This window comes from Plectropomus leopardus, chromosome 24 (genome assembly GCF_008729295.1).
Source record: "Plectropomus leopardus isolate mb chromosome 24, YSFRI_Pleo_2.0, whole genome shotgun sequence".
Lineage (NCBI taxonomy): Eukaryota > Metazoa > Chordata > Actinopteri > Perciformes > Serranidae > Plectropomus > Plectropomus leopardus.
This window is the reverse complement of record NC_056486.1, coordinates 1,563,291-1,707,469: the sequence shown is the minus strand read 5'-3', so window position 1 is coordinate 1,707,469 and position 144,179 is coordinate 1,563,291. Positions and strand designations below refer to the sequence as shown.

Here is a 144,179-nt window from a genome sequence, read left to right as displayed (position 1 = left end):
GCCTAAATACTTCAACAGCATTATCAAATTCTTAAAATTCAGTTATGGATTTTAGCCTTGGTGTGCCACTCTCAGATTTTCAGTGGCCCAATCTGGCTGAAATCTTCCATGCTGTAATATTACACTTGAGCCCAGTTGGCATGTCCACACACTTTTGGCCATATCGTGTATCATACTCCAACACTAGAAGTTTCAGAAAACTAAACTGCCCGTCTCCGTCAATAAAGGGAAAATAAATCAGAAACTCATGAGACATCACCTCCACTTTAAAATCCCAGGGAAAAACAAAACATCACATTTTGGCCGGCAGCTGTGAGTTGGGATTTGTCCAACCGGAAAAGACGCCCAACAACCATGTAAACCTTCAGTCACACTGCAAACCTGACAGCAATAAAAATAGTTGTTTTTTTTTCTGTTGTGAGCCAGCGCTCTGCGCTTTGGTTTGAGAGCAAACACGTGCACACAAAAAAAAGAAAAGAAAAGTAACTCATGCTCTTTTTGGTCCCATGTCCACCTGCAGCTCACAGCGGTGACTTCATGGATTACCTCAGCATGAGAGCATGTTCACCAGGGACGTGGCCTACATGCCGACACTGGACCGCGTCCCGGGTCGCCCTGGATGGACGCAGCTTGTCGCATCTCAGTCCGTCCTGCAGGACGCCTGGCGGCGCAGTGGACATAAATCAGACGGGGTAAGTGGACGCAGTAACTGACCGTCATAAAGTGCCCTCTCTAAACAAACAGGCAGGATACGCTCTCCTCCTGCGCGCCGCAAAGTCACAGCCAGGAGAGCTTTTTACATTCTTTCTTGTAAACGTACTGAACTGATGTTTTCAATTAAAGTCGGCTGAGAGGTGAGCTTCTACCCCTCGATTCATAAACCAACCGTAATAAGTTTTCATTGAGTCGTATCTCGCGAGTTGTGAAGAAACGCGTGCTGTGAGGTGGAGGCGGTGAGGTCGGCCACACAAGAACAGGTCCAGCTGTGAGAGGAGGTGAAGGTTTGATGTTAGCTTTGGGAGGATGTTACTCCTGCACATGTGAAATGAACTCACAAACAGGCTTTTATTCCAATACTCTGCTAATGAGGGATTCAGGAGAAACTACTTTTGTGTTGCTTCAGGATGGTTTATGCAAATGCCAAAAAAAAAATCTCAAGTCAGAGTGTTGAGTTCGGGTCTGGACTGGGGTTCACAATGACACGGATTTTCACTGTCTTAAACTTTCTTTGTATAGCAGCTTTCCTGCCGTTCACTTCAAACTGATTTAAAGATGTCTGGAAATTAATTACACATCAGAGAAAAAAATAAAACCAATGAGGCCACCAAAAATAAAATCAGAATCCAGAAATATTTTTTTTTAATCCCAAGGCTAAATTATGATAAGCACAGAGGATAACAGATGTAGGAATAAGTATGAATAAGAATAAAGTAAAAAAAATAAATAAAATGAAATAAAGATATGTATGAAATATAAAATGAAATAAAAAAATGTTGTATTATTACTATTAGTATTATTAGATTTATTATATTTCTAGCTATAACGACATTAGATGTAACAGATATAAGCCAGGAAACGTCACATTAGCTACAGTGCTGGTGGTTAACGTTGGGTCATTTGACTGCACTCTCTTTCAGAAATTGAATCATTGCTGAGTTAAATTTCCATGAAAAGTGACTAAATTAATGTCAGATAAATCTATTGTAGTAGAAAGTACAACATTTCCCACTGAAATGTAATAAAATACAAGGCTAGTGGGTATAAAAAGTTTTTATTACTGAAGTGTAACATATAAGTGGAGCCCTGCAGTGTGCAAGCTGTTTTTTAAATGATCTGCTCATGTTCAACTCTGCACCTGCCCTCTTTTGTTTGGATGTGTACGCAAATTCCTACTTTTATAGAAAGTTTTTAATCTCGTAAAGAAAAAAGAAAATGAGAAAAACTGGAAAAATGCAAAATTGCATGTTACATTTTTTTAGGCCTCTAAAAACCTGACATTTCCACGATACGAGGTTTCCACCTGACAGCGAGGGTGTGTTCACCTTTGATATCCAAACAGGCATCAACACACACAGTCCGCCTGTTTTGACTGCATTCATCACCTTGAAAGCGTGTCTTCACCATCCTGCCGTCAGCTTTCACCTCTGCAGCCCGAGTCAAGACTGATGTTATTACCTTATCAAAGGTGGAGGTGTCTGCAGCTCCGGGGGAAACCAAAGAGAGACCAGGAGAGGGAGAGAGGGGAGGCGGGAGGGGTGGACGCTTCCCTTTGACTGGCTGGCAGCCGACGGGACACCAGGCGTATTTATCCCTCGCCGCCGGCTTATCAGCGGGGCCTGTAAATCTACCTGACAGGTCTTTACAGGTGCCGTTAATCCCGCTGATTCAATTCATTTTGCTAACTGCTCGGATGCGGCCCCTCTCGGCGGGGAAGATCAAACCCCCGCTCCATTCTCGCCGAGTTAGTTTGTGTTGTCCTCGTGATGGAAAGCCAAATCCACTCTCTCTAACGTGGAGATGAAAGGTGTAAATGCAGCCGCCGTGGCAGTCAGATTATTCCTCCAAACATGTTTGTGCTTCTTTATTTGTTGCACACTGGGTATCGCTTTTTCTCTCAGTTATTTACAGAGGAGAGATTTGCTGTGCAGGTATGCAGTTTTTCAGCGAAGCCCAGCTACACGCTCGCATTTATCCGTGCCTCCGAGCTGCCCTGTTAAACTCGGTCTTGAAGTACAAAGCTCTAAAAGTGAGGGAAGAGTCGATTCATTTCTTTTACCCTTTTCTTTTTTCTGTAATTGTTTAGTTGCCGTTAAAGAGATTGTGTTATTTGCAAGCAAGTTGCAAACAACCAAAAAAGACACAAAACAAACACAAAAACACAAATCAACTAGTAAGAGACAAAAAACAACAGACACAAATGACTGCAAAGACAAACAAAAAGATGACAAAGAGGGACAAAATGACTAGAATTAGTTTAAAAAACGATGACAAAAAGACACAGAACAACCACAAATGGAAACAAAATATCTACAAGTAGATAAATAGTACCTCAGAGACATGGGATGACAGAGTCTCAAAATAACCACAAGGAGACACAAAACAGCCACAAAAGACAACAAAGTGAAACCAAATAACTACAAAACCAGAAACATAGTCAAGGAGAGATAAATCGACTCCAAAAAGACACAAAACAACCACAAACATGACTAAGGACACATACAAATGACAACAAAAAGACACAAATTGTCTTAAAGAGACATAGAATAACCACAAAGAGACAAATCAACCACAAACAGACACAAAATGTCGACAAAAAGATACAAAAAAAAGACACAAAAATACCTCAAAGAGACACAAAACTTAAAAAAGATGCAACCTATAAACCAAAAAAAACACCCCAGAGTCTGTCTGTCCTTTTTCTATGTATGAGAGACGGTGGGGCCTTGTGCATATCTGTGCCCAGGGGCCCATTGTCTCCTACTCCGCTCATGCTGTGAAACCCGACTCGTGTTCTGCCACCTCTCAGACAGGAGAAAATGTTTTTACAAAACTGCCTTTTTGCTTTTTTCTCTCTCTCTCGCTATCAGTGATCTGTCAGACGGTGCACTGCAGTGTCTCAGTCTGTGTTCACACTGCGAGCAATAACATCCACAAATCACTGGAAACATGAGGATGACCGACAAAACTTGCTGGAGGTGCAGGTTTTGAACTTTTCACCGCTCAGGTTTCTGCTTCCTGGTTTTGTGAACAGGATCTCTGTCTGTCAAACGAAAGGTGGAGGAGAGGTTAACTCTTGCTTTTTAAAACTTCCCAGCTCTCTCCACAACTTTATTTTGACACTATTGCATCATCGCGAGAACAAAGCCATCGTGAACTTTTGCTGTCTTTGCAAAAATCGACTTTAAGGAGACATTTCATGATCATCTGATCCGCAAACCAGAATTTCCCTTCATTTGTTCCACTTTAAGAAAGGACGCTGTCTTGGTCAAGGATGCCTTGAAAAGGAAAAGTAAAAGCGTGTCACTTCTTTATTTTACCTCATCTTACCCTGTGAAGGTTTGCTGAGCTGTCATTTCGAGCAAGGCCTTCCCCAATCACACACTTTTACATCGAAAGTAATAACCTTTTGTACCGTATTTTCTCTTCCTTCCTAAATGCAGCCTCAAGCTTCCAGTCAGGGATTCTCCAAGGCCTTCCCCTTTAATTTTTTCTGATCTTGAGAGGGGCCACTCATGAGGAAAAACAAGTAGTAGATTGAATCTTGGCAGGTTTGCGTGTTTAAGCGGAGCAGTCACCTCCGCCCGGCTTCCTGCTGCAAACATCAAGCACAAACCTTATCGTTTCCTCGCGGTGATTAGGCCGCTTCCTGGTGGCTGCAACAGGTTCAAGTTCAGTTGTGTTCGCTGTGTTTCAGAGCAGTGTTTAGCAACCTTTCGGTGAGTCATACAGTGAGATCAAAACGATGACCTTTTAAAGCAATCATGGCTTTAATTGGCCGTTTCCCTCAAACAGTTTGTAATCTGATACATCTGTATGTGAAGCCAGTATTAAATGGACCTTTTATTTGATGTTTTTTAGATGTGTTCATTATGTTTATGCTGTTTGAGCATGCAATTGTTCAGGGGATTTTATTTTATGTATTTAATCATCATGCCTCTGCACTGGTGATAGCCATGGTTACAGCCAGTATGTTTTTGGGTTGGCCGTCCCATTCTCATGAACACAATAGGGAATTTCTTCAAATTTGGCACGAATATCCACTTGGACTCAACATTGACTTGATTAGATGATAACAGTCAAGGTCACCGTCACCTTGCATTTGTCTCATTCTTGTGACACAAACACTTTTAGGGAATTTCTTTAAATTTGGCATAAAAGTCCACTTTGAGTCATCAATTAACTGATTCTATTTTGGTGGTCAAAAAGTCAAGGTTAATGCCATCTTACATCCGTCTCATTCTTGTGAACATGAAATCTCATGAACGTCTTGAGGGAATTTCTTGAAATTCAGCACAAACATCCACTTGGACTCAGTGAGATAATGTTCAGGTTTTGGTGGTCATAAGTCAAAGATCAATTTCTCAAGAACATCTTGATGGAATTTCTCAAATTTGGCACAAACATTCAAAAGCAGCTCATTTGAATTTGATGGTCAAAGGTCAAGGTCTTTGTCACCTTTCATCCATGTCATTCTTGAGAAAACAACTTCTCAAGAACACCTTAAGGGAGTTTCCTCAAATTTGGCACAAATGTCCACTTGGACTCAAGAATGAACTGATTAGATGTTATCACTGATACAACTAATTCAGTTTCTAACTGCTTCCTGCTTTTATTGATACTGCTGCCATTTTTATGTTCAAAAACTAAATTAAATTTGATGCAAAAACATCCATGCAGGAGCACCTCTAGCCAAAACTCACGCATTTGGACACAATGTACTGGCTTGTTGATAAAGACACTTCAGAAATCTCTGTGGTTGTTAATATTGGAGGACACAGAGTTGCATCCAACTCTGGGATTTCAACCAGCAACCCTTAGCTCACAGACCTGTGTCTCTATCCTCCCGTCCATCGCTGTCCCCTCGGCGAGCTGTTTTCCTGTGCTCTCTCCCTGTCTCTGATGGGACGTCCTCTTGCCGGCTCAGAGCTGTGAGGGGCGTTTATCTCTGACCCGCAGGTTCGGCCCCGCTGTCTCAGCTGCCAAAACAGCCCCATTCAACATTGTGCTGAGTTCATCAATGCTCCGCTGACACGCACACGTAGGCAAACACACACACACACACACACACACACACACACACACACAGGGAAATGCATACACACAGATGCACACTGCAAAAAATGTCCAACTTAAAATGTTAATCTGAGATGCAGATGGTTTTTTTATAAATAATGTCTGTGGCGTTCTCGCCGCTCCCAAATCACGTCAGTCAAAATATATATAGACTGGACTGTTGCATCTTTGATTTTGGCTTTTCTGACGTGAAGTTTCTTTAGGAGGTGCTTCTTTCTTTTTCTCTACAACTGTGTTGACTGAAATGGCAAACTAACCAAATATTGGAAATAAGTTATGGATACACTGTAAGCCATGCAAATCTTGTATCTCTGATTGAGAACAGCAAAACTTTTATTTTTACAAATGCAAACCCTAAAGAGGAGGTTTGTTGTCTGCTTTAAATCATGTGCTTATTCAATAAACCCTCCACACAAAAAAATAAATATATTGGAAATAAGTTATGGATACCCTGTAAGCCGTGCAAATCTTGTATCTCTGATTGAGAATAGCAAAACTTTTATTTTTACAAATGCAAACCCTAAAGAGGAGGTTTGTTGTTTGCTTTAAATCATGTGCTTATTCAATAAACCCTCCACACAAAAAAATAAATAAATAAAATGAAATGAGATTGAATAAAATATATATTATAATATATGTTAAAAAAAATACAAAAATATAGTACAAAATATGTTTTTTGAATTATTTCAATATTTATATATTAATTTTTAGAATGCATTTTTAAATATATTTTATTTTTATCAAATTTTTGAAATTAATATATTTTAAAGTTTATTTTTTAAATTAGCATACCAGAAGTAATTGATGAATCATTTCAGAACTATGTTAGGAATTTTGTCACTAACTCACTATTTTTTTATTTTTATTTTTTATGTCTTCTCACAAGAACAACACACACAAAAAAATTAACAAATAGATTCCAAAGTTGTATTTTAAAGTTAAATAACTAGATACGCAGATATTTTTTGTAGTGTACACAAAACCCCCACAAATCCCAGGCAGGAAAGCACAGCACAACCTCAGTCCTTTTGGCTGGATATCTGGGGACCTCTGTGACAACTCCACCGCCTCGTGCCTATCAACCTCCGACAGGTCAGGTCCCTCACACACATACGCAGAGGTCCCAAACCCGCGACCTCTCCCCTGTCACAACTGTCACTTGACTTCAGCGAGCAGAAACCGCTTTTATCAGAGAACCTGAAGCGCTGCTCTGACAAAGCTGAGGAACTGCCAGAGACTGACCCCTGTGTATATTTAGCAGCAGCTTGGCAGTCGCCCATCCCGACTGTCGAGGCTGTCAGAGCCGCGCATACACACCGAGCGTCCCTCCTCCCCCGCCTCTTTGAAAGGGAGTCACAAGGGGCGCTTTCAATGTTCAGTTAATTGCGTGCATTCAGGTAGAGTCATGTTTTTGGAACAATTAACGCCTCAGCTCTGTTTTTCGTTAGAATGATGACTGTACGGTACAACATTATTGTCTTCTAGACTTAGTGTTACATCCCCTGCAATTACTGGTTACTTGGCATTATGTTTTCGGGTTGTCCGTCCGTCCCTTTCTTGTGATATGGGACGGCTATTTCAACAACGCTTTGAAGGAATGTCCTCAAATTTGGCACAAACGTTAACTTGGACTTAACAATCAACTGATTAATTTTGGTGGTCCAAGGTCAAGGTCATTGTCACGTCTCTTCCATCTCATTCTCATGATATCTCACAAACACTTTGTGGGAATTTCTTCAAATTTGGCCCAAATGTCCACTTGGACTCAATGATGAAATGATTAAATTTTGGTAGTATTTTGCATTTTTCTCATTCTCTAGAAAAGATATCTTGAACACTTTAACCATTGAATTCTAAGCAAATCGGCTTGATTTCTTCCTAAAACATGGAAAGAAGGTAATGAGCAGCTTAACAAGAAATGACCCAAAAAATAGCAAGAAATCAGTAAAAGTTTCATGAAAATTACCCCAAAATGGCAAGAAAAGGAAAGTCATAATACATTTTAAAAAACACGGACATTTTAAAAAGTATTAAAAATAAAAAACTATATATTCTGTAACATTTTTAATATGAGATTCTAATAATCACAAAATGTAGTTTATAGACATTTTACCCTTTTAGGATAATTTTCTAGTATTCTTTTTTCTTTCTTTCTCATGCTCTCTCCTGTTTTTAACATACATTTTCAGGTTTTCCTTTTCTTCTTGCAGTTTGCTTGGGGCCTTCTTCATATTTCTGTAGAGAGTTTAACCTTTTTGCTCCAGGTTTAAAGATAAAATAATTATGAAAGGTGTCTGAGTGCAGCACAAGAAAAACTGATGTCGATCCAGGTTTCAAAGCGTTATGTGAATTTCTTCAAATTTGGCACAAACATCCACTTAGACTGTACAATGAACTATAAAGAATTTGGTGATTGGAGGTCAAGATCACTGTGACTTTAAGTCCGTCTCGTTCTCATGAATACAATATCTCAAGATAGACTAAAGGGAGTTTCCTAAAAATTGGCACAAACGTCCACTTCAACTCAGGAATAAACTGTTCAGTTTACTGGTCAGTGGTCAAGGTCAATGTGACCTCGTGTTTTTGGCCATAACTCAAAACTTCATAAGGTAATTTTGATGAAATTTCACAAAAAAAATGTCCAATAGGATAAAACAATGAAGTGATGACATTTATATCCAAAAGGTCAAAGTTTAACTTAACTATGACATCATATTGTTCTGTAGAAACTTTTTTTTCTGACGCCACAACTCTGGTCAGAAACTGAATTTGTGACACTTTTCTTGAAACTGTGAACAGTATAGATTTTCTGTGCTGCCAGGTTGAATATTTGTGTGATACATCCAGGTTTTCACAGACACAGAGGCATACAACCGCAAAGCTCTAATTTTAGTTCTTTAAACTAAAAGCATCAAGTTTCCCTGATGTGAGGTTTAAAAGGCCCCGCTCACTCTCAAAACCATGGCAGGATTTTGCAATCATGTTGCATCAGGCATTTTAGGAGAGATTATCGGCTCTAAATTGCAAATTAGACCAAAACTACATGATCAGAAATCTTTCTCATGCACTTTGGCTTACCTGCAAGTTCTCACCAACTATTTATTTCAACTAATTAATGGTCACATCTCTACCAGCTCCTCTCCCTCAGCTGTCCTCAAAACTTGCAGCCCAAACCAGATTCAAAGTTTTTGTCTCCTTTAACTTCCTCTTCGTCTACTTGTCTCTCTTTGTCTTTTGATGATTTTTTCAACAGCGCTGCAGATGTCACTCCTTTTCAAACGGTGAACGTCTGACCATTTCATCTTTTATAACCCTCATAACCCCCATAACCCCGCAATTCTTTGATGAAGTAGGCCAGAGCAAGTGTCTAAATTAGACATTCAGCATCAATGCAAAGTGAACGAGGGACCTCCGCGCACTCTGAAGCATCAGCTCACTTGTAAAGATGTGATATCAAAAAGTTTGCCTGCTCTTTGTACTTGCTTGCACTTATTTCTGGAGCAGAACATGGAGCCGCACATTACCGTGGAGGAATGTTTTTGTCTTTTTGATGTTTTAGACGGCGCGTTACCTCTTTTCCCCCTCGTCATATTGATATAGCTTTATGCACCTGCTGCTAAATAAACTATAAGACCATTTGGGTCAATGCAAAATTAGGACGATCTCAAACGTAGAGATTTTATGAAGTTATGAGGAAGTTATCACTCAAATTCAGCATCGTCCTCCAGCTCTTGAGAGCGATTCAGGGCTGTTTGACATCTACCAAGCTAGTGAGTCAAAGTGCAGCTTGTTTTGTACAGCGAGAGTCAAAATGGCTCCAGTATTAGCATACCTTTGTTTGCCCTCTCGTATTTTCAAATGGATGCTATGTGACATGTGGTTATTGAAGTGTAAGAAAACGCATGAGGTCTCCCTTGCTTACCTTCGACTCGGTAACCTTAATGCGATGAGCAGTGTTGCGAAGTTTGAGCTTTAGAGGATGTTCGAACTCGAAGGCACACATCCCTCAGCAAGAGGGATGATCTAAACTGTTATGCAGCATGGGATGTTCATTTTTCTTCTTCCTATGCCACCTTTCCCCTCTTTTTTCCTTTTTTTCTTCTTATTTTATCCCCAAATAAGACAATATACTCATCTTTAATCTACCAAAAAGTAAAATAAACAGTGTGTTTCTCTGTGAAAGCAGTTTATATGCCTCTGCGCCATCTATCTGTCCGTTTGTCTCATTCTTGTGAACGTGATATCTCAAGAACGCCTTTAGGGAATCTCTTTAAATTTGGCACAAACAACCGCTTGGATTCTGCAATGATCAGATTAGACTCTGATGATCACAGATCAAAGGTCAAAGTCACTGTGACTTTGGTCAAAGGCCAACTTAATTGTTGTGTCATAATACTACAAGGCGGTAATTTTAGTTGCCTATATGTTAATTTGATTGTACTTCTAATATTTAAAACAGTAATTTGTGTCACAATGATAAAAGATGTGCATTAAATGGAAATATTAGAACAGTACAGTTTATTTTCAGGACAAACACTGATGCTTTTAATAAAATTTAAGGATCCCTCTTACTTTAAATACTGCAAAAAAGCCACTCAGACATCATAAATTACTTAAATAGAGGACAGAATTATACCTCTATGATTTACTGCTGAGCTCAGTGCGTTCACACTCTTCACGAGTTACCTTTCAGGCCTGCGTTAAGTTCACACACACAGAATTTGACTGTATTTCAGTGCACACTCTGGCTGAGTGCCATGCACTGCTTAGCAGGAATCTCCAATTGAACCTAATCGGTTCTCCAGTCACCGTGTTTAAATGGTCTTTTCGCCAGGTTAATGGGATTTCCGCCGAAAAGGTCTGCACTCGACGTCTAAAGTGGTCGAGACAATCGCAATGAGCTCTGAGTCAAGTGTGATTAACCCGCTGACCCGCCTGTAGCCATCGCGCCTCTGCTCCCTCTCAGCTCAACTGGAACTGTGTGTGAGTCAAGTCAGATTTACTTATTAGGATGTAAACAAGGACGTGCGGAAACAAAGAGCAATGAGAGCAGCAGATAGGAAAAGTACATCTTAGATTTCAGGGAACAGGGCCGTGTGTGTGTGTGGGTGTGTGTGGGTGTATGTGCACAGTTTTTCTTAGCATTTCAGAAACTTCTTATGTTTAAAGTCCTATCTTATCTCATTTGAGGAGACATTTAGGATATTTAATATCACTGACACGTTTCCTAACCACATATTATCTTAGCGTCGAGATTAAGCTATTACAGAACCATACTTACTTAAAGATCTCACAAATTAGAAATCCTATATAAAGATGTTGATGAAGTTTGTTCTTCTTGTCACTTCTTTTCAAATATGTAAACCCAATCACCATGTGTTTGACCATTTCTTTTGCTTTATTGTCTTTTGCTTTATGTTTTGTTTTGTCTGTAAATATTACTTTTTTTTAACCGTCTGCATATTTGGATAATAATTTCTCTTTTCTTTTTTACATGTTTGAAATAAAAACAAATCATTGTAGGGAGTCAGCATATGATTTAGGGCCACACTGGCATCAATGACAGAACGTAATTCCTGCAACACTCTCGAGGTGCAACTAGTTGCTTTCTACAAGTTGTTGTCCCTAAACTGGCAGTTGCTTATTGGTGCAGTTTGATACCCTTAAATTCATCAATGGATATAAAAAATTCAAATTTTAGATCTTTTTTGCAGATTGTTTCATGCCTCAAAATGCATTGTAGGAAAAGGTAGTTTTCCCTAGATCTGTCAAAAGCCAGGGTACATTAAAATAAATAAATAAAATTAAAATTCAATAAAAAAAGTGAGGTCCACAGGCATAATTATTGCCTTAGACTCCTCATTGCAAAAACTGAACACTTTTTTTGGTTTAATCGACTGTGATCCATGTCAGTGAGTAAGCTGGTGATAAGTTTATATTATAGCTCGTCCATAATCAAAGATACAGGCGTGTGTCTATTCGGGCTGGGCGATTAATCAGATTTTAATTTCGGTGACCTCGATTTTCAAAACAAGATAATCGATGTAAAACGCTTATGTGCAGTCAAACCATGTTGCTCCCAATTTGTCTTTTATTTTGTAAATCACACGCAAGCTTTCCTCGTGCTCTGCCCCGCCCAGTTAGTGGAGCAATCATTGATCACATTTCAAATTAATTTTGCTGTTATTGATACAGTATCTGTTATGCATTGTTAAATTATATTAGTTGGGTTAGGTTTTATTATTATGGGAACAAATACAGTAATGTGTTGCACCACAAAGCTGTCATTGTTTTTCAGCTCACTTGTATTTAAAGTTAAAGGACATTCAGTGTTAAAAATGATCAGTTATTGTTTAATAACTGCATGATGTTGTAAAGGCCAATAAGTAATCGTGATTTCAGTATCAATCAAAATAATCGTGATTATTATTTTTGCAATAATGGAGCAGCCGTAGTGTCTATTAAAGAATCAAATTAACAGTTATAGAGATAGAAGAAAGAAGAAAGGACAATAATTTACAGTTAGGATTTTTTATTTTTGAAGCCCCAGAACAAAACTAGCATTATCCTTTCATAACTCAAAGGCTTTTCGGGCCGTTTTTTAATTTCTTTAGCTCATCTGTCAGACTCGTCGTCATTCAACGTTGTATTTAGTTTCTTAACGTGTCTTTGATTTTTCCCTTCGTGACAGCTCCGATACCAACAGCTACAATCTTTTTATTCAACACATAGTATGTTGTCTAACTACCCAACCCTGATAATGGGGCGAATTGTTCCGCATCGATCCACGCGGGCGCCGTCGTGGTGATAATCATCCGTTTGTGTGGGTCAGTGTCTGTAATGATTTCTCTCGTCTTCTGCCCTCTGACCCTCACAAAGTGTATAAGTGTGTGTGTATCAGTGTGTTATTGTTGAGCGTTAGCCAATGAACCGTCTTTTGACGTGTCATAGAGGCAGAAATGAGCGGCGTTATCACCTCCGATGGCTTCCTCTGACTGAGCGTTCACCTCCGCCTGATTCAGAGCGTCATTGAAGCATCTCTGTGTGTGTGTGTGTGTGTGTGTGTGTGTGTGTGTGTGTGTGTGTGTGTGTAAGCAAACTTGTTTTCACCTTTAATATGGAGGGAAGACTTCCTGAATGTGACAGTATTGTATTCTGCTGGCATTGCATGTCAACATTTTTAGCTCCATGTGGGTCATTTGGTGTTTTTGAGAGTCCTGTAAAACACTTGAAGACACTAAATACTTAATTTAAAAGATTAATATTTACAATCAATGATTTTAATAGTAAATGGGCCACTGCGCCTTTTGAGAAGTGATCAGATGATCGAATAACCTCACAAACATCTGGCAACTTTGCTGTTTTACTTTCTTTGTGTTTCTGCATCTACTGAGCAATAACGGTACTTTTATTTAAGAATAACTTATTACACAGTTATCAAAAAGATTACAAAAAATGATGGATTGTTGGAATAATTTGTATGAATCTTAAAATACTAAAAAAAAAAGTCCATTAGAAAAGGAAAGGGCTGTCTGAAACTAAGGTAAAGTAGTGAAAATATTTTAAATACAGTGTAAACTGATACTTTTATTGACTTATATTTGTATTTTTGATTTTTTTTAAGGTGGCTAAAATGCATTTTACCTCTACCCCTGTACATGACAGTACACTGCTTACCTTCTGTGGCGGCGCTCCTTCCTCCTCCTCCAAACCGAGGGCACGCTGAGGCCATCTGTAACGCACAAGAGCTTCAAACGACCCCACTTCAAAGACAAAAACTATCCGTTTAATGACAGTTTGCATGTGCAGCTCCCAATTCCAGGAACTAACTTTATGTTTTATCTAATAAGACTTTTCAGTCACAACCTGCTAAATATACACACCAGCAGGAGGTAACGATATCAGGTAAAATCTCCAAAGCCTCGAGCATGTCAAACATGAATCAGCCAAAGACACACCTAATTTCTGTGGAAAATTGCCATCATTTGTTTTAATTTAGCACTTTTTTTTGATGTCGCTTCAGTTGTCAGTGGATATCTCGTTTGGGAGGAAATCTTCACATGTTCACTTCAAACGCTCCAGGCAAAGGATTCCTCCTCCCTTTTTTGTCAAAAGTAGCTTGCTTTAGAAATTAGGGGTTGATTCTGTGACAGCTAACAGCACACGTGTGAGAACTAGGTCACGTAGTATTTAGAACTTACCACTGCTTAAAGAGGTTACTCATGCCCACCTAGAGTGTTTTTTAATAGCGTCTGAGATATCGAGTCTGACTGAATCGCTTAAAAAAGACAGAAAAATCAACCCTGCTCACGAAGAATAAAGTGGGAATAAAACATGTTTGACGTGTCATGTTCGGCCGCTTTATGCTGCGTTCATGTGCTGGTGGGAAAGTCCAGAGCTTCAGTGCTGGGGCGTTGGTGGGCGTTTGTGCTCCCGCTCTACTGTACTCTCCTGGACCGAGACTGTTTTAATTCTCTCCAGCTGAAGTCAGCCGAGCAGCTTTAGTATAGAAAAAGGATTTCAAGTCCAACTCTGGAGCCAAGTCTGCTGTATTCAGTTACTAATGTTTGCGTTGTGGCTCCGAGCGGGTGACATAATATTTGACATGAGATGCCAAGTGTGAGGAACTGAGTGTGTGTGTGTTTTGTTCTCCTCAGGGTGTGAAGGTATTAAAGCAACTGGCAGGATCGGCTGATGGGCCAGAACAGCTGCACAGGTACACACACACACAGACACACAGACACACACGCACACTCTCACTCACAGGAGGGTCTACATGCACATTATTGTGTGTTTTCTTTTATTTTGGTGATTTCTTTTTTAACGTTGGGAGGATGCTGTGTTGTTTTCTATATTATTATTCTATATGTGAGATTTAAAGGATATGTTGGAAAGAGTTTACTTCAAAGGCCCTGACACACCAGGCTTACTGTCAGCTGTAGCTCAAATTCGGGCCTATTTTTTGCTGCTTGTCATGCACCATTGACGTGAGTAAGCCTTTTCAGCAAAATCACCACATTAAATCGTCGGCGGAGCCTGTAAGTGCAAGAATTGTTACTGATTTGCAGTTCAGCTTAATGCACGGGAGGACAAACTAAAGTGATCCTATGACAAAAGTCAAGATTGTTAGGTTGAAACACACTGATTGTGTTGTTAATGTGCTAATTGGCTAATAAGCAATAGCCTGGAATCCCTCCAGCTGGTCTTCTGGTTGCCTTTTTTAATGACGAATACAGACAACCACCTGCTGGTGTGGAGTGATTCTCTCTCACATGGATGCAGAATATACGTGCTAAATGACCATTGGCTGTAGTTTTTGTGGTGTGTTCAAGTGCAACATTTTGGCCGAGACACAACGTTAGACAACAAAACGGAAACTCTTCAATACTCCTTTGATGCTGGTTTGGTGTGTTTGGGGTCCGGTCAAAATGATAATTTTTAACCAGTTTTCATCCAAACTCGTCAATTACTGTTGCTTTATCAGTAGACATACACGTGAAAATACGATGCACTAGGTACCCTCCTGCATTATTCTGAAAATTCAAAGATGATAAATCATTTTACGCTCATTGCATTCGTCTCTTTTCAAGATAAACTTCCATTTTCACAGGAAATGTACAGTGTCTGTTGATAAAAAGCATACCTTTTTTTTCTAGCCAGCGTTTTTAAAACATTTCATTTTCAGATTAACTTGAGAAAAAAAATCACAACATGGTTTGGCTTAAAATAAGTACATTTTTTACTAACACACTGTCACATATAGAGTTGCATGCTACTCATACGCACAATATGTTTTTAAAATGATTGACTTTTAATTTCACACCAGATGCAAACATCTCCTGTGTGAAAGTCCAGAGTTTGTTTGACCCATCCACCTCCCCTCCCACCCGCTCTACTTTTTGCTCTTCATACTGCGGTAGTTGATAGCAATGGCGTCACAAACTGCCGCTACAAAAGGTGTTTGTGTGCGTCCGTGCCTGACGCCAAGATCCACAAAACCTCAGTATCTGATGAGTTAGGAGTCAGAACGGGCTGGTATTTTTTGCATTCCCCTCTTCAGAAACATTTTGTAGCAATGCCCTTCCTTCACTTTTGGGTTATCAGAATAAGAGGGCATAAAAATTTCTCCTTTATTGAAAATTTGCACCAACACAAAGTAACACAAGAGAAAATGTGAAGACATTTTAGTATAAAAAAGTAATAAAAAATAGCACATTTTCTAAACTTGAATTGCAGTAGTTTGCTGTTCATAAATACATACTTTTTCAAACATCAAAGCCAACTTTTTTTGGAAAATATTCAAATATATGTAAATGCATTTAAAATACTGTACTGGTGAAGTCTTTTATTGAAAGCATTTACTCTGTAACTCAACCCTGCAGTCATTCCCTGAGGTGACAATGAGCCGACATGTCATCACTTACAATGATCGCCCTTAAAACTCCTGCGAGGAAAATTCTGAGGGCACAAAACCAAGAACACACAATCTTCCACACTGTTTCCCAACAGGTGCAAAAGAAGATCAAGTTGCAACACTTTTCTTCCCCCCCCCCCCACCTCCTCTTCTTCTCCTTTCCCGCCTCTCTCTTTCTCAAATTAATGCCAGCGAGAGCGGCTTTGCAGACATTTCTGACGTGTGTGTGTGTGTGTGTGAGGGGAGGGGGGGGGGGGGGGGTCGCTAATAACCAGGCAAGGTACACTAATCTCCGATGGCAACATTTGGTTTACCTTAAGCTGGAGGGACAGCTGTATTAGAAGCAGGAATTATCCTAATCAGTTCAAACTCCATCCTCCTCCCTCCCCTCCTCCCTGCTTCACCTCTTTGCATATAAAACTTCCACATTAGGCTTAAGAGTACAACGGCTTAGCTGCTGTTCGCCCTACATCTGTCTTCCCTCGGCGACGACCAATCAGAGAGGTGGATGGAGGGATGGAGGGAGGGAGGAGGGAAAGGAGGAAGGTGGTTCGAGAAGGAAGGGAGATGGGGAGAAAGATGGAGGATGGTGAAAAGACAGGAAAAGGAGGGAGAGATGGTGTAAATCAGGAGGAAGTAAAAGGGGTAAAGTGACAGAAGAGGAGGAAAGAAGTGAAGAGCGAGGGTCGACAGGGATGGAGGAGGATCTCAGTTTAGAGCGCTGTTTTTATGTTGTACTAAATTTCACATTTTTGGAAACATGGAGTGAAATCACGTGTCTAGTGAGGTTTTTAGGTGCCTTTCACAAGTATTTAAAACTCTGACCTCAAAGAACTGGTACAGTTTCTTTCAAAAACAGGGGAAAAGGTAATAAGCGAGTTAGAAAAGTTCCCAAAATTGCAAGAAATTAGTAAAAGAAAACAAGTAAATACCTGAAATTTAGTTTTAGGCAGGAGAAAAGGAAAACTATTTTTTTTTTAAAAAAAAAAAACAAACTATATTTATAATAATAATAGCTTTATATTTGAAATTATGCTACAGAAAAAAATATGAAATATTTAATATGAATTATTTTTTTAACACTTTCTTGGTGTCATTTTCTTGTTTGCTTTTGTTTTTTTTTTTACTTCTTTTTTGTGCTTGTTGTCACATTATTTTTTGTGAATTTTAAGCTTTTTTTTTGCTGTTTTTCAAAGCTATATAGATGGATAGATAGAATTATCATGATAACATAATTTAAAATTATATTACCGGATAATAATCAAATTTTTTCAGTAATTTAATGTAGATCAATATGGATTCTTGTCAAGGGGTAAAAGAAAAATAATGAGAGAAAAACTCTATAATTAGCATGATTACATAATTCAAAATTATGTTAAAAACCTATCACTGTTAAGTACCTTTTGGTAATTTCTTTGTTGTTGTTGTTTAAATGTTTTTGTGTATTTTTAAACTAATGGTCAGCTCATTTTCTTGTACTTTTTACTAATTTTTTTCTTGTTTTTGGGTCACTTTTTCTTCCATTACCCATTGCTTTCTTCCCATGTTTTTGAAAGAATTCAGGTCAGTTTGCTCACATTTCAAAGGGTTGATTCAATCATTTTTTCATAATTTACAGTATATAAATATGTATTCTTGTGAACATTTTGACATAAGCTGGTTTCCAGGTGTGTTTGATTTCCGAGGAAGTGTACAAAACTTACACAGAGACCAGTTTTTTTATATTTGCACCCATTTATTTTGTTTTATTTTTTTTTAGCAAATGCCATCCTAAACCTGTTTTTCTGTATATGAGGTATGTGTGTTGCAGACCAGCTCCTATCTGGCTTTTTTTTTTTCTTTTTTTTTTTTTTTTTTTGCCTCTCTCCGAGGCCCTCGGCACCATAAATCCGACTGATTACTCCGCACCCCTTTTGCTTGACTGAACCTTCACAATCAGCCGTGGCCGCCAACAATGAGGCCCTGATGAATCAAACATCCATGGCATTAGTTTCACCTTGCTGCCCCTTTCCCATGCGCCGCCGCCTCTTTGTCAGGCCCCGGTTTGATGAGAAGGACTACTGACACTGGCTGCACCTATTGATAGACAATTCTGTAAAGACGGACCCCAGCTACCCACCAAGCCCCAAACGCTCCTCCCTCTACTTCTCCCCCCCTTTTGCCCCCAAAAATAAGCAACAAAATTTGATTGGGGACTGCACTGAAACCCCTGCTGTCTGGTTTGCAGGAGGCTTTGTGTTTAGGTTTTGGCTGCAGGGGTGCTTTATTGCAATGTCTCAATTAGGCATGGGAGGATATGGAAATTTCATGTCACGAGTGTCTACGCCAAAATAACTGCGATTCACAATGTTATCCCGATATTCTTAAAAATATGCTTAAAACTGTTAAAATGGCACTTATATAACGGAGATCGCTTTACCTTAAAGTTTAATTAAGATACAAATATACTGTATATAGCATCACAGATCGGACTCACATTTTTTAAAACAAACAAACTGTCTTAACCCTTTGAAACCTGAAAAAATTGGCTTGAGTTTGTTTCAAAAACATGGGGAACATGGCCCGAAAATAAACAAAATAAAATTAGTAAAAAAGTTCCAAGAAAATGAATCATAAATAAGCAACAAAAAAAACAAGATTTCCTGTAAAAAGTGCAAATCTACATATATATTTATTGTATATATTTTTATATATCTTATTTTCGATACATATTTTTTTCTAACAGATTTTTTTTATGTAAAATTATGATAATAATAAATATAGTTTCCTGGAAATTTTTTTAAGATTTCTTTTTATAGTTTTCAAATTATCCTCCCTTCTTTTTTAAAACTTTTTTTTTTTTTACTATTTTCAGAAGAACACATTAGTTTCTAGTTACTGGTTAGTGAAAATTAAATTCCCTCCCTATGGGAAACCATTCAGAGTGGATGCAGTATCAGGCTCCAGATGAAAATTGACAACGCGTTCTCATCTCAAGTCGTCACATGTCGCCGCTTTGTCATTGGACTTCTGCGTCTACATACTATGTTTTAGGTATCTTTCTGCATCTTTGACATTCTGGGATGCTGCAACCAACAGTATGTCAACAAAAGCATGTGATTAGGGTTTAGGCAACAAAAGCACCGTCTGGCTCATTATGTTAAGTTGCTACCAGCAGCCTTTAAACTTAATGCCATCGAGCGGCGTATCATACAGCCGCAACAGATTCTGTCCAGTGGTGTTATCAACTGTAGCCGCCCAATTGTGTATCATTGATGTGAAAGGGCTGAAACTGTAACAAGTTAACAATGCCATCTCATATGAAGCAAAAATTCTGTTTTTTAAATGACCAAAAAATTCTTCAAAGTAAAGTGTCAAATTTGAGTTGTGAATACTTTGTATGGCAGCAACACTTTTACACAATTAGCACATGGACGTTATAAAGATTCATGCTTTTGTCACGTAATTCTTTAATGACAGAGAAACATAATTTTCACCTTTATTCCACCATTTATTATTTGTTAGATGCCCTGTTGTAATAATAATCCAGGTAAAATGCATGGTGGAGCACACCTACAATAGAGCATATCTTTAAAAAAAAGTTATGTGCAAATTCATAACTGAGGTTTAACGTTCCTTCTCAGAGGAAACGGTGTCTTGCCATCAGTCTGATATCAAACAGCAGTTGTTTATTAACCTCTGCAGCCGGCACAGAGGTGAGTTTGCGAGCTACAGACAGAAGTGGTCTTCTGTCTGTCTCTATGGTTTTCTTATACAGTGTTGAGCAGGCAGCTCGGCCATGCTGCGCCATCGTATCACTAGCACAAGATCAAACCCTAAATGTACTGTGAAACTGTTTGGGGCCACTAACAACTAGCACAGAGCTTGGCAAACATGAGTGTGTGTGGGGAAGGAGAGAGAGAGTTGCTATAATGCTCAAGGCTGCTTATAATGAGAGAGAGAGAGAGAGAGAGAGAGAGGCACCCAAAACACGGCACACTCTCAGCAGTGAAAGCTCATCCAACGTGCTACTCGCAATGTTTTATTCATTGAGATATATTTGATTATATTTGAATTTAATTGACATTTGGAGATAAATGAAGAGTTTCATTCCAAAATGAGACATCCACTATTTAACAAAATTAACACCTCTTCTTAGAAAGTGATGACTGGCATGAAAGTAAAATCACATTAAAGCTTTTTGTTGAAGTTAGACGTCTTTGTAATATGGTTGAACACCAGAAATACACTTAAATTATAAAATATGTAAATATTTGTCTAGAGTGCAGAGATTTTTTGGAAATAGGTGTTTTTTTTAAGTTAAACTGAAATAACAATTAATATTTACATGAAATCAGTGTACTATAACGCAAGACAGACACTGAGGGCAAGGCAGCTTCATTTCTATAGCACATTTCATACATTATTCATTTAATTGTTATTTACGACATCTATTGCACGTTTGTCCATCCTGGAAGAGGGATCCCTTCTCAGTCGCTCTTCCTGAGGTTTCTTCCATTTTTCCCCCCCATTACAGGGTTTTTTTTGGGGGGGGGGGTTCCTGAGGCGATGTAAGGGTTTAAGGGTGGAGGGATGTCGTATGCTGCAAAGCCCTCTGAGGCAAACTGTGTTTTGTGATAATGGGCTTTATAAATAAAACTGACTTGACTTGACTTTTAAAGTCAAACCACATTTTTTTCCTAACCACATGTTCTTGTTACCTAAAATTTTATATTATTTTAACTTTGTTCAAAAATACTTTGAAAAGAGACACATTTACAAGCAGAAACTGTGAAAACATTACTTTATTCGAGTTTGATTTCTTTTGAAAAAATGAGGAAAAAATGCAAATTGCAAATCAACAGTTAAAGGTAACAAGAAAATTAGCTTGGATGGATTATTATATATTATCAAAAAACAAGAACAAATGTCCAGAAAACTATATTTATCAGTTTTACTGTTATATTTTTTAAAATTATTTTACAGATTTTTTTTTTAAACACTTTTTAAGTTTTCTTTTTCTCTTTCTTTTTTAAACGTATCTTTTGTATTACCTATTATCAGGCCATTTTCAAAATTTTGGGCAATTTCTTGTTTAGGTTAATTTTCCTTACCATGTTTTTGTGAGAAATCAAGCGCATTTACTCAGGTTTAAAAGGTTAATGCACAGACATGAAAGTCGTTTCATCTCTTGAAGAAAATAAGCTTTAAAGCAAAATGTTGAAGTAGTAATTTATGACAGAGTTCTGATATTTCCTGTCATGCAATTTGGAGCTTCTATTTCGCATGCAGAAGGAAGGTCAGCAGGTACACTGGCACAAAATTGAATCGGACAAATGAAGCCACCTCTCGGCTGTTATGAAGTGATTTTGCACCCTTCATCAGGTGAATCGTGTCCAGCCTTCATCATTATTCATTTGCCACCTCTCCCCAATTTATTTTCCAGTCCGTCCACTGTTCTCAGCTTCATATTGTTTTTTCCAATATAGTGGAAGCTGTTTTTATCAAATTTTGTCATTTTCAGATTCAATAACTGGAGTTGTGTAGGTCGCTCTTTGCAGAGGTTTTGGAAAAACTTCTTTCAACAGCAGTGAAAGTTAAAAAAATCTTGATTTTTTTTTTTTCTTTCAGGAGCCATGTCAGTTCCAAGACTTGGATGGGCATGAAACTCTCCCAGTTCAACCATCGCTGCAAAATACTACGACTCCCACGGATCATTTTGGGTAGGAAACGGTCCAATCACAGAGCTATAAATTCTGCTGTGGGCACTGCTAACAGGGAGTGCAGGCTAAAGATTACACAGTGTAGAGCCCTGATGAAACAGTCAGCAGTTTATATCAGTTCACTTTTAAATTCTGGGTCATTGTTAGATGGTGTTTTTTGTTCTTTTGCAACAACAAATTCTGGATTTGCTGTAGCTCCGATTCACACTTTTGACTGGCAGCAACTACACTAAAGCTCACAGGTGTTGTATATTTATAACCAAACAGAAAAAAAATCATTTAATCAACGAATGTTGATATATTTTTTAAATTAAGGGCCACATCATAAACCGATAGTGCTGATAAATTATCCAGAGAACTTTAGTGTTTGGTGGGTTAAAGTTGTGGTTCCCAACCTTTTTTCCCTGCAAATACATTAACATATTTCTGATAATAATAATCTCTCTTTTAAACATTTAAACTTTAAGCATAAGATAATAATAATAAACAATCCAGAAAGCACTAACCATTATGGGTGTAATGATCCATCGATCTGCATATCGATTAAATGCGCAAGGATACAAAGTGTAAACATCATCCTCCTATAATCATCCGCTTTCAGGCGCGCCCTTATTTTGAAAGCGTGTGTCACGTCACACAACGTCCGGCCGATGATGGCGAGCGGCGGAGAGAAAGATGAAGAGGATATATTACTATTATTTACTCGGGAATAAATAATCAGTGTGGAAATGTTTTATTTTCGGAGAAATTGCGAGACAGCAGATGGGGCGCGTGATATGTAAACAAACTGAGGAAACAGGAAGTAACCTGCCGGGCCGCTTCACTGGCGTCTTGCTAACGTGGCGTTAGCTGCTTCGTTTCAGCGATGTTTACCGAAAAAACGAGCATGTGGACGGAAAGTCTTCTGTGCTGTCGGGAGATGCATCGACTTAAACCAGCGGTGAGTAAGAGAAATGATAAATTATAATAAACTGCTTAAGTTATGAGTAGAGGAAAAGTCCGCTAGCCGCTAAGCTAATTGACTTCTGAATATCCAGCTGGGTGTTACTATGATTTTCTATTTAACATGCGCAAATGTAATTTTGGCAACCTCAGAGCAGACTACTGCTGCGTCCCAAAACTTTCCCTCAGCCCTTGGTGTTACGTAATAGCTGACGTCACACGAAGGCCATTTGGAAAGCTGGCGGGACCGAAATGAGACACTGAACCTGTCCCGGTTCACTTTCAGCCCGGCTATCGCTGATCCACCACCAGCTGCAGAGTTAGTGCTAAACTGCAGTTATTTCTTAAAAATCACAACATATATACACACACGCATTGGTCATCAGCTGCATGACTTTCTGATAATGATTAATCAGCGTTAATTTTTTTAATTCATTATTTTTTTCTGTGATTAATTGATCGAAATTAAGGCGTTGTTTTGACAACCCTACTTTGAACATATGGAGAGCTAATATTGTATTCTGATAATGCCCTCATTTGCCAAAATCATGAGAAATTTCTCTAATATTTCTTGAGAAAGGTCCTAAGAAAAGTCAAATTCAGGATGTGTCCTTAAACTGCAGAATTCATGAGTTCCTATAATGACGCAAATATCCAAAAAAAAAAGGGCATGAAACTGCAGGGTCACGTGAACATGCTGAAACTGAAAAGAAAAGCAGAAATAATTAATTGATGAAGAAATGAGAGTCTAAAGATTGTGGAGTCCAAAACTTGAACTTGGTTCTGAAGTGAAAGTCCTTCTGCTCAAAGAACAAATGGCAAATAAGAAAACATAAAAAATGTGCTTTAAAAACAGACTGGCATCAGTTCTGCAGAGAACCTCTTATTGTGCAGAACCCTGTTAAAGCTCTTGTGAAAGGACACGTTGCAGCAGCACATGGATTGTTGTAGCTTACACTCCAGCTTACATGCAGTTGAAGCGTTTTTGTAGCACGTCCACAGACATTTGGAGCACTTCCACGGACTAAAAAATCCCTCTTTGTTCGGGATGATGGCTTCCCTTCAGTCTCAACATGTGTCCGGCCCAGCGAGGTTTAAATCTGCCCACCTGTCCACACGCTAATCCCCCCCAGCCTTATTACAAAACTGCGCAATTAATTAAAGGCTCAATCGTCGGGATTAGTAACCTACATTCAATTTGATACTCATATCAGTAACTCAAGTATGTTTGAAAAGTGTGTTTTCCAGGATTTAGGAAAAAAAAAAAACAACGCTGGCTCAAATATGAAACTCTCAGTGTCAACTTTGAGCCGTTGCCAGGGAAACGAAGCAAAAACAAAACAAGTAGTAGTGCAACAGCAGTGCTATTCTGGTTTACAGTGGCATTACGGAGATTAAGATTATCTCCGCTGTATGTTTACAGCATAATGAAACAGGCCTGATATAATGACCATCAAATCTGGATTAGGTCATTCACAGCAGAAGGGGGGGTGAATTTATTCCTATGATTATTGTGAGCAGGTTGTGCTGTGCCGCAATCCCTCTCCGGGGCTAACGTATGCCCGGACACCTCACACACACACACACACACCTACTCACATATACACATATATGCATGCACACACACATGGGTGGGCTTGAATTTTAGAGCACGATTATCTTTTATTTCACATAGAATCACGCAGAGACGAGACACACTGCTGTAAAAAATAAAATAGCAGGACAAATCGAGTGAAAACAGTGTGTGTCTGTGTTTATACGTGTGTGTTTTTGTGTGCAGGGCCGTTACAAAAGCAGGTTACGGCAGCACAGAAATGACACGGTGCAACAGATGATGGGCATTATCCCATCAACCTGCTGTTTCTGTACACACTCTGTCCCCTCTGTGTTCTCTTTGAAAGGACAGCAGGACTGTGTGTGTGTGTGTGTGTGAGTGTGTGTGTGTGTGTGTGTGTGAGATGGGTGAAGGGGAAGGGGGGGTCCTTTCACACACCCAACCACACACACTTTCATGCACGCACACACTCTGCACCTGTCACAAACAGCCTGTCAGAGCAGGAGAAAAGAAACTTCAGCCATGAGGAAGAGCAGAGGGAGCGGGGCGTGTGTTTGATGAGTCCGGCCATAACTGATTCAACTGAACTCATTACAGAGAGAAAGTGTGTTGTTTTGTTAAAGCTGCAGCGGCCGAGTTTAAACACTGAATTTTGAGCATTTCAGTACACATTGATCCACCAAAGTGACCTCACTAGATTTCAGATACCAGAAAAAAATCTTGTGGTTGCAGTTTCTAAACTGGTAACGTAATCATCAGAAGAAAATGTTGGCAGTCTACTGTTATGCAAATTGCAGATGCGTTACATTTGTTTGTTATTGTGTTGTAGATACACTGAAACACCTGCGGTCTTTACAACAATGTGTGATTAGGTTTAAGCACAAAATAAACACTTAGTGTTACAGTTAGGAAAAGAGCATGTTCAAGCTTTAAAAAATGTCCCACAAGTTGCAGGAAATTAATAGATTTCGTCTTTTTTTTTTTTTTTTTTTTAAAGCTAGGGAAAAATGTTCAAAACACTATTCATAATTATTGTAATTATACATTTTTAAATTATTTTATAGGAATTCTCATAACTTCTCATCACCTTTTTCAAGTCTCTTGTTTTATTTTTTGACTTATGCATTTATTGTGTTGTCTTTGCAAATTTTCAGTTTTGCAGTTTGTAGTCTTGAATTGATCATTTCAGTGTTTTTGAAAGAGATCAAGCCAGTTTGCAGGTTTGAAGGGTTAAATCAGTCTGGAAGTGTTGATGTGATACGTATGGAAAATAGAAATGTAGCGTATTTGCCGTTTGCAGGAAGTCACGATGTTTCGCTCCAGAGTTTTAAGTCTCCTTCTGACATTTATTTGGAGCAGTTAGGCTGATTTTGACATTTGCTAAAGTTAACAGTTCTACTCATGTAGTCACGACGAGTTGAGGCTGAAAATATGAAGTGTGTTTGAAGCAAACGGGACGTCCCAGATGAGGTGAGGTTGATGTGAGGTCGCGGCGACGAGGCTCCGTAACATCCCGCCCAACCGGACTGACAGACATCCAGGTTCAGATAAAAGAACAATAGTGTATCAGCAAACACAAAAAGTACAAATATACAGGTGTAAACCCTGTGTGTAATGCACCTTGCCAGAAGGTTAACTCCACTGCCTGTAAATTGCCGCCGCCCCCCCACCGCCGCCACCACCGGACAATAGGCTCAGCAGTGGCCTGGTGATTGCCTCCTTTCAAATGGAAATGCCGGTCGCCTCTCTTCTGCCAGGTTCCCCTAAGCAGTGTACAAATTACAGTTTACAAGGCATGGAGGAATAAAAAAAAAGAGAGAGAGCAGATAGACAGAAAACGAGAAGGTGGGAGGGAGGGTGAGCGAAAGCAGAATATCTTTTCTCTCGCTATTTTTTTTTCTTTTTTTTTTTTAATTCGGCAAAGTGACATGTAAATTAGCCTTTAAGTGCTCCACTCGGGGACTGTGATCGTGCCCTAATTGTCACAGTCAATTGTGGCCAACAGTCTCTTCAATCCAGGCAGCTTTTGACAACAAGCACGCCAGGATCAAAAGACGAATCATCGACTCCCCTCCTGACGCACACACACATGCACTGTGTGTTTTTAGGCAGCTACAAAGAAGAAGAAAAAAGAGAGGTGAGAGTGATGGCTTTACTCGATAGAAAGATGGCAGGAAGTGGTGAACATAACAGCAATTTGCTTCCTACACCAGCTTATATCAACACCCCCCCCCCAAAAAATCCTTTGAGTGTCAAGATAACAAACGCCACGGATGACAATGCAGGAAAGGATGGTGTGTCTAAAATGAGCAGTGGAGGTATACAGTGCATCCAGCAGACCGTGAACCGACTTTTCTCCAAGTCCTACAGGGCCATAAACTTTAGCAGGAGGATGAAACAGATATGTTTGTGTGAGGCAGCAGCTGAAAAATAATGCAAACATTTGAGACTGCAAACAAGCAAGCTGCAAACTCCAGAGTCTTATCGGAGAGGCCAAGGGTTCAAAGCAGACTCTCTGCAAACTTCTGCACACAGTAGGTGAAAAAAAGCATCAGTTTGCTGCCATTTAGTTTACAGTTAGAGGGTTTTTTTGGGGCGGGGGGCAGAGACACACTCACACTCGGGAAAACAAGTCGGCCAAGACTTGGAAGTCAGTTTGTTGTATGTGCTTATTATTTGTGCTTTTCTTTGTGAGAAAATAGTGTCATGTTACAAAGCTCAGTGATTTTGCAGCTCAGAACTTACATCGTATAGTTTTCATACCAAATTAGTTTTGTGGGAAATTTTAATACAGCCAGCTTTACTTTTTTAAAAAAAATTATTTAAAAAATATTTTTACTTTTTAATAGGACACATTTCTCCCAATCATCCCTTTGATACCTGAGTAAATTGGCTTAATTTCTTTGAAAATGCTTAAAAAAAGAATATATTTGAGTTTTATTTTTTTTCTGTAGTATATTTTTTAATATATAATTAAGAGCAATATAAAAATAGTTTTCTGGAATTTTTTCCCTTTTTTTATTTTTATAATATCTAATGATTCCCCCTGATTAATTTTCAGATTATTTCCTTGTCAGCTTTTACTGATTTGGGCAGTTTGTGGGACATTTCAAGGCAAGTTGCTCATAATGTTTTGTCCAGTGTTTTTGAAAGAAATAAAACAAATTTCCTCAGAGGTTTAAGTACCAGTGAAAGGCTTCTGAATGCAGCAAAACTGATTCAATCCAGGTGTTAAAGGGTTAATATGCTGTATGAGCAATAATCTGACAAAACCTGATTAAGATTTTCATGGTTTTGCTAATGCAACTCAATGCACTTGGTTAAATTTTAGCAAATATTGTATATTTTGGTTCAATGTCATGCATCTTGTCAGTGCTTTCTTTGTTAATATTCAGCCCAAACCACAGTCTTTCCCGAAACTTTACCAAGTGTTTCATTATTTTAAACCAAACACAATGTTTCCAAAGTGTCAAAGTCGTGGTCTTAAACTGACCGCCTCTGTATGTGCAGTTGTAAAAGAACCGTGACACTTCTTGGACTGGAAAAAGTGGCTTGTGGACAGTCGGAGCTGCAGTAACATTGACTTTCCAAATGTAGAAGAGATCGAGGTCAGTTTGGACATTTTCACATGTGAAATAACCTTTTATAAATCACAAACCACAGTAACTTAAATAATGTCATCGCTGAACAGACACAGATGTTTTCTAACAATTTATCAAGTTCTTAAATGCCAAACTCAAATTCAGGTTGGTTGGAACACCTTGTTCTGGCTAAAAAATATCATAGAAATTGAAAAAGATATTTAGCCGATCACACATGGGATTAGAAGAGAGATTTACAAACATCTTCTGGTCCCGATTGTTCAAAGCATGCGAACAAAGAAAATAACACAAGCTTAAAACAAAAATCCAAAATAAAGTGCAACCCGAGAAACTACCAAATTATCTTCAGATTGTCTCAATAAAGAGCCTTATTTGATATGGCCATCCCAGTTTTTGTACATATTTACAAAAATTGGAAACTATTTGTTTCTTGCTAAACAAAGTATTGGGCATTTCATAATAAAAAAGACAATAAAAAACAGCAGATTAAACAAATTCACTTTTCTTCTTCATGATAAACATATCGTCCAGTTTCAGAAGTCAAAGACACAAAGAGCATAAAGACATCTTTGCTACTTACTACTACTACTACTACTACTACTACTACTTATTATTATTATATACATTCCTAATCAGTTATTATGGAAGAAGTGCACAGTTTTGGTTTAGTCCTTAATGGGTTGTACTTTGTGCCTTTGATTTCCTTTTTTAAAGGAAAAAAACGTTTAAACTCGTAGAATAGAAAGTTTTATTTTCATTGTACATGATACTCCTGATCAGTGTAGTCAAGACATCTGCAATGCACAGTCAACACGCATATCACTCACACAGTAACCCACATAATACACACATTCCTCCAACAGCAAAACAGTGAAAATAATACTGTAGAAATATGCTGCATAACACAACTCGACAAACACGAGAAAGAATACAGACAAAATTAAAGTTAGAGAGCACCAGTGCACGCCGCTATCTTGCTGCCATTCACATTAAATGACTGTATTTGTTTGGAAGTTGCATGACTTCTGGGTAATGAAGTTCTCAAAATGTGACTACCTCTTGCTGCCATTTGGGGCTGCAACAGCCTAAAATGATGTCAATTTGCCTTTAAATTAAAAGATAGTTTGGTAGAAAGAAAACAAAACTGCTCACTACAAGGTCTGCGGATTATATCGAGCGTAATTTCTGGAAAGAGACATTGCTGTTGAGTTTTTCAAATGTATTTTTTGGCATTTTGAGCACCACAAGCCGAGTGCCAGCTAGTTTCATTAAATTGAGAAAAGGCAGACACTTGGCAAGTCACAGCAAAACTATCTAGATCAATAAATGGCACTACAGTTACAAGGAAAAATATGATTTTTTGGGGTTGAGCTGTGCCTTTCATTTGAGCAGTTCCATGCTGTTTGTTCATGTATCTGCATGTGTGTGTGTGCACGTTGTAGTTGCACTCTTACATGGGATTGCAGATCTTGTTTTTTATCAAAATGCACTAAGTGTGTATTTCCTCTCTTCGCAGTGATGCGCGGTTCATGTCGAGAGATCTGACTGAGCGGAGAATCTCAGAGAGCCGGACAAGGTTTCTGCAGATGTAAGTCAGATCTTTTAATTCCATCCTTGTGTCCTGAGAGGATGTAAACTCATATACAGAGGCAGATATTAAGAGCATGCCGATATGCAAATGTCTGTCGAGATTAGAGCTACAACAATTATTCAAATGTTTGATTAATTATTCATCGGAGACGCCGTCAATTATTAATTTCAGCGAGCGATAAGTCGCCCTTTTTTTCTTCTTCTTCTCCTTCTTCTTCTTCGCAGATTAAAAAAAAAAGTTTTCTTGTGGGATCTATCAGAGTCCCAATCAAAACCATTTTATTTGTCAAGTACAGTTAATGTGCAGGAATTGTTTTGGTGGCGCTGGTACACAGATCGCTGGATCCGGCATTAAACAGACTCTACATATCACGTTAGATATATGCAAGCACACTTTCCCTTGATGCTTGGACCATTTCTGCTGGTGATTAGTAGAACTACACTGCGAAATGTAGGACTGTACATATACAGTAAATTACTGGCTACTAGTACCTTCACAGTAAGTTACTGCATCATTTTACAGTAATTTAATGTGAAATATTACGGTCACATCTCGTAAAAACCTGGAAATACTCTCAGCATCTTCATTTTTTACAATAATTTATTATGAAACATCACAGTTGAATCCTGTACAGTCCTGAAAAACTCACAGCATCTTTATATCTGTATCCTTATCATTTGATGGTAATTTATTGTGAAATATTACAGTTACATCCTGTAAAATCATTGCAATAACCGTAGCATCCTCATGTCTACATCACTATCAGCATTGCTGCATCTGTATAACGGTATCATTTTTACAGTGATTTATTGTGAAAGATTACAGTTACATCCTGTAAAATCCTGGATATATTCCCAACATCTTTGTATCTGTGCCACTGTATCATTTTACACTAATTTATAGTAAAATAATACAGTTAAATCCATTACAATTCTGGAAATAATCACAGTATCCTCATATCTGTATCACTGTATTATTTTACAGCAATTTATTGTGAAAAGATGCCGTTACATTATGCAAAATCCACACAACATCTTTGTTAGGTGAGGCCTTACAACATAAACTGTAATAAATGTAAATGTTTAAAGCCGTCCTGTAGAAATAATTGTGCTATTAGGTAGAAGTGGGACCAAGTCATTGTTTTGGAAGTCACAAGTCTTTCTGAGTTTATGCTGACTGATCCTAAATCAAGTCCCAAGACCAAAACATTGAATTTCAAGCCCTAAACAAGTCATAATACACACAAAATATAATACTGTTTAAGACAACATTAATAATACATCAAATTTACAAAAATTATAAGTGCTTTTTCAAAATTTTAGTTCTTTGTTCAAACAAGCACAACTGAACTTAGTCATAAAAAAGTACTGTGGACATTTAACCACAAGTGAAAGTCCTGTCTTATTATATTTAACACAACTGATGTTGTAAAAATGTCTTTTCCCAAATGGTTTAATGTATCGTGTCAGACATTTTCAAGTCATGAGTCAATTATGTTGCGGTCCAAGTCGATAGGAAGGTCTTTTTTAGCAATAACCCCTTGAGATCTTGTTTTCAAGGAGTCCTCAGCAAAAATAGTGCAATATAAGCACAATTTCATGTAACATTTAGCATAAAAACTCATTAACAAGTGCTATTTATTTTGTCAGGTCAAGTTTAAAGTCATTAAATGTGTGAATCAAGTCAAATCCACACCTCTGCATTCATATCAGTGGGATGGACAATATATTGTAAACACTTTAAATGTAATTCAGCACCATCAAAACGGCAAAAATGTAAAATAAAGTTTATTTTTTGCAGGTGCACTTAATAAACCAGCAGTTGAGGAAAAAATCTAGCAGAAAATTTATTAGGTGATATTTCAGCCCTCGGAAAAGAAGTCTATTTTAATGCCCAAATGTCTTAAGATGACTCCAAACTTTCATACCGACACATAACGAGCTTTGCTTTCGTGCCAGCAATCAATACGGGTGAAAGAGAGAGACGCAGGGAGGGCGAGTGTTTGAACATAACTGTGAATACCTAATCACATCTGTTCAGCTGTGATTCACTCCAGTGCGTCTTATATGTTCACATATATTCAGATCAAGGGATAATAAAAACTAACAGGATGCTAATTGAAAGTACATTTTTAGCTTTGGAAATAGCCAAAAAAGCAATTAAAGGTCAACTTACTTTTATTTATTTTAGGTTTTATCATCAGCAGTGCAGTTCTACAGTTGGAGCTTGTGGTTATATATAACTAAGCACTATAGAGACCATATAAATTGATTTTTAGATTTTATTTTTAATTTTAAGAATTGATTCATGAAAATGCTTGCAACTGGGAAACACTTGCACCAAAGTTATGGGGATAAAAACAATTAAAAACATCGCAAAATATATATGTAAACATAAATTGTGCAAGAAATCTTTAAATAATAGTGAAAAACAAAGTATCAGGTGGAGTAAAAGGTACCACTTTTGTGTCTGGCGCTCCTAAAAAAAGAAAAAGTTTTTATTCAGTTGTCTTCCCCAACTTGTTCTTTGGAAGCCACAAAGCATCTGACCTCTCTCTACATGAAAAGACGAGAGAAAAAAAGATGCCTAACACATGATATGTTTGTCTTTTTCTTGTAAGAGTCTCAGTCGAATAAGTGGTCATTTGTAGAAGCCTCTGCACAGTTTTCAGCTAACAAGAACAACATAAAAAAATCAATACTTTTTTGGTGTAAGCATTTGTTTCTGCAGCAATCTGTTATGCAGCAATCTTGTTCTCTCTGCTAGCTTCCTTGTTCAACTGAGAGAGATCAGAAATGCTCAGAAAAGAGAGTTTTTTTCTCCTTTCTCAGCTCTCTCTTGCTCGTGGCAAATGTAAACTAAATTCATTTTGCATGTTTGAGGAGTTCTCGCAGATCACACGCTCGAGCCTTCGCCTCTCGGTCTTTAATTGTCCGTCAATCTCTGGAGTTGTTGTGGTGCTGAGGCTCTTGCGGTGGCTATCACAGAGCCAAACCCCGTCGAGAGATGTTGAGTTTGATGTTGCAGAGCTGGAAGAGCCACAAACAAGCTGCGAGAGGAGCCAGAGAGGAGATGTGATCTAGGATACTACGGCTTTCTCTGTCATGCATTCAAAACCTCCGAACGCCAACAACAACCGTTATTTTAATTAAAAAGAGGCGAAACTTGCTTTCAGGGCGAAAGCACAAACTGCACGCGGAGGGTTTAACACTCGAGAGGCCGAGCCGCAGTCACTTGACAGCTGTTTTGAATTGTAGAAGTAAATTTTCAAAAATGTCCCTCCTCTTTTTTGCGAGACCCACTTTTTTGGTCAAGACAGCTTTGTTTGATTTTCTACATCATATGAAGTGCTCCTGATTGTATTTACAGCAACTCCTTCAGAGCTTGTACATTTGTTTTTTCTCCACATGAATTAATGAAACAACATCTCCAGGACAAATCGATAGGAAAAACAGATATTGTTTTTGTTAGTAATGATGGTATTTCCACAAATTATCTGCACTGCGGGCACATCTGAGTCATCATGTTGAGGCGTTTTACCCAAAAACTCCCCTCTTACTTCATGCATGAGAGAAGTCATATGTCAAATGCAGGCATGATGCAACTGCAGACAAAAACCACCCAACACATGAGGACAAGGTACTGCAGGGGTGGTGTGTGTTGCTGTCATGATGGGAAAAAACTGGAATTCGGGCCCTGAAATGAGCTGCAAACACACCTTGGATTATTTTTCCACTGGAGGTTTCCCATGCTGGACGACACTCTGTTTGATTTTTGTTCTCCCGATAAGAATCAAACTCTGGAGGAAAAGCTGAATCATTGTTTTGCTTGGAGAAGAGTCAGACTTGTTTGTGCCAACCGTTAAAGTGCCGGCGCTAAATATTTGGCATTTTCAAGCCAAAGACATCAGTGTTAGTATCATGTGACCTGCAGACACGTCAGTGTGTCACTCTGATTGACCTTTGACCTCCTCCGTAGTGTTACATGTAATGTTGGCAGCAGCTTGAATTCACTGGGAGAAAAGAAATGTTAACCAACTTCAAATAATTACTTTAGACAGAAACATTAATGAATTAGGTTTTTTTCAAATCAAGTTATTAATTTCATTGAAGCCAGTTGCTTGGAAATTGAGTTGATTTTATTTATGTTAGTGATTTAAATAATTTTTTAAAGTTGGTTAACAATTCTCTTTTTTCAGTAATCTACAGTTTTTGGTTACACTGTAAAAATAAACTATTTGTTTTAGTTGTTGTTTTCAACTTAAAAAATAAAGGCAGCCTGGACACTAACTTTTTGGAGTTAAACCAAATTGTTTATTCTACAGTCTATGGTTACGGTGTCACACTGTAGGAATAAACAGTTTGTGTATCCTATTATGTTGGTGTCCAGGCTACTTTGAAATTTTACGTTGGCTGCATGCAGCTGACTGCATGATTGCATGTGTTTTGTGTGTGTCCATATGTGTGTGCAGAACGTGGTCAACATGTGTGACAGTTTTGAAGAGTCAGCCATTTTTAGGTCGATGGTACAGAAGCACTGACTCGTAGCCCTTCACTGTGAAAAAAGAAGCCAATTTTAACTTAAAAAACGTTGGTGTCCAGGCTGCCTTAAAACTTAACGCATTTTAAGGAAAAACGGTTAAGGTGACTTTTGTAGTTATTCAGCTTTTCTTAGAAAAAAGGCAGCCTGGATACTTATGTTTTTATGTTAAAACAACTTATTTTGACACTGTAGTGTTACTGTGTTAGTTTTGATATTATCTAGATCTCGTTTTTCAGAATAATCATCCTTCTCTATCTCTTTTCTCTCTTTTTCTAGTCATGATGCATCTTTATCAGCAGTGACTCTGCAGCCCCTCGTACTGTGATAACAACCTGCAGGAAACGGTCTGCAGGCGTCTGCATGTCAGATCTGGAAGACACAAGTAAGTTTTTGAGAATAAATAAACCTTCACCTGTGCTTCCTGTCAGAATAATTAATTTTTATTGGCACTCTCATATCTGAAGATTTTAGTTTCCCCAAATGAGGCCTTTAATATAAAGTCTTGATGTCACCAGTCATTAAGCACAAATTATCAACATGAATACCTTTTTTTTTTTTTTTTTTGAGACTGGGCATAGATTCATCACTGGATGCACCACGACGTCATGTGACTCTCCCAGATCTAAATTAGGCCAATAATCAGGGACGCCTGGCGGCTGAGTTGTTGAATGCACAACATGTACATACAACTGTGTTTCAGTCCCGAGGCGTGTTCTGCTGTGGCATCTCTCTCTCTGTCTCTCCCTTTCACCGTACACCAGCGACGGCTGCAAGGACGAGAGATGGCGGAAAAAAAAAAACGCTTATGATAGAAAATGAGACATCTTTTATGTGATCTGTCGGTTGGACGGCTGTATCACCGAAATATCAGATATGAGATGGTCAGCGATGTTGACTGGCGACCCGATTTAAGCGGGGATCGTGTATCACTCTGTCATGAAACCTGCTGTTTTTCTAGTTTCACTTTCCAGTGGAGCATTTTGGTGAATATTGGACTTTTACAAAGGAAAAAATAATAAAATGTAGCTTTTATTTTACCTGTAGGTGTCTGTATGTGTAACATTTAGTGCAAAAATTTAACATCAGCCTGCAAAAACCTCAAAGTCGAGCCTCTTCCAAAGGATACTGACATGTTCCAGTGACCTCTGACCTTATCTTGAATTTCTAAGATGCATGAGAATATGATCAGCCGAATGACTCAACTGTAAAAAGATTTTCATCTTTTTCTGAGATCCGGCGAGCTAAACTGGTAGTCTTTCTTGCTCGTGTTGCACAAGCTGCAGAGACGTTCGGTCATGCAACAGCAGCTGACAACACAATATAGCAGTGAGTGTGTAACCTGAGCGCTCTATAGTATGTACAAACAGAAGTCATAATTAGACTGACAGATTCTCTAAATACTTCGAAACATTCCTACAACCCCGCTGCACCACTGTGTTTGTGTTTACGCTGTCGAAATCTCAAAGTGGGCCTCTCTCTTCTCCACTCTCTCTCTCACACACACATATTTATACACACACACACCGAGGCAGAGAGGGAGAGAAAATTAGGATTATAATCTTGGTAATCAGCAGTCATGCCTGAGGCAGACAGCTGCAGAACTGCAGAGCGCCAATTTAGGTGTTGGACATTAAAAACCATTAAACCCAAGTGAATTTCCACTTATTGATTTTTCTGGGGCAACATTTCAACTTCAGAAAAATAAGCCGGGGCGGATAATGTGCTGCGAAAGCTTCAGATTTTTTATTTAGAGGGGAGAAAAAAAACACAAAGGAGAGAACAACATTGAGAAATACGGTTAAAAATAACCACAATTTATTAGAAATTATTTAAATAATTACAGTCTGTCAGCTTGTCAGTTGTAGTTAATTAATCTCATGAATAAAAAATGTTCAAAAAACATTACAAACAATACTATTCTCATAATTAATTTAATCACATTGTGCATCAACATTTTCTGCACTTTTAATCTGAAAAGAATCAGAAAATGGAGTAAAGAATTATGAATTCATGCACATGTTATTTTCGTCGCCTCCTTCACTCATTTAAATCAATATATTCATTAAGCACAAGGTCCCCCTATAGGTCACACACCGACTGTAATCCGTTTTCACGGTGAATATGCGGCCCCCACGTAGGAGAAGCCTGCGTGCGTAAAAAAAAAAAAAAAAAAAAAAAAAGCAGGCGAGAGGTGCCACTCCAGACGCGCTTGGATGAATGGGACACAGAGCTGGAGCTCCGGTTCAAGTGTGTGTGTGTGTGTGTGTGTGTGTGAGAGAGAGAGATAGAGAGAGAGAGAGAGGGGTGCTTCGTTTACATGCAAGCACCGTGGCAGTAAATTACGCATGACAATAATTCACCCAGGACTGGATCCACTTTCGACCCGAGTCAAAACGGGAGGCAAAACAGCGTCACCCCAGATTCTGCCCTCCTCCTTTTTGTTGAAAAGGGGGACAAAATGAATTGATTTCATGATGGAGATGATTCAAATACTAAAGAGAAGAAAGTAAACTTACCCCCCCAAGAAACTCATTTGAGCGCTTGGATGCGTCCTCCTGTGCGTGCAGACAACTTGGAGAGGAGCTAAAGTTAAAGAAGATATTTGTATATTAATAATTATTATAATTGTAATAATATAAATACAATTAATTGATGTTATTGTTACTATTTATGGCATGATAATCATAACAGTACAGTTTGAATTCCATAAAGAAGAGCATGCGTGAAACGTTTTTATACAAAATTAGTATAGAAGCTACGACTCTGTTGGTGTGTGATTTCTTTGCTGCATCTGATTGGGGTTTTTTGGGGATGGGGGGTGGTGGAGGTGTATAAGGGGGGGCATCAACCAGTTCAGCCCCTTGATTGATGATTTAATTAGCCATACAGTGGCAAACTGCAGGAGGACAGGACACAAAATAATGCTTATTTACATAACCAATCACGTCGCTGCAAAGGTGGAGCCTCCATCTCTCTCTCTCTCTCTCTCTCTCTCTCTCTCTCTCTCTCTCTCTCTCTCTCTCGGAGTCAGACATGGCTGCTGAGATGGTTGACTTCTTTAATAAATGCGAGATTCATCCTGTTAAGTGGCGTCCAGCACGAAAAATCACTCTAATAATCCCGGAATACTCCCTATGATAGTGCTGTAATATTCCTGCAGGGACTCGCGCTGCGTCTGCGGCTCTCTGTAGTAACTTTACCGTCACTTTATTGTACTTTATGATATTTTTCAGCCCCTTTAGTATCATTAGAATATTTTCCAACAGAGGCTGCAGAAATCTTTGTCACTGCTGGGTTTGTGCGGCGTGTAATATCTGACATTTATTTTGGATTTTCGTTAGGGGGTGCAATTGGAAAATGCAAATAAGTAGAGAATGCGGATGATTTTTTTTGGGTCCCATCTTGCAGAGATGTGGAGTTTGCATGCATGCAGTCATATCGCACAGACACATGCAGTGATGTACCTGAAGCACGCACAGGTAAAACAACAATTATTCACTTTTACACGCGAAAAAAAGTCAATCCAAAGTGATTTTTTTAACCGTTGCAAATTATTTTTGCACAAAATCAAGACAATTTCGACAATAATTTCCTAAAAACAAGTGGCATCATATCAAAGCAAATACAACTCCTGACATTAATTAAATTACGCGCGCTGCAAGAAAACGCACATTTAAACACATTTGGCACATCTTAACGCACAAAACAATGTTTTACACTAACTGACAATGTCCAGACGGATATTTTTTGCAGCGTAGATAAAAGCCGAACATCCCCAAACCTTTTGCAGTCGCAGCCAATTACAATAATGAAGAATATGTGGAATTGCCTCCCCACCCCAACTCCTGCATCCTGCCGTATCAACCCTGCCATTTCTGCAAATTAAACGGAGTGGAAATAGAAATAATAAAAAAAATCCTTACATGATTGCGGCCGGCGTGGACGCGCTCCAAGTTTCTCCCCCTCTCATTTTTTTCTACACTAACACACACACATTCACGCGAAGAAAAGGGAGGCAAAAAAACACACACACTGTCGCCTGTTCTTTGCTCCGCGTCGAAGCCCGACATAGTTGGTTTCACTCAAAAAGAGAAGAGATGGAGAAAGAGTGAGGGGAAGAAAAGAGGGGGGAGAAAGGGGAGAGAGAGGGAGGAAAAAAAACTTCACGTTCAACCCAGAAGATGCTCACGTTTGGCTCTCCTCAATTATCCCCTCCCGTGAAGATAGGTGGCGTGCGTTTCAGGGGGCTTCTCCTCTGTGTTACACGGCAAAGAAAAGGAGGTGGAAAGAAAAAAAATGTCATTAGAAGAGGCGTAACACGTCAGTCCCTACCCAGGTTTGTTTCCTGGAGTGGGTGTAAGACATCAGTTGTAAACCTGCCCTAGCAGGAATAGCGGTCCCTCCCTCCTCCCAACTATTTCTAAGGCTTTATTTCTAAGGCTTTATTATCACCGGTGGAAAAGGATCCGCTCACCGACGCGCTCCAGTATCATCCCTCCTCTCCTCGCAACTCCTATCCACGAGACACCTCTTTACACCCCTAAAAACAGGTATGTGCCTCCTCACTTTTTTTTATTTATAGCGTTTTTTTGCGGAGAATTCGTGGACAATAAACTTCGGCGCGCCCCGCGTCGGAGTTGGAGCTTAACTTTGCCTTACCTGCACAGGTGGAAATAGGTGTTTTGAGTTCTCCTTTTTTTCCTTTTTTTAAAAAAACCTCGAAGCGTCCTGAGAGCCGGGGAAAGTGTGCTTTTCACGGGGCGTTTGGCGCTGCTGCACATCGGTGTATCCTGTGGAGAGCAAAAGAAAAAAAAAGGCGATCCCGTTTTCTGTTCGTCTACACAACAAACAAAACATCTTGTCAGTGCGCGAATAACGGTTTTTGCGCTCGCAAACGAAGCGGACACGCCACGCGATTTGAATCTTATCGCTTTTGTTTATGCGCCATTTGCGCTTTAAAGATTTTATTTTTCGTGAAGTCCGGAGTCGTCTGGCACATTTGGACAATTATTCCCCATCTGTTATTTATTAACTGTTGACAAGACTGTTTGGATCCAGTTTATTAAACCAAGAAGTGCAATTTTCTCAAGTGTTTATTGAAGTTATATGACTTTGAATGAGACCACACCAGACTGGGGGGCTCGCTCTTGCCGTGTAAAATCTCTGGATTTGACCCTAAAATGTGACAGAAATGTGATTCATTAACCTGTTTCGCGTCTTGTTCCAAAAGCGCAAAACGCGGACAAATCGTGCCAGTTTTAAAGAATTAACTAAAAGATTTGTTTTCGTGAAAGTGAAGAAAATGGAAACTTTTCTGGATGAAATAACATTTTCGCTTCTAATGAATTTCCCAATAAGAGAAATTGCAAATCCCTTCCTCCTGCTGCTGTTAGTGCCACTAAGCTGAGAGCCGATCAGCTGAAAATCAAAATTAGATGGACACCCTCACCGTTCCTTCTCATACTTTCACCCACGGCTCCCCTTTTTTCTTTTTTTTTTAACAATCCATCCAAGTTTTCGTTTCTTGTCGCGCGTCCGGCGCAAGTGGATCTCCACGCTCACATTGTTGGTGTGCTCCTCTCTGTGTGTGTGTGTTTCCCGTCAGATATCAAGCTGAAATCAAGGAATCGAGTCCATGCGAGCTGCCATCTGATCCCACACACACTTATCAATGAAGCAAGAGATCATGGCGGATGGCCCCAGGTGTAAGAGGCGAAAACAAGCCAACCCGAGACGGAAAAACGGTAAGAAAATCACGGGGGGGAGACAAAAGCGAAGAGTCGTGGGGGTGATATCTTTGGATGTACGCCTGGTTTGGAGGTTTTCGCAGCGGGTTCGGGGGTGTGTGAGGGTCCGCGGCTGGTGCGCATTGCTGCCTTTTACGCAGGGAGAAAGGGAACGCTATCTCGGGGAGAAAGTGTGCGTAAATGCGCTTGGAATCTTAAAATAACAGCGGTGATAAAAATGTGTGTTATTTTGTATTTTTAAAAAAGGAGGTTGTAGTTGGAAACTTGTGGATGTTTGAAAGTTGCAGCGGTGCCCGGCTGCTTTCTCGCCGGGACAAAATCCGCCATGGGGGGACTGTTGTAGCGGTCACTCGCTGGCTGGAGCACGCTGCTCGGTGTAAAAGTCCAATCTTGTGACTTTTGATTTGCTTTAATCCGCGCGCTGGCATGCGTTAGCCCCGGATCTCTTTATATAGGCCTTTACATCAGCTCCATAGGACACATTTGCACACATTGTCGCTGTTTTCCGGGACAATCTGACTGGTGGAATAACCCGCAAGAGATGCTTTTTTTTTAAAAACCCTTTTTTTGTTCAAAGTTTATTGCAGTGGATGCATCCTGTTTAAATTGACAAGTCCGATAAATGCTGGACATTAATTGGGTCTGCATTGGAGCGCTGGAGGTGCAGATTTGTAGCTTTTCTTTCTCCATTTGACTGCACACTTTCCCACAAGAGGCAAATCTGCAGTGACATTTCCTGGCCCCGTTATTCCTGATTATTCCATATAGGCTCCAAACACACTGGGCGAACTGGATTGTGTTTTTAAAAAAAGAAGAAAAAATAAAACACGGAGGCTGTGATTCAGCTACTGAGCCCTTTTTTATTTGCTTTCTTCACAACAGTTTTTTAATCTCTGCCCCCACAGGTTATTTATCTAGATCAGATTTCATTTATTGATTTCGTACAATCGATGGCAGACAAGCATTTTGTTCCACACTAAATAGCACAAGAGCATAACAGTGGAAGCTGAAAATTTCCTATATATATATATGTAGATATAGATATATATATTTATGTGTGTGCAAGAAAAATAGAATAATAAGACACATTTGGAGATATGACAGCCTGTTTAGCTGCGGCCACCTGTTTTGCAAAAGCAGTCTTGGGTTTGATAAAATAATATTAGCAAAGCAAATATAATTTTCACACCCTTAGAACCTGACGGAGAGGAGCTTTGGCAGAGTGTGTAAAGAATATTTTTTATCTCCTGTATAAACGTCTTTCACCTAGGAGAGAATTTAAAGAAATAGATTAAATATCATTAAAAATTTGAGTTTTTTTTTTTTTCTTCCATAACAACTAGCTCTGTCTGATGATCCCCCCTCATCTCCCCCTCCTCCTCTCCTCTTCCCCTCCTTCCCTCCCCCCTCACCCCCCAATCCTCCCCCCTGGGAATGCAGAGGCTTATTGAGGCTTGGCCACTCTCCTTCTCTCTGTCTCTCTCCTGCCTGTCTCTCTGTCCTCTTCCTGCCTGGCTCTGTGGAGGGGATGGCAGGGCAGGGGCGAAAGCGGCCGGTTTCCTCCCCAAAAAACGCCTCGAATGCACCCAAGAAAACGCAGCGCTCACACGCAGTTTTCTTTAAAAAAAAATTAACAACCAGATTAAGCACAATTACAGCTAATTCAGACGTGGTGATGTAAATTATAAATTGACCTGTAATTATTTTTGTTTGATTTTTTTAATGGGATATATTTTTCAGAAAACCTGGAATTGGTTGGCGTAATTTTTCAGCTTTTTTCACAGTTGCATTTCAGCATTTGTGCCAATTAGTATTAATGAGGCATTTGCTCACTAAGTTGTCTAAGCAATGACATTCTCATCCAGATGACTGTTGGCCTTCAGGGTTGGAGGTGCTACAGTAGCTTTACTCACTCACTGCCCAGCCTGTCATGTGGTATTTAACCACAGTTCATGACTTATCCCCTCCTCATGCTGCACGCCGCCTCTGTCTTACAGCTGACTCTGAAATGGCAGCAATATTTAAGAGCAACAAAACCTGAAAAATTACATTTTTTTATCCACCCCACTGTTAAACCGCTATTAAAAAAAAAAACCTCTCTCCTCTCCTGGTGTGAAACTTGATCTCGGCAGCGTGAAGTGTTTGAGAGTTTGGCCCTTGCCAGGTGTTGCTTGTCACATCCAGCTGTGAGCGCCCAACAGGAGAAAAAAAAAAAAAAAGCGCTCACACACCTGTCCTTATTTTCTTATTACTCAAGCAGCATCAAAAAACAAGCCGTTTTGGAGAAAGGAGGGAAGAAATGCTTTTGATTTGCTTTGCATCAAACTGTGGGGCGGCTTTTGTCTAAGAAAGAAAAAAAACATAAAAGAGGAAATACAGATGTTCTTTTTCTGTGAGTGTTTGAGCGTTGAGGCGTTTTTTATTATTTATTTTTACCCCAGATGACATTTGGTTGTCGGGACGTACCCTCGGAAATGCACCGATTACATAATCTGAAGCAGAAAGACCAATCTGGCTCTATCGCTCTCTGTGCCTGCTGGAGTTTGATATAATAGTCTGAATGTGGTTATTAAGGCTATCACACATTCACGCTTAAGGTGGAGAAAAAATAGGGTGCATGGGAAGGAAGGGGGGGCAGATTTGCTTTCAGACGCAGACAATGCCACATTTCTGCCAGTCTAAACAATTTGTCCATCTCTATTATTCCTCTGCCTTTTTAAAGTTGTATTCGCAGCTCCCGCCGTAGAGAATAGGCGGGGGGGGGGGGGGGGAGGGACAAGGTGCACCCTTTCTTCCTCTTCTTTCTCCCCCCCTCCTCTTTGCTCCCATGTCCCATCCACCAAACTCCCTCCCTCCTCTCCCCAGATTTTCCCTCCTCAAGGTAGGGGTTTTGCCATCGTCACTGAGTAAAGGGGGGCACGGTTTCGCAGGGCGCTCGCGGACAATTGATTGTCAGTGGTAATGTGTTTCATTTACATGTTTATACCGTCAATAGTGGCGGGGGGTTGTCCACCGCGCCATTCACTGCTGCCATTCCCATACGGGTTGGCAATTGTGTGGAGCAGACACCTTACACTCCTGATTTTTTTTCTCCTCTTGTGTAGGAAGAGAAAAGTGTTTTTGCAGTGGAGTCGTGTTGGAAATAAGGGATTATTTTGTTTAAGCAAGTGAAATAATTACTGTGAGATATTGCAGGGGCCGGTCTGCGGCAGGGGGGTCCTGTTTTGCTCAGTGTCGTGGCGCACAGATATTTTTATAACCTCGTGGTCGAATCAAAATAGACACGTTCCAATTACCCCATGTAAAACGGCTAGCAGGTTTCCCTCAACGCAGGCTAATAAGGAGGCATATTTGTCCTGTCACAACTACACATTGCACTTTGGCGTGCTGCGTGAGGCCTTATTATTTTCCGGAGCGTACGGTAGCTTTTTTGCATCACTTGATTTTTTTTTTTTCTTCCCTCTCCCTCGGCTGCAGTCGTCACGAGCTAAATATATCCATCTGCTCAAAGTGTGTGAGTCAAGTGTATATAGCCAAGCACATAAAAATGAATGGACTCCCCTTACGAGATGATTTTTCGAGGATAGGTATACAGGAGGTTGAACCCTTTGGGTCATTTCTGGAAAGGTAGTGAAAGGGCCCGGAGTATTTACAGTTAATTTTGTTTTATTTTATTGTGTGCGTCACAGGGAGATACAGTCGTCGCAGTGTGATATCTTCGGCTTTCAAGCTGATATGTTATTCAACAAATCCTCTAATATGTGCTTTCCACAAGGAATTAAATCAGGAATGTAGCTCAGCAACAGCACACACACAACACACATGCACAGCTTTTTTTTCTTTTTTTCACGCTTTGATAAGGCAGATAAAAGCAAATAGCATGGCTTGTGGCTGTACACCCCCCCACCCCCAACACACACACTAAAAAAAAAAAAAACTAATGATCATCTCAACTCCATCCTGGACACTGGACAGAAAACTTTCATCCCTCCTCCTCTTCACAAAAAATAGCCAAAAAACATTTTGACACATTTTCTGCTTTTTTTTTTATTTTCCTTTTTTTTTTTTTTTTTTTTTTTTTTTCTTCCTCCCCCCCCCCCCCTTTTTTGAAGATATTTTTCGCCTGGCGGCCAGAGAACACACACTTGCAGAGGCACCGCGAGCCCGGACCCCTGACACCGCGGGTCTTTGGAATGCCTTAGGTACGATTTCACTTTCGCTCACATCAATGCTGACCTGAATGCCTTTCATATCTGATCCGCCGTGTCTCTCCTGGTAAACATCCCCCGGGGGGAGAACAAAGAAAGGAGCTCCTCTTCTTCTTCTTCTCCCTCTTAATCACAATTCAGCCCCTTTCGCCGCCAGCAGCAGGGCTACACATTTGCATTCAGCATCAGAAAAGGGCCTGAGATGAAAAGGGGGGCGAGAAAGAGGAAGAAAAAAAAGGAGAGCAAGAGAGGAGAGGAGGAAAAAAAAGAAGAAGAGGAAGGGAAAAAATAGAGGCAGAAAAGGGTGGGTGGGTGGTGGAGAGAAATAACTAGGGTGTTTGTGGTTGTTTGTTGGTCGTCCCCTGGTTACAAGCCTTTTATAGCCTCCCTACTCTAGCAGGGACCCAGGCCCCTCCTGACAGACAGATAGTGTTACGAGATGGCATGCCCACACTATTCGTGGCCACTCACACTTAAGAAGAAAAAAAATCCTGGCTGCGACCGATTGGATTGTGCTTAAAGAAGGCGATAAGAGTCGGGAGCAGGTGTCTTCACGATGCGCTTTTTTTTTTCCTCTTCCCATGTCTGTTTGGCAGCAAGGTGCTTCCAAAAACTTCTTCTTCTTAAAAAAAAAAATTAATTTGCCAGCACACTTTTGTTCTTTTCGGGAAATAGCAGGTGTTTTTTTTGTGGTGGAATAAAATGAGCCTTTTTAAAAAAAAAAATTGACATCACCTCTTATGTACACATTTTATCAAAAATGATTAGCAAGATATCTTTATCACGCCATTCCCAGGCTGGATGTATGCAAATCTTACGCAAAGATGTGAGGGAGTTGGGGAGGGGGGGGTACCTCGGCTCTTTAAATGGCATCATGTGATATGGATTCCAGTTTTCTTTATTCTCTTTCTTTTCCTGCACCCAGAACTTTTTTTCCCCTTTCTTTTTGGTTAAGAAGAAGGATTATCGGTACACCTTCCCTCCCTCCTCCTCCTGGCCAAGCTGCGCAGGATTTAGGCAGATTTACTTCAGCAAACACCTTTGGACACTGGGGGAAAGTAGGAGTCTGTTTGCAAAAGGGGCCTTTTGTTCCGAGAGGTTCTGGATAATGCCTTACCAGGCAGCCATGATATTAACCCGTGCTTTGGAGAAATCGGGTGGAGGTGGTGGAGTTTGGAGGGAGGGGTTAACTCTTTGTACGACAACTCTTTGCTCCTTGTAGCTCTTCTCTTCATAAAAACTGCCTTTGCTTGTTTTGGTAAACTCGAAATTCCTGTGATTTTTGTGCTGGGACATATTGGTTTGGAAAGCTGCAGAAGTTACAGTGTATTCGGGGTGATGCACGCTCACACACACACAATAACACACACACACACACACACACACACACACAGAGCAACTGCCAAGAACGATGAAAGCGAGAGCGGTGGCTGGGATCCGTTGCCTGACTAACACCGAGGCATGAATCAGCCAATAGTGAGCCAACTCTGCCCCTGTGACTTCCCTTTATGTTTAAACGGCAATAATGATGGATCGTCCAAAACAATGTGGTGACACAGGCAGCGACGTGGCATTCCCTGCATGCTTTTGACCTTAATCTTTTGCATTAGTTTTTGATGCAGCGTATAAAAAAAGGGGGCAGTTTTACATAAGCTCGGTTTTTGCAGCTGAACTGTTGCTGAACTTCTGCTTCGTCCCCAGAAGGAAATCGCCTAACCCCTAACCCGAAGAGTAACCTAAGAATAACCCCGGTTCTCTCGCCTTTAGCCACGTAAAACGGTACAGCGTTGATTATGCAAATTTGGCTCTGCTGTGTAACGGTCAAGGTTGGGCGTTTGTTGCTGCGTCATATGTGGGAAAATGGGCCGCCTCGGTGACGCAGCGATTGTCAGAAGTCGGCTCGGACAGCGTCGTGTGAAAGAAGCCGAGATGGAGAGTGATGGAGCAAAGGTGACAGACTTAAAGGTGTTTCTGGGGGCGGCGTTCTGCCTGTCAAGCTCTGACCCACCTCCCTCCATCTTTTATTTTTCTCAGGATTTGACAGCTCGTATCAAACCCCCCCCCCCTCCTCTTTTGCTGTGATGCACGCCTGTTCTGCGACACGCTCGTCTAAGTAAAGTTGCAGTCAGATGTCTTTTTCCTGCTTCCTTGACTTTATTTCATGCCTTCTTGCTTGTTTTCTCCTTTTTTCCCTTCCTGAGTCTCATCCCCTTGTTTTCTCCTTGCGATTTAAAGCAAACACAGAAATTGAAACTTCAGTGGTCCGGCAAATAATTGCATGCATTTGGACTTTTCATTTACGTGTGTACACTCTTTACCCTAAGCCGGCATGTTTTATGCATTGCGTAGGAGGAAAATGCATTTTGAAATATCATGCCTCATTTGAGTCTTTCTCAAGTGAAAATGCAAAGTCTTTATTTGGCCCATCCGTTCCGTCTCGTCCTGCTGTTTGCACTTATTCAGTTGTTGCGCCGTGCGTCTCGCCTGTGATTTTCGACATTTTCCACGCGTCGACTTTTTCCCATTTGCGAGGGAGTCTGGGCGCGACAGACGACAGGTTGCCGAGCAGGTGTAAACTAACATTCGGATTTCATAATCAAATGGCAGGGGGGCAAAAAACAAGTTTAAAAACACCTTTAATTTCCCAACAATGGTATGTGTGTGCATGTGCAGCGGCGTCTGGATGCACAAGAGGAGTTTGGGTGGCAACTGTTCCACCAAATTAAATGTTTTAATCCGAGTTTACCGTGCAGATTTGCCTTTTGTGGTGCACTTTTTAGGAAGCATATTTACCGGATTTTACTGTGTTTAGTTTCAATGCTTTTTCCGCCTTTTTTTCAGTGTGTTATTTTTCATGTTCTTCGCACTTCAGAGAATGTAGTTATATTGATCACAACAGGGGGAGGGTTGTCAAGTCAGATCTGTTTTTAAAGTGCTTTTAACGAACAGGATTGTGTCTTAATAGAGCAACGAAGAAGCAGATATAGATTAAATCAAAAGAACATCACAGCTGGTTGTGTGTGAACGCTCTCCTGCTCTGTGTGTGTGTGTGTGTGTGTGTGTGTGTGTGTGTGTGTGTGTGTGACTTATCACTGCTGTCAGCCGTAAAGCAGGGCGCAGCTTCATGACGTTTCTGAGGAAAAGGAGAAAAAAAGTAATCACCTCAATCGCCCATTAAAATGATTTTTCCCCATTTTTTCTTTTTTTTTGCGGCAGCTGCTTCAGAGATGACACCTTAGTGCAAACAAGTGTTGAAAGCAGCCTCCAGTTTTCTGCTCTGATGTCGGCACCGCTGATCTGCAAGCGCCGCTTGCTGCCACATGTGCACACACATTTAGAGAAACACACACAGTCTTTGATGTATGTTTGATTGTCGGGTGGAAGAGCTCTTCTGGCAAGGTCGCGGCCACGTGGAACAATCAATAACAGATCACCAGATTAAGGCACGGTGACATCTGGAAATCTAGGCCTTTTCCACACACGACTCAACCCATTTTCGCAGCCCACCGTCCTACCTTTAATTCAGCATAATAGAACATGCTATTTGATCAGGGCTCGCTTTCTTACCGTGGTTCATTATTCAGAAGGTGTCCCGCTTCCCTGCCACCTAAGTGCACCCCTCTTGTTACCTTTTTTTTTTTTTTTTTTAACGAGGACTTCTCTGCTCTGTGCTCTCCCTCGTCTCGCGTGGAAGTAAATTCAGATGTGTTATCTCAATTTAATTGCAGTCGATTGCCGAGCGAGATTAAGACGAAATTAGGTCATTTTGCGGTTGCACAAATTTCACTCACTTCCACGCTTTCATCTCGGCGTTGATCAAGCACCTTCTTAACCGGAGGTTGCAGCGAAAAGAGGAAATGGTCAGAAATTACACCCTGGCCCTCGTTGTTATTCAAACATACATTTAACCTTTGGCAAGAGTGAGTCAAGGAGAACTGAAACATGGAGTGGAAGTGGGGGGGCGGTGGGCGAGCACATCTTCCTCTTTAAATGTCATCTGTGCTGCAGTCAGTGGACATGTGTAGCAAAGTCGACCCTGGTAAAAACTCTGAGAGGTTGAATTCACGTGTTAATGGGTTCTGACTGGAGAGGGAGCCCCCTCTCCTGAACGCCTCGTGTCCCGTCGCTGTCAAACGCGAATGTCAAACAAACACCTCCTCAGGTAGCGGGGGGATAATCACACCGACAGGCCTGTCCTCAGCCTTTCTGACATGCAGGACGAACGAATGAGTGAACGGGGGCTGCAGCGGTGAGGTGAGGAGCTTTCTGTGGTTTCAGGCTGGATTTTGGATGCGAGGTGGTCAAGCAGGAGGTCAAAGATTTAGGGGAAGTATGTTTTACATGTGACAGTAAATTAATCATTGTAAGAGCTTGAGCTCTATGTGGTTGTTGTGCTGGCTTTGCTGTTTTTGGTTTTGGTTTGGACGAAGCTGAATTTCAGGGATAGATGCTACGTGGTGATTATCTACTTTTTTTTACTCGTGACGAGGTGATAAAATGTGGCTGTTTGCTATTGACGCCTCTCATTTTTTTGGCCCGAGGACGAGTTTTGCGACCCAACTTATGGCTGAATTTGGTCATGGCTGCTGTTCAAGCTGGATTGCTGGAGCTGAAAGCCTGGCTGCAGAGGGCTGGATGGGTATTTCCTGACCTAGAAACCTTGTGGGAGACGGCAAAGATTGGGTCATTTATGGAGAGTGGAGCTCAGATCTGGCCCTGTGACTCAGCCTGAGACACAGCCTGGTCATTGGTTGAGGTCAAGGGTTTATGGCTCGTGGGCTTGAGGGGTATTTTTTTTACATCTTTGAGCTTTAAATGTTTAGTATATTCTTGGTTGTGGCCTTATGAACTTTCTGGCCTTTTTCTTTCTTTTTTTCTTCTTGCATGTTCTTTATGTTGTAAAACTTGCAGAATTTGTTCCTTTGCACCATCAAACCTTTGATTCTAACTAACTGTTTCTAACTTTACTAATAAATTTAGGTCGTCATAACAGATAACTTCATTCTCGGACCTTTCTCTTTTGAAACTTTGCCTTTTTTGTAGCCTTCAAGTCAATTTCCCTCACCTCTCCTTACATCCATCCCACCAACCAGCCAGTCAGTCATCTAACCAGTCAGCCCACTCTAATTACTTCTCCCCCACCCAAGGGAAGCTACTTCCTTATCGCCCGGCCGTCTTGCTCCGGCATTCCTGAGATAAATTCCCCACCACTTTGTTATTCTTACTACTTAGGGGTATTGGAATTAGCATGTCCATCAAAGCGGACCTTGTACTCTGCCTTTTTTCTCACACCCCCCCACGCACGACCTTATCAGTGGTCGTACATTACAGCCAGGCATGGGACGTGCCCACGGGCTGCAGAGGTGAATAACGGACAAAGGTATCGAGCCATGTGTTTGACATAAAAGACTCTTGAGGGATGATCAAGCGATGCAAATGTGCAGCTCGTGGCGCTTTAGTGTAGTCTGGCCTTTTCAGGTATTTCGGGGTTGCGTGTTGACAGATTTTGTCACGTTGCACTTTTCAGTCCAGGTAGCTTTCATGTTCTGTTTGTATTCATTGAAAACAGCATATTTAAGAACTTCCAAAAAGCAGCACTGAATGAGTTTTTCAACCTTTTAGCCCCTTCACCTGTTAAAGCCTCCACTCGGCAATTTCGAACACGCACAAGCATCCCTGGGTAAATAATCAGAGCTCCATTCATCCCCAGCAAACCCCACTTTTTTTGCACATCGAGACCGAGCCCTCGCTTCCTTCCTTCCTTCCTTCCGCTCCTCGCCGTATGTTTCCCAACATGGTTTATACCTCAACAGCAAGCAGACGCCGCCTTATAAACTGGCAATCACAGTATCCCTAATGTTATTACTTTTCATAATTAGTTACAGCAACACTCATTCCACGACTGGCGGAAAGGAGTATTCCTTAGTAATTAAGGTAATGAAATATTCATTTATGCTACCTTTTCAGCAGTCTCACAAATGAGCCAGCCATGCTTAATGTCCGCCCTGCCTCTGATTTTATTATGATGGCAGACTGGCACATCTGCAATTAGTACTCGCACTGACAGTTAGCGTTTTGCGCGGGGCGGTAAGCAGAGGGAGGCGAGGTGAAGCGGCGGAGGGGTGGGTGCACCCTGGTGCGATTACAAGCCCCCTCCGACACCCCCCTCAAACCTTCCTCCTCCAGCACCCTCTACTCCTCTAACCTTGCCTCTTTTTGCCTTTTTTTTTCTCTCTTGTGTTACCTTTATCTCCTCCTCCCCCGCCGTCTCCTCCCCGACGGAGAGGTTACCTTTTCCCAACGGTGCGAAATCGACTTGACATAACTGTTCATCAGTTTCAGTCCCCCCTCCTCCTCCGCCCTTCCACCCTCCCTCTTCTCTCCCCGCGACTCCCCCACCTCACCCCGAGGTAGTTTGCATCAAATCAGGCCCAGTCAAGCTTCAAGTGGAAATTGGCAGGCCAGAACCTGACAGTGGAGGAGAGAGCGAGGGAGGGGGTGAGGCGACTGGAAGCAGGCGAGTCGCAGCACTACAAGTCTGAACTACATCCAACATGGTGATCGTAAGGTCAAGTTTTGGGGTTAAGTACCAATAAGTTAAATCAACTCTGACTGAACCGCAGAAGGTACAGTTTGTGTCTTTCTTTTAGGTCGAGTGAATCATGTTTGTGGGAATATGGCCGATAGTTTAGATTTTTATTGCCCGCCAACATCTGTGGATTCCTTGACCATGTTTGCGATGTCGAGGCCAAATCACAAACTGCATAATCACGAGGCTGACATGAGCAGTTTTTCCCCCCCGAGTGTGAATCTGCATGCAGCGATATTGATGAGCCATGAATTTTTTGCTCACCAGATTTCTCTTTTTAAGATTTTAGAAAAAAAACATTAAAATTATGACCAGCTTAATGTATTTTATTTGAAAATAGTCATGAATATTAATTACCAGCTGGGAAAAAAAGTGACTTAAAGGAGTTTTAGTCACTTATTTTAAACACCAATGTAAAAAGAATCTTCTTGATTTAATTTTAAAAAGTTAGTGTCCAGCTTGCCTTAAATTTTTAAATTCACTAATTTTGCGAATCATTACAAAATTACCTCAGCTTTCAGTCACACACTCGCTTTTTGTTTGAGTTAAAGCAATTAGTGTCTTTTCACAGTGAAGGGTTACGAGCGAGCGCTGATGTACCATCGATCTGAAAATGGCTGACACTTGCAAACAGTCACACATGTGGGCCATGTTGTGCACACACACGTGGACACGGACACCCACAATGTCATAAGCATTCACACGCAACTCTTGTATCAAGATTTGCATAACTGGACGCAAATATTCACTTGTATTCAGACATTTCGGGGTCAGGGTTCGGGGTGAGGGTCGCATGCATGCAGAAACGCACACTTTTGCATCCAGATTTGCACATTTGGGCACAAATATACCCTCAGATGTGTGCACATTTGCCCGGATGCAGAAACACACACACATGTGCACGCATAGCCCTATATATATATCACACACAGATGCACACACACTTCACACACACTCACACACATGCTAATTGGCAGACAGACAGGTCACAGAAGACGCAGATGTGCCGTTTCTTTCTTTTTTCTTTTTTTTTTTTCCTCCTCCTGAACCTCGCCGCGGCCCTCGGAGGGAAGCAGATAAGGAGTTTGTGATGAAACTTTTAGTGAATCTCGCTGCTCCAGTTCTGTCGCCGCCACGTCACTAAGCTCAAAACGCCGCGTCCTCCCCCCTCTACCTCCCCCACCCCTCCTCACAGCTGCTATATATTCTTATTAAGGTTGAGTGGGAGAGGTGAGTATTACGTTTTTATTCATTTTTTTCCCTTCTGAGCGTCCGCAAGCCCATATTTCAACTGTTTTTGCCTCTTTAACAGCCTCGGAGGATTTTGACTCCTCACTTCCACATCTCTTATTTCTCCGTCACACCTTTTTCTCTCTTTTATCTTTTCTTTCTGTCTGTTTTTACCTCTTGGCACCCTCTTATTTCTCGCTCCTTCTGTCTTAATCTTTTTCCTCTCACCTCTCCCCCTCTGTCTTATTCCTCCCTCCCTGCCCATCCTGAGCTTTGCATGTGCTCTGATGGGCTGATGGCCGTTTCGACAGGGCAGCATTGAGGTAAAACGGTGTGACGGCAGAGTTTTGTTAAGCCGAGAACAAAGGCTCAGAGATGCCGGGCCAAGCCATTGTCCTGCGCCCGTATTGGCCTTGCCACAGTTTTGCAGGATTTAATGCTCTGTTTACCTCCACCTAATATTCAAAGAGGAGCTTCTTCCTTTTACCTCAGGATGATTTAAGATAGATCCGTGGAAAACGGCGGCTTTGCTCGTACAGAAGTCGGAGAGAGGGAGAGTGACGAGGCCGTACCCTTTGAAAACACACTTTTATCTATTTTGAGGAAAAGAAATAAAAGTTTGTGGAGTTAAAATGCCAACCAAGACTTCAAGTTGAGTCTTAACAGAGTGTCATCTTAAATTTTCCTCATCTACAGGAAACATTTCTCTCATTTTATCTAAAAAACATGAAACTATTTTTGTATTCTGCATGAAAATTTCAAACGTCTAGCATTTTCTTGTGAAATCTTGATTCCAAACTTTCTTTTGCCCACACTCATGTTTAAGATGACTGTACCTATTTTAAACTGCAGAGTATGCTCAGAAAGTGTGTGTCACTGTGACTGGAAGAGATATGAAGCAAGCGTGCATGTGCAACACAGAGAGAGAGACAGAGAGAGGGAGAGAGTGTGTGTGTCTGGTCCGTTGGAGTTCCTCTGCATGGTCTTTGGGCAAACTGAAAGCAGCGCTCAGTGGGATTAGAGAATGAGTGTTGCTGGGGGTGGCGGAGGGCGGAGGACAGAACACAGGAGGATTCTGGGAGTTTTTTTCTGTGCCCTATAGCAGGGCCTTTGCAGTGATCTCCATAGGTCTTTTTTATAGAGGAAGCACACTCAAAACAACACAGTTTTACTGTTTTCCAAAAGGGTGCAACCAAACATTATAAACTCATCTTGGGTTTGTCTGCAATATTCCCAGTATGTCCAACATTTTCAGGGTTGAACACGTGAGAATAAACCCTTAAAATTATGCTGAAGGTCAGTTTAAAACAGTTGGTGTTGCTGAATTTAACCTGCCCTTTTTTTTTAAGTATTTAAACCATTGAACCCTGAGCAAATTGGTTTAATTTCTTCCAAAAACATGACGGGAAAAGCAATAACTTGGCAAGAAATGTCCCACAAATTGCAAGAAAGTAATTTGATTTGATTTTGAAAATTATTTAAAACATACATAGAAGAAGAAGAATATTTTGTTTATTGAGCACTTTTTAAGGTACTCAAAGACACAAAGGTAAAATGTTAATGAGATTATATTATAATTATGATTTAGCTTTTTTCAAATGATTTTCTTGTCTTTTTTTTTACTCCCTTTTATTTTATTTTTATATTATTATTTTTTTAAATAATTTGTTTTTCTTGTAATTTTTTCTGATTTCTTGCATTATTTTGGGGTCGATACTTCTCAAGTTGCTCATTGCCTTCTTCACATGTTTTTGAAAGAAATTAATCTCAGGTGTCAAAGGGTTAACAGGCTTGCACCAGAGTAAAAGTTGCAACTCCAAGCTAGCATAAGCTTTTTACTGAAAACTGCTGAAGAAGGCGGCAGCGTTTTAAGAAAATACGCCACATTGGTGTGTTTTTGTTTTTATTGCGACAGTCACTCTGACATCAACATAAAAGCGAAGTTTCAGAGAACAAGGGGCAATAAACACAGTCGAAAGCGCCGTCATCGAACCCAATGATATTTTCACGAGCACATAAAGATTATGAGTCCATTCCAGTAGCACCCATCTGTGCTTTCATTTGCGACTATATGCTCAGTAGTTAAAGGGGGAGGCTGAGGAAAGAGAGGGGATGACTTTCATTTGGGTAAATAGTTTGTTAAGGTCAAAAGAGATAAGAAGAGTGTAATCCACCCCAACAACCAGCCCTAAAACCGCCGCGTGATTGACAAGGTTGGCGACAGTTGTTTCAGGGGGAATGAAAACCTGCCAAATCCTCTCCAAGCTGGCGATTAACGGGTTAACGAAATGAAACAATTTGTCAACAAACTCAGTCTATCCAACCCCTTTCTGCTGCTGGTTTCTCTCTCTTTTTTTAGCAAAACAATTACAAAATTACAGTAGATAAAAATTGAACAGCGCCAGTATTTATGCAATCAACATAACGAAGAAACAAAACAATTTAATGTGGAAAAATCATCATTCATCTGCATTATAATTGCTTCTCTTTCACATCTACGGGGATGGTTAATTAAAATTGTGATTAAATGCGCCTGCACTGCCTAAGATGTCTTCCCCCTAAACAGGTGCTACAGAATTTAAAAGTAAAGAGAAAAAGCTAATTAGCATTGGAAATTGAGAAATTGCCTGCAAGAATCAGTGTTAATTTCAGTCACTGATGAGGTAATTTATAAAGGGGGAGCGCCGAGGAGTCTGTGCAACACGAGAGATTGCAACCCCCCTCCCTCCGCCTCCCCCGACTCTACATCCGTGCTTTCCCAGCGTGCAGGTGAAGCTGTTTGGCAAATATTGAGGCTATTTGGTATTCTGTCTTCGTTAGCGTCGCTTTCGGAGTTCATCTGTGCCCTCACAACAGCTAGAATAAACACCCAAGACTAAATAATGATATGTAAGGGCCTCACACACACACACAAACACACACCTTTCCCCTTGCAGAGATTAAAAAAAAAAAAAAGTCAGGAAAAGCATTGCAAGCGCCAAGACGTGGAGTAAGGAAATGCATGTAAGTCATTAGGAAGCGGAGGTTTTTCCAGGTGTAAAAACATACATGCCACCATGGCGCATCTTCTGCTGTTTTTGGAGAAAAGCCACACATCTGCAAAGAAGAAAAGAAGCAGCTTCTAGGGTCAAGCCGCTTGCAAACGGCACTTGTAAACTTTTCAATTCAGCTTAGGGAAAACACAACATCAGAATTGCGGTGGCGTGGTTTTTTCCTATTGGACTCCGATCGGAGCGGAACCCCCGATGCTCAGGATGTTGGCCGGCGTCCTCCGTCACCCGCTCAGAGTTTCCAGAAACTTCACAGATACTGCTGATCTCGCGTACGCTGCCCCTAGTAATTACCTGTCATTGTCCATCATTATAGTTGGCCTTGGAGAAATGTCAGGCCTGGAACAAGACGGAGCCAAACTGTTCCATCATGTTCTGAACTTGGCCGCAAACGGGTCTCTCCGAATTCCCCCCAATAACCTATCTTTACAATCTATCTTGTTTATCTTGAAATATGTAATTCTTTTGGGAGTTTTTTGGCGTATAAAGAAAGTAAAGTGGTCTCCAGAGGTTAAAGTGGCCCCAAAACTTAGCTGACCTTTCCTGATTCGTCATTATTTTGGAGATGAAAGCGACACCAAAGTTTTCTCAGAAATTCTTAAGCAAAGGGTTGTTGGACAGGTGAAAGGGTTGAGCTACCAGGCTGTAGGTCATTAGGCTTCCACGGCGGTGGAGCTCAAGCATCAGCCAGCACGAGGTGTTAAAAAAAAAAAAAAAAAGAAGGAAAAGCCAATTTGCTGAGACATACTCTGTCGACCTTTCATCATAACCGAGGCCTTTTTCTTTTAGATTAAGTCCAGTGAGCAGAACTCAGCCGCCTGTCAGCCCCTTAAGCCCGACACCCCGCCTCCCCTCCCTCTTCACTTTTTAACAATCGCCTCTCTCACTCAGCCTCAAAGCTCCCCCAACTTTCTACAGCTGCTATGTGACAAATCATGTACTTTACACCCCTCCTACTCCCTGCTTTTGACATCCAAGCTGCTCGCTGCATCCGTCGGGAGTTCGTCACAAAACCTGAGGTGTTTCGGTGTCTTTTTCAAAGTCGGTTACGTGCAGAAGTTCGGCTTTAAAGCCGTCTTTGGTTGACTCACTCCCTCCGTGGATAAAAACACGAGCATCCAAAGCAATCAGGTTACATTTGACGATAAGTGTGCTAGACTTCTCTCAACCTCATAAACTCGAATGACCTGCCAACGGGTCAGCCGGTACGAACTTGTCCAAACATTGTCCGAACCCAAGGAACTTTATTTTGAATTCTAGTGGAGATCTCAAAGTGTCCAAAGATACCAAAAGTGTCAAGATGAATTTGGAGGAAATGTGTACAAAATGATACACAAGACATGGAGAATAGTCTTAGATTTGAATATTGCACTTTGTTTACAGCAACAAACAAGAAAAAGAAGGAGTTCGTCCAAACTCTTTCTTCCACAGCAGAGCTCCTTCATGATTATTTTATTTTATTATTCTCTCTCCTCTACATCCTTCTCCTTCGTCTTCCTCTTCTTTTTCCCCCCTCTGAGTCACTCCGCTGAACAGGTCAGGCAGTAAGTGACAAGGTATTTCGTCGTTTTGTGAACCTTTGCCAGACTGATTGTTCAGTGCAAGTGTAGTGTAACTGAGCCGCTTGTAGCTCGCCGGAGTGTGGAAAATAAGATCGAGGACTGATTTTTTTTTCTTCTCTCATCCTCCCTCCCTCCCTCCTCCCTCCCTCTCTGCCTCTCTCTTGGTTTTACAACAATGTAAGATAGTAAAATAGATATCTAGTGGCTCGGCGAGAGCTCCCGTGCTCCGGCGTTGCTGTCGCTCTTCATACATTTCCGTTCCACCTGACAGCCCAGCTGTATCGCTCCAACATTTACACTCGCACCGGGATGACCCGTGACCACTTGTATGCTATTACCGCCCAGGCAGTAGCCATACTGACTCCTCGGCTTCACCCAGGTTATGAATGCGAGCCATCCCTGTAATGCCAGCACAGAGACACTCTTTAAGTTGTTTCTGCACCAGTGACACCAGGACAAATTCTGCTGCTGTTTCAGGTTATTCCTTGAAACCAAGAGGTGATTCTGGACATTTTGTAGACTCTGCTAAAGCATGAGTGCATACTGAGGAAATCCTGGGTTGACTTGCTGTGTAGGGCAAAAACATAAGAATGTTTCTGACTGTTTCAGTTAAAGATCTACATGCATTTTCTAAAGTTTATATTTTTTCTTGATTCCAATGCAGTGTCATACGGACACGTATTACTGGAAATTGCCTTAAAAATGTTGATATTTACTGGAAATGCATTAACATTTTGGCTGTACTGGCAGGATTCTTACCTTGTTTTGACACAGGTAGCCAAAATAACCTGGCCCAACAATGGCCCAAGCTCAGCACGCCATAAAAAATAAGTTGGACGCGTCTAGTTGCCCGACTTGGCTGAGACTCAGGATAAATGACACCCCAGAATAGGTCCATATAAACTGCTGACACTGCCATCGCTGGGCTGTCTTAAAAAAAAAAAAAAACCTGGTCCAGTATTGGCCCAAAGTTGGGCGGCATCTGGTTGCCCGACTTGGCTGAAACTTGGGATGAATGATGCCCCAGAATTGGGCAGTATAAATTGGCCTGATTACAGCTGCGGACACTGCCATCACTGGTCTGTTATCCAAAATTTCTTGGCCCGGCATCGGCTCAAACTCGTCATGCTGGAAGAAATAAGCCGATAAAGGAACTACAGTTCGTGCACTGCAAAGAACTCTTTTATTTTTAACCCAAACCATCCAGACTTGCCTAACTTTCCCCATAGTTGACTTTTGGGAAGTGAACCCGCAACCACTAGACTCTGTCCTGCTGCTCTTTCAGAGCCACAAAACAGTATTTATGTTGCAGCAGATGGAGGAAACCTCTTGTGTGTAGCACTGCAAAGTCGGCTTTGTTTATTACTTAAGGCATAGTTGGGAGTTGAGGGTGTATTTATCAAAGAAAATCATCCCTGTAACTGTCTTTTTCTGTGATTTAAGAGGTGAAGAGGATGCATCGTATTGTCCTTTTCTGCAGGATTTAAAATATGTTGATAAGGCTCACAACAAGGATGCGATGTGATGTTTGTGTTGATGGAGTTGTGGTGGAATTGTAATTTATGGGGGTAAAAAGGGATTTCTACAACTTCACAAACAAGCCAGAGAGAAACAGAGGCAGGCCTCCCTAAAGCCCTGCGGGAGAGACTCGTACGACGACACTGGAGGGGAGAAAACAATCGCTAATATTAGGAGGGGGGGTGGGGGGGGGGTGGAGGGGGTGTGGAGACACACTCACACACAAACAAAACAAAACAAAAAAAAAAACCTCGAGTTTGTTTATGTGCACATAATGCGAGTCTGTGCGCCCGGTGAAGCGCCGCAAATGGGAGAAGTATGCGTGGGTTTCTCAGGTAACAGGATTACGTGGGCACATAATTGATCCATTTGGGGGAAAAATGACAGGGCTCTAAAGAGGCCTCGGCTTTGGAAATGGAGTTTATGAAACAGGCATTCGTAAATTCAAAGGAATCAATATGTCAATTTTATTACATCTCCGGGCCAGATGGGCATTAAAGGCACAGCTCATCCCTCTGCTGCTCAACCTCTCTCTCTCTGTTCTGTCATCTCGTTCTCGGGGTCTCTCCGTCACTGTCTCTCTTTCTCTTTTTTCTGCCTTTTCTGCATCTTTCTCTCTCTTTTGTTCCTCTTTTTCTCTCCCTATCTGCTAATATGTGTTTGACAAAGGTCTGTTGATCTCCCTCTCCGTTTTATCCTCTTTGTCAGGGCGTCTCTATCACTGTCTTAGACTACGTCCACACTAAGCCGGCTGAATTTAAAAGCGACAGACTAAGTGCTTCCACCTTGTGAAGATTTGTGTCCACACTGAGGTGTTTTAATACAACCATACTCATGATTTTGTCATTTTTGTTGGCATTTTTTTCTGTTCTCTGAATGTTATCGAGGTGAACAAATTTCAGAAAGCTAAGATTTCGGGTGTAAAACCTCATTTTAGTGTGGATGTATAGGGCTATTCAGAGGAAGATGTTTGCAAATGTGTCGTAGTCTATCTTAGTTCCTTCTTCTGCACTTGTCTTTCATTTTTTGCTTCTAATTCTGCGCATCTTATCCATCCTATCTGATTGAATATGCAGAAGTACATCCACCTTGTGTTTTCATGTCATTTTTGTGGAGATATTTTTTCACACTGAGGTGTTTTAATACAGCCATTCTCACAATTTTGTCATTTTTGTTCAATTTTTTACTCTTCTCTATCCTTTTATTAAAAGGAACATTAATTACTAAGCTCAACAGTTTTTAATTCATCTTAGTGTAGACTTTCAGTAACAACAAATGTTTGCACGGCAAGCCAGCTGACGTTGAAAATGCCAAAGTGCATCCACCCTAAGATTTCCAGATCATTTGTGTAAAGATGTCCGTCCACTCTGAGGTGTTTTTAATACAGCCAAACTCACGATTTTGACATTGTTGTTTACTTTTTACCTGTTTCGCAGTGAACTAAGATGGAAATAGTTTTCTTAAATTAGTTTTCGGGTGTGCATGTGAGGCTGTTTGAGATGTTTTTAAAGGCTGATGCGGTATTTTATGTGTTGATGTCTCTCTAACGTCTCGTTCTCTCGCTATCTACAAATACTTTTTTGACAAAGCTCTGTCATTTTCGTCTAATGTTGTGTACATTGTTAAGGCTTCTATTTTCTCTGTGTGAGGAGGCAAAGGTCCTCAGTGGCCATTTTGTTGGTGTGTGTTTGTGTCCATGGTTGTGCACGTCCACGTACATTCATGTCCCCGAAAAGGAAGCTGCGTGCATGCGTGTGTGGGTCTCAGAGGTATCAAATATCCCTGTCCAGGCAAATGCATCAGCTGAAATATGTTTGTCAATGCAGCTGTTGACTCAACACTATTATTCTTAAGAAGAAGCCGTTTAGAGCGAGCGGCGGGCACAGTAAAGTGTTTCAAAGCTCGGCCAATCGTGGAGCTTTTAAAAGGCAAAAACAGAGAGAGAGAGAGAGTGTGAGGGAGTGGGTGGGGGGCAGATTAAGCATTCTGCATTTCCCTAGCTAAAATATTCACGTTTCATTTAAATACAACGGCATCCCAGGCAAGATTTAATTACCATCCAGCGCTATAATGCAAATGAATAATGCAGCAAAGACTGATGCAAACGGATAGAAATATAAGACTCCAGCGCTGGATGCATCCAGAGGAAAAAGTGGGGGAAAAGGAAGGGGAAAAGGTTAAAAAAATACTTCTTGTTGCTCTTCTGAAAGAGAGAGAAAGATGGACAAGAAGGAGGAGAGGAGGAGGAGGAAGTAAAAGGGAGGGAGGCAGCAGCACAATTACGAGGCCCAGCTTCCCCGGCGTTTGCCAGGATTTTCCTTCTCCCATTCCAGTAGTTCATTTTTGGAGTAAGTAAATAATAAGAAGTTGGTGATGCTTGCATTTTTAATTCCACCCCCTCCCCTCGCCGCACTTTTTTTTTTTTTTTTTTTTTGTTCAGTTCACTGACTGACATCTGCTATCAATGCTAAGCAGGTGTTCCCGTGCAAACAGACGTGCCCCTGTTTGTGTTTCGCCATCCCCGCCACCGTGCACCCAAATGAGCAACGTGATTAAGAATCCTGTAAATTTTTGAAAGGAAACGGATGGCTGCCCGGCTAGAACGTAATTACACCGCCGCCGACATCCGCAGCTCACCGCTGCAGCAGCCAGAGCCAAAGCAACAGCAGAGAATTAATAATATATAATGGCATCTTTCCTTGTAATTCATAAATGAAATAAAATGAAGGAGGAGTAACCGCTGATAAGTTTTTTCTTTTCTCTCTCTCTCTCTCTCTCTCTCTCTCTCTGGGGGGGTGAAGGGGGGTTGCAGCAGCAGTGGCAATTTTCAGAAATTGAGTCGAGACGATCATCTTCCGCGATGCAACTCAGGGTGTGTGTGTGTGTGTGCGTGTGTGTGTGAAAGCAGAGAAGATCTTTCTTTCACTTTCTCCTGCTTCTTCTTTTTCCCTTTTTAGCTCATTTATTTAGAAAATGAGGCCTCTGCATATGTTCACTTTCCCCTGTTTTGTCATTATCCGCTTTTGCCGTATGATCATACATGCCTCCGCAATGGACAATTAGCTGTGATATCTCAAGTGGCAGCTAACTTCCTTCCCTTGAACTTCAAAGGCGGTTTGCGCATTAACTTTGCAGTTTCTTCTTCTTTTTTTTGTCTGTGGTGTGTTTTTCTACCTTTGCTGATATTTTCAAATGTGAAACTGCACATATAAGCTGTTTAACCCTTTAACATCTGGACTGGCATAAATTCTTTGCCTTTAAAAGCATTTAAACCTCTGAAAGTTGAGCAGATTGGTTTGATTCCTTTAAAAAAACGAGATAAAAGGCACTGCATGATTTGGCAAGAAATGGTTTGCAAATTGCAAAAAGAAATTAGAAAAAGGTTAAAAGAATTAGCCTAGTGGGGCATTATTAGATTTTATCAAACAGTAGGGAAAACTATGATAATAATTCTTCTTATTATATATTTAACAGTATTTTGCAGAATTTTTTTCAGCACATTAAGGTCTTTTTTTTTTCTTTTTTGTGATGAATTCTGGGTAATTTTCTTGGAACCTTTTACTTGTTTCTTGGAAATTTTGTTGGGCCATTTTTTGTTGAAATCAAGCCAATTTCCTTAAGTTTCTTTAACCCTTGAACACCTGGTGCAACACCAACTTTCTTGTGCTGGATTTAGATGCATTTCACAAACATCTGAGAGCGAATAGGCTTGATTTCTTTCAAAAACTGAAAAGCAAAGGTAATGACTTTGCAAGAAATGTCCCTCAAATTGCACCAGGGAAAAGTATCAAGAAAACCATGCTTCTAATTCTTATAACTATATATTTAATATTATGTCACAGGGAAAACAAGATTATTTATTAGCACCGTAAGGTCATTTTTTTGTTTGTTTTGCCCTTATTTTCTTTTTTTGCTTATTTCCCAGGTCATTTTCTTGTTTTTGAAAGAAATCAAGCCAATTTGTTCAGGTTCCAAAGGGTTAATATAGAAAAATGATTAGAAATTCAGTCAAAAAATGGAAGAAAACAGGAGTAGGAGATGAGGCTGAAATGTGCCATGGAGGAGGAGGAGGGAGGGGGTGCAGATGGTAACCTCTGGGGAGGAGAAATGAGGTGAAAGGGAGTGAAGCAGGAGGAAGGTAGCGTGACACACAGGCCAACTAAAAACCCTCTGACAAGACCAATTTTGACAGAATCCGTGTTTCTGTCCTCATGCGAGAAAAAGATGATTATTTTTCTGTTGCATCCGTTCAAAGATTATAATCAGGTACAAAAATGGGCCCGCTTTATGCACTCTGACACACTGATGCATGATGGAAACCTGCTGTATGTGCATGTTAGACATGTTCTGGGACGATGGCTTCTACCTCCACACGGGGATTTGTGGAGTTACCAGAGCCTCGTAATGCACTTTTCACCCAATTTATATCCATTTCTCAGTCTGTATGGCGGCCCAGGCACCTTGGCTACTGTTTCCTCCCACGGCAGCTATTGATAGCGGCTGACAGACATTGTTTGGACAGTGAAAGGTGCGCCTCCCTGTAAACGCTGGCTTGCAGAAGGGAGGCGACACTCCTCTCCTGTCCCCTCTAATCAGAGCCAGAGATGGTTGCATCCTCCCTTTCGGATACACAATAATTACCCTTCTCTGTGAACGCTGGGGCTTCACTCTGAGACGGGGAGGGACAGACGCTGACAATTATATTAGGGATGTGTGTGTTTGTTTCTCCGTATGTGTGTGTGAATCCTTGTGCACTGCCTTGTAGCTATCTTTCCCCTTGCCGCAGCTGAAAGAGTTAGTCCGGAGCTCATGATATGAAATAATAAGGTGTAGTTATGTGTGCGGCTCCCGACTGTAGCAGGACAAACATTGTTTTTGTCTGTTTGCTATCTCTATAAAGAGCCGCTGTGGCAGAGATCAGTGGGTTTACTGTATGTGTTGCTCAGTGGGAAGAACAAGGCGCTGACACAGTCGGGGTGAGAGGGTTCAGGTCTATTTGGGAGAACAATGCTAAAGATGTGGACATTTTTGCTGAAAATTTACAGCAGAAAATGACAATAGATCTGCCCTTTTAGAAGTTAAGGTGTGTAGTAGCACTGTATATTGAGACATAATAGACTGGGAGTGTATTATGGCACTTTGAGCATGCAGCCAAAGTCAGTAGTAACCAGCGACCCCGCGGAAAGGAGAGCTAACACAAACACAAGGATGTAGGTTTCGTTTCACCATCTTGGCAACACATGAAATAGGAAGTTGGGGGTGGCGTCAAACACTTTATTGTGTGCATTGTGGTGAACTTTTATGCACCTATTTGTGCTTTTTTTGCATTAATTTATGGTGGAAATGTCTTTACCTACTTCAAAATAAAAGTCCTGCTGTCATGTTTTTAGTGGCAAGATTTCTTCTCAAAGTAAGGGTAACATTGCTAATAAGCGTCATCAAATTTAATTTCTTTTTTGTTAACATATCTCAGTACAGGAACGCTTTATAAAAAACATTGTTTAATCTACATTTCCTGAATGTTGCTTTGGAAATGTTCTTCCTTTGTTCTCATGTAACATTGAAATGTTAGAATTTGACCTTACAGGGACATTATCAGAAATGATAAAGATCCTTAAAATGTTCTTTAAACATCAGATCAAATTGTTTTCTTTAAAACTTTAGCTTGTAGGTAACATTAGGTAATGTTGTGGGAACGTTCCCTGCTAGCTGTGCATGTCCTAAAGATTTAAGGGGGACGTGTCCCCTGCATCCCCCCAAAATCTGCGTCTTTGCATGAACTCAAGTATTGTTGCGCATATTATCTGCAGGATAATATACTCTGCACACATCAGTATTTGGAACAGTTTTCTCTGTTGACTGTTGGTGGACTTTGAGTATTCTTTGAGTCTAGTCGAGTATGTAGGCACAACATATATTATGGAAGAGCGTGCTTTGTGGTTTGTAAGGGTTGAGCTGCGCCTTTAAAAAACTGTCCTTTGTTTGTCTTCTTCGCTGGTGCGGTCGTCTGAGAACAAGTATAGTACAGAGAGGGAGGACTCGCACACAGAGAAACAAAAAAGGGATCAGACTAGAGTCTGGATTTTAAATGCTTCTATTTGATGCATTACAGAATTGATTTTGCACCGAGGAAAGTCTGACATGGATCGGAACGATTGCACTTTTGCACTCTTCGCACTATTTTTCACCCTCTGCACAGACCTGTAATGTGTCACACAGAAGCATCTCAATCCAAACTCTAGTCTGAGTCGCTTTTTCCTTCTCTGCGTGCAAGCCCCCCCTTTGCTGCACCACAATATATAAAGTTTAACATAATACTGTGGTATTTAATAGTAAGTTTAACATGTAAATATAGAATTATAGTACAGTCCAGTGCAGAGTATTTGCTGTAAAAGCAAAACTTTAAAAAGTTAGTATACGGGCTGCCCTAGAGTTTTAACTCTAAAATTTTAAGTTGAAAGAAATAATTGTTTAGAGTGTGTGAAATACATTAGACTCACAATAATATAGTTGAATTGTATTGTGCAGAAAATGATTGTGATGTGTTTGCCCAAATGGAAATGTACATAAATCTTAAAGATTTCATGAGCCATAACACTTAATATTCGTATTCTTATTCCTCTGCGATTGCCCCGACCCCACTCTCGTCTTTGGTTTATCGGTCTTTATCAGCATTTTGTTTCAAAAAGTCCACAAAGCGCTCCCAAATATTTTCAAAAACCCTGCCTTTATAGTATATTCTACTTTTTCCAGAGCAACACGTGTTGATTAATTGGTTTGTTCACAAACGAAATTTAACCAAATATTGAAATATCTTGCTAAAACAACCTCAACTTACAATGAATAGTATCAGCACTGTTCTGTCTTAAAGTGTCTTGTAGTTCACATTAGTGCAGTTTGTTTACTGTTGACTGTTTTTGTGGTTAAATGTGTGACAGTAGTGTTATTGAGGGGCCACTGAGGGACGATACAGTGGCACACAGAGTCCTGTTGTACCTATAGAAACCCTGCGTAACAGTAGTGACAGTCTGAGCAGTGTGAACGCAGGGGGAGGAAGACAGGACAACTCTGTCTCAACTATCTCTCTCTGTGCTCGTCACCGTATGCAGACGATGTTTTCCTCGTCCAGCTGCTGGGAGATGATTCGGGTCACCGCGGGCTGCAGGGGAGGGGGGCCAAACCGACGAATCAAGGGGGCAATTGTGTCTGGTGCCAGTCAGTCGTAATTAAGAGCAGGATCAGGGGGTGGACGCACACACCGAGACACATGCACACTGATAGACTCAGGGACATCCAATGGCATAAATACACACATGTACGGGGACGTTCACACACATACTTAAGCCAGGCCCTCTATACAGAGCAGCTCACCTGAAAGTAATCGCTCCGAGGGGCAGCAGGGGATGCAAATGAGGCCGGAGGTTAGCGTGGGAAAAGTGGAGCAGCGTAGCCTGGGACTAGGTGATCCTCCGGGCAGGGGGGCGGCCTCAGGAGGGGCCTTTGTTTCCAGCCTCCGTTTAAAAATACCCAGCGTGCACCTCCTCCTCCTTCTTCTCCTCCTCATCCCCCACTCCTCTATCACCTCCCAGTCCGGGCCAAGCACAGAGAAAAGCAGTGATATATGGTTTGTTTAACAAAGGGAGAGGTGCGTGTCTGTCTGTCTGTGTGTGTGTGTGTGTGTGTGTGTGTGTCAGGGTGTGTTGGTTCATTCATTTTCATCCGAAGTGACAGATTTGTTTTATCAGTCTGATGTGGACACATTTTAAGGCTCAGACTGCAGATGGGTGATATTTTGTGCAAATATTTATCCAGTACAATAAGAAAAATAAGAATTATTGAATCATATATCAGGATTTTTTTGTCTAGTCAGCACAGAAAAACCTATGTGACGTCAAAACAGTCCACTGAAAGTTAAGTTTGGTTCAGCTCTTGTGGATGTGGCCTTTTTGATTGAACTGACATGAACTGAGAACATTTTGCATTGTATTGAGAAAATTTTGAGAAAAATAAAAATTGAAAAAAAAAACAAAAAACAGGGGTTTAGAGTGAGGAACAGATACAACAATTGTGTCAGATTTTATTAGTTTAAAAAATGTCAATATCAAAAAGTTTTGTCAAATCGTATCCTTTTAAGTCAAAAAAATTGAATCAAATTTTATCCTTTTTATGAAAAATCCATTAAAGTCAAGTTGTGTCAAACTTTATCTGTTTTTCAAAAATTACAAATTTAAAAAAAAAAAAATTTGTCAGAAATTCAATAATTTCAAATCAAAACTAGAGTCAAACTTTACAAATTGTCCAAGTCAAAAATAAAAAAATGTTGTTTTTTGTTTTTTTTTTTTAAAGTTGTCAAATGCAAAAAAATGTCAAATTTTGTTTTATTTTTCAGGTCAGGTATGTGCTCTTTCTAGTAAAATGTTGACGTCAGATGATTTGCCTGTAGAAACCACATTGTCGCCGGGTGTTTTGACCATCAAAGGTCAAAAGTCAGAAAGTTTGGAAGTCACTGGTTTGCATCTAACTGTTCATTCATTAATCAGTTTCCCTTTTCTCTTTCTCTTTTCCGGTACCGATCCATCTCCGCCCGCTCCTCCTCACTCCAAAGCAGGTAAGCACTTCTCCAGCTCCTCATGCATGCTGCATTATGTAAACAGCACCTGTATTACCTCCTCACATGCACCAATCATCGCCAAAGCCATCATTTCACATAACACGCACACGGATGGCGGCACACGGCCATGTAGCCGGAGCCCCGATGAATTTCTAAGCTATAACGAAGAGGGAAATATTGCTTTGTGAACAACACGTTCTCATAAATATTCAAAGAGTTGAGTGGTAAAAATGTGTGAATGCAGGAGAGAAAAACCTCCAAACAAGATGCTGAGCGGCGGCGTAAATGTAAGAGCGCAGTTGCAACCTGTTTGACAGCGGCGCGGTGGATGCTGCTCACACCGTCCTCCAGACACCCGGCCGCTGTAATACCTCTCTCTCTTAATTATTATTTATTGGCACTACCTCTGGCTCCCCTCGCCTCGCCTCTCGCCTCCTCTGTCCCCTTTATCGCCTTTCTAAATAATTTCTACAAATGAGGAGGTTTCTCTCTGCTGCAAGCATGCACGCCCGCACGCATGCATGTACGCAGCGCTCAGCTTTCACTCATCAAAGTTTAATCGAAGCCTGCGTTTTAGTTTTTTCGAATAAAGCACACTTAAAAAATTTAGATGCAAATTATTTTGCATTATTCATGCATTCTCCCAGTCCTTGTAGATTTAAACATTTCCGAGGCCACCTTGATTCAAGTAATTACCTATGCCTCGGCAGGCTCCGTCATGAATAAGGTATTTCCTACAAGCAGAGTATGCGCCTGATGAGCTTTTAAAGTGGCTGTACACCGAACTTGTGTATTGCTTCTCCTGCATGAGTGACTAGAACATGCGTCGAAATCGCTCTCAGGTGGGGCGGGGTGGCTGGGAGGACGGGGAGGGGGGAGCAGGGCTGGCGGGGGCAGCCGAGAGTGACAGCACTCTCAGTTTCATGCACTGGGGGCCTTCAAGTCTCTATCTGTCGTCTCCTTTGTCTCACTCCTCAATCCCTCCCTTCGCTCTGCCTCGTGTCACTGCCCTCATGGTCTCTGAACGCTTTCACACATTGCAGAAAATCTCCATTTTAGCAAGTCGTTGCTTTCTGCAAGTCTTATTTTAGCCGGTTTCTGGTGGAAATGTGCTTGTTTTAGTGGTTAGGGTTCGTGGTTAAGGGTTAAGGCAGGGACACTCGACTTGCTTTGCCCGGGGGCCACTTTTGCAAAATGACAGGAGGCCAAGGGCCAGTTGCAGCCGCCACATACATATTTTAGCACGTAGCTTGGATTTGAGGATGTGTCTTGGTTTTTTGTACAATTCTCCAATTTTAGGACATTTCTAGGATTAGAGGACATTTCTAGGATTTTATAATGTTTCTTGGATTTCAGGACATTTCTGGTACTCCAGGACACTTCCAAGCTTTAAGGACATTTCCAAGATTTTAGGAGATTTCTAGGGTTTAAGAACATTTCTAGGGTTTTAGCATGTTCCTAGGCTTTAAGGATGTTTCTATGAAGATTTTAGGACATTTCGAGGCTGTAATGACGTTTTAAGGATTTTAGGACATTTCTGGGATTTCAAGACGGCTCTAGGATTGTGGGACATCAAGGGCTTAGTTTGGACCTCTGTTGTGGGGTGTGGGGAATCCTCCACTGGCACTTTTTTCCATAAACAAGTTCTATTTTGATGCTGATTTATGCACTTTGGCACCTTATGTATACTAAAAGTACAAAAACAGTTCCCAGTACAAATCACTGTATTCTTCTTATGAATTTTGAAATGGTTGGGGGGCCACCTGGCACCGTATCAGGGCCCCGATTTGTCCTGTTGGCCGTAGGTCGAGTATCACTGGGTTAGGAATCAGAACCAAAAACCTGCAGCTTATTGCACTTTTATGCCGTTCACACTGGTTCGAAGACACCAGGGAAACAGATTCAGAAGACTTCGGCTGCAGTGTGAATGCAGCCTCCCTCTTGCTCCTTCTCTCGATCCCTTTCTCCTCCTCTCCACCCCTCCCTCTTCCACTCCCTGCCCTCGGCTCTTTGTATCTTTATCCATTTCAGTCTGAAGGATCCCAAAGTGTTTCAGATCTGAGCAGCCTAATACCTGTCTTTAAGCCGGCGGCTTTGAAATCTCTTTCTGACATAACAAGGGAACTTAGCTTTGCTCCACTTTACCTGAGTGCCGGTGAAGATCCTCCTAAATCACACCTGGCTTTGTTGGGCAAACACTCCCTCCCTCTCGCTTTTCTCCTCTCTAACACCCTGTAAGCACTTCTCGATATATGAGGAGTTTCATTTCAAAATGAGATCCCTTTTATTGCAAATTGCCGCGTGGAAGCTATCAGCAATCTCGAACCATTTACATAAGACACATTAACATTTTACAGAATGTTATCTGAAGAACTAAGGATGTCGAAATGAGCGTCAGGTGATAATTACTTTCCTGAAATTTATTCATAGTGTTTTTGGAGTGAAACCTCTCATGTCCGCTCTCAAAAATGACAGTCACCTTGACGGAAAAAAAGCACCTTTAAGCTGCTGTTTTTGACTCAATAGGCGGCTTTTATACATCAAGTGGATGTTGTTATACCTTTAACTGTCAACTGCTCAGAGCGCTTGAAATCTGACCTCACCTTCAGTCAAGACAAAGACGAACGGTATTGATTCGCACATCAAAGCTGGCCAGATGACACATTATACCCCACGGATCCTTCCTGTAATATCACATGCAACATTTTGTTTAAACATCAAAAATTAACATGTTAAACTGTAACTGGAATCTAAGAGAGTGACCCGGAGTGCAGAGTGTATTTTTCCGCAGGAATCGTGGAACAAAGCGAGGTTAGACGGGAGAAATAGTGCAGCTGTGGCCTACAAGCAGGGGGAGGAAAAACAAAGTAGTTGACTCCGCGACTCCATCATCTTTACTACCCAGCAGAAGAATTAATATTTAAACATTCTAATAATGTAGCTCGCCTTGCATGCACTTTTAAGCAAAGCAACAATATTTTTCACCTGGGGTAACACAATGATTTTTCTTCCCGCTGTGCACAATTTCCCTTTCTGATGATCTCCTCCAAGCTTCCCACCTCCACGCTGCAGCCGGGCGCACATCCCCCAAACGCATTTTGTGATTTCCACGTTATTTTTCACCCCAACACAAAAAAAGAAGAAAAATATTCATGGAGATAAATATTGAAATGAATTTTCCCTGTATATGAGCAGAGACAGTCGAGGCCGTGGCTCTAGGAATGCACAATGCGTTCCCTTGAGGAGCGAGCAGTGATTCATAAAATCGAACCTGTTTGAAGGAGGAACTCGGTGTGAGGAGAGAATAGAGAAGCAGCGGCATAATGGAGAACAAACTTGTGGTTTTCGAATGTTTTGTTTATTTATTTTTTTACATCTGCTGTTGAGCGTCTGTGGTCTTTTGCCGTTTTAAACCGGGAACTTGAGCTTTTTTTTTGGGACTGTAATTGTAAGCTTCAGTTAATTCAACTCCTGGTATTTATCTGCCGTGAATTGCAAATGTTTCCGACTGATTTTTCCTCTCCGCAGACAGTGTTTAGTCCTGTTTGCAGCTCTTTAAGGCAGTGGTAACTAAACTATTTATTCAAAAAAGCAGATCCGAATAATGAAATTAACTAATAAAACACTCCAGAAAGTGCAAGACAGACTTTCCGCGGCTGCATCCAAGAAACTTTGTCAGATCAGTCAGGTGACGACACCGACAGTCTGATATTTGATATTTAATAAAATCTAATAAGATGTCAGTTCAGGTCTTATATATCAGCTTGCGTGCCAGATCAAACAAAAAAAGGTCAAAGTGAGGTCAAAAGGTGAAAGGTCAGGATTCAGAAAAGCCATTAAATGTGTCACCAACAGTGAAAACGTTTTCTTGGGGGCGTAGCAACAAAATCTGGGCTCATGTGCACAGGTATTCTCTGTGGGCCCCCCGGCCCCCCTACTATCATGATCCATGTGTCTCTCATGCACCTTTTTTTTATTTCTACAAATTCAAGTTGCCTTGTTTCCCTTTCATTTTTGGAACCGTAATTTTCCATTTAGTGATTAATCCTACTGCAGGGATGGACTAAACCATTTTGTACCTTTGTAAGGGTTGAGAAGGGCCTCAAAGAGCTATATTTTTTCTTTTTTTTTTTTTTAAATGTCTCTAACATCAATCATCAAGCAAACTCCAGTCGCCCTGACATGACACGTCATACAACATTCCCCACTTCATCTGCAAAACACATCCTCACAATTTGGCAATCTGTTTAACCCTTTGAAACCTGGATTGACTTCTCTTTTCTTGTGCTGCATTTAAATGCATTGCACAAGTATTTGCACCTTTGAACCCTAAACATGAAACCATGAGTTAAAAGGAGATGACTAACTTGGTACAAAATGTCCCGCAACTTGCAAGAAATAAGTATATTTAAATAAAAAAATTATCATTAGTATAAATTTTAAATTATTTTACAGCATTAGTGTAATTTTCAAGCCTTTTGTTAGGTTTGTTTTAGTTTTTTTGTTTGTTCATTTTGATTTGTTGCATTTTTTTGTTGAATTCATCAACAGAATCATATTTTTTAAGTATTTTTCAGATCATTTTTTTGTTTTTCTTGCTAATTTCTGGGTCACTTCTTCTTAAGCTGCTCATTGCCTTTTTTCTGATTATTTAAAAAATTTCTAAATCCAGCCAAACTGCTCCAGTTTCAAGGGGTTAAGCTTAAATTTAAAAAAGAAAAAAAGAAATGCTAGCTCTCCATCTGCTTTGTCAATGTTGCTGCTGTGTTTTGCCTACTTTTTTTAGACCAAACTCCACCCCAACATCCACTCCATCTAGGAGGGAAGATATTTAGTCACCACTCCCCGAAATCTCATGTAAGGATACAGAGAGAATAACTCATTTGCAGGGTTTCTGTCTGTCCCACTGGCCCTGAGATTCCAGTCCTCTTAATAACTGGACACATTCAACATGCGTTCACTCCCCAAACACCAAAACAAATAGATCATCATGATGTAATAGCAAACCCCTTTTTCTCAGCATCTTCCCCGCTTGCATCTCCAGCTCTCCACCACGCAAATTACCTCTTTCCAGCCTGTTTCTCATCTCGTTTAACATCCGCGCAGTCAGCTGCAGACACACCTCACACAACTGTGAGCGTTCAGCACAACACAAAGCCTGCTATTAGCATCAAAGGTGTAGGTAACTGTTGACTCCCGGGGGACAGATACAAACAAATACACGGTGAAAAGGAGGAAAATTAGCCGTTTGGGTGTATTCTCAAAGGCGCCGGGGTTGAATATTTTATGGCGGCGCGTTAGAGCGAGCGCCTGTGAACGCGCCCTGTCAAGCCAAATGCATTACAGATGCCTTAAGGTTTTGTAATTGATCATGAAAATGAATTGCCGAGCGGTCGGGGCTAAATTGAATGACATAAATAAGAGTTATGCATTCGGCTTGGCTCGCTGGATCTGTTTGTGTGTATCTGACGGCTCGTGATCTCATCTTTCATACATCACAATGGCATTCGCTCTGTTCCCCGCTCGTCTCGCGGTGCACACACCTTGTCTGAAAACCTGCACACAAGAGCGAGCTTTCTCAAAAGATCATGTCGTAAGCTGATTTCGACATCTTATGCAAGGTGCCTCGGCGGGGAAAGAATAGTTCCTGCGGCGCCTCGGGGCGGAGATTAAAGTCGATGCTAAGGTGTAGAAGCACCTTTGTGTTGATAAAGACTCCTTCCCTTTGATACATGCTGTAACCGAGTGAAATCCAACAAGCTTGGCGCTAAACGGTGCAGAACGAGGCTAAAACCCCTCCCCGCCCTTTCCCACAGGTTTGGAAGTTTTGGTGGCGAGTGATATCGAGTTTGAGTGAACGCAGAGGAGAGGACCAGAGGGTGATGTGTGGTTTTAAACAGAGGGCGACGGGGGGAGGCAGAGTTCATCAGCGAGCAGAAAATAGACGCCCTCACGCCACGAAAAGTCCGAGCCAAATCGACTCAGCTGTTTTGAATTTTCGATTGGAATCGTCCAAAACGGGTCCGTGAATTCTCCAGAGTGTCAGAAGTTCAGAATCACGCCGGAAAGTCAGTCGTCATGTTTTCAGGCCCCATGTTTGACGCCACATGTTTGGCTCCGGAGAGAGGCCTCCACACATCAAGGAAACTGTGATGGAGGGCAGGAGAGAGGGGAGGAAAGAAAAAAAGAACAGAAAGATGAGATGGAGAAAAGGAGGAGGGAGAGAAATTATACTTTCAACAGGTTTCAAGGGGGCCAAGAGTCAATCGACACTAAAACAAGCATGTAAACTTCCAAATCAGGCAAGACGGCAGCGCCAGATTCACAAGTTATGTGGTTTGCGTACGACAATGGTGCCATTGAGGTGTGTGATTATGTGTGTGTGTGGTTTCTGTTTAACCCCCGTGGGACCTCCCCTCCCCTCCTTACCCTCCCTCCTCCAGCCTCCCCCCTCTCCCCTCCCAGGAATAAAGCCAGACACTGCGTCCAGGAATCACCTTTTTAAACCTTAATTGATTCCCTTAAAAAGAGGCCTGTGCTGCCACCCCGCATTAAAGCCCGAGAGACGGGCCTCATGTCAGATTGGCCTGCCGCTCTGCATTTGTCCCACTGCTGCCGCCGCCGCCGCCGCCGGCCCGGGACATTAGCGCAGGAGCGTCAAGAATTCAGTCTAGACTGGAGAGCAGGGGGATTTAGCACGGTGAAGGTTGGAGCAGATGACTTTCACCAATTAGATTAAATCCTCGGCTAATTTAAGGTACCTCTCCGGCCATCTCAGCTCCCACGGTGTTAAGTAATTTGATATTTTTGGTGCACACGCTCAAACTTGCTTGAAACGAGAGTTTGATTGGGGAGAGTTGAGACACGCTTGTTCTCTGATGATCAGAAACTTGTGGAGACGTCCTCCAGCAGTATTTCATATTCAAGCTTTCATAACCATAGTTGTGAATTTACCTCTGAAAAGCACTTTTTGAAGGGTTAAGTTAGGGGAACTTTTTTCTTTTCATCTTTAAGAATCATTTTCTGAAGCATGTTAATGGAGGAAGATGCAACTTGTTTTTCTCTTTTATCTTTATGAATACTTTTCTTAAGCGTGTTAATAGAGGGAGACATAAGGTAACAATGATATACCTAAACTGGGGGTTTCCAAACTGAAGAATGCATGTGCATTTATTTGAAGGACTAAATCTATTTTTCTGGTTATATCTTCATCACACTTTGTCTTGCGTATTTGTGGATGTTTTGAGGTGAGGTCAATCAAATTGAGGATTTTTTTTAAATTGGTTTAAAAACAAAATGAAAATTTTGTAAAGATAAAAATAAAAAAATAAAAAAAAATATTGAAGAGAAAAATAGAAAAATTGAAATTAGAAAGATAAAAATGGAAAAATAGAAATAAAAAATACATTTCAAAGAGAGAAGGAGAAAAATACATAAAAAAGGAGAAATCTGTAAAAAAAAAAAAAAAAAAAAAAAAGGAAATTTAAAAGACATGAGAAATTTTTTTTAAAAATTATTAAATTTCAGAGGGGTGAGGGACCCTCATAACCCCTCAAAAATTTCAGAGAAAAAAAGAGGATAAAATAGTCAAATTTTCAAAAATTGTCAAAGTTAGGTTTAGGGCAGTTAGGGGTTTGAGCCAGATACGATCTCTGTTGATTCTGTAAGATCACAGGCAACTTTTCCATTGTTTTTCTGCATATTTTTATGTGATAACAGAGTTAATAAGTGTTTATTAGAGTGCTGGCATGGCTCTGGGCAGGTGATAAATTACTTCTGATGGGTGCAGAACGAGCTTGTGTTGATTTTTCGAGTGTATCTGGAACAAAACCCTCTAATATCTGTTGATCTAAGCGTCTGACTTCTCGTCCAAGTCCGATAAGCCAACAACGTGAATATTAAACTCAAGGTACTCCTCGTAGTGAACTCATAGATCTTCAGCCATGGAGTGCACAATGTGTTCCTGAGGAATGCAGCGAGACGGCGTGGAGCTATTTCGGTCGCGGTGCAGCTACGTGTTGGGACGCCCATCTGGTCTGAATCAATCAGACCGGTCCCAGCGTCTCCGCGGGTCTCCCAGCTGTAATAATACGTCCCGGCTTCATCAAGAGCCCACCTCGGACAAGGGTCAGTCCCGAGCACATGACCCGACACCTGAAGAGAAGAAATCTTCCCACTAACCTTTTCGTCCGAGTCAGTCAAAGCATGACAGAAATGAGAGCATCCAGTCTCGCCTAGTTTACCAACAAGCTAAAAATAAAACCTGTTTGATGCTGAAACTAGATCAACGCATCAGCTGACCTCGCTCGGCCTTAAGGAGCTGCTTCAGTGTGGCGCTTTCAACCTCACAACTTTTGGGCCCAAAGAAATCAGCAAAAACGCAAAAAAATCAAAGTTTTTTTTCACCTCTGTGTCTCTTAATCAACCCGGCTCGCCGCTTTGGAGACGCAAAGACGTGACCCGACAGTGGACCTGTTCGCTGACCGTCACGGCCGCCTCCAAGTTTCGAGGGGCAGAGATTTTTTTTTCGAAGGTGTTGGAGGCAGGTTGTTTTTTTCTCAGAGTGAAGGAGGAGGCGGAGGGAGGGAGGGAGCACTCTGCATGACAATACCTACATCTGTCTGCCGTTTTGTTCTTTGTCATATCAGGGGCTGTCTTTGTGGCAGAGCGCTGTCGTGGTAACAGGAGGTTAGAGGTACGGGGGGGGGGGGGGGGGGGGGGGCAGAGGAGGGGTTGTCGAAGGGAGACTTGTGACTCAAACGCCCCTGTGACACAGCTTTTTTGTTGTGCTTCGATATTTGATCCTCTTAGCAGTTTGCCATGCCTCCGCCCCCTTACTACCCTCCACCACCACTATTACTACTACTATTAGCACACACACACACACACACACACACACACACACACACCACACACACACACACACACACACTTTCATTTGCTGTTTGTCCACCTCTGTCCCCGCATGGTAATCTCCTTTGTTTGGCCTTTTTTTCACTTTCTCTTGTCACCTGTTAGGAAATAAGTCGGCGTTTGTTTAACCCAGAGGTTCCTAACTGGTGGGTTGTGGTCCAAAAGTGGGGACCACAAGGTCCATTGTGAGGACCGCGAGTGACTCACGACCGTGTCAAGTCTGTGTGTGCTAAATAGTGTCATTTTTGTTGATTTTTACTGTAGCAAGCCTGTGGGATTTTTTAAAAAATAGCAAACTTTTAAAGAAAAGAAAAATGTTTGGACATTTTTAGAGATAAAAGTAATTGCTACTAAAAAGAAAGAAATACCAAAGAATTTAAAGAAAAGAAATAAGGAAAGAAATAAATCACCAAAAATACATTTTTAAAAAAGCCCCCATCTCCTCAAATCCTAGAAATGCCACTTTTTTTTATTATTGATGCAAGATGTTTTATTTCATTCTGTATTAAGCCCATTTGTTTTACAGTTTGTGATATCAAACTGAATAACTGGTCATTGCTCTTATGTGTAGACCTTAAACTAATGAGAAAGGATAAATCTGGACACAGATGCTGGACCAGTTGGGAACCACTGGTTTAATCTCTGTTAGCTGCCAGATGGGTGAAGTCTCTCATTCACTTTTGCAACAAGATAAGCTCTTTTTTTGATAACATTCACCTCATAAATCTTACGTCTCCCCTCCCTAAGTGGCTCCCTTATTGCCGTCAATTTGCACACTCGGTTAAAGAGCAGGGAAAGTTTATAACCCGAGCTTTCCTCTGCCTTCTTCCCCTCTTCTCACACATTCAGGAGAAACAAAGTTGAGGCAGCGGGCCTCTGGAGAGACCATTACAGGCCCTTTATTGTTTCAAAGCTGAGGTCATCCTTCTGCTCAGCGCAGTCGAAACAAAGGCCACGGCTTTATTGCAGGCTCAACTGTGTGAAAGGAAACGCACTCCAACATTGTTTGATTCTCGGTGATAGTAGACAGCCATCCCCGCTGTTTCCTTTAGGTGGGACGTAAGCGTATTATTACTATCAAGCAGGTTTGTTTTGAGTTGAAGGATTGTTTTTTTTTTCTTTTTTTTTTTTTTTTTGTTCTTTGTGGCCGCGAGTGCCCCAGCCGAGGTGTCGAGCGTGACAGTTTGCTCGTGTTGGGATGTCATCCCCGTTTTTCCCTGACACGTTGACGGGCATCAGAGGCAGGGAGGAAAAAGCGAGGGGAGGCGGGTGAAGGGCAGCTGAAGTCAAAATCATACCGGAGAGGTGTCATGTGGTCTTTTTTTGTACCCAAATGAAAGCAGGATTTGAGCCCTGGTGTCAGTTTATTTGTTGTATTTAATGTCTGACATGGAAATTTGTCAAACTGGTTAAAGATCTTCTGGCTAATTGACTGATTTTTTTGGAAATATGCAGCTTGACTGATGATAAATTCCTGACATTCTTGCAGACAAAAAGCCCCCAAAAATCACTTTGAGTAGCATCATTTCGGAGTATTTGTCACTAAAAAGGTAATAAATTCTGTAAAAGTTGACCTTTTATCTACGTGTATCACTATAATATTCAACCGTGCTGCGATCAGGATAAATAATAAAGCCTCATCAGGCTCCATTTCTGTGGTCATAATGTCAGCCCCTTTTGTTTTTGATGCGGTGACCTTGATAATTGTGATGGTAATTACAATAAGTGGCCATTATATTCCAAGGTGCAGCGACCTTCATTATCCAAATCAATTTGAGTCACTATCAATTTGATAATACCCTAAATGCGTGGCTGCATGGAAGATGCACACTCGGCACGGCTGTCGTCTGCCATATAATGGAATGCTGTTATTGAGATTGAGCCGCCCCTCTCTCATCCGCGGTGGCAATCAATATTAACAGCTTGTAAAAAGTACGGCGAAGGATTAGCCTCCCCAACAAATGGAAAGAGATACTTAAACAAAGTGCAGCGGGATCGGGGCCCTCAGATAGAAAGTCACAATTCCAGTCCGCAGTGTTTGCGTCCTGTGAAAGTCGCCCTGGTTGATTTGTGGGAAGTGCTGAAACTGATATGTTTGAGGCTGCAGATGGATATTTATGGCGTTGGATATCAGCATGTATGTGGTGTCACAAGCAGAATTTTAGCTGGGTGAGAAATCCAATAAAACGATATCTGATCCTTATAATCCTTAGTTTTAGAATAAATATATATTCATGCATACAATACACACATATCCATCCTTCCATATTATTATTATTTAAACTGAACAAAAAGTTAAACACCTTTGTTTTTGCTCCCATTTTTCACAAATTGAAGTTAAAGATCCAAATGCTTTTCAGTACTCTCAAGAGATATATTTCTCAAATTTTGGTCACAGATTTTTAAAATATGTGTTAGTGAACACATCTCCTTAAACAGGTTGGTCAAAGTTTCAAAGGAGCATGTTACTGGCAGAAATGTCCATCAGAGCTGTTACCCATGAACTTAATTTCACTGCGATTAGACATTTCTAATGCTGTTTCCGAGAGTTTGGCAGTACATCCGACCAACCTCAGATGCAGACGACCTTCCCTGAGATGATTTCTGAAAGTTTGCACAAAAATTCTTCAGTTTTGCAAACCAATTGTTACACTAGCTGTTTAGTTACTTGGTCCCACAAGATCCTGCAGGTGAAGACACTAGATGTGGAGCATGTGGTCGAGGCTGGTTGTATGTACTGCCAAATTCAAACTAAATCTGCACATTTTATAGTGGCCCTTTATTGTAGCCAAACCAATGCACACCTGTGTAGTAATACTGCCATGTCATGTGTGCACTGTTAGAAAACGTAATCATGCTGCAGACCATGTCTTTATTAAATCATTCTTGTCTTTAATTGCATCTTTTAATATATATTTTTCCTTGAAGTTGACAATACATCCAACCAGCCACACAACAGCACAACCCTGTTGCAATGACAAACTGCTGTAATTTAGATGTTTTCTGATAATTTGTGCAGAAATTCTGCAGTTATGCAAACCCATTGTTGCATCGGCTGTCTGAGAAGCTTTTGCAGGTGTTGGCGGCTGGCTGGTTGTACTGCTGAACTTAGGAAAACAACTAAAACTGCACGTTTTAGAATGGCCGCACACCTGTTAAGTAATAATGCTGCTCAATCAGCATCTTGATAAGTCACACCTGTCCGAAGGATGGATTATCTTGCTCACTAACGAAGATTTTAATTGATTTCCACCCCAAATTTGAAAGAAATACATCTGTTGAGTGTGTGAAAAAAGTCTTAGATGTTAAACGTAAACCTGTGCAAAATGGGAATAAGTGTTGAGTTTAAATTTTGTTCAGTATACAATCAATCATTTGCATTGTAAATAGCGCAATAAAACTCTCAGAATTCAAACACATGCAAAAAAGACTTGACAAGAAACAGATTTTTCTTGATTCTTCTGCCGGGTTCATTCTTTCGTCTTTTTTTTCCATCTCTTGAAAGATCTTCCTAAAGAGTTATTAGCTCTTTAAAAGTCAATCTCAGACAGAACTGACTTGCTAAAGTCAATATATGGGAGCCTCGGCGCAGCCTGACAGATTAGGACATTTTACAAGCCTCTTTATGCTACAGGAAAACCCACCCGACCGAGTCCAGGGCTGTTAAATTCTGCACCTGTATTGTGTTGCAGAAAAAAGTGCAAGCCAGGCACTTCTCCTGGCCTTGTCCAGCAGCAATATTCAGAGCTTATTAATAAAAAACAGACAATTGTTTGGCAGTTCTTTTGATGTATGTGCCCATTCGCCGGGTAACCCCCCCGTCTGACAATGCAGGAGAGAGATTGTTTTCCCTGAAACGGACCTCCCCCGCCATCTTCCAGCTGAAGCAGCTCAGCCGGGCCCGAGGCGTGATTTGCGAGGTACCTGACATAATTTACTGTCCGGGCGAGTCATATTTCAAAAAATGAGGACAAACAGTATTGAATGAACCGCCAATATAATAAATGGCAATCATGATCATGCGGAAATTGTTTGCCCCCTTACCCCATTCATACATTTAACAGATGTAAAATAGAGATCTGGCGATGTGCGCTGCGTTACAGAACAGAATCGCACATCCACATCGAGTCGTTTTTGTCTTTAATTGAGTCCTTGAAGGTGGATTTTGAGTCATTTTAACTTGTTTCCACTAAAAAAAGAAGTCTCGTAGGAGTCAATTTGAGACTGAAATGCCAGAGATAAAAGCATAACGGAGATGTTTGCAGAGCAAAAAGGACAAAAGGCAAATAAACAATTCTGCCGCTCCTCGAGAACAGTTGACAAAACAAAAACCAGCCAAGATTTTGACGGCCACAGCAGGTAAAACATGTTCCGTAACAGTGCGTCTTTGTTCATTTGTAGATGCTAAATTATTTTGGATAAACTGCATGTTCAGAGGCACACAGCAGCATCCGCGAGCCTGTCGTTCTTACTTAGAGTACAGTGCGGAGTCACAGGAAAGAAAAAAAAAGAAATAACAGCAATTATTTCAGTGACCTCATTGTCATCCGCTGGAAAAATGTGTAATTAGCGCGTGTTTACAAGTCTGGCACACCTGCAGCTCATCTTTCGCTGTAATGTTTGCCTTCAAGAAGCCAGGCGGCTGCCAGCCACTGTCACTGGCTGTCACCGAGACGAGAAAAAAAAAGGAGAGAAAAGAAAGAGAGAGAGAGAGAGGGGTGAAGTAGAAAAAAGAGCGCCACTGTGTGTGCCATTCTTCCAGAAATCTCTGACTGGCTTAATGCCGTCGTTGCTGTGCATGTGAAGAAATGGGCATTTACATGGGTATACAATAGAGACTACATTACTTACACAGTAGCCTCATTATATCCCCGACGCCTACCTTCTGCCCCGCACTGGTTTACTCACTCCTAGCTCTTATTGTTGGGGTATAATGGCGCTTGGGCATTTCTGAAATTCCCTCATTATTCAGCTTATTAAGGCTGCACCAACTCGATAATCGCGCTGCATTTCGTGTCAAAGGGGGCGACTGTGCTGATTTGCCACATTTGAAGGCTAGACAAGGCTCCGAGCTCAATCCTCCACGCATGCAGGCGGGATGAAATTGCTCTGTAAATACAGGCGACGTGTAATGCTTTTTTTTTTTTTTGTGCACCCGGCTGACACAATGCAACGCTCCTCCCGGGAGTCAAACCCAAGGCGAAGTGCACCTGACAGATAACCCTGCAGATTTGGATGTCATTACAGCGGAGGACACACGGCGCAATCCGTCACTGAAAAACACAACTGTTAGAGGAGGGGTAAAGTGACACGGCCTTGCCATTTGCGTCCCTTTTTTTTGACACCAAATAGTTTCCAGGCTCCAACCTGAGGGCTTGAGAGGCAGGCTGACAGAAAACGTCCACAGAAGAGATTTGAGTGGACGTGCGTCGAGCTTTTTTGATTCACTTTTTTTTTTTTTCCCGCGATTGTCCTACTTTGAGACAAAATGACACGTCGGTAGAAAAAAAATGTTTTAAAAACCTGCCACCACGTCTAGTCACCCTGTACATTAAAAAAGAAAACATACGCTCCGAGAGCTTTGTGGCCTCTCAAACAGAAAATAGGTCACAAAGAAACAATTGCCAGTCGTCGCACAAAGCCTGTTTTTTCCCCTTCTCTTCTTTCTGTCTTCACATGTATTGAGTTTAATTATTGTGTGAGGCGCTTAAGCTCTCTTTGGTTTGAAGCATCCTGTCTCTTTTTGAAGAATATTCAGTTCAGGATGCCAAGAATATGTGGCCGCCTAGGGCTGGCCGAGGCTGCATTTTGCTATGTGACATGTTGTCATATACAGAGGGGGGAGAAAAATCAATTGGCAATTAAATGATACACCTTGTGAAGATGACAAGAGGCATTTGGTTGCACAGGAAGAAGTGAGTAGTGAGGGGCTTTGTAATGAAGGCCTAATGACTATTCATAAGCGATTTTCAGTCCGCTGATCCACTCGACTGGGAAGCTCTGCCCTGGAGAGTCGGCGCTGTCACTTTCTCTCACCTCAAAAAGGCGCCGCGATCGACGGTGTAGGATGTGAGCGAGAAATTACCCAGAATTCTGCCCCGGGCCTGTCTCAGGTCAGGAGGATGGGATAGGAGAGGAGAAGGGGGGGCGCACACATCTGGCACACTATAGGTGCCACCAGGGGACAAAAAAACTCCAAATCAGGAAGCCGCAAACACGCAGGATTGACAGCGGCGGATACCTTTTCACACGAGAGCGAATCTGCGCTTTGTTCTTTTTCTCTGCCCCGTATCCTGTTCGTATTATCGAGCCGACGTCGCTTCGAGGTGGCCATCTGCGAGGGCAACAGCGGCGATTTATGACCTTGGTCAATAGGTGATAAATTTGAGAGGCCCCTCTTTGCTTTAAATGTGAGATCTCCAGGGAAGGATGCAGCCGGCCAGCTCAAGTAAAAGGACTCATTGATGACCTTTTACCCCCACCGTCAGATCATCAGGTCACTTCCTGCCAGAGTGCCTGATCGCCACCCTGCCCCCATGCTTCTCCCTGGAAATATCATTTGGCAATTAGAATGAAGAGGCACTCTCTGACCCGTCCTCTGATTACTGACGCTTCGTTTTTCCCCCATGTATCTCTAATTTGAGCAGTGACATCGTTAGGTGTGGGTTTCCAAGGATTCAACCTCAAATGTTTTAAAAAATGGCACTGGATCTAAATATGTATACATAAACATAGTTTAAAAAACAAGAATAGACCTAAGGGACTGTTCTTTATTTAACAGAGGACCGACTGACTTGGTGGAAAATGCATGCATTGTTTAAGGATTGTCGGAAATTTCAAAATACGACGATAATTTCTGTTTTTACAGTTTGTCATTGTGATAAACGGTGGAATTTTGGCTATTTTTATTTTTTTTAATTTAGGGGTTATAAGACATGTTTTATTTAAAAATTTAAAAACAAAAAAAAATTAAAGAATAAAAGTATTTTTGAAGCAAAAAAAAATCCCCAAAAATTTCAAAGAAAATCACAAAAAAATAAATATAAAAAGAAAAAATACATCACCCAAAAATCTACAGTAAAATAAATAGAAGATACAGCCATTTAAATTTAGATGCCACTCCCATAAGCCAAAATACTGAAATACACGTCGCTCCCCGTTGCTTTATATTTGACATGCTTCTCCCTTTTTGCACCAGCCCCTCCCCTCTCATAAACAACAAACAGTCCCTCATAATGACTTGCTTGTTGCAAGTTTTTAAGGGTAAATATGGTGCCACAGTGCATAAAAAAGCATCAATATAGATTTAGGAGGATCCACCTGGATCCCCCTACAGAGGTCTGGGCTAAGGCCCCCAAGTCCTTAAATCCTAGGATCGCCCCTGTTTGAGAGCATTCCTATCTGATCCCAGCGTATCGCGTTCCTCATTCCCATGTTTTGGTACAACTGACAAATACCAAAAGACCCCGCTGTATGTATACATCCGCTGTTCAAACACGGCGTTATCTGGCTCTTATCGCCTCGTGCGGCTCACCTTATCTAAGGTAAATACAATAATGTGCTCATTAGGCTCTGCTTCATGGCTACTTGGCAGGCATGTTTGCTCAGTAATAAGAGCTTGTCAGAAGCAGGCCAGGTCACAGGAGTGGGGGAGTGTGTAAACGGAGGAGGCTAAAACCCAGAAATTATGCTTTCCAGTGCAGCTCTGCGGTGGAGTAATTGAATAAGTCCCGAGTACCTGAGCAAGTCGGCTGCCCTCGTGGCTTTTACCCCAGACTCCAAGCCAAGAGTCTATAGCCTCTTTTTCCTTTTTTCCTCTTCTGCCGCACGTGGCGCCCCGCCAAAATGACTATTACATAATTAATCTGCATTGATCATCTGGTTAGCACATGAATCAAATGGCGGAATAATTGAGTCATGAAGTTTTGAGGTCCTGCGCGCCTCTCTCGGAGCAGCACAAGTTCAGCGGACAATGGTTTTGAACTGGAGGTGAGAAGTCAGTCTCGGGTCTTAACGAGGTTACAAGTCGAGTCTTTAAATTAAAGGAAGCTCGGAAGAATTCGTCCAGATTAGATTGCTCCCCGGTGCATCGTAAAGATTTAACTTTTCTTCTCCTAAATCGCCTCAAAGTCCCTGCGCCAACACATTTCCTCTCTTTATTTGATTGTTAGGAGCTTTCACCACGCTGCAAGTTTAAAAATTGCAACATATATTGTCTCATTAGCTTTTCTTTAGAGTAACTTTCTGGTGGAACATTAGGTCAAAAGTGAGAGATTTCCTCTTTGTGTCACGCGGGTTGAAACAGAGACCTGGATCGCATGTTAGTGAGTGAATCACAGCTCAAATAGTGCTTGGCAAAGCAAGTCCGGCGTGCCGAACGGACCTCATCAGCAGAAAAAGCAGAGCTGCGTTCACTGCTGCGGAATTTAGCAGGAAATTTACAAATAGCGGGAGAATCTCTTTGCAGGCGTTAGGAAAGGTAGCTCGAGGAGAGACAGAGGAGGGGAGGGGAGTGAAACTGAGACGTGTAAATCAATGCCTGGTGTAGCTCATCCTGATAGTGTGTGTGTGTGTGTGTGTTTGTGTGTGTGTGAGAAAGAGTGTGAGAGCAAACAATGTCCATCTAATTTAAACTCTTGAACCAATTTGATTCGTATTGGAAGATTGTCTCGCTTGTTTTAAGAAAATGAGACTCAATAATAGACCTGATAAAAGCGGATTTTCGCAGTGAAAGAGAGAGACTTACCTCTCCGCTCTCACCGGCTCAGACGGGGTCAGCGCCGTGGCAGCAGCTGTAGTAGCTAAGTAGTTTTAATTGAAGTAGCAGTGCCATCATTAACATTGCTATCATTATTACAAAGCGAGCGGTTCGGATGATACTTCTGTCCCCAGCCACCGCCGCTCCTCCCGCCTCCCATTCCCACCCCCAGACACCCGCACATCATTATGCAGTGGCATCTATCAGATACTGGCTTAATTAGGGCCTGTACAGCACATTAAGCAAGGGGAGTAGCCAAGCTCAAATATTTATAAGGTTGAGTATATTTATGATCTGTGTCATAATCCCTTATTGGATAGATTTTCAGCGGAGGTTTTACAAAGCAGACCCCCGCTCTCCCTTTCTCCTGACACCGACCTCCTCCTCCCCCCTCTCCCTCCTCTTCCTCCTCCACTCTCCTCCGCCTCCTCTGACTTACTGTTTCACATTTAATGTCATGAATTAAGGCTTTTAGAGCAAATCTCTATAAGCTTCTGATTTAGAGAGCAAGTGTTTGGGAAAGTTTTTATTCTATACCTCATGTTTTTGCGTCAGTCCATCAGTCTATCCCATTCCCGTGAACTCGATATCTCAAGAATGTCCTTTTCAAATTTGGCACAAACATCCACTTGGACTCAACAATGAAGTGGTTTGATTTTCATGGTCAAAGGTCAAGATCACTGTGACTTTATCTGTTTCATTCTCATCAATTTGATATCTCAAGAAAACTTTTCAGGATTTTTTTTTAATTTGGCACAAATGTCCACTTGGAATAAGTAATAATGTAATTAGATTTTCGTGGTCAAAGGTCACTGTGACCTTGCGTCTGTCTCAATGTCATGAATATTTTATCTCAGGGAGGCCTTCAGGGAGTTTCCTCAAATTTGGCACAGACATTTTCGGGTTGTCTGTCCATCCGTTGCATTCTTGTGCATTTCTAATATCTAAAGAATGCCTTGAGGAAATTTTTTCAAATTTGGCGCAAACACCCATGAGGACTTAACAGTGAACTTTGACGGGGGTCAAAGATCAAAGTAACTTTAATCTTGTGTCCCTTTCATTGACATGAACATGATCTCAATAAATTCTTGAGGGGATTTCCTTAAATTTGGCACAAACTTCCATGTGGACTGAATGATGAACTGTTTAAAAATTGATGGTCAAAGGTCACCATGACCTTATGACGCATGTTTCTGGCCATAACTCAAGATTTCATGCGCTAATTAGAACAAAATTTCACATGAAATATCATGTAGGTAAAAATTATGAAGTTTTTTCTTTAAAAGGTCAATTTATTCCCTTAAATCATTCTAGTTTATTTTCTTCTTTATGTACTTTGATTTATACGTAACTAGTGTTGTTATTCTGTATTAAGGGACACTTTTACACATAACTTTGAAATATTCAAACAAATCATACAGATGCAACAAATGTCCTTGAAAACGAGATAAAACTAATCTGCAAAGAGACAGAAAGTTTTGTGCAGCCTGAACTTTTACCTGTTGAACTGTGATTGTTATTCAGTCTGATACAGTCTATCTGCAGGCACACCGTGCACACCGTGCACACTGTGCACACTGTTCACACCGTGCACACTGTGCACACTGTTCACACCGTTCACACCGTGCACACTGTGCTCTGTACATGTACAGCTCAAGCATTTAAGGGTATATTCTTAAATAAAGGCAACATTATGAGCAACCAGAGATATCTTGTAGAGCTTAAGGCTTGTATTTGCTTAAAATCTCATCGACTGAGCGTCATGAGGTTAACTTCTTGCTATTTTTAGTGCGCACAGAGTGCAGGTCTAAGTGAATGGCGCTTCTGCCCCCACCAACCTCCTCTGCGATAACTCCCCTTGTCTCTTTTTGTCCAGGCGAAGGTATCGCCGCTGTTAAGAGCCCTTCCCTTTCTCTCTCACTCAGGCGTCTCTTTTTTTGATGCCTCGCCTTGGGAGAAACCACAAGGGTCATGTTTATTTAAAATACAAAAACACGAGTCTGTCCTTGTCCTCAAAAATTACTCCCCCCTCTCCCTTCTCTTTCTCCTCTCTTTCCTCTGTGTGACGGGGCGGGGGGGGAGGCAGGTACGAAGGGAGGGGGGCTGCAATTAGGCGTCGTGCTTGACTTTTTTCCTCTCTTCAGTGGTTGCTCTTGTTGGGTTGCAGAGGGTTTAATGAGTACAGATTTCACAAATGGTGGTTACATTCAGAGCGACTTCATAGGAGACAAACATAGGAGAGAGTAGTTTCCCAGTGCTGCACTTAACCCTTTGAAACCTGAAAAAATGCTTGATTTCTTTGAAAAACATGGAAAAAATAGGGAGCATAAGAAGAAATTAACAGAATTACGTGAAAATTAGCACCAAAAGAAAGGAAAGTAACATTTTTTTTAAAAAAAGGGGGGGTTCTGGAAAACAGATGAAGAATAATTTTAAAAATAATATTAAATTTATAACTATGATAATTTTACATATGTATAGTTTATAGACATTTTACCAATCTTTTTTAAATATTGTTTTAAATCGACTAATTTCTGTTTTTTGGCAAGCTGCTCATTGCTCTTTTTAGATTCACAAAAAAAAATCAAATCAAATTTGTTAGGGGTTTAAAGGTTTAAATACTTGTTAAATTTGTCTGAACACAAGAAAAGTGATTTCAATCCAGGTTTCAAAGGGTTAAGTCAAAATTTTTTTTACTAAATTCAGAGGTTTGATTTTTTAGGATTTTTAAAAAGCTACGGAAAAAATGAAATTTAAATGTATCATCATTACATGTTTCACGTTTTTACAGATTTAAAAAAAAAAATAAAGTCTTATTTATTAAGTGTTTTTTTTTCTTTTTTTTCTGTTATACAAATTTTTGGTCTTTTTTTTCTTGCATTGCTCATTGCATTCTTTTTTTTTGTTGAAAGAAATCAAGTTGATTAGCTCAAATTTAAACCACATCACTGAAACAACAGAATACACCAATTTCTTGATCTTCCTCTCTGCTCACCTCCACCCGCCGTTACAACTGCCCCCCCAAAACGCTGCAGCGAGGTCCAGTGCAGTAGCCGTGACCTCTATACCTGACGTTCATGGTGAGGTCTCAGCGTGGGCGTCCTCTGCCGTAACATGCCAGTATGCGAGGGGATTCTCTCATCGCTGGCATCCAGCGCTAAACCTGTGGGGGGAAAAAAAGGAAAATACTCCCCGGTCACTAAAGCCTCTCCTTTAAGACGCTCTAATACAGATTGCGAGGCAGGAATGAACCGCAGTTTGTGCTGACCTCAACCGCAATACTCTTTCCTCTCGCCGAGCAAAGTGGAGTCGAGGAGGGCAGAAAAGCGGCGCTCTTAAGAGTTGGGGCTCGCTCCTGTTGGCCAATCACTCAGGTGGGGAAGTGGAACGTGTTCACCTCTGGGTGTAATTGAGATTAAGTCGCCCTCATGTTGTGTGGGAGGAAACAAGTGCTCTCTTTCCAGGGCGCAGCGGCATTTTAAGGCAAGCCACAGTTGGAGTGCATTAGAGGTTTTATGTTGTTTAGCCATATGTTGCCAGAACGGTGTGTCAGAGGGAGCAGCGTTGAGTCATATTTTCATTTTCAGCTGATGTTGTTATCCAGAGAAGCACATAAATGATGTCAGAGAGGAATATGCTGAGATTTTCTCGCAGCAGCCATGTGCGATACAGGCGCGCACGGTGAAGACAGAACAGAACAAGTTATTTTACAGTGAGCTCATCTTTAAATCAGCTCCAACTGGGTTTGGGGAGGTTTTTCTATCGGATTAAATGCGTGTTAACAAGTGGAATCAGCTGTTGTAGTGTTTAGCTGGAGTAAAAGCGTGGAGACTCTTGGGTCAGAATGGTGCAAATGGTGTTAAAAACTTGCTGCGCTGCAAAAAAATGCTTTCAGCAAACAAGCGAAATATTGAGTAAATCTAGATAAACTTGCCACATTTCTTGAAACTAACATACAAATCAAGCAAAAAACCTATTTGGCTTTGAAAGTGGAAAAAAGACTCAATGTGATACATGTTAGCCTGATAAATAATAGAAGTAAATAAAAAACATGCTGTTCTGATAAATAAATAAATACATACATACATAAAATAAAAATGAATAAAAATTGAGATGGTGGAAAAAAAAAAAAAAATCAATGAAAATGTTATCCAGATAAATGAAAATAAATTAAATTAATAAAAAATATGCTATTCTGAATAAGTAATGAAAAATGCAATTCTATACATGTAATTACTTCCATTAGTAAATTTAACAAACTGCCATTTTTCTGTATTTTGGTGTACTGCAGTTGTGCGCGTTGGGGGTGCTGATGGGCGGTTTGGCCCCCCTCAGTGCCGACAGCCTTGAATTTTAAAATGGTTACATCTCTGTTTTGTTTTAGTTAAAAGTTAGCAGGAAGATAGGCACAATGTTCAAGAATTCCTCTGCCAACTTCTGAAAAACTCACATCTGAGGTCAGTTTGTGTTATCTAATATTTGACTAATACCATCACAACAAACGTCATGTGTCGAGGGTCCTCACAAAAGTTTTTTCTCCAGCACTGCTCGGCAGAAGTAAAAAGCTAGATATTTGCTTTTTGGTATTTGGTTTTAAACCCTCCTAAACTCTCGTCGGCCTCACCCACCTTTCATTTGCAGAGTGGAGTTCATTCAGTGCCGCCCACACCATTAGATTGCCAAGTGAAGTGAGCTCAGGGAACAGCCGAATTTCTGAAAATACCTCGGCAATGACCGCTTCGCACCAAAGATGGAAACAAACTTTAAAAACCACTTGAAACACCTTAAATCTTACTTTTTGTGGTGGTAATAGCGTCCATGTTTGCCCTCAACACCTGAGCAAAGCAGCCCGCCCACGGGCATCACTGTGGGAGGAGCCCAGCTGCTCCTCAGGCCTCCTCCTCCCCGCTCCTCTGCGCTCGGGCTAGCGTAGGAAGGAAAAACCTAGGAGGGAAAGGAGCTGCACTCGCAGCAGCGCGCATGAAAACGCCGAGCCTTTGGCCAGGTGGTTGGTGGTGGGGTCTCGCTTTTATTGATTTTCGTTACTTTTCTGACAAGCATCCTCCTCTGTGTTTGGCCACCGAGGGCAGCGAGAGGAGCGAGCAGCGTGGGGTGTTTGGAGTTTGAGAGAGAGACGAGAAACCGACAGAGCTGCCTGGCCTGGGAAACCTTTGCCTCTTTATCTTCCTCTCTCCGTGTTCTGCACTCCCACCGGAGAGCTAACACATTATTATGCATTTTGCTTTATTTTACTGCATCGATTTAAAGTAATTTGAAGGTTCTGCAGGGACTAGTACCTGGGTTTTTCTCAGATCGCTCAGTGTGTGCTCGCGTGTTAAAACAGCAGGGCCTCTGCGAGATACAGGGTCTATTTATCCCAGAGGGAAATTTAAGTGTCAGCAAGAAGGTGGGACACAATAAATACATGTTGTATCTGAGAAGTGCAGAAGATTCAGGCAGTTAGAGTGTTACTTACTACCCTCGTTTTTCAGTCATTGCTCATTTTCTTAAATTTTTTAAAGCATTGGCATATTGTTAACCCTTCAGAACCCGACTTGTTCGATTTCTGTTGAAAACATAGAGAAAAGGCAACAAATAGTAAATGGTGACTAAAAAATGACCTGAGATAGAGATAGAGAGAGAAAATTGTAAAAATAAATAAATAAATTAAATAAAATTGAACTATGTATACCTATTTTAATATTATTTATGATAATATTGAATTCAATTTTTTTTATATTTTATTTTTAATATTATTTTATTTAATTTATTTACTTATTTTAACATTATTTTATTTGTTACAGAAATATATCTACAAATTAATTTAGCATTTTTTCAGGTCATTTCCTTGTTTTACTCTTTAATACAAATTTTCAGGAAATTCTCTGAAAATACAAAAAAGGAAAAGTAAAAAACAAAATGCTTGCATGCATTTTTTCTATAATATAATTTTAGTTATGTAATCATAAACATTTTAAATATAGTTGTCTGGATTTTTAAAAAAAAAATTATTTTGCCCTTTCTTAAAAAAAATCGTCACCTTTTACTAATTTCTTGTAATATGTGGGATATTTCTCGCTAAGTTGCTAACTGCCTTCATCTCTGCTGATGTAGATCCAGGTTTCAAAGGGTTAAAGGACAAAAATCTTGACTTTGGGTTATAGGTAGAAGGCGCATTGTGACTTCATGTCTGCACGTCCTGTGTTGAACCCTGCAATGTCTTTCGTATCTGCTCGGGCGCCGCCACTTCAGGAAACCCACCAAGGTGTCCGTTCGCTCACGGTTCCAGCCCTTCAACCTGTCAGACACACTTTTGTGACGCCAAATCCCTCTATTCATTTTTCTCTCCTTCGGCACAAATATATTTTCCTTTTTTTTTTCTCCCCCTCCACTTTTATCAAGGGCAAACCTGAACTCCATGGAAAACACACACACACACACACACACACACATCCAGGGCAGGGAGATCTCCAGGGCCTGTCATTTTACATTTACATTTTAGCCATTTAGCTGACGCTCTTATCCAGAGTGACTTGCAAAGAGTGCGACGGCAGACTGAACCTGAATGTTCAGATGTAGGTGAAAACATGCAAGCCGAGGAGAAAAGGTCAGGCTTTTATGTATTTATTATGATTGGGTGAGTGACCTTTTGATCCCTGAAATCCTTTCAAAAATTCAAATTTACATTTTGCACCAGCATCTCTCCCGTCATTTTGCCACCAGTCGTAAAGGGAAACTTTTGTATTTTTCAACTTGGACCCTCTTTTCTCATGTTTTTGCGCTTAAGTGACGAATGGAGACAACAGTTATTTATCTTTTTGAAAATACCACTTCATGAGAAGGCTGAAGTCACAAAACAGGCCATAATGTAACCACTTGAGTCAGTCACGCACAATCAATTTATATCCAATAAAAGAGCTTATTTTTGCCACTGACGGACTCAGACTGTTATTATTAGTGTCTGACAAGATTATGTAAAGAATCCATCCAGAGATAGACCTTTTTTTAAAGAGTAACATCCTTTTTGTTTAACCAGAAACCGCGACGAAATTCCCATTGCCTCACGCACCAGACTTCATTCAAAAAAACAGTAATTTAAGCGTTATAAAACACTCTTTGCTCAAAGTTAAAAAGATGCAAAATATTGGTTCATCTTTACACTATTTCAACAACTCTGTTTTGGTTGAAATAAACCATAATTCACAAAGTTAGATGGTTCCATATATGCTAAAATTACTGTTTATTTTGTCTGGTGGGTTTGGCGAATGTTGTCAGACACTAAAAACAACAATCTGAGCCTGTCAGTGGCAAAAACACTTTGACTGCACATAAATTAATGATGCACAATTGCCCCAACAAGTTACATTGCATCCAGTTTCACTGCTGTTTGGCTGCAACACTCTTACTCAGTGCTGCACCACTTTCAAACATTTTTTTGTCACATAGACACAAAAACATCGGAAAATAGGGTCCAGGTTGAAAAATACCAAAGTTGCCCTTTAACACCTATTTTAGTCTTTCATGATTTTGAATAAGAACAAAGCTCCTTTTACTTTCCGGGAAAAAAAAAAAAGATAGCAAGTATTCTGAGCCTCTCCACCTGGCTGTCTGAATTATTCAAACGTGCAGGAAGTGAAGCCCACCCCTGCTCTCGCAGGTTTTAAAGGCCAAAATTGCTTCATCATGCCCATGTGAAAGTATGCATACATTATTCAGTTAAACCTGAGAAAAATCAGACATCTCCCTTGGTATTTGTGGAAAAAAAAAGAAGACTGCTCTTGAATTTCTGAGAAGTGGACATTTTCCTCCACCCTTCGTCTTCTTCTATCATTTCTACATCCATTTATTGATGAAGCACTTTCCAAACACCACCTCAAAATGATCACTTTTCCACATTTCTTCTTCAAAGTCAAAGCTTAAGAAATCAACCGCAGCTTGTCTCTTTCATCTAACCTGCAACCTGGTTTCATGGCCCGTCTCCATATCTATCACACACACACACACACACACACACACACACCTTAAACTGCACCTCAACAATCCATAGGATGCTTTTCTCTAATTGTTTCTCTCTTCTATCGACCGCCTTATTCAGCCACTGTTCCCCCCATAATGAGAGATAAGTCGCTTCACACCGTCAAGCACCTTTCTCATTTGTCTCACACACACTCGTATGTATATCTGTGTACAAACACACATCCTCCCCCCACTCCCTGACACATAAGACACATCCACACACACACACAGCATTGGGCCTAGGGCCTACTGTATGGCACTCTTATCTTCAACGCACAGACTTAGCATTATGCCATCAACAAGCTAGTGTCTCGCAGATGCCACCGTCGCACTGATCTCCTCTCAGGTTGGACTGTTTGGAAATCGTCGTTAATTTGGCATCGCTAATCTAATAGGACGGCGGCTTTTTTAAATGCTTCGCAAAAATTCGTTCAGTGTCAGAGGTCCTTTTCCACACTGGCAATATTGTCTCTTTTTCCCTTTTAATTCGCTGTTCATGTATGCTATGAATATCCCCGCGCCGTGCTTAATGTAATTAAGTATGGCCAATGCAGTGTGGGCAGCCGTCCCAGAGACAGACAGTTCACTAACTCACAGTGTTATGAACCGCCGTCGCTCTGTGTTGCTGCCATTCAGCTCTTTTTGCTGTAATGCACCGAGCAACGTTTTGCTGGAAAGTGGTGTTGCTTCGGGGTCGCTGCACTTGTGTTGCAGTGATGGCACGTAATTAAGTGTATTTACTCAAGTACTTGAGTACAAATTTGAGGTTCTTGAGGTGTATTTCCATTTAATGCTTCTTTGTGCTTCTACACCCAACATCTTGTTAAAAATACCTGTTTTTGTCACCAGAAAACAGCTGTTAAATCTCACGACGTCTCATTTAAAAAAAAACTGGTTTGTCACCAGAAAAACAGTACCTAAATGTCCAGACGTATTGTGAAAAATACTTTATTTTGTAGCCTGAAAACAGCTGCTAAGTGTCTCAACGTCTCGTTAAAAATACCGGTTTTGTTAAGTATTGTTTGTTAACTTTTCATACTCTTAGTACATTTTACTGTTTACTTGCATACTTTTACTTCATTAAGGTTTTGAATGCATGCCTTTTACTTGTAACAGAGTATTTTTGCAGCATGATATTGGTACTTTTACTGAAGTAAAGGAGTCTGTCCTCCACCTCTGGTTGCAGTTTCGAGATTTGATCTAAATCTCAGTTGCACGTTGAAGGAGAAATGTCACGTGTTTATTGAACATAAAGTTCAGCTGGCAGTCTGCCGAGTTCATCGGAGTTTGCTAACACGCAGATTCCAGACATTTGTTGATGAAACGTCTCTTGTTGCTCAAGAACAAGGCGACGGGTGCAGAAATTTCAAAACCGGACAAGGCTAAAGTTCACTAGGAAACATTTTTTGTCAGTCTTGGAGACAAACTGAGACAAAATCAACAGAGACAGAAGACAAAGGTGTAGATGTTCAGGACGTGATCATGGTCCTGTCTGCAGGTTTCCTGTTTGATTGTGTTTTTCAGTTAGCTTTGTTGGACCAGAGCGCTTCCGAAATGTCTCGGATGTCACGTTTGCAAATTATCCTCCACCATCAATGAACTTTTAGCTCGCGAGGTTGTTTCAGCTTTGGCTGTTGGACACGGTTCCTTATAAATGATTGTCTAAGTGAGAAAGCAGAGAGTGTCACAGTGTAACAACTCAAGGAATCCCGAAACGGAAACAGCTGCATGGACAGGCTACAGCATTTGTGAGTGTGTGAGTGTGTGTGTGTGTGTGTGTGTGTGTGTGCCAGCATGTGTTTTCCCAGAGTTTCCAAAGCTCCTGTGTGATTATGTATTCTTGTATTTCTGGTTCACATGTTCTCACATTTGAAAGATTCCTCCACACATTTAGGGTTAAAACTGACATTGGGGGTTGTTTTTTGGTTCGATTTGAGGGAATAAATCATTCGGAGGAACATCCTCACAGGTGTAGGAACATGTGTAGGTGCATGTGTTCGGAAAGACACTCGTTTCCAATCTTGTCAGCTGTTGTTCTGTCGTTCCAAACGGGGCTCAGGAGAGATTTGGGGGTGGGGAGTCGAGCGTGGTGGGGGGAGAAAGCATGGCCGAATGTAATTTCTTGCCATCCTGACAGCGCGGCGGAATAAAGTGGCGCTCTCTTCCCGGGTGATTGGAGGGAATTGCTTCTCGGGGTGACAAATGATTAGCTGTTATCTCGGACAGGATTTGAGTCCCACAAGCAACGACGGCGAGTCAGCCGGCCGGCCGAGCGGCCAGTCGACTGACTGCGCTGAGTCAGGTAACTCCGTGGGAGGATACAAGGGCGTATTCACAGGAAATTAAGTCGGCATCCGCGGTTAACCGCCTCCTTCCTCCTCCTCCTTCGCCCCCTCCCTCTATGAGGCCCCCACCAGGACAAAGCCTAATCCGCTCTGTCAGGGGCAGATTACGACTTTGTTTAATTGGAGATGGGCTTCGCTGACAATCGGGCCTGTTGTCACCCAGTGGTGCAGGTGTTTGACTGGTGCTTTTCACTGTCATGATGCATCCACCAATATATGGACCATTTTTAGTCTTTAAAGCCTGTGAGAGAGGTACATTAACCCTTAAAGGCCATTAGTGACGTCACTTCTCTGCCGCTTTCAGACGCCTTTCACACGTATTTAAAGCCTTCGACCTGAGCAAATTGGTGTAATTTCTTTCAAAACAAATTGGAAAAAAAGGAAGTGAGTAACCTGGTAACACGTGTTTCACAAACTGAAGGCAAAAAAGCTTGAGAAAACTATATTTATAATTATTATAATTAGATATTTGAATTTAAATATTTATGTTACAAAATCACCTTTTCCAGGTCATTTCTTATTTTTTTTAGCTAATTTTCAAGTAATTTTCTTGTACTCTTGTTGCTCATTGCCTTATTCCAGGTAATTTTCTTCCTTTTTTGGTAATTTCTTGATAATTTTCCTGCAATTTCTTCTTTGCCTTTAAGCTCATGTTTTTTGAAGAAAACAAGCCAATTAGTTCAGGTTTCAGAGGCTTAAAGAGCAACTGGCAATAGCAGGGAGTGAAAATTGACAACATTTTGCACCTTGCTCCACAGAAAATGACCCGTACCGTTAGATCTGGCCCCATTAAACCCTACAGAAATGTAAATGATGGCACCTCACACTCAATAAAACGATCAGGTAAATGCCTGAGGTTGTAATGACAGCCTCAGACGTTCAAAGCTGCTGTAAGAAAGTTCAATTTATCCAGAAGAAGAGCAGCCTGAGATGAAGCGATGCTGGCAGAATGGGTATCTGTCTTCTTCCTTTATAGCAAGACCTAATGAAGAGGGTTGATTCCTGTGTATCACACACGGATTTTGACACATTAATCCCTGGGTAGACTTCAAGCCTTTGTCCGTCTAATGGCTCTTTGGCACCTTGGATTCCTGTTGGAAGCCAATTTGTAGCACTGACATCGAGGCGGGTGAAGCAGCTCAGCGGCGGCGGCGGCCACATTTGGAGAGAAAAGTCAAGGTGTTAAAGCCTGATTGGTTCCACTCGGCGGTTCAACGGGCGGCTGGTTGTCACCCCACGAACACATGCTTCTCAAATGGGAAAATGTGTAGACACTGGCCCCCTTTGCACCTTCCCGTGCCCTGTACAGATAAGAGAATATGAGAGTTATAGTCACATTAGAGGAAGGCTTGAGGGGAGGGAGCGAAAAAAATGTCTGAGCTGAAATATCCCTCTGTCGCAAGAGTAAATAAGTTCTCCCCATGCCAGCGAAACCCCATGGGATCAATTAGCTGCCCATTACCATAGATACAGAGTTTCTTACGCAACAGCTTGCTTCGAAATTTGAGTGGAGGGAGGGCGAGGACGAGAGCGGGGGAGAAATGTTTTAAGGATCTTGTCAAACTTCACCTCTGGCTTGAACAAGCGTTGCGGGAGGCTCGGGCATGTCGTCAGGGTCACGAAAACAACATGAAAACGTCTCTGTCGGCCGCTCTGTTTTCATTACCTGAAACAACAAACAGCGGCGGGAAAAAAAAGGGGGAGACGCGGAAGGAAAGAGTGAGTGCTCCCCTGGGGCGCCATTTACTTCCTGTGCAGATGAGAAGATAGGTGAAAAAGGCTTCTACATTCTCTCCTCCGTCTGTTCTCTTCCTTCTCTCCGATGTGACATTTTGGGAATGTTAGACAGCGTTTTCGGTCCCTTCAGCCACATTAACTCAGAATACATGCTGTAGCGCCACAACTATTTCCAGTGGTGGAATGTAACTAAGTACATTTACTCAAATACTTGAGTACAAATTTTAGGCACTTGCACAGTATTTTCTTTTCTTTTAATGCCACTTTATACTTTTAACGCACTACATTTCAAAGTGAAATATTGTACTTTTTTCACCTAATTTCATTTGAACACTTAAGATACTTTTTCTCTTTTTTTAAAAAATAATTTTGAAGGTGTGTTGGAATTTTTTTATATTTTTCTAATTATATGTTTTTTTTAGGTGTTTTTTCTTTTATATCTTTGAGTTTTAGGTTTTAATTTTGGGGCGTTTTTTTCTTTCTTTTTATATAATTTTAAGATTTTGGCATGTTTTATTTGATTTTTCCTGAGCTGATTATAATTATTTTTACCTCAGTAACATTTTCAATGCAGAACTTTGACTTGTAAGGGACTATTTTCACCGTTTGGTATTAGTGCTTTTACTCGAGTATAGGATCTGAATACTCGGTCCACCACTGTTCATTTCCCCATGAGCAAGTCACTAACACTGCCAGGCTCCGCTCCCACTGGGATCACCCATGCTAAAAATGTATGCAGCAAAGGCGCTTTAGATAAAAACGTCCACCAACTGGCTCCTGCTATGTTAACTACACTTGAGGGAATTGTCCCACAATAACAGCCACCCACCCGAGGTTCTGCATGAATCCGTCTCTTCTCCTACCACAGCGAAGAGGGCATTGTTTGGCAGTCCCGCCCTCGCTGGCCCTGAGGTTGCTGATATTTTAACTAAGGTGATGATAGCCTCAGCTGGGCGTTACCCAAACCCGTCTGCTACCTCTCTGCCCTCCGTGGGAGCTCGACTTTTTCAACTTCTTCCCCGTGATTTATGACCTCTCCGTCAGATACATCCCATGGGTCCTCCCCCGGTGCGCTCACAAGCCCTGCCACGGCCACTCCTGACTAAAATGGATTAGGCGCAGTTATCCGCAAATGGATCCCCGGCTACCTCTGTCCTGTTAGGTTTGATTGCAAAGGTGGAGTGGGCTGGAGCGGCTCGCTCTGATCCGTGGCGTCTCCGTTTGCCCGCCGTAATTACCTGTTTTGAATGAGTTAATAGCCATAGGAAACCTGCTTGCCGGGGATAAAAGGGACAGTATCTGGCGTTCAAAGCGATGAGAGGGTTTTAACTGCACTGGGATGTGTGTATATGTGTGTGGGAGGGGGGGGGATACTTTTCCTTTATGCGCTCTCGAAAGGGAAGAAAAAAAGTTTCCTTATCAGGTATGTACTTAAAAGGATCCCACTGCTGGAAGCGCACTGTCTTGAGGGAAAGCGGAGAGAAAGATGAAAGGCTTTTGTTAAAAGTGACGCTTGGCCCAGGTTTCCTGTGCCTTGCCTAGACTCCCCTGTCCCTCCCCGCCTGAGTGCTCGGCTCTCTTCCTCCCACTTTTGCCTTCTCCGCCTCGCAACGCTGTCTTTGAGGGGGGAAAAGTAAACCCGTCTTGCCGCCTGCCGGTGTTAGATTAAATACCGAGATGGCGACAGGAAAAAGGCAGGGAGGAAAAACAAAAAAAAAAAAAAAAAAGTGCCTGCCTGTTTGGCTGGCTGGCTTGCTGGCTGAGGGATGTTGGAGGAGAGTTATCAGGTTGGCGACGGAAACTGCCAGTTAGTCAGCAAGACTCCCAATCTGGTGTAGTCCAAACATGCCGCCCCGGGTTTTCGATGACACGGTAATCTGTCCCAGGGAGTTCAGGGTTGATCTAAAAAAGAGAACTCATCTTTTTTCTCCCTTATCACTTCGACATAGCAAACTGGAGGTGCCTAAGGCCACAATAACAAGAGAATAAAATGATCTTCTGGAGGGAGGCTGTATTGAGTGCATTTTTCATGGCTGAACTATGTCCTGGTGGGCTTTAGTTCATTGGTAAACACAGAGTTAACAGCATTGTTGGACATCGTGACTTCTTTCGTTGAGACCTGTGATATTCAACTTACAGCCCCCCAGTAGAGTGCCAGGTGGCCCACCAACCATAATACAAAAACAATTAAGTGATTAACATTTGAATTTTTTTCTACATTTAGTATACATAAGGTGCCAGGGTGCATAAAACGGCATCAATATAGAGCCTGTTGATCTAAAAAAAGTGCCAGTAGAGGATCCCCCTCACCCCCTGACAGAGGTCCTGAAGTCCTAAAATCCTATAAATGCACTAAAATCCTAGATATGCTGTAAAATCATAGAAACATCCTAGAATCCTAGAAATGTCTTTATATCCTGGAAATGCCCCAAAATCCTAGAGTTGCCCTAAAATCCTAGAAACATCCTAGAAGCATATTTAAATCCTGGAAATGTCCAAAAATTGTGGAAACGTCCCCAAAATCTTAGAAATGTCTTGAAATCAGACAAATACCATGAAGTCCTGGAAACATCGTAAAATCCAAGAGATGTCCTTAAATCCTAGAAACATGCTGCTGCAGGTGGCCCCTGGTCATTTTGCAAAAGCGGCCCCCAAACAAAGCAAGCTGAGTGTCCCTGGTTTCGATTGTGCAAATCATTCACCTCTTACCCGAGAAAATAGCAGCGATATGACTTCCGGGAGCTGTGAAAATTGGAGCCATCCGGGTGCTTCTCAGTGGCCGAGAGGAGGTTTCTAAGGGACGTGAAGGAAGTATCGAGAAACAATGAGTGTAAGACTTTATGTCTTGGCTTAGTTCCCCTATCTGGCTCTTTTTCTGCTCGCTCTCTGCCCTGCCTGCCTGACTAATCAGGACCGCTAAGAGAAACGGTAATAGCTTGCATGCAGTGACAGTGCCCTGGCAGGTTTGCAAGCGCTCCACCACCACCAGGGAGAGAGAGAGGGGGAAAAAAGAAAAAAATAGCAGCCAGCACTATGCATCCTAGAAATTAGACTCAATAAGCACAATAATGTGTTTAACTTGTAAACTAGTGGCGGGTGACAGATTACGGGCGGTCCGGCAGTGTGGCAAGGAGCCGCCGTCTCAGCCGTTCACCTTTTGCCTCTACATCTGTCCTGCTAATGGGCTCCACTTCCACTTCTCTGCCAGCGCGATAGAAACCCGGCTCCCTAAAATCCTCAGGCGAAGCTCTCATTCCTCCCCTCATTCTATTTCCCAATTAGACGAGAGGGCATGATTAGTTTATTAGCAGTAGCAAAAGCTCCGGCGAATGTGTTTGCGGATTCTTAGCCGTTAATGAGCAAATTCAAACCCTATTGAACGGACGCGGGTGGGAGGGGGAGGTTATTCGCGTGCGCGCTCGGCTAATAATAGCGTCCCAAAGACAAAAGATGGAGGAAATAGCATTATAGGAGAGGGGGGGCAGAACAATGGAAGCCTACCGGCGCTCTTAATGGCATGCTCTTTCATTTTTTAAATTGTTTCCCTTTTGGAATTATGTATGCTCGCCATCCTCTCCTTCAGGGTTTGGCAAAGCGTATATACACATACTCTTCTTCAGCAGCCAGCCTCGCTCGCACCGGGGAATAGAGGCAGGTCTTGAAGCACAGGAGACAGTGGTTCCACCTGTGGGAAATGAACTCCAGTGCAACCCCCTCTTTGTTTTCCCTCTGCCTTGGCAGGCTTAACCACCTCCTTTACAAGGCAGGTAAATTGTTCATTAGGGCTGAGGTAAAAGGGGGGTGGGAGGTGCTGCCGAGGAGGATTTTTTTTTTCCTCTCTCTCTCTCTCCCCTCGCACGGAGGCTGAGAAGTGCGAAGAACAAACAAGTCAGAGCATTTGTTCAACGGTGTAATCTACACATCAATTATCCTGCCGAGCTAATTAGCACCTCGGCATACCCCAGGTACCTGAGCACTCACACATGCTCGACTCTTTCAAGCCACTGATCAAAAAAAGGAGAGGATTGACAGAAACACGGGGAGGCAGAACCCAAGGGTAGGTGGGGGGGAAAAGCCTTAGATCAAAATTTCCTTTTTACTTACAGTATATGGAGACTACAGAGTGTGCGAGTGTGTTGCAGCCATTCACGTCATGCCAAACGGAGCTGCTCAATTATGTAAGGCATATACATACGACTGAGCGGATGCCATCTTTGCCGATCGTCGGAAATTTACATTTTCATCCACAACTAACCTTTTCTTTGACTTTTCTCCACATGGAGTCGGGTTAATTGTCTCGTTAAAAAGGTCTACGCACCAAGCTACTCTTAGCAATGCAATACAGGTGTGTAAAAAAACATGCATCATGTTCAAATAAACCAGCGCAGGACATCAAAAGGTGACTTATGTGCAGTGTTTATTCACTCTTTTAACTCTTTTGAACCTGGATCAACAGTGAGGGTTGTTGCACTGCGTTCAGCCGCCTTTCACAAGCATTTAAACCCATGGAAGCTGAGAAAATTCATAATTAATTTCTGTTGAAAAGATGAGGAAAAGGGCGACTTGATGTCTGGAAAATTGCAAAAAAAGAAAGAAAAAAGTAGAAAGTGGAAAAAAAAATTACTTGAAAATTAGCTATGGGGAGATTGTTAGATAATATCCACAAAAAAGTCCAGAAAACTTTATTTCTAATTATTGTAGTCATATATTTAAAAGTATGTTACAGAGAAAAAAATCACACTCTTGCCATTTTTACTTCTCTATTTATTTATTTTTTATTTTCTGGTAATTTTCTTGTAATCTTTTACTAATTTCTGCCTATTTTTGGGTCATTTCTGGGTCAAAAATACTCTCAATATAGCATACACTTAAACTGACTGATGTCTTTTTACATGAAACTTTTAGGTAGCTAAAATATTTTTAAAAATTACCGTGGACCCCATTCCCAGCACTACATCGCTTAGCTTCTGTGTATGTTTGTGTATCTGCTTCTCCAAACTGGGGCTCATTGACCGTCATCTACTGTGGCTAGTACATTATCTATGTATAAGTACCTCATACTGAACCATCCCTTTAATACCTGGAACATAATAAAAAATGACCAAACACAATTATAGATCATTTTTAATGCCCTGATTTAATTTCTCTGCTAAGCTAGTTAGAGTATTTTTTACACTCATATTCTTATTAGTACCTTTATATGTTGTCATTCTGGGAATTTAAGCCAATTATTTTATAATTGCACTCATTGTTCGCTGATAGGAACCCTTACATTTGCGCCTACAATGGAAAATATGCATTCAGGGGGTGATTTAAGCCTCAGAAATGGAGTTAATTTTGCTTTTAAAGACAAAACCAATCAAATAACTTGATATATTAAAAGCTGCACCTATAAATGTGGAGGTTGTTGCTGTTTTGAACTTTCCAGTGAAGGTCTTAGCTCTCTTATTACGGTGTAGCACTGAATGTGAAAAAGCCCTAGGTATCCACATCCTCCACCGCCCCCCACCTCCTCCCGCTTCCCCCCTCAACTCCCACCATGTAATTAAAAGTGTAGTTTTCGCCCTCCTGCGGCTAGATAAGAAAGCCAGGTACAACATGAAAAAAAAGCCAACTGGCAAGAGGGAAAAAGGGAAACAAAATGCCTCGGTCTGCTCCTGTTTACTCCCACCCACGTCATGTATAAGTCATGGGCTCTGGGGCCCTCCGACTGCAGCGCCTGCCTGTTTGTGCCGTTTACTGAGATCGAGAGAGAGGTTAAGTTGTGTCATCTCGCTGCTGTCTTACACCTGGCGTACCTTGCCGTCGGCGCTGTCTAACACACACATGCACACGCAGATGTTGGAGGAAGGTGTGCAGAAATCTCGCATGCAGTCGGCGATTACAATAAGGCAAATCGATTCGGAAAAGCATTAATACAAGTTTGCATCCTGAAAATACTGTTTATTCATATAGCTTGCAGTGATGCACACTAGGAACTTTTTACCTCAAAAACTGCACCAGTGCGTGAGGAGACCACAATAAGGTCACGAATCAGTTTAGAAAAGCATTAACAGATGTTTGCATCCTTACGATACACTTTATTTGTACGCAACAGGGAGTCAAAAGGTTACCTATGCGCCGTATTTATTCACTCTTAAGAACCTGGATCAACATTACTTTTGCTGTGCTGCGTCCATGTGCCTTTCACAAGCATTCAGACCCATGGAAAATGAGAAAATTAGTTTGATTTATTCTGAAAAGGCAATGAGCAACTTGGCAAGAAATGTCTGTAAAACTAAAAAAAAAGAAAAAGGTAAAAAAAAAATGACAAGAAAATTGGGAGATTTTTAGATAATGTGTTTTTTAAAAAAGAAAAATATCCAGAGCAATATATTTTTATTTATTAGAACTACATATCTCAGTGTAACACAGAAAAAAAAAAAATTTTTGCACATTTTTTTCCAGTTCATTTTCTTATCTCTTTTTGTTTTTTATTTAATTTCTAATTTTTGTTTAATTCATTTAATTGCTTTTTTGCCTGTTTTCAAGTGATTTTCTTGCATCTTTTTTTACTCATTTCTTGCTTATTTTTGGTCCATTTCTTGTTAAGTTGCTCATTTCTGTCCTCTCATGTTTTTGAAAGAAATAAAGCCAATTTGAAAATACACTTTATTTTACAAATTACACTTCATTTGTTTAGCTTACAGTGACGCACACTAGAGACTTTTCACATATGACTTAAAAATCGTGAAAGAAACATTTTTCCCGGACATGGTTTTGGACACTCAGGTCGTTGCTGTGACGATAAGCTAAGCCCCCTATCTGTCCACCCATCCTCCCCCTCTGACTCCCCCCTCTGACTCCCCCCTCTGACTCCCCCCTCTGACTCCCCCCTCTGACTCCCCCCTCTGGCTGGCTGGTAGCTAATTGGGAAGTTGGTAACAGTGTCAGAGAGACTCGCCTTTCTCCAGAGGGCTCTCCCTCTCTGCGAGGGCCCAGGCCACCTCTCCAGCATGTGTGTGTGTGTGTGTGTGTGTGTGTGTGTGTGTGTGTGTGTGTGTGTGTGTGTGTGTGTGTGTGTCTGTATTTGTGTGTCATTTACTGATTGGAGAGCCCAGTTTGCCGGTTGCCTGCTGGGGATGACACACACACACACACACACACACACACTCCCCATTTCCTGGTGCTTGTTTGATACCTGGTGGGGATGCTATTCAGGTGACAAAGGTCTGCTCTGTGTGTGTGTGTGTGTGTGTGTGTGTGTGTGTGTGTGTGTGTGTGTGTGTGTGTGTGTGTGTGTGTGTGTGTAGGGGTAACAGATGTGATTTTACACTCTCATTACCATGTGAATGAGGCCCAGGGCCCCCAGATTGGCTCGGACCAGAGAGGAAGAAGAGGACTCCCCCCCTCCTCACCCTCCTGTGGCCCCTCACCTGGACCCCCCTCCCCCCTCCCCCCCAGTTCATCCTGTCTGATCTCTTTAGTCCATCTGAGGTCTCGGCTTGACTCCCCCGTCCGTCCTCCCCCTCCCAAACACACACACATTGATCGACCTTTAAACAGCTGGTGACTGGCAGAGTTTTGTGACAGCGTGAGGTCTCACTCCGCTGTTTTTTCTTGTTATTGTCAGACATTTTACTGCTTCTACGTTCAAAGAAAGAAACACATGTGGTCATGCCCTTATCGCGTAGTATTTTCAAAGTTCCACGTTGTTGCTTTTGAGGAGTTTCTGAGGCCAAAGTGGCGGCGGCGGTGAGAAGTTTTTTAGCTCTCAGGTGCTGTTTTGCTGAGATAAACGCGGCCATGGCCCCGTCACTTGTGGACAGGAATGCAAAACAACCTTGGCCAGATCAAACCGGTTGTTTTCGCCGCTATCTGGCGGCCTCCTCGGCAGTTTTGGTGTCTGAGGAAAAAGGTGAAAGAGTCTGGGATGATTGCCTGGAGCAGCTGCATGGTGGTTTGCTACTTTTAGTAAAGAGTATGACTTTGTTTTTTTTTTGCTACGTTTCTTGAGTTGCTCAAGAGGGAATTCAACCCTAACCCAGTGCTGGTGCCTTGCTCAGACCAAATGAGGATAATTCATGTCCTCGAAATGAAGTCTTCCAGCCTGAATTCCCTTGATTTTTTCCCCAATATTAAAAGATGAACTTCAAGCACTGATTAATTCCTTTCTTCCAAAATAGATGCATAGCATTTAAAGGAGGAAGAAGCCTTCATTTGTTTCCTTTTTTCACCGTCTGGATCTCATTCTCTCTGCTCCTGGTGAAGGAAATCAGCATCAAAAGCTTCTGTTAGCCGGTAATTACAGCTCAGGTTCTGCTTAACTGTTATTAACAAAAAAGTACAGTAATCTGGCCTGGCAGTGCAATATGTTACCGTAGCTTTCTAATTAATCTTACAGGGAGCGTAATAAATTTACAATATCAGATTGGCGCAATACTGTATATAGATTTATTAAAGCTTTTAATCAGTTCTGGCAAAATTAATTTTGCAATGATTGCTTACATTTGAATTTGCATATACTTAGTGCAAGTAATTTATTTTTATAGATTCTTTTTTATTAAAGCGAGGCACGTGGGGGCCGTCAGGGATGAAGAATTGGTGGATTTTGCTTCTCTGAGCTGCAAGGGGACGAGTTTTCTCTTAGGTGGCATGTTACCTAGGAGAAGAGTTTTCTCCTAGTTGAAATGCCATCTCTGAGAAGAGTTTTCTCCCAGAAAATATGCCACAATAAGGAAGGGTTTTCTCCTTTGTAACATGCCACCTAGGAGAAGAGTACTCTCCCAGGTGACATGCCACCGAGAAGAAGAGTACTCTCCCAGGTGACATGCCACCTAGGAGAAGAGTACTCTCCCAGATGCATGCCACCTAGGAGAAGAGTTTTCTTTGAAAAGAAATACCACCTCAAAAAAGACTTTTCTCCTTTTTAACATGTCACCTAGGAGAAGAGCTTTCAATTTATTTATCTTTTGAGTAAGCGGAGGCATGTGGGGGCTGTCAGAGGTGAAGAATTTGTGGTTTTTGTTCCTCTGTGCTGTAAGGGGAAGATTTTCTCCTAGGTGACATGCACCTGTCCTAGTCATAACTTTTGTACCTTTCCCGGTTCCTCTCAATTAGGAGGCTTTCATTTCCGTCTTCTTCGTATTCCCTTTTCGTCTCTCTCCTCGTGTTTCCCTCTCTCGTAAATACTCACAATGGCACATAGAGAAACACACACACACAGCCGCACACTCCCACACACTCACACTTCCACACACAAACACACACAGGAGCGGTGTAGCACTTCCAGGGCAGATCAGAGTGATTCATAAACAGATGAACCCAAAGCAGATGTGTTATCACGGTGGCGCTGCGCACAAAGTACTGCAAGGCCACGCCGGCTCTCATGGGGCCTCCAAACACACACACACACACACACACACACACACACACACACACTTGAAGCCAGGTTCCAGTATTAAACAGTCTGATAACAGAAGGCTGTGGCTATCAATTTGACGCCCCCTCTCCGCTCCACCTCAGCCTGATACGAGGCCGTGTCAGCAGATTGGGCCACCTGAGTGTGTGTGTGTGTGTTTGTTGGCGTGTTGGCAAGTTTGTTTTTTCACATGTGTGAAAGCGTGTGCTCCTATTTATAAAAATGTTCCACATGCCGCTTCGTCATGTGTGCGTGTGCGTCTATTTTTATGAATGCATGTTGCTGCTGCTGCTGCTACATGTAGGTAGGTGTGTGTGTGTGTGTGTGTGTGTGTGTGTGTGTGTGTTTGTGTGTGTAGGCCGGGGCGTGGACTCATGGCATTGAGCCACGGTGTCCCTTTGAGACTGGGCAGGAGGAGGAGGAGTGGAAACGAAGAGAGAGAGAGAGAGAGACTCCGGGCCGTAGAGAAAGAGGAACGATTTAGATAACAGTCTCTGCTTTTGGCACGCACGCATACACACACTCACACACACTCACACACACTTGCTGCTATCGGAAACACATTATTATTGAAGAGAGCTGACCACAGGAGAACCCTGGCAAGCACCCTGAGATAGGCTCTTATATTTTTTTTTCCTCCCTCCCCAGGGAAGAATTCATGAATTAAATCTTTCTATTAAAGGTAACCCTTCCCTCCTCCCACAAGAATACAAACCAGGGAGATGACTTCTTCATTTTAGGGCTAAAACTGGTGATTATTCTCATTATCGATGGATCTCTTGATTATTTTTAGATTAAGTAATCAATTATCAGCAGTGGAAGAAGCATGCAGTTCTTTTACCTGAGTAATAGCTCTAACCTGTTTTATGTTAAAGTCCTGCATTAAAAAACTTCAGTTAAAGTAACTGAGTATAATCAAGAAAATATACTTTAAAAGTGCAGAAAATAAAAAATAATAATAATAAAAACAAAAAAAATGAAAAATCTAAAATAAAAAAAATAAATCTAATAAAAATAAAAAACACCCAAAAATCCCATAATTATATTTAAAAAAAAATAATACTAAAAATGTCAATCAAAATATATATATAAATTAGTTAATTTTCTGTCAGTTAGCTCATTCATTAATCAACTAATCATTCCCGCTCTACTTATATAAACTGTTTGGTAATTTAGTAAAATTATAAATTTGCTAAGTATCTGTCAGTTTATTGTAGTTGAGTAAAAATCACAACATTTCCCTGTAAAATGTAGTGGAGTAAAATTACAAACTGACACAAATAGAAAGTACCTCAAATTTGTTCTTAAGTGCAGTATTTGAGTAAATATACTTAGTTACTTTCCACTATTTCAATTATGGAGTCTGTGAAATTCAAAAAATTCTCAAAAATGCAGAATGTAAGCTCCCAGAGCTCAAGAGGATGCCTTTAAAAATCGCAATAGTCAAATCTATTTAAATTAAAAAGATAAAAGATGTAAAATAGCAGAACATTGTGAAATTGTGATATTTACAAAGTTGGTGATTGTTTAAAACCTGTGAATATTTGACCTGTTTCCTCAAAATTGACTTCAACAATCAGTCAGATTTGTTGTTGGAGAACAATTGATGGATTATTTGTAAAATTATGATAGAGAATCGTAAAACATACCTTTGGAAAAAAATACAAACGTGGAATTTATAAGCAAACTTTAAAAAAAAAAAAGCTGAAAAGGTGAACAAAAACTTCAGCAGTGGTGATATTTTCAGCATTTTTCGCCCATTTACAGCCCCTCAGTTGCCTCACATATTACTTCTCGTATGAATGCATGCATGTTTACGGCGTTTAGTATTCAGCCATAAACACACATGTAAACACGTGCCTGTCCCTTTATTATGGCGAGACAGATTCATCACATCTGCTTTATTAGCTGTGTTTTCTCCTCCATATTAACGTGCAGGTGCTCTTGTCGCCGCTGCTTCTCCTTCTTTACAATTTACATTTATACATCGGTACACACACAAAGCCCTGCAAATTTCAAATAGTTTAAAGTACTCGCTGCATTCATTCAGCTCGGAGCATAAAAAGGGCCTTTATAGTGGAGGGGAAATTAGCGATGGTCTCTCTTATGTGTGTGAGAAGCACCGCTTTGCCGGCGACGACTCCAAAACTGGAAGCAGTTCACCCAGCAAACGTTTTCTTTTTTTTTTCTTTTTTTCCCCTCAGTGTGTGTGTGTGTGTGTGTGTGTGACTGTGTGTATTTGGTTAGTTACAGTAATTACGGCCCAATAACTGACAGCCAAAACCAGGCAGGAGAAAGTAGAAGGGGGCTGTTTTTCCTCAGCCGCGCGCAGCCTTGCTGCCGAACATCTGCTGAGAGATTTGCATATTAATTAACCCATATTAACTCTAATTATTCTGGGAAATTATCAAATAAATTAAATTTTCTAATTTTAACCGTTTTTTTCCCCCCTTCTTCCCGTTGCTTGACGTGAGTCAGGGTAACATCAGGAGGCGAGGGGAAGCTCACCTGAGCCGGAATAAAAAAATCTATATTCCTAACCCCCCCCTCACCTCCGCACACACAGTTCCTCCGCCCTTCCTCCCCTTCCCCTACCAACATCTCCCTCCTCTCCTCTTCTTCTCTGAATCCTCCCTCCCACTCTCCTGGCCTGGGAGTCCTGAGGGCAGCCAGGGAAGCTTTTGTGTGTCTTTTTTATTCTTCTTCTTTGGCTTGTGTGACGAGGAGGAGGGGGAGGAGGAGGTTTACTCCGAACATTTGTTGGAGGCAGGAACATGTGTGAACTGGGGGAGGAGGAGGAGGAGGTGGGTGGAAGGAGGAGGAGGAGTGGGGGGGGGCACAGATGGTGAATCCATGCAGGACCCGGCAAAGGTGGGACCTCTGAGCTGTTGAGCAAACCTTGAAGCTTTCTCTGCCTCCCTCTCCCTCCCCAGCCTGTTGCTCGGGCCTCCTCGGCAAATAAATGGGACTTTAATTGAATTAGAGTCAGTGCTGCTGCTGCGAGGGTCTCCTCACGGACAAAACCCAGCGGCAATTTTGACAGATGCACGGCGACGTGCTGGAAGTTTCCCCATCAACACAAGCCATCGCAAAACCTTTCTCTGTCTGATATTGAGCCTTTTTTTCTGATCATGTAGGTGCATTTTAGTGGATACAAACAGTTTGTAAAGACTTTAAATTGAAGTTTTTGTGTCATATGGTGATCAAGTTTGTAGTTTTTTGACAAAACTTCAAAGTTTCCCGACATTTGGTACCAGAAATGTTGCATTAACTGGCATGAAGGACCATAAAGTTGCAGGTTCTGTCAATACTGGGGGTCCCAAAGAGAGGGGGACCCTTGAAAACCTGGAATAACAAGTTTGGTTTTGTTTGCACTTAGTGCCATCACTAAAATTTAATCTGCCGAATAAACTGGCTAAAAGAATGAATGTTTTATTAAAAGCCCAACTTAAAGGCCCGACTCCTTTGCTAGAAATCGTCTCTAAACGGGAAATTAGGGTTCTAAAAAAGAAAGGAAAGAAAGCAGACAGACTTTGTAACAAAATGTTAAAAGGTGCGTAGGAGAAATGGATCAAGAGAGGAAGGGCAGAAAGATTGCTTATGCACAGGGCCCAGAGTTTTGCACTACACCCCTGCATTTGAAGAAGTATTTCTGGGAAATGCTGATTACTCACTGTTTTGGGCGTTAAAACAGTCAGTTTATGATTAACCTGACACTGCACTTTTTGGTTATCATTCATAGACTTATTCATGTGAATTCTGTGGCTTTTTATCATGTTGGTGTTTGCAGAGACTTTTTTTTACTGTTAAACTTTCTGTAATTTGCTCCTCATTTTTTAAGGAAGTTGTTTAAAGCATCTCTTAAACACGTACATTGTAAAACACTTTTGTCCTCACTGACTCATATCAGTCAAACACACTCACTTCGCTTTCCTGCGACACCCCTCCCCCCCCCCATAGACATATGCACACACACTGCCCAGACAGACACACACACACACACACTCCCAGGTTGCGTTTACACTTCACTGAGTTTTCACCATTCATCGTCTCTCCCAAGTCGCCCCCTCCCCCTCCCCGGCCCTCACCCCTCACTCTCTCTCTGTCTCTTTTCAGGGGCTTTTGTTTGCCCTCTGCCACCGTCCTTTCACCGACTTGGCCCTGATTTGCCCCTTGTGCTCGATCGCACCATTATACTGAGACAAGATAGCGCAAAATATCCAAACATGTCGGCAATTCTTTTGTCTGGCCGGTTTCACTCCTGGACGGCACTGGCGGACCCTCAGTTTGAAGGAAAATCATTACAGAGAAGCGTAGATGACATTTAATCTTTAAAAGTTTAGCAGGTTGGACAAATAGTTACTGTAGGTGAAGTGTAAACCTTTATAACCTTTTTAAGTTTAATATATTTTTTTTTTTTTTTTGTTTGTTTTTAGTATCTGGACGCCTTAATTTTTTAAGTTGACTGAATTTGATTAATTTTGTATTGATTTAATTTAATTTTATCAAACCAGTCAACTCAAAGTTAGTGTTCAGGCTGCCTTAAACACAAGCAAATTGGCTTGATTTCTTTTAAAAACATGGAAAAAAAGGTCATAAGAAGAAAAAGACCCAAAAATAACAAGAAATTAGGGGGAAAAACAAATCCAAAAAATCCTCAAAAATTAGTGGAAAAAATGAATAAATATTTTTTTAAAAATCTAAATAAGACAAGAAAGAAAAATAAGTAAATGATTTTGTGAAATCACTTAGAAAATGTATTATAATCCTCTATCTTAATTTCAAATATGTAGCAATGAAAATCATCATCACTTTTTTCCCTATACAGTTTTTACTTCGCTTTTTAAAAAGAATTTTCTAAATCTACAAAATTTTGAATAAAAAATCACATCAACTTGCTTGTTGCTCCAGGTTTCAAAGGGTTAAACAAAGAGTTTATCTTCAAAATAGATTTTATTTTTATTTTTAAACTCCTTGGTGGCAGTGTTTTGGATGAGTATATTTTAATTACGGTGCCTTTTTTTGGAGGCAAACACAAGATTCGACCAAGAAATATTACATTTTGATGATAAAAATCACAAAAAGCAAAAGAAAAAGCACATTCTTCTTCAAAACATGCCAGAGAATTAGTCATTAATGTAAAAAAAAAAGAGGTAACTGTGCTGAGAAACTTAGTGTCTTCCTGTAGGTGTGAGGTTTCCATCAGACAGGAGTAGACTCACCCGGGGAAGTGTTTAAACTGTTGCAGACGGGAACAATGGCAGACAAAAGGTCATCATGAGAACCCAGTACCGCCGGCCGTAGCCACAAGGCAGCGACCGACTCGCTTCCACCTTAATGCCCTCCCACACACACACACACACACACACACACACACACACACAGACCTTGCTTCCCCATCTCCCTCGCAGCCATCCAGGTGATCCGCTTGGCTCACATTCATGAGACAGGGAGCGAGCGTGAGCAGTTATCGTCCAATAGGGAGAATGTCCTGGCTCATTATCGGCGTAGGAGGCCGAGCGTGTCACCTGGAGCTAAGCCCCGACACTCGACTAAAAAGTCAGCCGGGGTTAGCGTGAGAGCGCGAACGTGGGTGTTAGTCATTCTCCCCGCAGCGATCACCTCCACCGTTGGCCTGCTGAACACAGAGCTCTCTTTCTCTGGCTGTGAGAGGCGAGCAGGAAAGGGCTTTTAGTGCAGCATCCTCTGGGCTCTGGACGAGTACTTTGGGATCGTTAAATAAATGTGATTATACCTGTTAGCGTTGTCAAATGCTTTTCCTTGGCAGAGTGCAGGTGAAGCACCTCTGAACTCAGCTTTCGCGGCTGCAGAAGGGAAGAATTTCAGTTGAAATGTGTAGCAAATTGGAGAAAAGTTTCCCAATCTTTTAATTTTTGGGGGGTTTAGTAACATATTCAGATACACAGTCATCCTGAACTTTCCCTTAGCTTCTCTTTAGCTGTTAGTTTAACCTTTTGAAACCTGATTAACCTGATTTCTTTCCAAAAACATGGAAAGAAGGCAATTAGTTAACATAACCACCAAAACATTCACAAGAAATAACTAAAAAGTTTAAAAAAACTGAAAAATAGCAAAAACAAAAAGAAAAAAGGGTTAAATAATAATTATATTATTATTTAAAAAATAATATAATTAAATATAAAATCATAATAATTAGATACAACTGATTTTTTATGATTTTTTCCATATTTGTTTGATAAATTTCTCTCTTTCTTTCTCCGTGTGTCTCTCTGTCACTTTAAACTCATTTTAAACCAATTTTTCATTGAATTCTCTTGTCATCTTTTCATCATGTCTTGCAGTTTCCAGGCATCTCTCCCCAAGTTGCTTATTGCCGTTTTTTTCTCCAAGTTTTTGGAAGAAATCAAATGATTTTGCTCAGGTTGTCAGAGGTGTAAATGCTTGTGAAAGTGTCTTGAATTCGGCACAAGAAAACCGATATTGATCCAGATTTTAAGGGGTTAAAATGTCACATCAGTGAATATCTTTGTAAAAGTTTTCACTTCTCACCTCCAGAAGGCCTCCAAGGAAACTCAAAAGTCCTGCAGCGAATGTGAACACGAGCTTGTTTTCTGTCGTTTCATGTGGCACACTGTCATCTTTAAAGCAATTCCACGCATGCATGGCATACATACAGAGTTTTTCGACTAAACACTTGCGTGGGGTCAACTTTAAAGGCGCAAGTTGGTGTCGGCGTACTCCCCTGAGTGACTTTGGGGCGTCTTTGAATGCAGCATGTGGTCAGACAACTGTTGTCCAAATCGAACGCAGAATGAGATATCTGTGTTTTTTTTGTTTGTGTTTTTTTGCACGAGCCGATTACGACTCCGACATTAAAGGCGTTTTTGATCACTGGGAGCCATTTGTTCGCTGTCAAACCTTGACGCTTTGTAAATATAATCGTTTTAGATTTGGAGTTTGTTTCCCCGGCACTAAATTAATTCCACCGGCTTCTCAGTATCTGCAGAATACAACTGTCACCGCTGAAGTATTGCCTTTGCTATTGTTTTTTTTTTTTTTTTATTTTATTTATCTTCATCAAAGAAATGATGAGATTTTAAAAAGACTTTCTCCCTTTGCTCTCCGGGTCTCTCTCCGGCTGTCACCGGTGATGCCTCTAGCCATCCTAATCAATATACAATATTCCCCTCGCCTCTGTACTTTTTTTTTTGTGAGTGACAGAATAATGCCAGGCCTGTGAAAGGGTTATGTCAGATAGTTCCAAACCCGATATTAAACAAGAATTGCGTTCTTACATGTGTCATTTTAATTATCTGCAAGTCAAAGAGGCTCCTTTTATTTACCTTTTATAAAAAAAAAAATAAAAAAGACGGAGGCAAACAGGTAGCAAGAGTTTGTGAGGCGTAATTGCTTTTGTCGAGGATGACACTTAAGGTAAGAAAAGGAGAGAGGCATTTGAGGAGTAAACATTATCTCCTCTTTGTCTTTCTCTCCTCGCCAACACAAAAGGCTGATTAAGAGCGAGGTTCGGGGAGTTGGGGAGGGAGGCGAAATAACTGCCTGCGAAATATTAGTAGGTTAGAATTACTTTGTTGCGTGACACAATACCAATAGATGCTTCATGCTCGGAGAGGGAGAGGCTCTTGTCAGCGGTGGCACCTAAACAATGGCGTCTTTCTCGACGTTAATACTACGCGTTTGACTTGACGAGCACCCCACTGTCATTTTGCCTTCTTGGAGGTATACGTTGAATGCGGAGGAGACAGCTGAGGGAAGATTGCGTCTACTGTAGACAGTTTGACGCCCCCCCTCCACCTTCTAGTGTTTGAATTTGTTCAGAAAGTTGAGAAGACGTCACTGGAGATAAGAAAAAAAGCAGCAGGAGACAGAAATAAAAATGAAAGCGCCACTTTGAAGGCCTAAATCATGCCTCGGAAAGTTCGTCCACAATGCCGCATTCCCTACGTGGGGGGATTGAAGTCAGAACGGTGTGCGTTGCCGCGGTGGATGTGTTGCTAAACAAAAAGAAGCTCCCTCCCTCCTTTTATTGGGGAAGAATGGGCCCTTTAAAACCTGTCCAGCCTTAGATAATTTCATTCAGCCGGCCCCTGCTCCGCCGTCATTGAATCTGCATCCAGAGATCAGGTTCACAGCGACGGGTTGATAGCTTCCCAAGCCTCTTGGCCTTTTGTTCTACCGGCCCCGGCGCGGACACCCCCCCTCCTCTGGAAGTTGGGGGGGACACAGAGCTGATGGGACGCGGCTGAGAAAAGTTGAAAACCTCAGGAGAGGTGCATTCCCAAATATTTTTGAAGGGGTGTCGAGTCGAGAGACGAATCAATCAAGTTAAATCGGTACAAACTTTCCCAATAAAGGCACAATATCAATTGGCGGACCACCCAAGAATTCCTAACGTCTCCCTCCACTCGTGGGTCTCCAGCCCGCGTTGCCTTTTTTGTCATCTCCAAGGAGCATTACTGAGTCTGAACTTGCCTAAACCCTTGTGATCACACCTCTTGAAAAGGTTTTGTTTCTTCCGTCGATTGGTATTCGAGGCAGGTCACCGCACTCCCACCCTCCTCCTCCTCCTCCTCCTCCTCCTCCTCCTCCATCCCCCTCCTGCCTGCCTGCCATCCTCCCCCCTCTGCCTCCCCTCCCACGTTTGAAAGCCCTGTTTTCATTTTAATTTGCACCTGTTGTGCAGTTGTTCGCTGAAGGCAAGTGCGGACCAGTCAATCGTACGGAGACGTGTTAGGAGGAGATGTGGGGAGGCTTATCTTTTGATATGTATAATGTCTTCAGAAATGTCATGCATGGACTTCATCTGGTTGGTGATTCTGGGAAAAGTTCAAGAGGCAGGGACACTGCGAGGCCTCGGCAGGCACATAAACCGCCGCGATTAAGCTCGATTACACTATTTATTCACAAAAAAATCATCTCAAAGCTATCAGTGAAGACTTATGAGTTTGCTGCAGCTTTTTTTTATTACCCAGGAACATAAATTCAACCAAAAAAAAAGCCTCCACCTCTTCGCTTTGGTGGCTCAAAGTCTGGGTCCTCCCATGATTGGCTCTCGCCACAGAACATTCTTGCACAAGCTGCCAATGAGGTGTGTCCCCATGTGATGCCATGCTTCTGGCTCGCCTCACGCTCCATCTGCACTCCTCCCAATAAGTCTTCTGACGACCTCCGCTGCCACGATTTACGCCGCGGCGAGCATGCGCCGAGAACCTGCCGACGCTGGTGACTAATTTGCACGCGAGCCACCTTTGATTGAGTTCACAGGGCCGTATTTACAGGCCGTCTATTTTAAGAAAAGCAGGCATATGTCTGGAGTGTTGTGGAAGCAGGCATGCCCTGCTGATGCTGCTGTGGAGTTTTAAGTGTGTGTGTGTGTGTGTGTGTGTGTGTGTGTGTGTGTGTGTGTGTGTGTGTGTGTGTGTGTGTGTGTGTGTGTGTGTGTGTGTGGTATGCATGTACCTTGAGTGTGTGCCTCCAGGCCCTGTCGTATATTTTCATATGTTAGGAAACATTTATATTTATGTTCACGGTTCAGCAGCGATGCAAATGTGAAGACATCCGAGGGGTACATGTGATGAATAATCTAAATGACTATAGGTTAAGCCTTTTGTATGTGTAGCGACGACATTTGTAATATTGTATGTGCTATGCGGAGCATCTCAAACGTGACGGGTATGCTCCGGAGCAGAGCCCGTCCTGAAAGGTGCAGCTCGTTGGTATCCGAGGCATGCGAGCAGGACTGAAAATTAGTGGCTATTTTGGCTCGCATCTCCTCGACAGCTGTCTGCCCACCGCTGCGGTTCAGTCACAGATTCCAGTCGCGGATGCTGTAATTGGGGTGTAACCCACAAAAAAAAAAAGAAGCGCCTACGCCTTGGACCGAGCAGTGATGTGGGGTGACCTTTTTAATCTGGGAATAAACCTCAATTTCCAAATTTTCAGATTCCTCTGTCATTTGTGTTTGGAGTTTAATCACTCAGCTGACACTCATATGGAAGTTCCAAAAACGCCTACTTTCCCTCATCTATCACTTTATAATTTTGAAAAATGTGACCAAGACGTTCTTCAGGACATCCCCAAACTCTCCTGTGTTGACCTTTCTTTCTTTGTTTTCTGTCACAGCTCTGAACTACGAGAATGTGGTGGAGACGGGCTCAGAGACGGAGGAGGAGGACAAGCTCCCGGTGTCCGAGGAAGACCCCCTGATCAACGGCACCGGCAGCCCGGCCAGCCTCACCAACCCGGAGGCCTCGCCGCGCACCGAGAGCCACGGCCTGCTGACCAAGGAGGAGGAGGACGACGAGATGCGGGACAGCGGCGTGGAGCACATCTGGCCGGACAACGACATGCTGAGCGCCTCGGTCGATGGTACTGGTGAGTGTCTTTTAATTTGTTTGGTTGCAGTTGCAGTTTTGTTGACCCGCTGAGGTTCCTATTCAGTCAGATAATCCGAAAGCAAAAATCGCTCATTTAAGGGCTCACTGATGAAGTTAAAGGGATAGTTCAGGGTTCGGGGTTAAGTATGGTTACATGAGGTTCTCTGCAGTCAGTATATTACATACAGTACATGTCAGTCAGTACATCTCCAAACTGGAGAAGCAGGCTGGAGTCTGATGAGCTATCGCTGTGCATGGGGTCCACCAAAAAACATATTTTAGCTACTTAAAACAGTCCCAACTAAAAAAACATACATCAGTCTGCATGTACGCTATACTGGGAGTATTTTCACCACTTTAACTTGATATCAGATAGTGATTTTTAATGGGAAAACGAGGCTGTTATATCGCTTTCTTTAGAGCCAGACTCCATTGACAAAAATATTAATTTTAGCTCGCTGGACACATGAGCTGCTGGTTGACTGCTTCTTCAATCAGACAGCTTGTTTGTGTTATCGTGTGACTTCTGCATTTAAAAGGGTTAGTTCTGATTCACCCACGTCACACAATAATACAAATAAACTACGTGATCGAAGCAGCAGTAGACCAGCAGCTGTTGTGTTCAGTGAGCTAAAATTACTGTTTTTCTCAATGGAGTTTGGTGGCCTTGACAAGCACAAAAATGCGGACCTGAAAGCCAGCTTGTCATTGTCATTAAAGGCTGTCTGACAGAGAGCTACAGCAGTGAAAACACTCCTAATATTACATACAGTAAACTGATATTGATTTTTTTGTGTTAAGTTACCATAAAATTGCAAAAAAAATATATATTTTTAGTGATAAAGTGTCTAAAATGACCTAATTTTCCAATATTTCTCACAAATCTGACACACAAAAAAACACGTCCAGCTTTTGTTCTGTCTCCTCCACCAGATGTGTGGGGTTCAGGTGAGCCGTCAATCACGAAAGCTACCACTAAGCTGACTTTCTGATACTTTTCTAACGAATGTGTGCACATCCTGCCACCCGTGGTATCGTCTTACGCCGTAAACCCCACCCATCTGGTGCCCGAGTAGATTTAAACAAACCCGGCGGAGCGTTCGGCAAACACTGCTTGAGCCAGGTCTGACGGTGAAGCCCCAGCGATGCTCCCTCAGCAGACAGACATGATAAACAGTTTCTCTGTGAGCGACAGAGACCATTTGGTTCACGCTTAGAGAAAAGTCCCGCTCTGAGCCAAACAACAAAAAATATTTACAGTAATGTATAACCTCGGAGAGAAAAGGGGGAAAAAAAGCTTGTGAGCTGCAGAAAATGAAAAGCACCATGAGATGAGAATGTGGTCGATGTGATTCAATGTTTCAGATTGTGCAGGGGATGCAAGACATGATGCGAGGCTACTTTTACTCAAACTGTATCACTGCTGATGGAATTTCGACAATCTTAAACATTGACAGACGCCTCGTTACAAGCTGCTCAATCCCAGACAGGTGATACCTTTCCCAAACTTGACTGACTTATCGCCTTTTGTTGAGCAACTCCGATTGCAAGGGGCCCCGGTCACGGATGCTTGAAAGATAAATACTTTTAATTAGGGGGCAGGGTATAATCATTAAAGGAAGCCAGACTGCTGCAAAAAGTCATTAACAATCTTAAATGAAATTTTTATTTTTATGATAGCCATTTACATGTATAATAAGAGTCAATGATTCTTGGAAGCATGTGACAGGAACAGAGTACGGCGAGAAGTCATGTAAGACAGCCAATTTAAATGAGCTGGGCTTCGCTATTCATTTCTGCTAATGAACTAGCTGTGCACGGTGCCGAAAAAACGGAGGAACATTCAGCAGTCTTAAATTTTAATATGGGGGAAAATTGCACATTTATTAGGGATGAAAAAAACTTAGCGGGTATCAACATTTGCTTCTCCTAAATAACTCCTCGAGGAAGGGGGGGGGGGTGACACTTTGGTAAATAAATCAAGATAAAGGATAAACAAGCTGTCGTTGCATACGGTAATTGTTTATTTGATAAAGACCCGCGGTGCCATAATGTCTGTAATTCAACTATGTTGCAATTCCCAGATAATATGCTTCTCGTGTGATAAAGTGTCTGACATATTTCGGAGAGCAAGTCAAGTTCATTAGAGCGTTTGGGAGTCTCTTTCCCAATCTTGCGGGTGCTGTGTTTCCCAGCCTGTTTTTTTTTTCCTCCTCGGTGCCTAAGTGTCTACAGTGATACCTCAGCACATAACTTAGCCCTGAGATAAGTTAGCGCCCCCCCTTCTTCTCCTCGGACTGATTTGGTCGTCACTCCCCTATCAAGAGTTTTTAACACAGGTCTTGAAGTGCGATCTGTGGAAGGTTGAGGTGAAAAGCCACAAATGTTTGGTCAAACGTCACCCAAAAACATAAAAAAAACACTCATTTTGAATTGTCTTTAGCAGCCCAGATGACTTTCTGCATGTAAGAGAGAAATTGAGAAAAAAAGTTTATCACGGAGCCTCTTCTGATTCCAGGGCACAATCAGAGTCTTGTGTCTGGCGTTGTCCTTGACATTCCTTCATCCCACAGCGAGGCTGGACGCGATGTGCTGGAAAGCATGACATCATTATCACTGACAGACATTTTCAAATAAATCACCTGCCTTCGCCCTTTTTACGCTCCTCTCTGCGGCGTCAGGAGGATTTCTGACTTGCAGCCATTACACGCTGTAGAAATCTTTTTTTTCTCCCTGTTTTTGCTCCATCCTCAAGATTATTTGAAAAGTTGTGTTGTGTGACATTTTTTTTTTTTTTTTGCCTTCTGTTTTTGATAAAACAGTGGCTCTTGTTTTCTTTGCACGTTTATCAAGTTTGGGAGTTATTAATTTGTGGTTTAAACACCTAGTGCATCCAGGAGTTTACCACATTTTTCAATAAGTGCACTGTTTCAGATGCTTTTCTGCACTGCCAAGAACGACAGAAAAAACGCTGTATTCTTTGGCTGCAGCATGCTCAAATTTGAAGGGATGGACGCTGAATATGTGTTATTGACAACTTGTAAAAAATATCAGAGATGGCATCAAAAATCTGCTTTAATCAGATCTGGCTCAAACTGTGATTCTGAAGCGATTGTGTGCACATGAGACAGGATAAATGAGGCCAGCGCACAAAGGCGGGACTTTAAAGCGACTGCGGTGACTGGCCATAAAAATAGGAATGTTTTCAAAATAAACAGCATCAGAGCTGCTATGAAAATAGGTGGAATTACGGTCTGGCAGAGGTATTCTGGACTCCTCCTGAGTCAAACCTCAACATCGCTCCTCAAGGAGGTGTGTACCTTACTGCCTCACGTCCTCTGTGATTTAATACTGACAAAACACGCTTTTCCAGCGTTTAGCGGACAGTCTCAGGCAGAATGCTTTCCACCAACAGAAATAGGCGCATATTTGTGGCGTAGAAGAAATCGAATCCTTTTTCCACTTTTGGTTGTGACATTTTTTTTATATGTTGTGAAAACTGCACATACACAGAGGGACACAGCTCGGATTAGGGCAAGGTTAGAGGTAAAAACGCAGTATTCTATAGAAGTTGTTACTGTTAAAAAGTTCCTAAAAGAACCGGTTTCAGGTCAAATTTCCTCCAAGACAGGGTTTATATGCTTAAAACGCTAATTTAAAACCCGCATCAAATAGTTCATGGTTATAAAAAATAATAATAAAATAAAATAGAATAAATAATGGAATTAAAAAGTAAAAACAAAAAAAAGATTTAATATAGGTAATGGCGAAACAGTGGGTAAAAGCGGAAAGAATAAAATCATAATAAATATAATAAAAAATTAGTAGTTTTTCATTAAAAAGGAGCACACCAGCGAGCAGAGAAACAGGTAGGGCTGACGGCCTCGCCGGTCCCCTCCGTGGTTGGATAAAATGTGGTCGACCGTTTATGACTGTATGTAAAAAAAAAAAAAAAAAAATTAATAGAATTAAATGTTTTTGAAAGGTTATAGAAGATTAAATAGTAGGAAAATGAAAATGTAAATAAGTAAATAAATAAGGTAAAGATAAAATTTTAAAAGGTTGCTCCGAGGGCACACGTTAAAAAGTTATTCAGTTGTTAAAATCTCCTTTTTGTCCTTAAAAAGTCATAAACTAATTGGCTGCCGGTGGGAAGGAATAAGAAAACATCACATGCGCTGGCTATGAGAGGCGTAAGGACGTGGGTAAAAGCGGTCAGATTATGTGCTAAAAACAAAGGAATCAAAAATGTATAAATGATAATCAAAGGGATAAAAGAATGAATTTTAAAAAATGATAATAAGTAAATGAATAAATAAGGGGTTCCTCTGGGCTTCCTGCGTCATTCGGGTCAGAGTTTGGGGTCATGTCTTGTAAAATGCTGCAAAGAGGCTCTGCAGCTGCAACATTCTTACTATAGACGGGCCCAGAAGTCACCACAATGACACTTTGTCCCATTTGAATGCAGCCCAGGACTGGCACGGCTTTCCGCATGTATGTGTGCCACAGGCCGGAGCAGCGAGGTGTACGTGGTATTAGCCTACCTCCTACTGGAAGCAGGCGTACCTCCCTTCAGACCACAGATAACAAAAGTTTTCCAAGGTAAACAGGGGAGAGTGGAGGGCCAGTAAATCCCACTGGTCATCCCCTTGCGTCAGACCAAAAGTATGCAGCCAAATTTGATTACCCAAAGCAAACACGATGCCTACGAGGACGCAAATGTGAGGGAGTTTTGAGCGTGAAACAGGGGGAGGTTTTTCATACTGATATCTGATACTTGTGGGTATATTTTAATCTGTGGCGGAGGAGTTTTTTCGTATCTGTTTTGTTTTGTCATAGCTTAATTTATGTTGTTTAAAACCCATTCATTTTCTCATACTGCAACTGTGGTTTGCTGTTTGGCAGACGTGCAATCAAACTTAGAGGGAAAAAAAAAGAAGAAAAAATCTTAGCAAGGGGAAAGTTAAACTAGAACATACCCCTGCAGAAGAGTCTGTCATTATTCTGTTTGACATTGACAGGGGTATTTATCATTTCACCGCAGAGGCCAAATCTTTAATTTCGAGTAAAACCCGGAGTTGCGAGCCTTCGAAAGCATTCCGCAACTATTAAACCCATTGTTTTTTCGACTAAAAATAAAAAGGTGTTTTGCTTCTGGCTTTTGTGTAGCAGGATAACATTATTATAAACAATACACCCACCACCTTTCCTGTAATATCGCAGCCAGGTTTCTGCTCATCCTGGTTTAATAGCTGAGGGAGAGTCAGATACATCAGATCCTGCTGTGGACTGCAAAAAAAAAGAAAACATTCACAATGCAACACTTGTAACGTCCTTGCAGAAGCAGAGCAGGAACAGATGTAAGGCACACAATGCCGTTCTTCTTTTTTTTAAACACAAAGCCCCCGTGTTCTGGGAAGCACCTTGATTTAATTTTTACCGACGAGGCAGGAAGGAGGGACCGGGGACTTCTTAAGCTGATTGTCCAGGAGTCGGTGTCCTCCTGTCGACCGTGGACGGATGGATTTGTCAGAAGAGGGTTAGTTTATGAGCCTGTCATGCACCGTTTATTTACCGCCACCTCACCTGTGCCAGGACAATATCTGCCCGTCTGCACAGATTGGGCGCCATTATCCTGATTGGCAGTAAGAACCTGGTCTGTTAAAACCTCCTGGAGGGTTCGTCAGTCAAATACTTCTCCAGGGCGAGGTTTTTCCACGAGGTCGATACAGTATAACCTGATTGGTTGATGTAAATCTCAGTGATTTTAATAGATCAGAAACTTAAATGTCCAAAGTGAAACCGCTCAGATTTATCCAAAATTGATTATTTGGTTTTACCCTCCTGAGACCTTTTCTTGGTTATAGTGTATTTGATGTAGACGTCACAGCAGCGTGGGAAACATATATGCACAAGAACCAGATGCCCATATGCTAATTTGCAACACCTGTCCACAGGATGTTTTTGCAACAAATATTAAAAATGAAAAGAAAATGCATTCACAAGCACAAAAAACATCATTAGATACACACACAAAATTAAACACATCGATCCACAAACAAACACATATTTGGTATGCTTCTTTTTAAAATAATAAATCAGCAAGTTTCAGTGATAAAATGTGATCAGGTTTTATCTTTTGTCCACTTTTGTGTCGAAATCGGCTACAGACTGACTTGACATATTGTTCATTGTATGGTTCGATATAGTGTAGTGTTACTACAACTTGACGGTCTTAAATGTGTCCACAAACACAGACAACAGGTCTAAGACAAGCAGAATTAAGTATAAGGTGCAGGAAACCCTAAATGTAATGTACCCGTGAGGGGACGCAGGGTCACAGGAGGTTAAAGGCGTCAGTCTGGGGCCAGTTGTTGTCATTTTTATTGGGCTTCAGTCTAACATACTTAACCAGAGAGCATTAATTCTTTGTCTCCACCCACCTGAGGTTTTCCCCGACCAATGAGGTTATTTCTGCCCCTGAGAAATGTTTGTGCAGCTACAACTCTTAATTTGTGGTTGAGGCTATTCTTTTTAGATGGTAGCGAGGCTCTAACTCTGCTAGGGGTTGTGGCAAATCAAAAAAACGTGTGCGCTCACAATGCTCCCAGCAGCTTTGGAGAAAAGCATCCTCCAAATGACATATGATAAAAAAATAAATATAAAAAACAAGCGTGATCCTGCATGCAGAGGATTGCAGCGGCGTCACAGCCAGGGAGTAATAAGCTCAGCCTGCGTGTTGGCTGGAGCTCTATGATTGCTCAGGTGGATGTGCGGCGTGTTGTATTTAATCGCTCTGTTTGGCGATTGAAGCTTCCTTCGCCTCCCCCACCGCTTGTTGTCATGTTAAAGGTAAATAAGTCACTGTCTGGCCCAGATGATAGCATTCATTAAGCATGCCGAACAAAGCCGCGGCGCGCTGCGATGCACAGCGGTGCCTTTATTGCTTTCTCCATACCTTTCTCTTAAAGGCCTCATTGTCAGCGTTTGTTGGTTTGCATGGTGCACCGAGGTACTCACCCCTCCCTCTCTTCCCCCCCTTTTTTTCTCTGCTTTCTGTTTCTGTGCAGATGAAATAAAAGATGATTTTGACACCCTGGGGCCTGACGCCACTTTGCAAGCAGTTGGAAACGGTACAGGTGAGTTCACAAAAGATGTGTTTCTTGGAGTTGCATGTACTTTCTGTCCCTGTGCCATGATTTAAAACAGCCTGTCCCAATCTTGTTGGCTTCTGACCCTTAAAAACTTGCAACATCTCGTCACCAGTTGCTCAAGTCTCGCTTTCCAGAACTTTTTAAGGATTGCAAGCACAGATGAAAGCTGCATGGATATAAAAGTGTATTATATGTCATAATAAGTTGGACTATTTTCGGTCAAAGTGGACATTTCGAAACAGGACGCCAGAAACATTAAAAACATGGTGACTCCCTACCTTCAAAGCAGTCTGGCACTCCAACTACGTAATAAATATTTAAATGCTTTGCGTCCAAATTGTGAGCTAAGAGAGCCTCGGTGTGTATTTGTGTCCCATTGCCACTCCTGGTGGAACCGAACCCTACCCGCCATTTTTCATTAAGCCACCTAAGCTGATTTGCAGCCACACACCCCTCCCTTCCATGATATCATCCTGGCCACCCTGACAATTGGCCCCGGACACTGTTCTGGTAAACCAAAGTCACCCCACAGAACGCCACGCAGCCCTGCCTCAAAACCCTCACTTCAGCTTTAATTACTTTCTGCTCGTCGCGGTGTTTTCTTCTTCTTACTCTTTTTTTTCTCTCGCTGTCCTCTCTCTGTTCTGAAAATTCAAGCAAATGTTTTCCATTTTGACTGCTTAAAGGAGTTTTGGAAACAATACTGTGGCACTGCTGTGGAAGCTCCCCGCCACTAGATCACATGTGATTTCATTTAAAGACATGAGCAGTTTGATCACGTCCCGGTGCCAAAGCGCACTTTGATCCAGGTGATTTCCGCCTCTACTGGAGGAAAAGTTGGTTGTTTCTCCTTAAAGAAACATTTTACATTTCAATTTTTCATCCAGAATGACTGAAAAAAAGCCAATGTGCAGAATAAGTGCCCATATTGGAAGGTTACACTGACAGAAATATAAATACCCTTCAATATCCAGTAAAATGTCCTTTAAACCTCCAATAAAAACATAACAACATTTTTTACATAATTTGTTACATTTCTACCATTAAATGACACAAAAAGGCACAAATCTGTGCATTAAAATCCCCAGATTGCAGGAAATTAAGTTTTTGATGCTCAGAGATTTCTTGCAAAAGGACCCCCCCGTTATTATGTGTACCCCCTGATAAAAATAAAAGCAGAGCACTTTTATTTTGACAAATTTCAGACATTTCTACCATAAGATAATACAGAAAGGCACAAACTGGTGCATAAAAATCACCAGAATGAAAAAAATTAAGTTTTCAGTGCTCAAAAATGTTCTTGCGGAAGATCGCCCTTGTCAATATGTGTTCCCCTCCAAAAAAAAAAAAAGCAGAGGAGTTTTTTTTTCAAAATTTATGATATGTCTACTATAAAATGATGTAGAAAAGGCACAAATGTGAATAAAAATCACCAGACAGCATTAATTTAATGCTTTAATTAAGTATTTGCTGCAGAACGCAGAAAATTCTGCTCTTGATACTCAAAAATGTTTTTGTGGAGGAACCCCCATTTTCAATATATGTGCCCCCCAATAAAAACAAAAGCAGAAAACTTTTATATTGACAAAATTTACAACAAATCTGCCATAAAATCTAACAGAAAAGGCACATACTGGGGGAAAAAATAACAGGAATGCAGGAAATTAAGTGTTTGATGCTGAAAAATGTTCTTTGCAGAGGAACCCACCCTTCACTATGTGTGCCCCCCAACGCTTAGACAGAACCTACACCCTTGAAAACATAAAATAAATATTCATTAATGTGAGGGTTTTTAGGTGTAGGTCTAGAAACAAATTGCACTGAGCTTCACCCGGTCAATCATCAGTCAGTCTTAAAAACACAATCATCACAACATTCAGTCTCTCACAATTAGCTTAGCGCTCTTCAGATGCCACAAAGAATCACCTAATGAGAACGGCGAGCATTATGCGATCACGGCTATCAAAAGTGATCCATTGGCACCGATGACATTTGGGTGCCATTTTTGACAACCAAATATCTGCTACCTTGACCTTTCGCAAATTGGACCGCAAAGTCATCACGGCCGAACAAATCGCTCTTTAAACCTCACCTTGGCTCTCAGTCTAAAAGCCTAATTAACAGGGGATGAAGTCTGATGAGACGTCACTCGGTTTTTCGGGTAGCCAAACAGCCTCCAGAATTTCTTCAGGTTGTAAACAGTGTGTGAATGTGTGTGTGTGTGTGTGTGTGTGTGTGTGTGTTTTGAAAGTCGGCCATCCCCTTGACTAATGAAGGCTGCTGATTTCTTTTAGCTCCGGTTTGTTTTTGGAGGCAGCTATCTCCACACTGCAGCTTAAGAGTTTCCCTGAAGAGAAGGGACTGGGAAATAATTTGAGAAAACGCATTGTGTGGCCTCAGCACTTTGGCTGGCTTAAGATACATTCTGCTCAGCTATGGCAAAGCATGTCTCGTTCTTCTTTTTTTTTTTTCTCCTCTCCTTTTTTTGCGCTGGTTTGTGGTTTGGCCCCAGTAATCTGTTCAACACAGAATCAACAAAAGCCACAGTCTCTTGATTGACCTTATATGTGAAAGTCGATACAAAGAAACGTGGCTCTGTTGCTGATTAGGCTTGTGTATGTACGTTTGATATGTGTGTGTTTCCTTTTTTTTTTTTTTTTTAAATTTTACAGTCCCAAAATCTGATTTTATGTCATGAGTAAATTGGGTCAGTGAAGTTTCTTTTACACGTCGCTCCTCAGCAGCTCATGGTAGCGTGTTTATCTCCGACTTTTGGCCGGATTAAGTTACAATTCTTATTTTAGCCACCATGGCGTGACAAGCAAACCCAGTAATTTAGATGTATTCTCCCCAAAGCACTGCTGTAATGTTTTAGGGTGGCTGTCCTCATCGCATTTCCACCAAGATGTTCCCAATATCCTCCTGTAAGACATTTCTCAGGGGAAAGAAATGAATCCAATTTATTCCTCCCCCCTCTCTCTCTATCGGTCTCCTCCTTCACCGACTCTCTTCCTCTTCCTCCTCTTTCAGTCAAGAGCGTCGATTGCACTTCAGAGTTCGAGGACTTCTTCGCCAAGCGGAAGCTGGACGACGGCGACAGTCACGTGGTGAGCATCGCCGAGTACCTGCAGCGGGGCGACACCGCCATTATCTACCCAGAGGCGCCAGAGGAGCTGTCCCGCCTGGGCACGCCGGAGGCCACCGGACCAGAGGAGAACGGTACGAAACCTGTCAGGGTCTTCAGAGGGGTCAAAGGTGATAGGATCAAGATTTTTCACTGTGAGACCAAAGAAAAGACGAAAAGAAAACAATGGTAGACTCTATGAACGCAGTAGAAGTAGTCATTGACTCTTTTTAAGCCTCGTTTTTGACATTTTGGTCGCCAGAAGTGACCAAATTTGGCCCTAATAAAAATGTATACGGGTGTTTTCATCAGGTTCAGGAGATCCTGAATGTAATTGATTGTAATTGTGGGTTTTATCATATGGGTCAATAAAGTTGGGTACCAAAACCAATATATAGATACAGCACTGGGTAAGTGGGTGAAGTTAGCTTCCCATTGGAATCTGACCAGGCTCAGTTAAGGTGGACTGTTAAGGTAGCCAACTTATCCTCATTGTAGTGAGTTTTGGAGACAGTTATTTATCCCAACTCAAAAGTACTTTTGCTGTCTAATTATTGTAGTTTTGTGTGATTATGAGAATGTTAATTATGTTTTGTATTTATCCATACTTATATGTTAAAGTATACGTTAACTGTCAAGAGTTAATATATTGTTCAATTTTAAGTTTAAATTCCATTTTGTGCTTTATTCTTTTAAAAAAGTAACATTTTAGCACTGGTATCCGAAAAAAACCCAAACGACACACAGCTGTAGGCGTTAAAAGGGACTGACTTGATTTTGGAGCCAGCTTTAAGTGGCTGTTCGAGGACCTCCACTTGGTCGCTGCTTGAAGCCAGAGCCTCAAAGTATTTTTGTTCATTTTATTTTTTTAAGAAGGTTGTAGTGAGATGTCTTGGACTCTCATATGAATTTTGGTCCACACCAGACCCTCCCTTAGTAAGTTATAGCTGTTTATCGTAAGATAATCTGAGGCATTTTTCAGTGAAAAACAGGTGTGTTTCTATGTTTTATTTTCCTGAAAGAAAAGTTCAGAGTAAATACAAAGATTATTATTATTATCAGCTTTGAAAAATCTGGGTTGACATTGAATGTGGCCTTCTCTCGTAGCTTGAATGTTGAATGGGGTTGGGCTGCTTGTTCAGCTAACCTCCCTCGCACCAGCAAATGTTTTTTAGAAAAAAAAGAAAGAAAGGGGAAGTCTGGACAGAGCAGCAGCTCTTCCCGCTGACACAACCGGGCAGCTGTTGGTCCCACAGATTCACCGGATGCCTTGGTGTTTACCTACAGTCTTAAGCAACAGCTGGGCAGGGGCTTGAAATCAGATAGCGCACCTCCGAAGCTCCCCGGAGGGAGAAAAGTGGGGGGAGTTTAATTCAGAATGAGCTCATGATTCATGCTGCAGACATGATGAACGTGTCAGCGTGAATGGCACTAAGAACAAATTAGGAAGAATTATTTGTCTGCTTCTGATTTTATGTGTGAACAGACAGTACGATGTTTACTACGTGCAGGAGTTGTATGTAAAAGTGTGTGTGGAGGAGGTCGTAGTGCAGCGGATGCCAGCCTGACACTGTGGCTCTCATGTGGAGCAGATTGCAGAGATAACTCCCATACCACTCTGGGCAGCCCGCCCGTTAGCTGCCATTGATTCGCTGACCTTTTGGCCCGCTTTCCCTTCCCCTTTCCTCCTCCTTTCCCCCTCCTCCTCCTCCTCCTTCTCCCGCTGTCTCCCGTGCAGACCTGCCACCTGGAACGCCAGATGCCTTCGCCCAACTGTTGACCTGCCCCTACTGCGACCGGGGCTACAAGCGTTTGACATCGCTGAAGGAGCACATCAAGTACCGCCATGAGAAGAACGAGGAGAACTTCGCCTGCCCCCTGTGCAACTACACGTTTGCTTACCGCACTCAGCTTGAGCGGCATATGGCCACACACAAGCCTGCAAGGGATCAGGTTAGAGGGATTTTAATTTTTTTTTTCTTCATCCTTCACCTCCTCCTCCTCTCTGTCGCCTCTCTGTTTCATTTCTAATGTGCTCTGATCCCTCGGAGAAGAGAGATCATTTTTTCTGATTGGCAATCATTATTAATTTTTCATGGCATTTTGAAGATGCAGATCCTTTAATGGTAATAACTTTAATTGAGGCCCTAAATGGTTTTTTGATGGCCCTCCCTGATATAATTTTCCAGTCTCGTGTTCACGATCGAATGATTGTGTGAATTTCCAATTTGGAAATTTTTATCAGCTCCTTAACTTCACTCCACTCCTGGCTTTTTAATGTTCTTCGGGTGCAGCCCGCAGTCATAGTACTCCATCAAACCTCCCCTCCCCCTACTTCTAATTTCATGCACTGCATAAACATCTGTGTATACTTGAATTTTCTCGAGCGATTTATATCCTATATGTCTGAAATATAATGTGAATCTGCTGGCAGTTTGCATGAATCACCTTAAAGTCCTGCGAGGTGAAAACGCATCCAGCAGTCACGGGTGTTTAACTCGCTTGTCAGCTTTAAGTTGAAGATGTGGGGTGAGATAGATTGTGGCGAAAAAAAAAAAAAAAAAAAACATTGCACGCTTACAGAGTTTTTTGCAGAGTTTTTTGCACATTAGGGGATAATTATAACTTCTCAGTGAACTAAAATTGGAGCAGTAAATCTGAAAGTAGATGGAGTTTGCGTTTGTGCTTTGGAGGATGGTTAAAAGTGAAGAATTTATTTAAAATTGCAGCAGATGTAAGCAGATGTAATTCTGGTCTCAGTGCATTCACCAACATGGTGGAAAAGTGACAAAATTCACATTAAAAAGTCAAGTAACCAAAACAAACAAGTAAGTAGAATACGGACTGTTTAAAAGCCAAATCAAGTGAGTAAATCTGCATTTTTCAGGAATTATTCTTCAAAAGCAAGCTCAAATGTGACATTGTGAAAACTATTGTTGCCCGAGTTGCTGAACTTCGAAGCCTGCAAGGAAATAAAAAGGGAAAATTAGGTTTAGAAATGTAAAAAGAAGTGAAAACCTTCAGAAAATTACTGTTTCTGGTTCCTCTTTCAATTACTAGAATCACACTGAAATGTAACATCGAGAAAATATTGTTGGGTGCTTCGTACAGATTTTTTTTAAGCCTGCAGTGCAAAAAAATAGGTTTAAAATGTAAAAACAATTGAAAATTTGCAGAAAAAAGTGTATCGTAATAGGCTGTCCTTGTTTTCTTTGTTACATATTAGATTACATCATGACTACATGTTGTTTGCTACCTTACAGAACACCTACAGCACCAATGGATTAGCTGTGTATTCTCCCTTTAAAACCGGAGAAAAACGTCCTCTTCCTCCACTATAAAATCCCTGTAATGTACAGTAAAATCACAGATGATACGATGACGCTCTGCGGTGTCGGGTCCCAGGTCGTGGGTGTTGTGTTGTGCTCTCTGAAGCGAGAACGACAGGCTCAGACTGTGGCTGATTTGATCAGATGTCAGCAGCCAGCACTTTCACCTGATCTACCAGCTGGGTGTAAACGTGAGCAGATGGGCCGGCCGAGTGAGCCGCTGTCCCAATCCTCATATTACAATGCTGTTGCTGCTCCCCCTCCGGAGTCGAGTCAATGGCGAAAGGACTCCTATTCAAGCGCCGCAGGTCCTTTTTCCACAAAGCCGGTTATCTTGATTTGTAAATTAGCTGGATTGTTTAAATGGTAATCCTCGAGATGAGGTTGTTTTTTTTGTGGATGCAGTTCTGTAGGTGGCGCTCTTTTTTTTTCTGCAAAAATATGACTCCTTCATCGGCGTGTATTCATGTGAAAATGTATATTTGGCAATTAACAAGCAACTCAGGAGGAGCAATCAGATTAACATAAAGAATAATGTCCTGATAGGTAAACATGTGCTCTGCTGTTCTGTCTCCTATGTTTACAAGCCTTAATACTCCTCCTCCTCTTAACCAATTAGCTGAAATATGACTAATTAGAGGTTATACATATGCAAACATCCAGTCGGGCCCCCGCCCACCACCAGCAGAGGCACCGACAACGAGCCATGGAGGAGAGACGGAGCGTTTTGCCAGTGCCATTCACAATTAAGAGCGCAGAGCGATTGTGTCTTATTAGCAGTGGTGGCGAGACTAAACTTTACCGGGCAGGGGTCCTCAGGGGGGAAGTAAGGGGATGGCGGCGGCGGCGGTGGAGGTGGAGGTGGGGGGCGGAGGCAGCGAAGCAGCTGTTGCTGTTTGTTTATGCAACTCAGCAACATACGAGCGGTGGGGTCCCTCTCCGGCGCTTGGCGGGGCCCCCGACTCTCCCTGCTTGATCTTTGAAGGTTGGGGCTGTTTGAACAATTCCTCCCAGTCCTCCCAGTGTCCTGCGCGCCACCATCTGTCTCCCCAGGAATGTGGGTAGAGTCAGCACACACCCCAGCATTTGTCAAGGCTGAACTGGGAGGAGGGAGTGTTTTTTCCCCCTAGCGAGCTCACAGAATATGTTTTTTTATTTATTTATTTATTTACTAACCGTTTAACTCCCTCTTGGAATTAATTGTTCCGTGAGTGACGAGCCAGGTTTAGTTGTTGTCGCCGTGTTTTTTATATTTTGACGTCTTTTCAGAGAACGGGGCCGTGTTTGAATTGCAAATTTGATGGATTGCAACTGATGTTTACCTTTGAACAGAGAATCAAGGCCGGGCCTCTGTTCTGGATCCGAAGATTATTAAAGACACGTTCAAGGTTTTTTTTTTTTTTTTAAAAGGCCCAATTACTGTAAGACATTTGAAAACGTTGTGAAGAAGCATAATTGTGTGAATACAGGTATGCAAAGAGATGATTCTGAATACCTTTCAGACTGATTAGGCCCAAATTAATGAAAAGTAGATCAGATCGGCGCTTCTAATGAAGGGGAAACGCTCTAAAAAGACTCTTTTCATTGATTCTATTTTCTGGGCTGCCAAATTCTAAAGGCATGCCTCCTTTGGCTGAGGAGCCAGGAAATTAAAAGGTATGTGATTCTCTCTGTTATCACCGCCGCTGCCTGTAGTCGCTCGACGGAGGTGGGAGTAGAAAAAGCCAAGATGCTTCGCTGGCGACAGGAGCCGTTTTGGGCTTGTTGCTTGTTGTCATGCCGACCGATTGTGATTATTTACTGAACTCTACCCCCACAATGTTTGTGCATTTCTTTTCAACGTGCATCTCTTTCTCTCTCTCTTTCTCTCTCGCAGCACCAACTGCTCAACCAAGCGGCCGGCAACCGCAAGTTCAAATGCACCGAGTGTGGCAAGGCCTTCAAATACAAGCACCATCTGAAGGAACACCTCCGGATTCATAGCGGTGAGTCGCGGGAGGAATGCCGCCCGGCCTTTTTGAATATTCATAAGCGTGATTTAAGAACGCTGTGAATGTGCAGAAATTCCTTTCGGTTTATTTTGGACCCTCCCTGCTGTTGATGGACACTGAACTCTGCTGTTGAAAGAATCGGCACAGTTGCCAAGTACAATATTTGCTTAGAAATGCGTATGTGTGAAGCATATCAGCAAAATTCATTTCAGTCATTAGCTTATTTGTCAGTGACAATGCCCACTGATCAACAGAAAAAAAGAGTTTTCTCTGAAGGCTTTTTGATGCTTAATTTTCTCTAATTTCTTTTTTATAATTTAATTTTGTTTTACCTTTTATATTGTGTGTATGTATATATAATGTATATAATGTATATTTTAATACCTTCCTTTACCTTATTTAAAACACTTTCAATAGCCTTAATGTAAAATGTACAAGTAATATTTTGTAAATAAGCACATTTAAATTGAAAATATTAATATTGATTAATGCAGAGTGTCTTGATGACAGTATATAACAAGCTACTAATTTAATGTTATTATTACTGTTTTCTATTTTTATTTTTTTTATTTTTCATATTATTGACTCTCATCATACAAACAGGAAATCCAAAAATACATAATTTTAACAATTAACTAACTAGCATATCATCTACATGAAAGTGTATATTGTGTAGATTTTTTATGACATTCACATTAAACAAGCTACTAATTTCTTATTATAATTATTATTATTATTACTGTGAAGTAAGTACTGTGTAAAAGTTTTTTCAGTTTAATTTTGGTTTTTTTTATTATTTTTTATTCATTTTTTTGGATCACAAAATACAGATTGGAAAACCAAGAACAACGAACTAGAACAATTAATTACAATATCATCAGCATATAAGTGTATATTATGCTGAAAAACCAAAATTCGACCAGATTTTTCGTATCAGCCATCTTACAATGATTTTTTAATTATTTTTTTTTTGTTTCAGGCGAAAAGCCGTACGAGTGCCCCAACTGCAAGAAGCGTTTCTCCCACTCGGGCTCCTACAGCTCCCACATAAGCAGCAAAAAGTGCATCGGCCTGATCGCCGTCAACGGCAGGATGCGCAGCAACATGAAGACAGGCTCCTCCCCCACCTCAGCCTCGTCCTCGCCCACCAACACCGCCATCACCCAGCTGCGGCAGAAGCTGGAGAACGGCAAGCCGCTCGGCCTCCCCGACCACAACAACCACTTGAGCATCAAAACGGAGCCGCTCGACTTCAACGACTACAAGCTGATGATGGCGTCTCACGGATTCGGTGCTCCCGGGCCGTTCATGAACGGAGGAATGGGAGGGAACAGCCCACTGGGCGTCCACCACAACTCGACGGCCCAGAGCCCCTTGCAGCACTTGGGGATGGCCGGACTCGAGTCGCAGCTCCTGTGCTACCCGGGTCCGCTGGCGAACAACCTGAGCGAGGTGCAGAAGGTCCTCCAGATCGTGGACAACACTGTGTGCAGGCAGAAAATGGACTGCAAGCCGGAGGAGCTCTCCAAGCTCAAGGCCTACATGAAGGAGCTGGGGTCCCAGGTGGAGGAGCAGAAACAGGTGCTGACGTCTACGGGGGCTCAGGTCGGTCTTCCACTCGTCAATCACAACGGCGCCACCAAAAGCATCATCGACTACACGTTAGAAAAAGTGAACGAAGCCAAAGCCTGCCTCCAGAGCTTGACAACAGACTCAAAGAGACAGATTAGCAATATCAAACGAGAGAAATCCAACCACATGCTTGAAGGAGGTGTGGATGAGAAGGTGCAGGAAAATAACATGTTTACACCTTACGCTTGCCAATATTGCAAAGAAACCTTCACCGGGCCGATACCTTTGCACCAGCACGAACGCTACCTGTGCAAAATGAACGAGGAGATCAAAGCCGTGCTGCAGCCCAGTGAGAATCTGATGCCCAACAAACCAGGGATTTTCATGGAGAAGAACACCCACTTATCCTCCTCCATGTTGTCTGAGAAGGGACTCACGGGGCCCCTTAACCCTTACAGGGACCACATGTCTGTGCTGAAGGCGTATTTCGCCATGAACATGGAGCCCAACTCGGAGGAGCTGCTCAAGATTTCCATAGCGGTCGGCCTTCCTCAGGAATTCGTCAAGGAGTGGTTCGAGCAGCGGAAGATGTACCAGTACGGCGCCAACAGAACCCCGCCGCTAGAGCACAGGAACAACATGGATATGGTTGTCGGAACAAATAACCACCACACTCCACCAAAAGACTCAATGGCAGCTAGGTCACCTGTGTCTCTAATGAAACCTACTGACCCCATCACGTCCCCCTCCATAGCCGAGCTCCACAACAACGTCAACAACTGTGACAACCCGCTCAGACATTTGAAAAACCACCAGTTCGGCGGCAGCGCCAAACCCGCAGGTGAAAAGTTGGACCACTCCCGCAGCAACACCCCCTCCCCGTTAAATCTGTCCTCCACATCTTCCAAAAACTCCCACAGCAGCTCCTACACTCCAAACAGCTTGACTTCGGAGGACCTGCAGGCCGAGCCGCTGGACCTCTCTCTGCCGAGACTAATGAAGGAACCCAAGCATGCACTGACTGTCAAAAGCAGGCCGAAAGTCAACAGCATCACCATCGACCACAGCAGCATCCCCTCTCCCCGAGAGCACTTCGAAGAGCCGTTGAACTTGGCCTATCTCAAGAAGGAATTCTCAGGCTCTACCAACAACGGAAACCTTGAAAAAAGCACTAGCCCCATCTTCGGCATTAACCCGTTTGCCGCCAAACCCCTGTACACGTCACTTCCACCTCAGAGCGCTTTCCCACCTGCCACATTCATGCCCCCGATGCAGGCCAGCATACCGGGTCTCAGGCCCTACCCGGGCATGGATCAAATGGGCTTCCTACCACACATGGCCTACACTTACGCAGCAGGGGCAGCTACCTTTGCCGAGATGCAGCAGAGGAGAAAGTACCAGCGGAAACCAGGTTTCCAGGTAAATAAGCCACCTGTGGTTTTTTTTTTGTGCAAAAGCGCCCCCAGGCTCACTCAGATTCCCTAAAATGATCTGAACTCATTTCGGTACTAATTAAAAAACGACTTCAGAGAGAAACGCTCACCTGAGGTAGAGTGATCTGGCAGAGGAGATGGAGATAAACAGCTGTGACACGACCCCCGGGGCGGGAAAAAGTGACTCGGAGTTGGCGGTGTCATGGAGGAGAGGGGGCATTTTAAAGATGCAAAACAGGATAGATATATAGAGGAAATGAGCTCAATTACTACAGCTTTATTTATTTTTTCTTATAAGTGATTGAACATTTTTCATAACTAATCAATGACAGTACTCAGTATCTGGCTAAAATTACAAATATTTGTTTGTCAAATGTGAGAATTTGCTTCCTTTCTCATGAATACTGTTTTTTTTAGTCAATTATTACAAAATATTTTCTACTGATTAATCAAAGATGAAAATAATCATAAGTTTCTTCTTTTTCTTTTTTTTAACATCTGCCAGATTGTGAAACATTTGATGAAAACTAGATTTTTTAAATGATCCAATAATAGTAAAAAAAATCAAAAACAGTCTTCAGCCTTTGAATTCTTTCAAAAATACAGGAGGAAGGTAATGAGCAATGAAAGAAGAAATGGCCCAAATAAAAAGAAATTAGTGAAAAAGTACAAGAAAATTACCTGAAAATTAAAAAAAACAAGGTTAACAGGACTGCTGAAAAATTATAAAAAAATCTGTAACATAATTTAAAACATGTAATTGTGATGAATATAATGTAGTTTTTTCCCCCAGCTTTTGTCTTTTTGATTCCCCAGACATTTGTTTCAAAATAATTTTCCAAATTCACAAATTTCTTGCAGTTTGTGGAACTTTTCTAAGTTGCTCACTGCTTTTTTTCCATGTTTTTGAAAGAAATCACACTGATTTAAAGGTTTAAAGGTTTAAATACTTGTGAAAAGCATCTGAATGCAGCACAAGAAAAGTGATGTCGCTCCAGGTTTCAAAGGCTTAACGTTTTAATTTTTACCCTTAAAAAACGTCCAATTTAAGCATGAAAAAAAAGCTTTGGCACAGAATATCAAACCGCATCAGGTTCAAATAAATAACAGGAACGATATTGGCCCTGAAATCTCATCTCAATAAAGCCGTAATTGTTACCACTCTCCACTGTAAATTTCACCCTCTGCTGTGTGTGGAATACATTAACGCTCCTGACTCCGCTCCTCCTCCAGCGCTGGCCTCGACTCGGATATTTTGTTATTAAATATGGGTGAAAGGCCTTTGTAAAAATGACAAAGGTGAGCCCCGGAGCTGTGCACTTCTCCGAAATTTCCCGTCGCAACTTTGCTGCATTTTAAAGAGAGCCACAGCCAAAATGAGCTCCTACATGTGGATTAATAATGCACAGTCTCCATGTTCATTACCACTGAATGCTGAAGGCTGTTTAACATAGAGGGAACCATTTTGATGAAAAAAAGTATTAATAATGTTTCCTATTCTAAGTTATTAAATTAGATTTTAAAAATACAGCTACGGGCGTTTAGTTCAAATTGATTGCAGAGTGATAGTGGTCCCTTCTTAAAACACAGTGCAGAGCTGTCCTCACATTATCACGCGCACATATTCATTGAAGAAAGCTTTGCTGGCTCAATATTGGCCATTAAGTAAGGTGCACCTTCTGATTTTAATCATTATATGAGTTTGCAATTTCAAGAATGGCTCACTGTGCCTCCTCTAATGTTGTAATATTGTTCATGTTTGAGACTAATCTTCATCATAAAAGAGAATTTTTAAAGGGAATCTGCAGAATTAACACTCCTGTACAAAATGAGACCACACTGAATACACCATTACGGCCGAGTTTCATAATGGGGAGCATGTCAGTTATAGATGGGTGATATTACTGCAGAGATGAAAGTTTTATAAGAAATCAACGCTGGTATGTGCTGCTAATTAAAAATGCATGAGAACATGAGGCATAGTGTGATTGTTTGGGAGGAACGCTGCAGTTTACTGCTTTATCTAGTTACAGAGAAGATCAGTTCTTTCAACATTAAATTGCTTTTATTTCGGCAAAAACAACATTTGCACACTTATTCATCATTTAGCTGCAGTTTTATGACTTACATTCCTAAAATAATTTGTCTTTTTTTTCATAATTGCAAAGATTAAACCGTAGAGATAGGGCGAGAATAAAGGCAGTATTGCAATACTTTTCGTGACAATATTGTATCAAGAACACAGGTGGCAAGTATCGGTTTTCGAGTTGTATTAAATATTAATATTGCAAATACGAATTAAGCTTTTGTAATTTCAGTTGCTTTTTCAGTTCACCAGATACATTTTGCTGCTATAAAAATGATTGAATTGAGACGAAAAGACTGAAAACTTTATATTTTTAGATAAAGTTTTCCTTCGGGACGTCATTTGCAGTTGAAAAAGGGAAATAAATCACAATCTATTGCAAAATATTTTATAGCAATTCTCAGCATACCACAAAATGTCTAAAATCACTATCTTATTATATCCTGATAATAGCGTGTTGTGGGACCTCTGGCGATTCCCGCCACTTTTAAACTGCTTTTTTTGTGCTTTTGTGTTGCGAATGTTTAGCATTTAGTAAATGAAGACATATGCATTTCGACTGAATCTGATCTGCACTGTATATAGAAGTAATATTGAGAGATTTTTTTTAGCTTTCTAGAGTTGATAAATTAAGAAATGTACTTTAAAAATGGAATTATCTTTCTACAGCAAGCTAGCTGAAGCTAAAACTTAAGCTAAAGCACAGAAATTTGGCTCAAACTGCTGTTTTTCCTCTTAATGAACGTGTCTACAAATGCCCTTATTGTGAAAAGAAGTCATAATGAGAGATTATATAGCTTTATGGGGTTAATAATTACAAATATGCACTAAAAATGTATTTTAACATATGCTTCTGTATCAAGCTAGCTTATGCTAAAGCTAAAGTACAGAAATTTGGGTGAAACTGCTGTTTCTCTTCTTGTTTTGTGTTGAACTTGTCTAGAAATGATCTTACTGTGCATAAAGTCATATTGAGAGATTATATTTATCTTTCTAGAGTTAATGTACAATTTAAAAAAATGTAAAGTGTTTCAGCATATGTTTCTATATAGAGCTAGCTTAAGCTAAAACTAAAGCTAAAGTATTTTAAATTTAGGCGCAATCTGCTGCTTTTTTGATAATGTTGCAAACTAGCTGACCTAATAACTTAACCCTTTAAACCTGAGAGAATTGTCCTAATTTCTTTCAAAAACAGGGGAAGACGGCAATGAGTGATGAAAGAAAATTAATTAATTAAAATAAAAAAAAAGAAATTGATTTTTTTTAATAAAAAAAATACCTGGAAATTATTTTTTTTAAATAAATAAAATAAAAGCAAGGCAATTTTAAACATTTTTCCCAATAAACAATTTTCCCTAATTTTTAAAAAAGTAATTTTCTAAATCTACTATTATTTTTTTTTATTTCAAGCTGCCTTATTTTCTCATGTTTTTGAAAGAAATGCCACCACTTTGCTCAGGACAGCTAACAGCTGCATGTTTCAAAGGGTTAATAAAAACATTGCAGTCCTTTATCACGCACCAAATTCATTATAATTTTTTTTTTTTTGTTTTGTTTTCTCTTTTTATTTCGTTTCTGCTTTTCAAGGGGGACCTGCTCGACGGTACACCAGATTACATGTCAGGGCTGGACGACATGACAGACCCCGACTCCTGTCTGTCGCGGAAGAAGATTAAGAAGACCGAAAGTGGTATGTACGCGTGTGACTTGTGCGACAAAACATTCCAGAAGAGCAGTTCCCTTCTAAGACACAAATATGAACACACAGGTATATACTGTTCTAGACCCTTATTTTAAACCCCATTGCTTTTTTTATGTTTTAAATGTTTGTGTTTCCAAATCCTCTCAGTATGAATATATATATTTTATGTTACCCCCTTTTTTCTCCTCCTTTCCTTCTCTGTTTGACCCTTAAGTTGTATCTGTAAACCAACACCTAACTTGCTTCTTCATTGACAGGATGCCAACGAATGAGTAGATTTCAGATGAGAAAGTTTGTGATGTGTTTGAAGCTTTGTGTGTTCTCCTTCTGAAAGATTGATGTATTTTTTTCTTATAATCTGTAATTAATGCAGGTAGGCACGCAAAGGGAGCTATCTTTTCAAGTCATTGTACTCTTTATTTTCCAATCATATCCTGCTGTATTAACCATTTTTGCTATCTTAAAAGACACACATCAATTCACCTAGATACATAAAGCCCCCAAAAGGCCCCTAATGCCTTTATCGGCCCCATTATTGGCGATAGATCACATCAGCGGAGTACTGCTCAGAAGCTTCAGAGCACTGATAACAAGTCTTTCATTATAGTTATTATACAGAGATCCTCTTTCACTAGGTTGCATCATTTATTTTATCCGCTATCTGTAGCAGAGCGCTCGCTGCTTTATGCAGCCTCGGTGTTATCTGGTCGGACATAAAAGGGAGGGAGGCTGCACCGTCAGAACAGTGAACTCTTTTTAAAAAAAAAGGGGTGCGTTATCTCCACAACGCCCCTGCATCTCCGAACGCGACACTTTCATGTTCACGACGCCTTGTTTTTTGACAATATTGCGAGGCTCAGAAGTGCAGTTGAACCGGACGCGTGTTGGGCAGAAGTGCACTTTGAGAGCTTCCACACGTGCCGAGGAAAAACAAAATGAGATGCAGGTAACTTTTGAGAAGAAAATCCGGAGTCACGGCAGTCGGTGGCCACATTACGAGCCGGAGGACATTAATTTAGCCAGACAGTTTATGGCCCCGTGTCGTAAAACGATCTCACCCTGCCCTCGCGGCCAGCTTGGGTTTCTCATTTCTGCCTCGGCATCCGGAGCGTCCCGTCACATTTGGGAGACGGAGGAGCCCCAGCCCAAAACCTAACGGAGGCTCAGGCGTCACCATGAACTTGAATTGTGTTCGGAGATAAGCAGGGTAACCCCTCGGAGCCCCCCCCCCTCCTCCTCCCCAACAACGTCTCGGATTTGTTTACCCCTTTGTCGCGCCTCGTGTTTGTTTGCTTTGCAGTAGTTTATTTATGTTGCATTCATGAGTGTGGCACGCAGGCCCTAAAATAAGTAGTTGTGGTTGAGTTTCTCCATGCTTTTAACCACGGGAGGGAATTTCCATAATGTAGAGCCATGAATGCGAGCGCACTTTCTCATCGCGCTCGCAATTTGAATAAACAAATAGCCCTGAGTCGTAAGTCAAAGTTGGATTTAATGCTCCGTGATGTCATTTTTGCTCCATGCCATCCAATTCATCAGAGTTTTTTCCTTTTTTTCTTTTATTTTTTGCTTTCTTCTGACTTGTGTGATTTGTTGTAGCAGCAGGAGCGAGCGAGGCAGTCTCACTCACGTCCCCGCTCTGTGTTTTGTGTCTCCGCAGGCAAGAGGCCGCACCAGTGCCAGATCTGCAAGAAAGCCTTCAAACACAAACACCATCTCATCGAGCACTCCAGACTGCACTCGGGGGAGAAGCCGTACCAGTGCGACAAGTGCGGGAAGAGGTTCTCCCACTCGGGCTCCTACTCGCAGCACATGAACCACCGCTACTCCTACTGCAAGCGGGAGGCCGAGGAGCGGGAGGCGGCCGAGCGGGAGGCCCGGGAGAAAGGCCACCTGGAGCCGACGGAGCTGCTCATGAGCCGGGCGTACTTGCAGGGCATGACTCCTCAGGGTTACCCGGAGCTAGCGGAGCGCGAGGCCATCCTGAGGCACGACGCCGTGAACGGAGGGATCAGAGAGGGACGGAAGGAAGTGGACGGAACGTACGCGAAGATCGGACGCAGGGACGAGGAGTTCGAGGAGGAGGAGGAGGAGAGCAAGAGCATGGACACGGACCCGGACACGTTGAGGGACGAGGAGGAGAACGGAGAGCACTCGATGGACGATAGTTCGCTGGACGGCAAAACGGAAACCAAATCGGATCACGAGGACACGATGGAGGATGGCATGTAATCGGCTTCCCATCTTAAGAGTTTTAAGTTTCTCTTTCGGTTCAGTATTCTTACCTGCTCGGTTTAAAAACGCCGTGTTTTAAGCCGTACGTGCACGTGCCTGAAGCTTCCGGGAAGCTGACAGACTCCTCGCAGGGGGGGACGACGTCTGCCGAACAAGACTCAAATCAATCTGGAGGAGGCGTTGAGGGAAAGGAGGCATGGGTTTGTGAAATAAGCTGCATTATGCAAACCGAACAATGAATAAATGAATACATTTCAAAAAATGTACAGTACTAAGGCCTAAAAATATGTGTGGTGCTAACCTCCTCAAATAAACCCCCTGTGTTCCATAGTATTTATAGCACAACTAGTGACTTGTACAAATTGCACTCCGCTTCTATAATCATGAACAAAAATAATAAAAAGTATTGCCTATGTATATATTTATACAGTGTTGGAAAAAGAGCAGTAGTGTCTGCACTACAGTCCTTCGATATTACCTTTGTTATCACCTTCCCACCTACCTACGGTGTCGTCTTTAGTTTGCCATGTCGCCCGGCCACAAACGTCTCCAGCCACACTATTTTAGGCCTCTTGAATCAAATGAAGGAATTTAAACAAAAAGACTGTATGAAGGAGATTTTTTTTTGAAGAGTTTGAAGTTTTAAAGAGACCTTCGTTTTAAGGGAAAATACAGTTTATGGACAGATGGTATGGGGAAAAAAAATGAAGGAGGAAGCCTTTGTAAGGTGTTTTTTGATAAGAAAAAAGAAGCCTTATATGCAAACCTTTTAACCTGTGTGTTTTCTGCAAGTGCCACCCTCGTATTGTGTAAAAGGAAGGTTACTTTTTTTCACCAGCTTCAGTATTTTGAAATGGTTCACCGTTGTTCTTTGAAGCATCCGTGTCAGTATTAAGACTTATAGGCAGCAGTTCCTTAGTTTACATTATGTTGTGCAATGTTTTCTCAGTTTTTTTTCTTTTTTTTGTCAGTATTACACCAAACCATTTTCTGAAAACAACAAATTGCATTCATTTTATTTGTAGGTTTAAAAAAAAAAAAACATTATTTATGTGGCCCATTTTATATTTCCTAATTTTATTTATTTCATACTGTTGTGTACAGTACTATAGTTCTTCAATATATAGATATATTTTAGTAAAAAGGAACATGGTGTCGATCATAGGGGCAAATTTTACGTAAAGAGAGCATTTATTGTGTTTTGAAACATTGTGAAATGCGAAGTTTAATCTTATTTTATTTTATTTCCTTTATTTTCCAGTTACTGGAAAATTCCAAATTTGGGAACTTTTATACAATTGTGAAAACACTGTATTTTCGACTGAAAAATTCCACTTTCTTCATCTTTGTTTCTTTTTTTAAGCTAAAAAAAAATGAAGAGGGACTGTTAAATACTATGTATGATATCATGACTGAAGAAGAATCTTTCCTGAAATGTCTTTGTAAAAGTATTATTGAATTCTTAATTTGTAATTTCTCTTGAAAATGACCCTGCTCGAATAAAAGTAGCCAAATTACAGAGTACCAAACCCTCGGCGCTTCATGTTTATTCACAGAGAACAAACAGTGAGGTTTTGCTTGGCAGCGCCAGAGCTCGAGTCACTTTAAATTCCCTCCAAAACGAGCAAAACTGGAAATCTTTCTCTTCTCGTATCCAGTTTACACAGAAACCGCTGTGGATGGAGTCTCATTATTATGTTAATTACATTCGGTTTCAGTTCACGTTTTTTTCAAATGGATCAAAGTGAATTGACCCGGCGCTGCTGCTGATTATGACTCATTTATGTTAAAGCAAACATATATTCTGCATATTTCCACCTGTGTCTGTCTGACACTTTACGTTTTTAAAGAAATGTTCTTCATATTTCTTTTTGTCAGCAAACCTCCGTCAAAGACCAAAGCTGTCCTTTTTTGTTTTGCACTGTTGATTTAAAGCCGCATCGACCTTCCTGCTGCCATAAATATTGATTAGCAGTGACATTGTTTGGCCTGGACGTCCGAGGCTTCAGCCCAAATTTTTTAATTGTTATTCATTATTTTTAATTACTTTAAGTACTGCGCTGCAATTTAATCTATAGAAATGCATCATAATTTATAATCTGATTTTATTTTTATTATTAATGTGAATCTAAAGCGGGAAGATAAAGTAGTTTAGACAAAACTATATAGTAGCATGACACTGAAATACTCAAGTACAAGTACCTCATATTGTGTGTTAATACAGTATATGGGTAAATGTACTTAATTAAATTACACCACTGTTACCAAAACAGTTCTGGTCAAAACATTTGAAATGAAAGCAGATGTTCAGTACATAGCAAAAAAAAAAAAAGATTTATTTGTTTGAATTAAAAACATTAGTATCCGGGCTGCCTTAAATTTTTAATTTGACTAAATTTGAGAAGACAAATTGATGTAATTTTGTAACAATTCAACTTTTTAATCTTGAAAATTTAAGGCAGCCCGGACACTAAAACTTTTTTTTTTTAAGTTAAAATAGATCTGTTTATCCCCCCCCCCACCCCCCCCCCCCCCCCCCCCCCCCCCCCCCTCCCCCACCCCCCCCCCCCCCCCTCCCCCACCCCCCCCCCCCCCCCCCCCCCCCCCCCCCCCCCCCCCCCCCCTCCCCCCCCCCCACCCCCTCCCCCCCCACACCACAGAGGTCCGTGCCTCAGCCCCCAGTGTCCTCAAATCCTAGAAACGCCCCTGCCCAAAAACTGCTAAAAACACATTGTTAAGCCTTACTGGCTTACATGTTTACTACCATGAACCTGGGCACTGCAGTTTATTCTGAAATACTCAATAGATCACCTAATGTGTGTTAATCCGCCACCGAAAATAGTCCCTCAAAAATGCCCAATTTCTACCTCGCCGATGACCATATATTGAATTTTGTAGAATTTTAATGAATTTGTGCATGAAGTTTATTCATTTTCTGACATTTTCAAGACTAAACCAATGATTAAAAACCAGAATAATGCAAATTTAACAGCTTTCATCAATATTACCCTTTAGAATATCAGCACTTTCATGCTTTGCTCACCGAACCTCACAGGATTTATTCATTTCTCCAGCCATTAACAACACTCCTCGCTTTCCAAATCTCATCTTGAAACTTTCTTCCGGCCTGACAGGTGGACTCCAGCAGCGGAGTCCTCTCCACTGAAGGAGACGCTCGACTCCATTAGCCACTCGCTCTGCGTTATGCAGATTCAAAGCAACATCAAAAGGCCGAGATGAAAGCGGCTAAAGGTTGAGCGATGCCAAACATCAGAACGCGCTTTGCATATTCCGATTTTCCTATCGATCGGCGTGCCATCGGATCATTCGCCGACCATCTCGCAGATAA

At 41.5% G+C, this 144,179-nt stretch overlaps 1 protein-coding gene across 4 annotated transcripts; it reads left to right on the top strand.

Annotated features, from left to right (window-relative positions):
* Positions 1 to 38,473: 38,473 nt before the first annotated feature.
* Positions 38,474 to 141,844, top strand: zeb2b (zinc finger E-box binding homeobox 2b). 4 transcript variants are annotated; one of them, XM_042513399.1, is made up of 10 exons: positions 38,474 to 38,691; positions 39,747 to 39,885; positions 115,948 to 116,202; positions 123,275 to 123,343; positions 126,389 to 126,577; positions 128,221 to 128,435; positions 131,688 to 131,796; positions 132,782 to 134,793; positions 138,481 to 138,583; positions 140,256 to 141,844. In XM_042513399.1, the coding sequence occupies exons 2-10, from the start codon at positions 39,813 to 39,815 to the stop codon at positions 140,825 to 140,827; spliced, it is 3,597 nt and encodes a 1,198-aa protein (XP_042369333.1). In that variant the 5' UTR covers positions 38,474 to 38,691; positions 39,747 to 39,812; the 3' UTR covers positions 140,828 to 141,844. The 4 variants fall into 4 exon arrangements, with proteins under 4 accessions (XP_042369333.1, XP_042369331.1, XP_042369334.1 ...); XM_042513397.1 differs by having other exon boundaries at positions 138,481 to 138,661; XM_042513400.1 differs by having other exon boundaries at positions 38,475 to 38,691; positions 115,951 to 116,202.
* Positions 141,845 to 144,179: the final 2,335 nt, after the last annotated feature.

Coding starts and splice junctions, on each gene's coding strand:
- zeb2b (XM_042513397.1), top strand. CDS start 39,813: ATGAAGCAAGAGATCATGGCGGATGGCCCCAGGTGTAAGAGGCGAAAA. Junction 116,203..123,274: donor CGCCTCGGTCGATGGTACTG/GTGAGTGTCTTT, acceptor GTTTCTGTGCAG/ATGAAATAAAAGATGATTTT. Junction 138,662..140,255: donor ACACAAATATGAACACACAG/GTATATACTGTT, acceptor GTGTCTCCGCAG/GCAAGAGGCCGCACCAGTGC.